This window comes from Schistocerca piceifrons, chromosome 8 (assembly GCF_021461385.2).
Source record: "Schistocerca piceifrons isolate TAMUIC-IGC-003096 chromosome 8, iqSchPice1.1, whole genome shotgun sequence".
Classification (NCBI taxonomy): Eukaryota; Metazoa; Arthropoda; class Insecta; order Orthoptera; family Acrididae; genus Schistocerca; species Schistocerca piceifrons.
Window position 1 is genome coordinate 43,600,355 of NC_060145.1, and position 121,896 is coordinate 43,722,250.

At 40.1% G+C, this 121,896-nt stretch overlaps 1 protein-coding gene and 1 non-coding gene across 2 annotated transcripts; one reads left to right on the top strand and one right to left on the bottom strand.

Annotated features, from left to right (window-relative positions):
- Positions 1–2,289: 2,289 nt before the first annotated feature.
- Positions 2,290–2,364, bottom strand: Trnaa-ugc. The gene has a single exon. It is a non-coding gene; the product is annotated as a tRNA-Ala (tRNA).
- A 58,919-nt stretch (positions 2,365–61,283) lies between these two features.
- On the top strand, positions 61,284–116,559 carry LOC124711362 (Golgi SNAP receptor complex member 1). The gene is made up of 6 exons (XM_047241401.1): positions 61,284–61,432; positions 62,006–62,111; positions 72,861–72,939; positions 82,534–82,727; positions 93,890–93,964; positions 114,887–116,559. Exons 1-6 carry the CDS (start codon positions 61,399–61,401, stop codon positions 115,122–115,124), a joined length of 726 nt encoding a protein of 241 aa, XP_047097357.1. The 5' UTR covers positions 61,284–61,398; the 3' UTR covers positions 115,125–116,559.
- Positions 116,560–121,896: the final 5,337 nt, after the last annotated feature.

The window sequence follows — 121,896 nt, forward strand, 5'->3', positions numbered from 1 at the left end:
ACTCGAAAAGTCTTCGACGCAGCAGAGAGGAACGAGGAAGCATTACGTCGGAAATCACACAGGCTCGGTTATTTCTAAGGATTTTTACTCTGAGTAGCGTACCATTGTATGAATTCCTAATTACTGGGTATAGGTATTTCTTCAGAAACTTTCCGCGCTGTACGACAAAAGTCTAAAATACGGTTGGTCGCCGTTCGGAATAATCTGTAGACAGAGAGAATATTTCGTGGTTTCGAGAATATGACTCGCCTTCTGCAGTTACGAGGGAGGGGGGGCTGAGCTTTGCTGGGAATCCAGTGGTGGAGAGAAAGTGGTTTTCCGCTTTGAGCGCCCGTGTTTGACAGTAGCTCAGTATCAGCTTTTGTTGGTACAGACGGACTTGCTGTCTTTGCCCTCAGGAGATTACATAGTTATAACGGTTAGACACTGTACTGTTCCGCACTTAGCCTCCGGGTTGGGAGCCGTCATTGCGTATGCAGCGTTCAGTGATTGAGAGCACTTCTTCTGTGTATACTCACGTAGAGACGTTACCTGAATTCCGTCCTTGTGGCTGGGAGTTCGCGTTTCTCATCTGTAGAGCACAGAGAGGAGAAGACAGTATTAGATTATACTAGTCAGAGAACCGCCTTCTGCCGTCCTAGTGTTTGGATGAGGTTTTATATATATATATATATATATTTTGTGGCTGGAGTTCTTCGTAGTCGCAGACGTGTACGAGAACCATCACTCCGACGCACTGGACGCAGTACATATGTGATGTTGCTAATTGCTTTGGCTTATTAGGGTTATAAAGCTAAACAGCTGTGATCACATAAATTTTATTTCCGTTGAGGTTGCACACCACTGTAGATCATCTTTGTAAGTAGTAGGTAGGTGATGGCAGTCATCCCGCGTTATTTAAATTAGACCGCGTAGCCATAAAAAGAGGCAGATTTGGGCGAGTTATCAATCATATTATTTAGGAAATCCATTTGTATCTCTTTATGTCCATTGGACATTGATATATAAACATTTGTAATATATGAAGGGGTCTTAATCTACAATAAATGTACAAGAAGAAACAGCATTTATCATTTGTATCTTCTAGTTCCCTTGATCATTCATTTATGTTTATGTTGTAATCTATATGTTAAAGAGCAAGAAGAAGGAGATAATATCACCATTAAGAGATTCCAAGATCTACTTCAGGGGGTAGTCAGACATGGACAAATCTTTATTTTCGCGTTCAGTATTTCCTGTTGCGCACATTCATTTTACACCCGCATCTTGGATATAGCTTACCCTTCCAGGATCCTACTTATAGTCTTCTGATAGTAGTCATAAAGTGGTTTGAAACCTCGGAAATTTTCAAAAAATTGTTTTCCCATTTATGTTTAGGTGTTATTGATAGTGATCACCAGCTTACACACTTTCGTATTTATCCGAATGTAAAAATTTGTATACATCCAGAAAGTATATTCACGAGCCGCCACTGTATAAAGATCACAGTTTCATTTTTTTTTTTTTCAGGATATAATTAAAACTTTTTGACTACCCTCGAACACTCACGAACAACTGGATTAGAGACAAATGATGTACTGGACACAGGAGTGTCCTAATAGCAAGTCGATTAGAGTTATGAGGGGAATAACGTGAGTGGGTTCTGGCCACACCCAGTACTGACCATCGGCGTGTCAGTCGAACACGAGATCGGCAAGACGCGAGATATCAACACTGTTGAGCGCGGGCAGATCGTCGGTGGCTGCCGCATGAGACTCTCCGATGTCGTCCGGGCACTGGGCTTTTTGTAGAGGCTGGTTCAAATGGCTCTGAGCACTATGGGACTTAACATCGGATGTCATCAGTCCCCTAGAACTTAGAACAACTTAAACCTAACTAACCTAAGGACATCACACACATCCATGCCCGAGGCAGGATTCGAACCTGCGATCGTAGTAGCAGCGCGGTTCCGGACTGAAACGCCTAGAACCGCTCGGTCACAACGGCCGGCTTTGTGGAAGAGAAAAAAAAATTAGCCGCTGTAGTCATTCTCGAGCATAACGCTGGGCAGAAAGAACCGGGGGCAACCGTGCCATCCAGAACCACCTCCTCGGTATGAGGTAAAAATCTAACTGCCCCCAGCACGCGACCCTCTGCTGACCGAACATCACAAGGCACAGAGATTACTTTTTCTATTTTCTTGGAAAAATAGCATGGACCAGCGAAGGAATCAAATTAGAATTATATATTAATACCTTCAGCTGCTGACGGGCGTTTATATATATGTCAACAGGGGCGGGTGAAAATGTGTGCCCCGACCAGGACTCGAACCTGGGATCTCCTGCTTGCAGGGCAGACGCTCTATCCATCTGACCCACCGAGGGCACAGAGGACAGTGCGACTGCAGGGACTATCTCGAGCACGCCTCCCGCGAGACCCACATTCTCACCTTATATGTCCACACACTACATTCGTAGTGTCCCTACCCAACACACTCATTACTCGTGGAAGCCATTCTTACCAAGTCCCGTAAGTCTGCCACGAGTAAGAGTGTGTTGGGTAGGGGCACTACGAATGTAGTGTGTGGACATATAAGGTGAGAATGTGGGTCTCGCGGGAGGCGTGAGCGAGATAGTCCATGCAGTCGCTCTATACTCCCTGCCCTGCGTGGGTCAGATGGATAGAGCATCTGCCATGTAAGCAAGAGATCCCGGGTTCAAGTCCCGGTCGGGGCACACATTTTCAATTGCCCGGTTGATATATATCAACGCCCGTCAGCAACTGAAGGTATTAATATATAATTCCAATTTCGTTCTAGACGGCTGCAGCTCATCAATGATGACTGTTCTTTCGGACATGTGCGAAAGAACAGACACCATATCCTTATAAGTATATAGCAGAGGAATCAGTCGTGAATTCCAAAGTGCAGCCAGCAGTCTACCTAGCACAATGGCTGTGCACATGGTGTTAGGTACTCGTAAATGTGCGCACTTCTGGTCCCGCCGCAGATATTTCGTGAGAACGTCGAGATAAAATCGTAACATTTCCTGCTTTTACGTAATTTAACTAACAATCTCTTTAATGCAATGGTTACACAAAGTAATATAATGGTTACAGAACAGATAAATCATAAGTTTATCTCACATGTCACATCGGTTGATATGGCTCTAAGCACTATGGCACTATGGCACTTAACATCTGAGGTCATCAGTCCCCTAGACTTAGAACGACTTAAACCTAACTAACCTAAGGACATCACACACTTCCATGCCCGAGGCAGGATTCGAACCTGCGACCGTAGCAGCAGCGCGGTTCCAGACTGAAGCGCCTAGAACCGCACGGCCACAGCGGCTGGCAGCATCGGTTGACATCAGGATCGTGGAGCGTACTCGTGTGGCGCTCTCACGATTCCATCTGCGCCTGTATTATCGCTGTTTTCTGTACTGCCTTCCAGTGACGCCTGCACATGTTTCCTAGATGTTTGGGCTGTCGCTGGCTGCTGCGTGGATGCTTTGCGCCGTTTCCCCATTCCCTTTCCGACGCTGCCATTAACTCTCGCATTCGCTCGGCACTGCACTTTTTACGCTGTTTGAATTTCTTTCGTCGTGAACTTTACTTGAGTTGCCTTTTCTGTAATTCCGAGCATGTTTACAACTCATATCGGACGATATCTTTCAGTATTTTGTTATTTTTGATCTAATACCAAATTTGACTTATAAAGCAACGGGTATTTTTATTATCTAACTTTGGGCACTAGTAGCGACCCGCAAGTTCCTCAAAATGACACTCGAATCGATATGTACCTAAACACTTTTTCACGCTACACCATTTCACACAATCTTACACAAAACTTATTCGTAACAGTCACGTACAGGCACCTACAGTGGTGCGATGACGTTACGAGCAAAGCAAATACTGCGGGAGAACCACGTAGAGACATGACCGAATCGTTATGCGCTCAACCACTGATTATGCGTTGTTAGTCTCGTAGTTACTAGCGATTCAAATCTAACGGTATTCTGTCGCCCAAGATAGTTCGACCAACTACCGCTGCAACTAGCTTACAAACGTTGCCTCGTCAAAACTTTTACAATGCCGGGAAAAAATGTGTAACACCTCAAGGACAAGTCAGTTGACAGGCAGTTCATCACTGTAGGAGTATATGATATCAAATTCATACCAGATGAAACAGACACGTCACAGTAAAGCGTGCCCTAATAGTCGCATCATTGCACAGTGCTCCCCTTCCCCTCCCCTCCCTCCCCTCTCTAGAGACAACACCGCGTATTTTCTCTCAGGCAAACTATTATAAAAGTGACGAATGGCATCCTGCGATAGACTGCCCCAAGCATCTTGCGTCTTTTCTTGACATTCAGCAATGATACTTGCTGGCCCTCGAAAACGATTAAGTTCCCACTCCATCATGTCCCATACGTGTTCATTTGGCGATAAATCTGCTGATCTTGCTGGTAAAAACAATTGATATACATCAAAAAGAGGACGTTGCGTTGCATCAGTCCTATGTAGACGTCCATTGACCTGCTGAAAAATCACAGCACCTTCTCGTCGAAGAAATGGCAGTAGCACAGGGGGGTAAGAGCATGTGAAGTGTACCGGGCACAGGTTACTTTACCCTGCAGAAGCACCAAATGTGATCGCGAGTTGAAACTCGTGGCCCCCACATCATGAATCTTCGGATAAGACATGCGTGTCGTGGGCGAATACACTCTGGAATAGGTAGCTCTCCAGGTCTACACCATATGCGTGTATGTCAATCACTCGTTTACAGACAGAACTTTCGTCACGAAGACCACCATTCCACTCTCCACCCAAGACTTTCGCGGCACCAGAGTAGCCGTGCTAGAAGGTATCGTGGTGCCAGTGGTATCCTGGCCAAAAACACTGATGATCTTAAATCTTGCTGCAAGCAGACGGTTCCCAATGGCCCTTTACGACGAAGAAGGTGCGTATAACATGTCTCTGGATGATGTTCGGTAGACCGCTGCTGCTCGCACATTGGACCGGTCTTGACGCGCATCTGTACTACGCTGACGTTCAAAACCTAGTCGAATGGCGAGGGAATGTTTCACAATCTACTTTTGAAAACAGTGACACACCGCCGACATATAGTGCCACACATTTTCAGCAATTCATCGACACGTCCATCCAGTTTCCTACAGACACACAATTCGACCCTGGTAAAGAGAGCTGAAGCTGTTAAACAGGAATACGTACTCGTCGATGCTGCATGGTCGTACCCTGGGATGAATGTTGCAAACACCGTTCACAGCCAAGCTCAGCACAGTTGCTGCCTGCAGAGTGGACATAGAGAGTCAGACAGACCTCCTGAGTGCCATCTCATCGCCGATGAGAATGACAAATGAGTCACTAACACTGCAAACCCTCAGTGTTCACATATTATAGCCCCGGTGACAACGAACGCAGCCCTTGAGTATGCTGTATTTTTTTCTGGCAGTCCATTTTAGAGATTACGCGTAATGCAAAAGGTACTTGACTTTAGTTTCAGCAGTACACAGGAATTTTTTGTTAAGAAACTGAGTAGTAAAAGCTTCTTCTGCAAGACACACCACTGGCTGGCAGAGATTCTGGATTCATTGAGAACCGACGACTAGTAGATTTAGAACGGTATTAATGCCTGGCGGACGAATTCGTTGCATATTCAGTTGGCGACGTCTCGGGTGACTGGAGACGATGAAGCTCTTATCATCTCATGCTTAGGGGGCGTGCCGGCTGCAGTCTGATCGATATTAAAGCACTCTCCGCATAGATGCAGTTGTTACTTTTTTCTTCAACATAGTGGCATCGCTACAGGTTCAAGACAATCTGCAGCGTGTTACCGTACGTTTCTTATTTTATGACGCTCGTGTACAGTATAGGCGTAATAATCGTCGAAGTTGGCGTATGCTATGCGTATTATGTAAGTCAGTGTTTGACCTGTAGTCCATGTTGCCGCATTGTGCTTAGTGTCTAGATATCGGAGTTTCTCGGGGTAAATAAATTCCTTCGACATAATTTGGACTTGTACGGTCTATAAACACCAGTATGTGACGAAAATTTTCAGATATTGTGGCGGCGTTTCCACACGCAAAACTGTAAATGAGAACATCCACCTGTCGCATGCTGATGTTGGGCACAGGATTTTGTTCAGTTTCTGGTTGCCACTAGACTTTCAGGGAGCATGGCCAGGGATGATGAATTGCGGTATACGTCGCTACACGCTGTTGGCACTCGAGCATAGCATTTGGCAACTGGGCACGTTTGGCAACAGGACACCTCTCAGGCAAGTGATGAAGGTATTTCCGTGTGGGGGATGCTCATACGTGACGAAATGGCGTTCATGACACAAATGTCAAAGTCTACCACCAGCAGGTGATTTACACCACCGCCGTTAAGGACTTGCCTGTTGTAAGCCCAAACCAAAATATCACCTGTATCTTCAGGCGGAAAATGCAATACTTTCCTCCCAATTGTTGCAGAATTGTTATAATCGTTCGAGATATGCTCCACGGATATGAAAATCAGGAGTAGCCATGATCATCAAAAGTTGAATAACCATGTAAAATTGGGTGTTGAAAAAGCAAATGCCAGCATCAGACTCAGTGGAAGAATCTTAATGTAGTGTAGTCCATCCAAGACTGAAGTGCCTCACAAACACAAGTTCGACCGTTTCTTGAGTATCGCACAATCTAATTGGAATATTACAACGTATTATTAGAGGAAGAGATAAGGAAGATACAAATGAGAGCAATGCTTCGCCATGGGATCGTTTAGTAAGCACGAGAGCGATACGGAGATGCTAATCAAATTCCAGTAGCAGAAGCTGCTAGAGACGCTTTGATAGTTGGTGCCAACATTCACGTTCCGAGACTTCACGTTCGGAGAGGTGCCGTGGAACATATTCTTTCCTCCAACATACATCTCGTGAAATGACCATAACTGCGTAATTTGAGAAATTCGAGCTCATACGGAGGATTGGCTATGGTCATTCTTTGCAAGCACCATTCGAGAATTTACTGAAGGCAGTTGAGCGGTCTTGGGTCAGCATGGTTCCGTTTCGATGTCTTTAGGTTGGGATTTGGAGACCCATATCCCAGCCTGTCCTCACACATGACTCGTAGCCTTTCACCATAACGAGAAAAGAAACGGGAAAACGAAGTCAGGCTGATACAAAGGTCATTGGAAGAAAGCACGTGTACTGGTGAATCGGAGAGGCAGGAATATAAATAAAGGCATGTGAAATAAATCAGGGATAAAGTACGCAATGATCTAAGGTTTAGATTTGATGCTCCTACAACAAAAACGGAAAAAGCTAAACAGAAAAGATAGGGAGACAAACTGAGAATTACTGATAAACTTCGCGCCCAACAAAGACAAAAAACAGAGTACGGAGGAAGAAATTGGAACGGGCGTTCGGTCAGAGACACTAAGGCTAGCGACAGCATTGTTCCGAAGTCTGGTGGTCAGGATCTTAACCCTTCCACTCTCCCCTTTTCCGTCAGATAATAGTGACGAAAATGCCTTATAGCACCAGTATTCGAACCAACTACTATTAAATCCTTTATTTACGTTGACAATGAGGAATGAGAATCGTTCGAAATCATATCGCTGACTGCGAATAACTTGGTGACATATGAAAATCTGTGCTGGACTGATACTCGAATACGGATTTCAAGCTTATGGTGAACGGTCACCTTAACCGTTTCGGTTATCCCAGCGCAAGTATTCTCCTTGAAACGCTGTGGTGAGCCGGCCGGAGTGGCCGAGCGGTTCTAGGCGCTACAGTCTGGAACCGCGCGACCGCTACGGTCGCAGGTTCGAATCCTGCCTCGGGCATGGATGTGTGTGATGCCCTGAGGTTAGTTAGGTTAAAGTAGTTCTAAGTTCTAGGGGACTGATGACCTCAGATGATAACTCCCATAGTGCTCAGAGCCATTTGAACCCTGTGGCGAGAATCCAAGTAAAGTTGCGAGCGATAGGGTCGTAGACGGTATTACATACGGAAGGCTGGGTCGGTCCTGGAAGTGTGCTCAGATAGCCAAACCCGTTAAGATGACCGCTCGTGACAGTCGGGAAAAGGTTTGAGCCCCAGTCCAGCACAAATATTCATATTTCACCAAATTTCTTCAAACGTTAAAAACAAGCCCATTTATTTTGTTTCCATTAAAGTACAAAAAAAAAAATCTGCAGGTACTGCCCATATTCCGTAATGCTCCGTGCCAGTTGCACACCGCTCATTACACACTACTAGGACTATACTGTGCAGCAACACATGTTTCGCTTTATTTCGTGGCTTTCTTCGTAGCATATGTCGGACCTAGTCTATACCAACAATTCAAAAGTTTCGAGAATGAGATTTTCACTCTGCAGCGGAGTGTACGCTGATATGAAACTTCCTGGCAGATTAAAACTGTGTGCCCGACCGAGACTCGAACTCGGGACCTTTGCCTTTCGCGGGCAAGTGCTGTACCATCTGAGCTACCGAAGCACGACTCATGCCCGCTCTTCACAGCTTTAATTCTGCCAGTATCTCGTCTCCTACCTTCCAAACTTTACAGAAGCTCTCCTGCGAACCTTGCAGAACTAGCACTCCTGAAAGAAAGGATACTGCGGAGACATGGCTTAGCCACAGCCTGGGGGATGTTTCCAGAATGAGATTTTCACTCTGCAGCGGAGTGTGCGCTGATATGAAACTTCCTGGCAGATTAAAACTGTGTGCCCGAGTTCGAGTCTCGGTCGGGCACACAGTTTTAATCTGCCAGGAAGTTTCAATTCAAAAGTTATTTAATTAGGCTTATTTCGTCCAGCTTATGATAGCAATGTAGTGTAACGAATACACACTTCTTGTATTTCTCACTAATTCGTATGTTTTTTCAACTACTATTTAATGATGATGATGATGATGATGTTTGGTTTGTGGGGCGCTCAACTGCGCGCTTATCAGCGCCCGTACAAATTCCAACATTTCCTCAGTCCAAACTCGCCACTTTCATCAATGAGGATGAAGTGATGAGGACAACACAAACACCCAGTCATCTCGAGGTAGGTGAAAATCGCTGACCCCGTCAGGAATCGAACCTGGGACTCCGTGCTCTGGGAGCGAGAACGCGACGCGAGACCACGAGCTGCGGACCATTATTTAATTAAGACCCGCTTGTTTGGAGAGGAATTGTAGTAGAATTCATGAAAACTTTTTTTGTAAACAAAATAACTTCCAATGATTATTGTTTATTGATAACAATATATTTATACAACCAGAAAACTTAATACTTTAATCAGTATTGGTCAATAGTTCAGTAGAAGTTCAATAACTGGGTCTAAATTCCTAGAGAGCATGATACTGTGGAACCTTATACACCAAGTTCTTTCGTAAAATAAAAATTGCTCAGCAACACTAACACCGCCACTGTAATCAGCAAAACGTAGATTACTTTCTGTCTTACAAGGGAACCTCCCCATCGCACCCCCCCTCAGATTTAGTTATAAGTTGGCACAGTGGATAGGCCTTGAAAAACTGAACACAGATCAATTGAGAAAACAGGAAGAAGTTGTGTGGAACTATGAAAAAAATTAGTAAAATATACAAACTGAGTAGTTCATTTGAAGATAGGCAACATCAAGGACAATGAGTGTCAAGGAGCGCCGTGGTCCCGTGGTTAGTGAGATCAGCTACAGAACGAGAGTTCGTAGGTTCAAATCTTCCGTCGGGGGAAAAGTTTAATTTTTTATTTTCAGTTTATGTGACAAACTCTTCAGTTTTCATCACTTTTTTGGGAGTGATTATCATATCCACAAGAAAACCTAAATCGGGCAATGTAGAAGAATCTTTTTACCCATTCGCCAAGTGTACAAGTTAGGTGGGCCGACAACATATTCCTGTCATGTGACGCACGCGCCGTCACCAGTGTCGCATAGAATATATCACACGTGTTTTCCTGTGGAGGAATCGGTTGACCTATGACGTTGCGATCAAATATTTTCGGTTTCCATTGGAGAGGCACGTCCTTTCGTCTACTAATCGCACGGTTTTGCGGTGCGGTCGTAAAACACAGACACTAAACTTATTACATTGAACAGAGACGTCAATGAACGAACGGACAGATCATAACTTTGCGAAAATAAAGAAAGTAAAATTTTGAGTCTAGGAAAGAGATTTGAACCAACGACCTTTCGTTCCGCAGCTACTCACGATAACCACGGGACCACGACGCTCCTGAGCCTACATTCTCCTTGATGTTACTTATGTTTAACATGGCCTACTCAGTTTGTACATTTTACTAATTTTTTTCATAGTTCTACACAACTTCTTCCTGTTTTCTCGATTGATCTGTGTTCAGTTTTTCAAGGCCTATCCACTGTGCCAACTTATAACTAAATCTGAGGGGGGTGCGATGGGGAGGTTCCCTTGTTAGAAGGATTTGGAAACATAACCTGGGGAACTTTCATTCAAACTAACTAGGTAATTGTTGCCTGAAGTGACTGCAAGAAGGTAAAATATTAGCATTTATTTATTCTAGGGATGATACCAGAGCAACTGGAGATGCAAAGTTTTGCTGCGTTTGCGGACGACGGGCACGTTACCAGACTTCATAGCCAAAGGTGTGACAAGTGTGTCTGGTGTAGTAGTTATCCAGCATAATAATTGCGACTCTATGAACGCATTATATTGTGTGTAGCGACAAGTCGTTGTCAACTTTTCTGAGAAACATTTGCGGATGACACATCAACTGCCATCCCGTCTTTCGTTTGTCCGCAAGACACCGGTTACGCAGCGCGCGTGGGGTAAGCTGCGGCAAATGCGTTACTCACGATCTCGCGGAAGGCTCTCCTAGTGGCAGCAGCAGTAGTGCAGAAGCGGCAGGTGCGCGCGCCGAAGTCACGATGCCGACTGACTGGAAGGTGGCGACGCCGACGCCGTCTGCGTGGAAGGCCTGCCGGCTGTGGCTGGGGGTGGGGTGCCGCGGGGTGCGTGGAGGGGGCGTGGCCACGCTCTGGCTGCGCGGCGCGGCGCGGCGGCTGCGTTGTTCCAAGCTGCTGCCAGCGGCCACCGAGGCGAACTGGTCGGCGATCGTCCATTCCAATGCAAGAATAACAGCCTCAGTGCCTCCAGAAAGAATAGGCTGATGTAAAAAGAGCTATCATGGACAACCACAATTACACAATTACAAGGACTTTTTTGTATGATTCGTCTCAGTTGTGCGACTGGATTCGTGATTTCCTGTCAGGAAGGTCGCAGTTCGTAGTAATAGACGGCAAATCATCGAGTAAAACTGAAGTGATATCAGGTGTTCCCCAGGGAAGCGTCCTGGGACCTCTGCTGTTCCTGATCTATATAAATGACCGGGGTGACAATCTGAGAAGTTCTCTTAGGTTGTTCGCAGATGATGCTGTAATTTACCGTCTATTAAAATCATCCGAAGACCAGTATCAGTTGCAAAGCGATTTAGAAAAGATTGCTGTATGGTGTGGCAGGTGGCAGTTGACGCTAAATAACGAAAAGTGTGAGGTGATCCACATGAGCTCCAAAAGAAATCCGTTGGAATTCGATTACTCGATAAATAGTACAATTCTCAAGGCTGTCAGTTCAACTAAGTACCTGGGTGTTAAAATTACGAACAACTTCAGTTGGAAAGACCACATAGATAATATTGTGGGGAAGGCGTTTCATTGGCAGGACACTTAGAAGACGCAACAAGTCCATTAAAGAGACAGCTTACACTACACTCGTTCGTCCTCTGTTAGAATATTGCTGCGCGGTGTGGGATCCTTACCAGGTGGGATTGACGGAGGACATCGAAAGGGTGCAAAAAAGGGCAGCTCGTTTTGTATTATCACGTAGTAGGGGAGAGAGTGTGGCAGATATGATACGCTAATTGGGATGGAAGTCATTACAGCAAAGAAGTTTTTCGTCGCGGCGAGATCCATCTACGAAATTTCAGTCACCAACTTTCTCTTCCGAATGCGAAAATATTTTGTTGAGCCCAACCTACATAGGTAGGAATGATCATCAAAATAAAATAAGAGAAATCAGAGCTCGAACAGAAAGGTTTAGGTGTTCGTTTTTCCCGCGCGCTGTTAGGGAGTGGAATGGTAGAGAGATAGTATGATTGTGGTTCGACGAATCCTCTGCCAAGCACTTAAATGTGAATTGCAGAGTAGTCATGTAGATGAAGATGTAGATGTACACTCAGTCGATATGCCTGCCGCATTCTCCGCAAGTACATGTGACGGTACGTCACATAAATGGAAATTTGGAGAAAAGGGAAAGGAAGTTTTTGTTATGAGTCGTGTGAATTATAAATTATTTCAAGACTGTGTCCGTGTGTGCGATGTATAACAAATAGTAAAGAACGTAAGGTATTATTATCAAAACACAAATATCGATGTAATTAATAAAACACAGTTTTTTTGGTATAATCTCTGTGTAACATCGGCCATGAAGATCAGAGACAATGCTTTGATTGAACTACCTCTCCTGTTTTGTTTCGTCTAGCGGTAGGCCGCCATTGTAGTGCTGTCTGATAATTAACGTAAGTTTTACCTGTATTTTTGAAAAATATAATAGAAATTGTTATTACAAAGTGTGTATTATTGACTTAGTTGTTGGCCGAGCGGTTCTAGGCGCTACAGTCTCGAATCGCGCGACCGCTACGGTCGCAGGTTCGAATCCGGCCTCGGGCATGGATGTAAGTGATGTCCTTAGGTTAGTTAGGTTTAAGTAGTTCTAAGTTCTAGAAAACTGATGAGCTCAGAAGTTAAGTCCCATAGTGCTCAGAGCCATTTGAACCATTTTTGAACTTAGTTGTCACCTCTCATGATCGCAACCATTAATTGTAATAAAGTTTTTACAGGACTTCGTAGTGCAGGAAGCTCATCTCCACTAGCAGGATTTGGTCAGCCACTACGCTGACGATTCATGTTATTAAATGTAAATGCGAGAAACTTCTCAATTTTGATCTTTCATTAATTTCGAAGTTAAAATTAATTTCAGTTACCAAAATTCACAGCACTGAATGGGTTCAATATGTTTCATTTTGGCCGTCTAACGGCAGACGAGATTCTCTCCAGTTTTGCCTTGCAAATAATGAACAAGAAATATTGAAAATCATTACATTCCGCAATATCTCAGTTGATCTTAATGTAATCTGGTACGTAAATAACCAGTAGCCCCTGAGACCCATATTAATAATTACAGTTTGCGTAAGAATACGCACATTTTCATTTCTAAATAGCAGCTCTCACGCAAACTATTTGTTAGAAGGCGGTGAGTCGCGCGCTGTGTTTAAAAAATATTATAGCGGACGTACTTCGGGGCAGCCGATGTTTGTACGAGTGTTATCGCGGTATAAGTTAATTAGAAGTCTCATGCTAGCCCACAATATTTAAAGCCACCCCAACCAAAATCATAAAATATATAATTATAAAAATAAAAATATGCACTTACACCGTGATATACATGTAACCTCCCCCTCACTTATCGACCTTAATGACAGTGAAAAATTAAACCGCGTGTACCTAATGGAAATTTGGGAAAAGCAATCGTCACCGAAGTTAATCTGTCGGTAAAGAGGGAGGAAAGGGTTACAGCTAAATGAAAGGAAAAATGCAAATGAATATGGTGGAAATTAATTTTGAAAAGGGGTAAAGTTAATAAAGAAAGTAAATGTGCGGTCGTCACGTTAACAATTAATTGGCGCTAATTAGATATTTGAGATTTGGGGAAATTACAGTCTCCAGTCCTAAGGACAATTACTATAGTAACTGAAAAAGAAAGGTTATTACACATATAATTAGCACTAGAAGCGTGGCAACTGAAGGTTGACACGTGTAGTGTGAAAACTGAAAGTTTGTCAGAAGCAATAAATTTCGCTACACTCTGACTTAATTTAGCAAAAGAATTAATAAAACCGGAAAATCGAAAGTTAATTTAGTGACTGAAGTTAATAGTGAGCTTTCTTTCTGAAGCACATCGAAATTCAGTAAGATACGGTTAGTCTTGGACTACCTCAACAATCATTTCAAAAGCTACTTGAATCTACGCAATTTAGAAATAAGAGATTTAACTTTCAACTTGAATTAAATGATTCTGAACAATTAACAATAGTAAAATTTAGTACATACCAAGCTGAGCTGCAGTCACAGGTAAGCTAAAATACGGTAACAAAAATCGCACTCTTAATTTGTGCTTGTGTAATCTAAATATTGTAGCCAGCTATGAATACCTTAACTGAACTTTGAAATTAAAGCAGTGAAATCGAATGATGCTGGCGTTTGAATTTCAACGACACTCGGGTTCATTCCGGAAAAGGAAGGGACCCTGCTTGGTAATGCAATTGGGACAATGAGCAACAAAGGTTCATGCTACGTTGCTGTAATTTTGTGATTTGAACAGTTTTAAAAGCTGAGGTCTGCCATACAGTTCTAAAACTTTACGTGCTTCCAGTCTTCCTTGTTGGTTTTGAAGGTTTGAAGCCGTCGACCGAGGAGGTGGCGACAGTCACTCATTGTCGGCCGTCGCTGTTGCTGAAGCTGGATGTTGGCGCGCCTCCTTCTCGACACGGTCACCAGGCGAAACGGGCTCTTGATGTGCGCCAGCTAATGCTTCCCCTCCGCGACACCGTGTCAGAAACTATCATAGCAAGTCGAGCGCAATTACATGCTGCCCAACCCCGAAAGCGCGGCAACTCGCGGGAGCGTTACACAACACACCTGCTCCACTGCACTACCCCAGCCAGACTCTCCCTCTGCCCGCGCTCCACGCGACAGAGTTAACACTACCAAATATCCTAAACACTTGGGTTCTCCACACGACCTATCGATGTATTCGTTCGATAACGTAGTTTTCCCTAGGCCAGACCCAGCGTATAAATACAAATAATATTCACAAAACAAACCAATTATAAATCGACATAAACGCATATATATACAAATAGTAAAACAATTACAATATACAAAGACACAGAAATGTTATATCTTCAGGTAACAAAATAAGGACAAAAATTTGCAGTGCAATAGACGGAAATAGGAGGATATGGATTTCCGGCGTTACATACAGAAGGTACTTCGTATACCACTGACTCTCCTCCGCTCCCTTACCTTGTTCCAGCAGGCAATAGTGAGCGGGACGAAAGACTGAATGTCGGTAAACCTACGGCTACCTCTAACCAGCAACCCCCACACCCGGTCCTTTAAAGACTCGATCTTCCATCTACAAAACAGCTTCAAACGTCTGATTCCAAATGAATTATTGAGTTCTACATCTAAAACTGCATGGATACCCTCCGAATCATGCTTAAGTGCCCGGCAGAGGGTTCATCGAACCACCTTCACAATAATTCTGTTATTGCAATCCCGAACAACGCACGGGAAAAACGAACTCCTATACCTTTCCAGCGCTGCTGCTACGGTCGCAGGTTCGAATCCTGCCTTGGGCATGGATGTATGTGATGTCCTTAGGTTAGTTAGGTTTAAGTAGTTCTAAGTTCTAGGGGACTGATGACCTCAGATGTTAAGTCCCGTAGTGCTTAGAGCCATTTGAACCATTTTATACCTTTCCGTGCGAGCTCTGAATTCCCATATTTTATTATTATGACCGTTTCTACCTGTGTAGGTCGGCGTCATCAAAATATTTTCGCATTTGGAGGAGAAAGTTGTTGGTTGAAATTTCGTGAGAATATTCCGCCCCAACTAAAAGGGCCTTGGTTTTAATGATGTCCACTCCAAATCCTATATCTCGCCTGTGTCGCGATAATACGAAACTTACTGCTCTTCTTTGAACTTACTCGACGTACTCCGTTAATCCTATCTAATAAGGATGCCACACAGCGCAGCAGTAGTCCAAAAGTGGACGGACAAGCGTGGTGTAGGCAGTTTCTTTAGTACACCAGTTACAATTTCTAGGTGTTTTGCCAGTAAAATGCGGACTTTAGTTTGCCATCCCCACAACATTTGCTATGTGTTCTTTCCAATTTAAGCTGTTCGTAATTGTAATTCCTTGGTATTTAGGTGAATTTATGGCCTTTAGCTTTGACTATTTTTTCGTGTAACCGAAGTTTAACGGAATCATTTTAGCACTCATATGGATGACCTCACACTTTTCAGTATTTGGGGTCAATTGCCAGTTTTTACAGCATACAGATATCTTTTATAAGTCGTTTTGCAATTTGTTTTGATCTTCTGATGACTTAACTAGACGATAAATGACAGCGTCATCTGGAAACAACCTAAGACGGCAGTTCGGATTGCCTCCTAAATCGTTTACATAGAAAGGAACAGCAGAGGGCCTATAACTTTACCTCAGGAAACCCCAGGAATCACTTCTGTTTTACTCGATGGCTTCCCGTCATTTACTACGAATTGTGGCCCCTCTTACAGGAAATCACGAGTCCAGTCGCATACCGCTTGTGTGGTACAATGTCAAAAGCCCTCTGGAAATCTAGAAATACGGAATCAGTTTGAAATCCCTTGTCAATAGCATTCAACACTTTGTGTGAGTAAAGAGCTAGTTGTGTTTCACAAGAATGATGTTTTCTAAATCTGTGTTGACTGTGTTTCAATAGACCGCTCTTTTCGAGGCAATTCATAATGTTCGAACACAATGTATGTTTCAAAATCCTGCTGGATATCTACGCTAATGATATGGACCTGTAATTTAGTGGATTACTCCTACTACCTTTCTTGAATATTGGTGTGACCTGTGCAACTTTCCAGTCTTTAGGTACGGAGCTTTCGTCGAGCGAGCTGTTGTATATGATTGTTACCTATTTGACGTTAAATACGTAGAACCGTTACGGATGAAGACGCAAAACCTTAATTATATTGCTGTTATCAGTTTCGGATTATTCAGTTATTAACGTTTCGGTACGATTCTCATTTTCCGGTAGATGCATCGTCTGATCCGAGCGCGGATCACAACGTAGTACCTTGTGTGCCATAAAAAATTTATAACGAACACACAACAGAGGATAGCACAGATCGTTGCGTGAACTGTTCTCTACACAACACTACCGTTCAACATAGTCGCCACACATTTTTAAACATTTGCGCCGTCGTCGAACCCAGGCGACAAAACCAGTTTGGAAATATTTTGTGCTTTGATTCTTGACCCATAATTTTAAAGCTGTTTTACCCTTATCCGTGAAGAAAGAGTATTCGGACGCTGTCGTGGACATCGGCAATGATGCGGCGTTTGGTGAAGAAGTTTTGCAACGCAGAAACGGACGTTGCACATACGTCAGCCAGCGGCCAACCGACATCTGTCACAGGTGCCATTCGAGGACGTGCTGATAAAATGATTCGAGATGACAGACGCCTCAGAGTTCACAATAAATGGCTTTAAAATCATTCCGAAAGAAAAGGGAGAAGAAGCAAAACCCTTGATATTTGAAAATTGGTTTCGACGCCTGGTTTCAACGATGACGCCAATGTGTACAAATGCATGGTGACTATGCTGAACGGTATCGTTGTGTAAAGGACGGTACAGGGCATCATCTACACGACTTCCGATTTTGTATGTTCATTATTAAATCTTTTATGACGCAATAGGCATTAATTTTCATCCACCCTCATATGTCGCTTAATCTTGATCCATTTCGTAAATTTGAACAAAAATTTCGTTCCGCTTCATTATTATTGTTTCGTGTATAGGAGCGGTGGTGGGTTCAGCAAGGAAAACTCTCTAAAAGGTTTGAAATTATGAGTAAAGTTTGTCGGAAGTCGCCACGTGCTCTCATTCTTAAATACTGTATGAATAGTGTGGATAAGTTACGCACTTTGAGTGACAACTCCTCAATATATTTACACAGTTTCTAACTTTAATATTTGATTTATTGTCTTACATCTTTAGCTTCTAATGAGTAGACTGTGACAGTATTTCAATTTCTTTACTTCGGCCAATAATTGTAAGAAATACTGAAAATAATTTTCTTTGCCCCTTTGAAGGAGAATCTGTTCTAAATCTAACCTAAATATTGATCATAATTTTAAAATGAATGGAGGCGTAGTGCAATCGCTCACGAACTACACACGCAGGAAAAGGAAATCACGTAATATTTAATACAAAAAATACTGATTAGCAAAAAAAGGGATACTTGAACGGCCACCAGCCCACTAGGGCAGTGAATATCCACAATCCGAAGAAAGGTAATGGCATAGAAAATTAAGCAAGTAATTACTAGTGTGGCAACAGTTCACGAGAAAATAAATGAATCAGAAAGCACTGACTCTGCATTTACTTTTTCTCAAATATTAAGTTTTGTAAGCAAAGTTAAATTAAGTTCTGGTTACATAAATGACTTACTGTAAATGAAACTTTGTTGCATAAAAAAATGACTTTCAGAAACCTCAGCGTAATGTGATGCAAAACTTGAATAAGGCAAGCAATTTATTTTTAATTATTGAAAGATTGAATTGCATTTACTTTAAGCAAATGAGGTATTGATTTACTTTTAACATAACAACAATAAACTATGTACCAAGACAGCAGAAGTCACTCGCTAACCTAAATACAGAATAAATGAATTGTGGACCCTTTCTTCTTTTGCTGTATCCTTAGTTATTAGTTTTGCCAGTGAAATTTTACGTTACTTTAAGTGAATGAAATTAATACTCAAACTGAAAATTAGTTAAGCCTCTGTTATGAAATACAAGAATGAACAGTTGCTGAGGCAGCAAAATTTAGACTGAAACAGGTCATTAGAAAACAAACAAAAGTGGCAGTAAATAATTAATCAACTTTGATATTTTACGACATACGGTGATTGCATGGAAAGGAAAGGTACCCTGCTTGGTAATAATGTCTGAGGACAGTGACAACACAGGTGCCCTACAAGTTTTAACTACTGCATGTTATTATTCAAGAAGGTTAGTCATTAAGGTTTGTAAAAGAAATGACGCTGGGTAACGACTGTACAACATTAGTTATACTTTGTCAGTTAACAGTCTTACGATGTGCGGATGACGAAGAATGTAGCCGATGACAATGATGAGCTGCTGCTGTCACTGCTGCCTGCGAACAACGAGTCATTTCCAGAGGCACGGGTAATTATTGGACAGACTGTAGTTAGAACTGCAGCTTCCTCCGTCTGTCCAGTCCTACCGCGCTCTCAATACAAAGCAGGTGCGCCTACTCTGACGCTATCATAGCTGCAGAGCGCGTCTGCGGGAGCTCCCCACAAACACCTCCGCACTCTTTCAAGACTCAAGTTGCTCTGTCTCCTCTCTGTTCGCAGCGCGACAGAGACTCTCCATACGTAAATATAAGCTACTGGCATTTCGTCGTTGCTATCGATATATTTAAACAAAGTTCCCTTGGCTATTATCCAGCAGTTTACAATATTTACATTATAATTACAATCAATTATATACAGTCGGAAGAACATACACTATTACATCCATTGCATATTAAATATATTTTCCATAATAAAGCCTACAGATTCAGAATAAGAAATGCAGTACAAATTATCAACGGATATTAGACGCCGAAAACTTTTGGATGGTGCAGAAGGTACTTTATCAGCATTTTCGGTGTTACACACTGTACTGTTTCTCCTGGGTGGACATGAATGTGGAATGTACAGATTACATGTTTTTTACGATAAGTATTGTATCAGTAACTTGTGAGTTTTACCAAGGAACAATATATTATTCTATAATGTATGACTGTTCCATGGAATTGAGATTCTGTATTTGAACTCTGACCTCTTTTATCATTACTATTCTTCTTCTTGGTTTATGATCTGGACGCGAACCTTAAGGAGAGTTTAGCGAAGGCTCATCTTGCTGTATCAGCCAATGTAAGTTATTAACGAAACTGAAAATAGAGTTGTTTGTGACTTAAAAATTGTGTCCGTATTGAAATCATTTGCAATCCTAAACCTTACTTATCTAGAGTAGACATGGGCCTTAACAGAAATTCTTCATTGTTAGGCGCCATCTTAAAAAATAATTGAGAACTTTCTTTTAGCTCATCGTAGAGACGTGCCGCCGGTTAGAAAACTAAACCTTTCTATCAGATTCTACGATCCTAGCGGTCGCTGCAAATAATTTAATAAGATTCACTTTCAGATTTTCTCAAAGTTGCGAGATAACATCCCAGGCAGGAAGACCTGGTCACAGGATTCTAGTTATGGTATAAGATTTTATTTGCAAAAGCTACGCTTGTTATGTTATATTGGGAACCAAGACGAAACCACGAGTCTGAGTTACGAAATTTATTGTTGTACAGTGAACGGACTGGTGAAATATTCTCTGGTGCTATAAGCACACGACTTTTAACTTGACGTCGAGTGGGCATATATGGAGGAATATCTGTGGTGTTTTAATAGTTATGCAAATGAGGATTTACACTTCCGTAACCCCTGAGAACTGAGCTAGTTTACTGAGTGGTTATAGGCGTCGGGCTACAATAAACAACATATTACACTGTTAATAATATTCCTACATTATTTATTTCTCTTTTTGCTGAGTCATTGCACTAATGTGTGTTTCCTTTTTAGATAGGTCAGGGCTCGTATTCATTCTGTTACATTACACGGACAATAAAGAAAACGAGTCACGACTATTTTTATTTTATTACATTACAACACGGACGAATTATACGGTAGACACTCACCTGGTCTTCTATGGAATAAGTGCTAGTAATCGAAGGCAAAATGACAGCTGTGGACTACATGTACATTACTGCAGACCAGCGGCATGTCTTCATACTTGAATTCTTCCTCGTCGGCGGTGGCATCTTTTGGAAAGATGCACAAGGTTAGAATCACACTTCAGTGGTCTGAGCATGTCAACGAATACACCTGCAAGTCTTGGCCACCGTATTCATTTCATCTGGACCTGATGCAACACATTTGGGGCACTAATGCCAGCTCTGCTCCTACAAACCACTGGTCATTTATGGGAACTGTGTGATTTGCGCATAGACACCTGGTGTAACATACCTTCGGAACCTACCACAGATTCGCCGAATCCATATCACGCAGAATTGCTGCTTCATTGCGTTCCAAAGTGTGACCAACACGCTAGTAAGCTGGTGGCTATAAAGTTTTGCCTCATTAGGAAACTAGAAGTTTCTTATCTCTTCTTCAAACAAACGCACAACAGAATTTGCCATTGGAGTCCAAAGACGGTATCAGTGACACTTTCGCGCTTACTGAACGTACCTGTGCAGAAACGCGCTGCATTTCTATGTATCGTCTTCATTTCTTCTATTAATCCTAATAGATCAGGGTTCTCCCCTAAGGAGCATTACTTCACTACCAGACGAACCAGGGTTTTGTAAGCTATTTTGTTCGTGGGTCGACTGCTCATCATCAGGATTATTCCAGTGAACCTCTATCTGCTATGGGTAGGCCTTGCGCCTAGCCAGCCTGCAACCTAAACTACAGCCCAGTTACACAGGCAGCCTGCTATCATGCAGAAGGTATTCGGGTGCAGCCGCAGAACACGCGACCACCAGACGGCGATCAAAGCGCCAGCAGAGGTTGCTGGTGCCACGGACCTATTTCTTGCGCCAACCACGTGACGGGAAGCAAGGCTGAATGTATCCTGGCACCGTGGGCTGTATTTCGGGCAGCGCACGGGCCCTAGGCAGCAGTTACCGCCGAGCGAACATTCTGGGCCAGGCGCCGAATGCTTACTGCCTTTGCACAATCAGTAGCTCGCGCTGGGGCCTCTACGCTGCGACTGCCTTCAGAGGCGGGCTTCTCGCCCTATGTCCAGCAGCGTGGTCTCTCTACAAAAGACGCTGCCCCGACAGGAAGACTGATTTCGTAATGTTTATATCATTGCCTCGTTCGACCTCGTCGGAAGTAGAACGCTTCTAAACTTAGATTCTAACTCTTCCCTACCGGATTGCGTTTTCAGATATAGAACCGCTATCGGACTTCGTCGTTATTCTAAATGTGTTGTGAACTTTGAACAGATTTAGTTATTTTCCCAAGTCACCCAAGAACTTTACTCTGACAGTATTATGTAAAATATGTACAGAACTTATGATCAGACTTGTCATCCTATCTTTTAGAGCCAAGGCTTATTACAGCACTTTCTTTTCCTATTTACCAAACAGCTGGGCTATTTTTATGTTCTACCCATAAGACTTCATTTGGGTTTTTCCATTTCTGAGACAGTTCAGAACTACAAAACTTTGTTTTCTGCTTCCAAGGATTGAATGGCTGTGCTTAACTAGACGAGTGTAGTTTGTTTCATGAGTCCCAAGATTTGACATTATTAAGTTGAATTGTGTTTCTCTCTATTCAAATGAACTTCGTTTGGTCGTTTATACCTCGACCGTTTACATGTGTACTGTCCACGGCGGACACTTCACCTAAAAATAGTTTATATCGTTCCGTATGCATCCTCCCAGGTATTTCACTGGTAACACTGTTTCCAGTAATTGTTCAGTAATCGTGCAATCAAACAATACAGGCTCTTTTCGCCTGCTTATCCACAACACGTTACATTTATGACGAGGATCAACAGCCAACCTCTGCTCTAAGCGACGACCTTCTGCAGATTTTCTAGCATTGCAGCTCGTCTGTATGCAACAGCATATTTCTTGGACAGCCATATGAAGTTTCCAACATTTTCTGCTATATTATTTCTGTGTATTATGAATCGTAAAGGTCATATAACAGCAGGACCGTAACGATTACACATGCGCAGTGTGCACGACTTTTGAAAGTTCCTTCGTATCATTTGAAAAGCATCGAGTAAAAAAAAGTATCACTATCGAGATGAAAGTACCAAGCAGTACCAACAGTTTTTTTTTGTTTTTTTATTGTTTTTTTTCCTATCAGCCAATGTTCCCAAGAACCTCAGAGAGAAGATTATAGACAACTTCAGGAAAATTCCACCCCTTCTGAAACAAACAAAATATGTAGTTTCCAACATTTCCTACTGTATCATTTCTGTGTATTATGGTAATCAACAGTCTCTTGGGATACGCTCGTTACGTCTGAAAATTTGTTGAGAACGACATGTAATGTTCTAGTCTGAAAACGTCTAGCTGTACTCTTGTCCTAAAGGATCCCACATACCTTACTACCATAGAAGGAATATCAGCCTAAAACAGAACACTGCACGTCGTTCTTAAAGAATCTTCAGACGCAACGAGCGTATACTAAGAGTGTGTTGCAGGACCATTATATTTCATAATACACAGAAATGATGTAGTAGAAAATGGTGGAAACTACATATTTTGTTTCTTTCGGAAGGGGTGGAATTTTCGTGAAGTTTTCTATAATCTTATCTCTGAGTTTCTTGGGAGCATTGCCTGATAGATATAGCACCTAGAGATCCAAAAAACTATTATTACTGATCGGTACTTTCATCTTGATAGTGACCCTTTTTTTACTCAAATGATACGAAGGACATTTTAAAAGTCCTGCACACTACGCATGCGTGATCGTTATAGTGGCGTGATGAAGTTGAAATTCATGCCACTTGTGAGCGAGACTATAGGAATGACTATCGTATATGTGTGAGCTAGCTTGCGTGGTGACTCGTGATTCATGTCGTGAATAATCCGCTTTTAAAGTGGAAGCCACAACCAAGTCAGGTGGGATTACACGTAGTGACCAGCGTTCCTACATCCAAATCGAATCCCTACGTGGAAATACCCCAAAATAAATTTAAACGCTTTAAGAGAGGTGTGTTGGAATAGAGTAGCGGATCGTAGCACAGTATCACGATGCTCTGTCGTTTCCGTGAAGGTCGGGTAAGCACTGAAAACAACCCAGGAAGTGGAAGGCCATCAACTGCAACAGATTACACCTCTTAGGTATTGTTAATGACATTTTGAGAAACGGTCGACGAAAAACATCTCAGAAAATTATATATGAAGCCAAAATGTCAGTCACATCAGTTTACACAAAAGTTAAAGATGAGAAAATCTGAAGCCAGATGGATTTCGTGTGATCTGAGTGAAGAGCAGAAAGTAGGTCGCAAAATAACCGCAAAAGAATTGATTCATGTCATCGCGCAAAAGAGGGCAGTTTCTGAAAATGTTTGTTGCCCTTGATGAAACCTGGGTACGAGGTTCTGAAGTTTCAGGAAAACTTCCGACACTCTACGCCGGCAACAATCAAAGTTGAAACTATTGATGTTAGCCTATGACATGAAAGTAGTCAAAGCTACAAATATGGTAGAGTGTCCCAAGGGACGCCTGAAACAGGTGCGTACTACAAGCTGTGAAAGATGGACATGGCATTTTCATTTTTGTATGTTATCGATTCGCCAATACGTGTAACGACATTCCTCTCAACAGTGAGTATTTTGCCTTCCGTAATGTTCGCACATGCACTGACAATGCGCTGAGGCATTTTGCTAGGCGTTGTCGGTGGATCACGATAGCAAATTTCCTTCAACTTTCCCCATAGAAAGAAATCCGGGGGCGTCAGATCCGGTGAACGTGCGGGCCATGGTATGGTGCTTCGACGACCAAGCCACCTGTCACGAAATATTCTATTCAATACCGCTTCAATCGCACGCGAGCTATGTGCCGGACATCCATCATGTTGGAAGTACATCGCCATTCTGTCATACAGTGAAACATCTTGTAGTAACATCGGTAGAACATTACGTAGGAAATCAGCATACATTGCACCATATAGATTGCCATCGATAAAATGGGGACCAACTATCCTTCCTCCCATAATGCCGCACCATACATTACACGCCAAGGTCGCTGATGTTCCACTTGTCGCAGCCATCGTGGATTTTCCGCTGCCCAATAGTGCATATTATGCCGGTTTACGTTACCGCTGTTGGTGAATGACGCTTCGTCGCTAAATAGAACGCGTGCAAAAAATCTGTCTTCGTCCCCTAATATCTCTTGTACCCAGTGGCAGAACTGTACACGACGTTCAAAGTCGTCGCCATGCATTTCCTGGTGCATAGAAATATGGTATGGCTTCAATCGATGTTGATGTAGCATTCTCAACAACGACGCTTTTGAGATTCCATACTCTCGCGCAATTTGTCTGCTACTGATGTGCTGATTAGCCGCGACAGCAGCTAAAACACCTACTTGGGCATCATCGTTTGTTGCAGGTCGTGGTTGACGTATCACATGTGGCTGAACACTTCCTGTTTCCTTAAATAACGTAACTATCCGGCGAACGGTCTGGACACTTGGATGATGTCGTCCAGGATACCGAGCATCATACATAGCACACACCCGTTGGGGATTTTGATAACAATAGCCACACATCAACAATTTGTCTGCTACTGACGTGCAGATTAGCCCCGACATCAACTAAAACACCTACTTAGGCATCATCATTTGTTGCAGGTCGTGGTTGACGTATCACATTGACTGAACACTTCCTGTTTCATTAAATAACGTAACTTTCCGGCGAACGGTCTGGACATTTGGATGATGTCGTCCAGGATACCGAGCAGCATACATAGCACACGCCCGTTGGGCATTTTGATAACAATAGCCATACATCAACACGATATCGACCTTTTCCGCAATTGGTAAACGGTCAATTTTAACACGGGTAATGTACCACGAAGCAAATACCTTCCGCACTGGCGGAATGTTACGTGATACCACGTACTTATCCGCTTGTGACTATTACAGCGCCATCTACCACAAAGCGAAAAAACTGGTCCAACTAAAACATTCATATTTCTTTAAGTACTACACGAATATGTAATAAAAATGGGGGGTTCCTATTTAGAAAAACGCAGTTTATATCCGTTTGACCTATGCCAGCGCCATCTAGCGGGCCAACCACAGCGCCATCTGGTTTCCCCCTTCAACCAAAACGAGTTTCGTTCTTTGTAGTTTTTTCGTTTGATGCTTATTTCCTGATATATTTGGCCCAGTCACTATCAATGGACCACCCTGTATATCAGAAAGCGAAGAGAATACAAATTTTGAGCCGGCCGCTGTGGCAGAGCGGTTCTAGGCGCTTCAGTCCGGAACCGAACTGCTGCTACAGTCGCAGGTTCAAATCCTGCCCCGGGCATGGAAGTGTGTGATGTCCTTAGGTTAGTTAGGTTTAAGTAGTTCTAAGTCTAGGGGACTGACGACCTCAGATTTTAAGTCCCATAGTGCTTAGAGCCATCTGAATTTGACTGCAGGGTCTTATCTCTAGCACGCCTCCCGTAAGACCCACATTCTCAACTTACCTTCTTGTGTGTGGATGCACAAACAGTGCCCGAACTCTTACGGGAATCGTCAACGTGCCGCGAGTAATGAGTATAATGGGCAGGGGCACTATGAATATAGTACGGGACAATAAGTTGAGAATGTGGGTCTCACGGGAGGCGTGCAAGGGATAAGTCCCTGCAGTCGCACTATCATCTATGTCCTCGGTGGCTCAGATGGAGCTGGCACGGTAACTCACCGTGTTCGGCCAGAGGGTTAGCTGCCCTTATAACACTACATCAGCGTATTTACGTAGCTTATTCAATCAAATACCAAGTTTGGCTTAGTACATACGATGCCCCAACAGAACAATTAGTCCTGTCACGGAAAAGCCACGTATAACACTCCTGTCTGCTACTGCTATACCATAACCTCGAAACTGGAGGCAGTTTGCAAACAGAATTATTATGTTAGAGCAATAATGGTATGAAGCAACAGAACAGTGTTACCCTCCGAGAGGAATTTTGCTAGGTTGACCGTGTTGTACCTAACGGGAATGGCTTATCGGAAATGAAAGTCAGAATTACGTAAATATTCGAACAGTAACAAACAAAATGTTGCCTATCTGCACTGTTCAACGGATAAAGAAAACGGTCGCCAGCCTAACTAGACAAGAGAATGATTAGCATTCTCGTTCAAGAAAATAGTTATTAGTAACTTTAATGGATAAACACAACCTATACTTTGTCACACGCGAGTGCAGTGAACTCTGACACATACATATGTTTACGGTAAGATTGAAACTAACAGTTAGAGCAGCAGAAACTATTTGCAAAATTATAAGAGATACCGAAACACACTATTACTTTCAGGGCTAAAAAAAATTATGGTTTTTATAATTAGTGGTCTTTCTGTTACTTGTTACCGAGCATTAACACAATAGACAAACTGTGGATCCTTTTATACTATTAATATGCACTTCTAATACACAAGAGAGACAAACACTTAGCAAACATGAGTATATAACGTTTCACAACTGCAGCTTTCCACTTTTACTACAGTGAGACACAAAATTAACATATATGTAAGATACTGACTCACCTTCTGCGATTTACAACAGGCAGTAATGTGATCATTTACTAAGCAAAACTTTATAAGCCTCAGTCTTAAGAACTTTTAATTTGAAGTTGGCAACAACACATTAATAAGCAGTTTTACTAGGGAAATTATTTTCAGCAAGCATCATTAACTTTAACTCACTCTCTTGCCACATTAACTTTCTCTTTGCTATGTTCAAGAGGCATTAATTAGAAAACTGGGTTTTAATGTACTTTCAGTAAGGACACTCGGTAATCACTTTAGTTCAAACGGAGAGGAACCTGAGAGGTGTTATGATGAGGAGAAAAATCAAGGTAGGTACATAACTTCAGATATAAATTACCTTATATTTGAGCACATTAGCACATCCATTAAGCTGATCCTTCACTGTACATCATTATAGTATTACGTTACAGTGATTGCGCAACGTGGTGGCAACTGCATGTTGGTAGGTGGATTCGCAGACAGAATTGCTGGACTCTGTCATTTCTTGGTGGCGATTATAGATACAAATTCCAGAATAGTTCCAGCTATTTATCCATCCATCCGAGGCATTGGAAAGTAGCAGAAAAGCCTCTCTCGGAACCAGCACAATATGCAATTTTTACATGGCAGTGCACAGTTTGGTAGCTCGTCTTCGACTCGTAGCTCGTCACCGACTGGCTCTTGTTCCACCTTTTCTACCTAGGCCAACCACAATTTGCGCGCGCTACACAGTTCCGTTCCCAAGGGGAACCACAACAACTTTTACATACTGAATGACTAAGAACCCTAAGTGAGGATCAGCAGTTTACATAACAGCAACCAAATTCATTAAATGAAACAGAATATTTGCACATATTGACATTTCTGCAAAACCTTATTCACACAGAAATTACAACTATATATCGTAAGATTTGTTCCCTCCAAATGGTACAAAGAATTTAAACGACAGATATACTACACAGCATAAAACCAAATCATAACATCAAAGTTTTAACAAAGAAAGGAGTATAAAATTTTGTGTTATCTCGTCAATCAAATACATTTACAGAAGCTTAACGATGTAATATTAAATGAAACAAAAGCAAAATAAATCAGTAGAGCATTAGAGCTATGGTGTTACACCCTCTGTAATAAAAAAAAAACTGAGTTAATGGATCAACGACGAACTGAAACGGGTGTCTTGCGACGTCCGCCACGAGCAGATGCAACCAACGAAAACGAACGAAATGAGATAAAATAAAGATGGATAGAGCGTCTGCCATGCGAGCAGGAGATCCCGGCTTCGAGTCCCGTTCGGGGCACACATTTTCAACTGTCGCCGTCGACGTATATCAACGCCTGTATGCAGCTAAGGGTAATGATTTAATTGTAATTTCGTTCTAAAACAATGGGCTGCAAGGTCACCGATGACATCTGTTCTTTCGGACATGTACTTATATTCTAATTTTGCGCAATGTTCTTCAATTCAATAAATATGTTGCACTGCATGTAACACACTGTAAGTTCACAAAGTCATTCGTTACTTCTCAAACCATCAATAAAAACAACGGACTGGTTGATAACACAAGTTCAATGTATTTTATGACAGTAAATACTACATACATCGAAAGCACTCCGTCTTCAGGCCACGAGTGGCCTACCGGGACCATCCGAACGTCGTGTCATCCTCAGAGGAGGATGCGGATAGGAGGGGCGTGGGGTCGGCACACCGCTCTCCCGGTCGTTATGATGGTATTCTTGACCGAAGTCGCTACTATTCGGTCGAGTAGCTCCTCAATTGGCATCACGAGGCTGAGTGCACCCGAAAAATACCAACAGCGCATGGCGGCCTGGATGATCACCCATCCAAGTGCCGACCACGTCCGACAGCGCTTAACTGCTGTGTTCTCACGGGAATCGGTGTATTCACTGCGGCAAGGCCGTTGCCTAAATACTACATACATTGCACCTTGTAATTCCATAGTTGTCTTTGTTTAAATAAGATCATTCAGTAACAGTTTCAACTTAATAATCTGATCTGGCGCAAGTAATATTAATTCGTCAGGTAGATACGGATATACAGCAAAGATTGATGTGTACATAATTTATATCAAGTCTTCATTAAAATGCAGTGTCTTCCGGACGCTCTTTGGTTGCCGGATTGTTGCCAGGTCGCTGTTACCCCACACGCTGCGGACGACCAGATACTACGTTTTCGCACGTGTCGAATTTGTACATGGTGGCCCGAAACTTACTAGAACAATTTTTCAAAGAAATTAATGCAAGAACAGGAACAATCTACCACTACCAGCATTGATTCCACTACTTAGCAAGTGTTTTTCCAATACCACCCTAACCTTTCTACTTTGCAAGAGGAAATAAAAATGCGAATTCACAGTCGATATAGTCGGATTGTCACATCACTATTAGAACTAGACAGTGAAACGGTGTCAACATTAGATATTAGCACACAGCACTCATCTCTTTTAGATGGTGCAGGCTCCTCTTTCGAACCTGCTCTGACTGATCAAAAGAATGGAATGAGCCTTTATACAGCAACACCTATGGGTTAATCTTTCAGAGCAGCAAGTTATTCCTCCAGTTGTATACATTAGCCAACAAGTACATGGCAATTCCAGCCATATCTTTGTTTCCGGAGCGTTTATTTTCAAAGACAGATTGCATGTTGTCGAAGTCTTACATCAAATTATTAGCGAAATAACTGGACAAAATGTTGCAGGACTGTATGCGGGAAGAATGGGAAGTTTAGGTAAGATGTGATTTATTTCCTTTAAGCTCCTATTCAATTGTTGTTCTGATAATCCGTAGTGTAATTCCCAATTTCAAGATCTAAATTTTTAAGAATGTCAGTTTATGATGGAAATAAAAACTGTAACAGAACTAATGAGTGGAAGGGCTAGGAAGATGTGAGTGAGACATTCTTCCGAACAATTATTTATTGCAATTTTAAAAACAGCAGACATTTTAAAAGTCCAAGATCACGAGTAAGAGAAATAGTTATTATAATATTTGACACAATAAATGATACACAATGTCTAACAGTAGATTCCAATGACTTAGTTCAGCTGAACGTGTAATTGAATGAGTTGAACGCCCCAGCTAGTACACAGATGAATGATTTTGAGAATGCACCATCTTAAATCACAAAAAATTCCACATTCCATTCATGAACAAGACTGCCACAAAAGTTCTATTCCCGAGGCAGCCCACACTATGTGTCTGTTTACCAAAAGAACAAATTTGCTTGCATTAAATAGCGCCGGTACAATAACCAGACACAGCTCCCGCTAAAGTACATCGACGAAATCTTTCGGCAGCGCCTAACAGGTTCCACTACCAGCAGGAAGTATTTCTTGACCACATGTAAAAACGTGAGGTTCAATGGGCAGCGGCACTGTAGCCGATACAGACCAAAATGTTAGCACGGCGGTGTGGCGAGCGGCGTGCTGCAGGAAGGCGGGCAGACTCTTCGACCATCGCAGACGGACGGTTGGATCACCAGAGAGGTCGCGAGGTGGCCGGCAAAGATCAGTTGCAAGCAGATAGCGTTACACTTCCACGACTCCAGGCGCCGCGCCACAGCAAGTTCCGAGGAGGCAGCGCGGGAATTCAAGTCGCCGCAACTCTTGACGACTGAATGGCGGCACAAAAATATTACTTAACATTTCTATTACTCTGTTTAAAGCCTGCGAAAATCGACTATCTCTCTCCTTTACAGACAGATTATAAAAACAAGGAGGAAGAAATTGGAGCCGATAAAGAGAATCTAATCTTTTTGTCAAAGGTAAGTATCGAAACCTCAAGGTACTGGTACTTTTCTTTCGACACTTTTACTATTACGATAATTTTCTTACAATACTACTCTAGCGTAATGTACAATACTTTTCGTACGATACTGTGTCCCTAATCACACGCCGGCATATGCCTTACGACTAACAGAAAACCGGCAAAACACCGCAGTTGTGGCTGCTTAGCTAGCTTCTTTTCTTCTTTTACTCCGCTATACCTTGTTTGGTTTAACACTGTATAGCGTCCCCAGTGAAATAATACGAAAAGACTTAAAAAAACAGTATTTATAAAGAAGAGACATTTAAAAATTGAATAATATATATATTTTTATCATGTACCCGTAAAATAATAATTTCTCTGTGTAAGTTTCGAGTGCAAAGAAGTATAACAAAATGATCTAAAAAGACGACAAGATACGCTCTTTTGTTAATTTTTTAGTCGTCTTTACTTCTTCTCTTGTCTTGGTTGCGTGTAGACGGACATCTTGCGAGTGCTGGCAAATGTAAGCATATTTGTACTAATTAAGCAGATAATATATTGATTTAATATCATTGTTCACTTTTAATTTGTAAGAGGTGATCCCGATTTCATGTCCGCCTTCCTCTGAATTAACCTGCATTCGAGTAATTTACAGTTCAACAATCGCAGCGGCCGATGCAGCCAACGACGCCATTACGTGGCGATATTAACTTATAAAAAATTAGCGAAAGCGAAAAACTAGCCCGCTATTAACATAATATACATTTTTCTCCACAGCCGCCCGACGTTGCAGAAAATACGTAGCTTTAAGATTCTTATTTTTAGTACAACAGCCGAGAGCCAGAGCCAGGGCTCCGACTACAGTGCAATGGTTAACGGAGGTAAGAAAAAATACTCTCGCGTGTATGTGGGCCGTAACTGTAATTAATAACTAAAGATTTTTTGCTCTAAAGTGAACTGACTAGCCGAGGAAATTAATATGAAAAGTTTATTCCATAGTTCAACTTATATGCTCATGTTTTAAGATTCAGCGAGTCTAACATTAATTAACGTAACAAATAATTTAAGATTAATATTGTTAAAAAGGAGAACTTTACGAAAGCATTTAATTGTAAGTCAAAATAAAATGAAATATCATTTTGATTAAGGCCCACCACGTAAGCCGGCAACAATCAAAATAATAATAATACATTAAATTACGAAGGCCGACGGACGCGAGAACTGAAGGTTGTGTTGCAGTCAATGGATTCTCCTTTTTCTAGTTAATCTTAAAGTCATTTCCCTTTGGTTTGGCGATGTTTCTTTGGACGACCCTTTGCAATAAGGCTGTCTCTGTAGAGGTATTTGTGTCGAGGGAATCTGGATTGTGAGTTTGGTTTTTCAACGGCCTTTCTGTTATTACCTTTGTTTTTGTCACTTTGTCGATAAGTGCTCTGTTTTGCTTGTCGCGTGGCCAGCTACTCATGGCGTTTGGGAGCGTAACGCAGCTTCTGGTTGTAGCTTGCTGCGGTCGAAAGCAGTCAGCGGGGAATGCCTACCCGTTCTTCCTGCAAGGAGTGTGATGTAGAACCCTACTCTTTAATTTGTACTTTTCTCATGGTAGGTCTAGAGATCAACTCCGGAATGGCGGTTTCTCTCATAAGTCAGACCGGATATTTGAAGCTAACCGAACTGAAGCTGCTCTCTCTCTCTCTCTCTCTCTCTCTCTCTCTCTCTCTGTTGGTCCTCTGTGTAATCGCTTTGTGATTCCATTTCTCTTCTTTTGATGTATTTCTCAGAAATTCTCCACTCTCAACATTCAAAGTTCAATAGCATATACTCAACACCTAATGGACTGCTTCTGATTAAAATCTCTTTGGTTCTCCTACCTAAATTGGTTCTGACGCAGCATTACATACAGTCTCGTCGAAATGAAAGAATGATTAAATTTCCCTGTTTCTCTTCATGTCATTCGTCAGTATTCATTCTTTCAGACATCATCATATGATTCAAGATTTCGCTTTTGATATTCTTTTAAGAAATAATGCCTAATGTTAACAGCATTTACTAACAGCAAGAGCCGCCCTTTACTCGCCGTGAAATAATGGAGTTTTGTAGGACGTTTGAGTTAACCCCAGGAAACTAATGCACGACTTAAGCAGAAACTAGTAACTCGGACCCCCCCCCCCCCCTCCCCGCCTACCCCAAGCCGATTCTTTCAAGGATATAAGCCAGCTTCAAAGGTCTGATTATGTCACAAACGAGTGGTACGTATGTATACCGTCTGCAAAATGCGTTGCGATCAGAGTTATCAGTAAAAAACGGAGTTCGTAGTGGGAGTGATAACTGCGTAAATAGACTACTGGCCATTAACATTGCTACACCACGAAGATAATGTGCTACAGATGCGAAATTTAACCGACAGGAAGAAGATGCTGTGATATGCAAATGATTAGCTTTTCAGAGCATTCACACAAGGTTGGCGCCGGTGGCGACACCTACAACGTGCTGACATGAGGAAAGTTTCCAACCGATTTCTCATACACAAACAGCAGTTGACCGGTGTTGCCTGGTGAAACGTTGTTGTGATGCCTCGTGTAAGGAGGAGAAATGCGTACCATCACGTTTCCGACTTTGATAACGGCCGGATTGTAGCCTATCGCGATTGCGGTTTATCGTATCGCGACATTGCTGCTCACGTTGGTCGAGATCTAATGACTGTTAGCAGAATATGGAATCGGTGGGTTCAGGAGGGTAATACGGAACGCCGTGCTGGATCCCAACTGCCTCGTATCGCTAGCAGTCGAGATGACAGGCATCTTATCCGCATGGCTGTAACGGATCGTGCAGCCACGTCTCGATCCCTGAGTCAACAGACGGGGAAGTTTGCAAGACAACAACCATCTGCACGAAGAGTTCGACGACGTGTGCAGCAGCATGGACTATCAGCTCGGAGACCATGGCTGCGGTTACCCTCGACGCTGCATCACATACAGGAGCGCCTGCGATGGTGTACTCAACGACGAACCTGGGTGCACGAATGACAAAACGTCATTTTTTCGGATGAATCCAGGTTCTGTTTACAGCATTATGATGGTCGCATCCGTGTTTGGACACATCGCGGTGAACGCACATTGGAAGCGTGTATTCGTCATCGCCTTACTGGCGTATCACCCTGCGTGATGGTATGGGATGCCACTGGTTACACGTCTCGGTCACCTCTTATTCGCATTGACGGCACTTTGAACAGTGGACGTTACATTTCAGATGTATTACGACCTGTGGCTCTACCCTTCATTCGATCCCTGTGAAACCCTACATTTCAGCAATATAATGCACGACCGCATGTTGCCTTTCTGGATACAGAAAATGTTCGACTGCTGCCCTGGCCAGCACATTCTCCAGATCTCTCACCAATTGAAAACGTCTGGTCAATGGTGGCGAGCAACTGGCTCGTCACAATACGCCAGTCACTACTCTTGATGAACTGTGGTAGCGTGTTGAAGCTGCATGGGCAGCTGTACCTGTACACGCCATCCAAGCTCTGTTTGACTCAATGCCCAGGCGTATCAAGGCCGTTATTACGGCCAGAGGTGGTTGTTCTGGGTACTGATTTCTCAGGATATATGAACCCAAATTGCGTGGTTCAAATGGCTCTGAGGACTATGGGACTTAACATCTGTGGTCATCAGTCCCCTAGAACTTAGAACTACTTAAACCTAACTAACCTAAGGACATCACACACATCCATGCCCGAGGCAAGATTCGAACCTGCGACCGTAGCAGTCGCGCGGTTCCGGACTGAGCGCCTAGAACCGCTAGACCACCGCGGCCGGCCCAAATTGCGTGAAAATGTAATCACATATCAGCTCTAGTATAATATATTTGTCCAATGAATACCCGTTTATCATCTGCATTTCTTCTTGGTGTAGCAATTTTAATGGCCAGTAGTGTAGGTGCAGAATGGCTACTTGACATTTATTAAAACATAATACAGAATGGAGTCTCCGCTCGTCTGAAGAACAGAGTACACTAGACTTTGGTCAAGGTACAAGCTTGCAGCCCCGATCCCTGCCGTCCTCTCAGTCATGTTATACACACAATATTTTTTAAAAGGTCACTCCCAGCTCTGAGATAAAATTTAAACATCGATTCCAGTGAAACAGCTTAAAATACCTTCATGAGGTAACTAACACGAGGGAAATAACAATCGTTCAAACCCCGAGCAATCCACACATAACCTTTAATCAGTTAAAGACAAACTGGTTGAGATAAAAGTTTTCTAAGTATCGTACCGCATCAAGACGAAAAAACTATGTTGGAGAAACCAAGGTGCAGCCACTGTAACCGTGACCGAACCGTTGGTTATTACTTAATGGCGCGGTACAATACCCAGAAAACCCTTTAGTCAACTGAGTGTGGTCGCGGAAGCTTACACAATTGTATTAACAACAAACTGCTTAATACAAATACTTAATATTAATGTTTAAAATAAGTACTTAAACTAACCGCCTACAAGAGGTTTATTACACTTTCTGTCCACCTCTGTGATCCAAAATTTTAAGCCAGTTTAAGACAGCAGCCCCCAGGTTTAGCTCTTGCCCAATAAACAGTTTATAAATGGGCAATGTACGTTTCACTCACGACACTCGTAGTGGTTAGTATTTCTATCACACAAGTGGCCCCACTGCATCCCTAGCTGTGTACAACACCATTGTAAGAAGTCCGGAGCGATGACTCCTGCTAGTACTGATCAAAACCTCTTTAGCAGTCAACACCAAAAGACGGGAAACATACTAGGTGCCACTTAGACAAATCGAAGTGCGAGATCTGAGAAGAGGGGACGCACTGGGAAACCAGTCTACAATTAGGAACTTACGTGAATAAGTCAGAACGTGTTGCTGGCATTTCAAAACGTAGTTCAATGGAGTGCAACTATTCAGCACTTAATCCCTCCAGGAAATTCGACTACACTCAAAACAGATGCAGTAGGGTTAACGTTGAGAAGCTTGGCGTCGAACATCCACTGCCCAATGCACTACAACGAACTCCAGGACAGATGAAGGCAAACGATGTACAGGAGCTGGCGACACAAACGGTCTCACGGCCATGCCGCTTCTTTTTGGATGCACTACAAATGGACTCCGGCTAGCAGTCACCAGTCGCCACCAGCAGTCCGCTAACTATTGCCCCAGGCAGCCTTCCCGTCTGGATTCTTGCACTACACCAGGAATGGTGGTTATCGCTGAAACAGCCGGTCTTCGGTTATATCCGTTTTCTTCAACGCCAGTTTAGCCGGACTGTTAAAACCGCGCACAATAACCGGTTTCTGAAATAAGTGATTTTCATTTTTTTATTGCTATTATTTCCTCTAATAAACAGTAAAGCTCGAAAAGAGGTTGGAAAATTTTGACTTACTCGGTTTCAAGACACACAGAATCAAAATATTAAATTAAATGGGCACTTAAAAGGAAAACAGTTTATCCACCTTCGCTGCTTTTCCCGAAAGGTGATGAGTGGATGAATAGTACAAAAGATCACCAGCATTCTCCTACTGATTCTAATTGTTTGAAACTCTGCTCAAAAATAATGTTAAATCGGCGATCATACCACTATTTGAACAGTACGAAGAGTTCAGTGAGGGTGAAAGCTAAGACTGAAAAATCATATTTTTCGTGTTAATTTTTTCCGTTTTCAAGGACTACAGGCAGATAAAGGTGTGGTATGTAGACACAGGCAGCAGAGCAGCTGCTTTGTATATTTATTGCAACTGTGAATGAATTGCTAAGTTTTAAGTTTTCTCCTAATATTATGTCACAAGTTTGTTGTGGCTTCCCCTGTTTTTAACCTTTTAAAGCAAATGGAGCATTGTACTTCATTAATACCGCCACTTCATAAAATACCTCCAAACTAGGGACGGTGTCATACTGTATGTAATACAATTTATGTCCGACGAGAAATTACCTTATAGACCAGATGAGTCAAGAAGTCTTGCACACTGCATGAACAAGCGTACCATCTAACAGGCCACGCCAAATCATAAACAGATAAATTGGTGTTCAGCAGTGTTTTTCCAATTTCTGTACCACGTATTTATCGACATCATTATAAAAAATAACATTCCTATATTCTATAATTATGTAATATTTCAAAGCAATGCAAATTTTAAGAATAAAAATTATCCGTTCTTTAAAAAAGGTTTCTTTAAAAAAAATTAGCACTGATGCTATGGCTAATTGATATTTCAGTTTTTTACCCGACTAATATTAAAAAATAAAAATACATGTTACACTCGAGACCAAAAAAATACCAAAATATCCCTTGTTCGGTACTAAAATACCGCTACCGGTTTTAAGCGATCGGTTTTCCCCATCCCCACACTACACTCGCGACCGCTCGAGCCAAGCATCATAAGCACCTCTCGATAATCGAAAATGTATCGCAAAGCGGCACAGAAGTAACAATTTAAAAGCCCATATCTGATGATGATCTTTCACCGTGTGAACAACGAAAATGTAGTAAGCGATAAAGTTTCTTTTTTTCTTTCATTACTTTGTGGAGGACGTCAGTGATGAAATGTTTCGAAAACTTTTAAAATACGTTCGAAATGTGTTGGAAGTCGATAAGTGCTCTCTCTCTCTAAAATACTACATCAATATAGTCTCGCTGATTTGTGAGTCAAGAGTCACGCTGTCTTAAAACAGAGTTTCTAGCTCTGTTAATTGGCTTATTGTGTTGTAGAACAGAAACTTTTCTCTAACCGACCACAAGGCGGACAGAAGAAATGTCTGCTGCCTTGTACAGCTTCCTGACAAAGAAAGAGTAATTAAATAAAATATAATTTACATTTACGATCGCAGATTCGTATGTCCATAAAATTATCAATCGTTCGACAAAGATCACTGGTGGATCTGATTATTATTTCGAATGTCGGTGGAATAAATTGTTAAATAAATGGTATCAAACCAATTTTCCTCGACAATTAGACCCTCGTACGCTGCCTATTCAGAGAACAGGTGTCTCGTGGGAGGTGGAGTTATTTTCCGAACTCCCGTTTAATTATGTCTATAAACCGGGAGTCTCTCATATGGGTCATCAGGAGCATTTTCTCTGCTGTTTCAGCAGATATTTGGAATTTCGTTCATGCGACGTGTAGCTGGGGTCTTTGTTGTTGTTGTTGTGGTCTTCAGTCCTGAGACTGGTTGATGCAGCTCTCCATGCTACTCTATCCTGTGCAAGCTTCTTCATCTCCTAGTACTTACTGCAGCCTACATCTTTCTGAATCTGCTTAGTGTATTCATCTCTTGGTCTCCCTCTACGATTTTTACTCTCCACGCTGCCCTCCAATGCTAAATTTGTGATCCCTTGATGCCTCAAAACATGTTCTACCAACCGGTCCCATCTTTTTGTCAAGTTGTGCCACAAACTCATCCCCAATTCTATTCAATAGCTCCTCATTAGTTATCTGATCTACCCATCTCATCTTCAGTATTCTTCTGTAGCACCACATTTCGAAAGCTTCTATTCTCTTCTTGTCCAAACTATTTATCATCCATGTTTCACTTCCATACATGACTACACTTCATACAAATACTTTCAGAAACGACATCCTCACACTTAAATCTATACTCGATGTTAACAAATATCTCTTCTTCAGAAACGCTTTCCTTCCCATTGCCAGTCTACATTTTATATCCTCTCTACTTCGACCATCATCAGTTATTTTACTCCCTAAATAGCAAAATTCCTTTACTACTTTAAGTGTCTCATTTCCTAATCTAATTCCCTCAGCATCACCCGATTTAATTTGACTACATTCCATTATCCTCGTTTTGCTTTTGTTGATGTTCATCTTATATCCTCCTTTCAAGACACTGTCCATTCCGTTCAACTGCTCTTCCAAGTCCTTTGCTGTCTCTGACAGATTTAATTTGTCATCAGCGAACCTCAAAGTTTTTATTTCTTCTCTATGAATTTTAATACCTACTCCGAATTTTTCTTTTGTTTCCTTTAATGCTTGCTCAATATACAGATTGAATAACATCGGGGAGAGGCTACAACCCTGTGTCACTCCCTTCCCAACCACTGCTTCCCTTTCATGCCCCTCCACTCTTAAAACTGCCATCTGGTTTCTGTACAAATTATAAATAGCCTTTCGCTCCCTGTATTTTACCACTGCCACCTTCAGAATTTGAAAGAGAGTATTCCAGTTAACATTGTCAAAAGCTTTCTCTAAGTCTACAAATGCTAGAAACGTAGGTTTGCCTTTTCTTAATCTTTCTTCTAAGATGAGTCGTAAGGTTAGTATTGCCTCACGTGTTCCAACATTTCTACGGAATCCAAACTGATCTTCCCTGAGGTCCGCTTCTACCAGTTTTTCCATTCGTCTGTAGAGAATTCGTGTTAGTATTTTGCAGCTGTGACTTATTAAACTGATAGTTCGGTAATTTTCACATCTGTCAACACCTGCTTTCTTTGGGATTGGAATTATTATATTCTTCTTGAAGTCTGAGGGTATTTCGCCTGTCTCATACATCTTGCTCACCAGATGGTAGAGTTTTGTCATGACTGGCTCACCCATAGCTGTCAGTAGTTCTAATAGAATGTTGTCTACTCCCGGGGCCTTCTATCGACTCAGGTCTTTCAGTGCTCTGTCAAAATCTTCACGCAGTATCTTATCTCCCATTTCGTCTTCATCTACATCCTCTTCCATTTCCATAATATTGTCCTCAAGTACATCGCCCTTGTATAAACCCTCTATATACTCCTTCCACCTTTCTGCCTTCCCTTCTTTGCTTAGAACTGGGTTTCCATCTGAGCTCTTGATATTCATACAACTGGTTCTCTTCTCTCCAAAGGTCTCTTTAATTTTCCTGTAGGCAGTATCTATCTTACCCCTAGTGAGATAAGCCTCTACATCCTTACATTTGTCTTCTAGTCATCCCTGCTTAGCCATTTTGCACTTCCTGTCGATCTCATTTTTGAGACGTTTGTATTCCTTTTTGCCTGCTTCATTTACTGCATTTTTATATTTTCTCCTTTCATCAATTAAATTCAATATATCTTCCGTTACCCAAGGATTTCTATTAGCCCTCGTCTTTTTACCTACTTGATCGTCTACTGCCTTCACTACTTCATCCCTCAGAGCTACCCATTCTTCTTCTACTGTATTTCTTTCCCCCATTCTTGTCAATTGTTCCCTTATTCTCTCCCTGAAACTCTCTACAACCTCTTGTTTAGTCAGTTTATCCAGGTCCCATCTCCTTAAATTAGCACCTTTTTGTAGTTTCTTCAGTTTTAATCTACAGTTCATAACCAATAGATTGTGCTCTGAGTCCACATCTGCCCCTGGAAATGTCTTACAATTTAAGACCTGGTTCCTAAATCTCTGTCTTACCATTATATAATCTATCTGATACCTTTTAGTATCTGGGGTCCGCCCAAACAAATACTGTTCATTAAGTTACTCATCCGGCGCCCACTTTCAGGGGAAAACGTCGGTTTGTTTCCCTTTGCAAATAAAATGGATTTTAAATCGGACTTTTGCGTGCCCATTCGACAGAGCTGCCTAAATTACTCTGGTGTGATATGCGTGTTATCGATATTCATTAACATCAACTGTCACGGTACGTCACATAAATTGACATTTTAGTAAAAGAAAAAAGGTTTTTGCTTGTGTCACGTGTGAATTATAAATTATTTCAAGACTGCGTACGTGTGCATGAGTGTAAGAAAGATTAAAAAGAAGTTATATAATGCAACCAAAAAGTACAAATATCGACGTAATTAAAAAAGAACATTCTTCTTATCTGTGTAATGAAAATGAACATGACCATAGACTATTGCTTTATTGAAAGCTCTCCGGTTTTGTTTCGTCTAGAGATGGGCCGCTATTGTAGCGCTGGATAATGATTAATGTAAGTTTTTCTGTATTTTTGCAAAATATAATAGAAATCGTTATTAGAAAGTGTGTATTATTGACTTAGTTCTCACCTCTCATGATTGCAACCATTAATTCTCATTAACCAAGTTTTTAACAGAACTTCATAGCGCAGGGAGCACATCTCCCCTAGCAGGATTTAGTCGGCCATTACGCTGACTGTATTATTTTTATTAAAATTTCATGTCATAATATTAAATGTAAATGCGAGACACTTCTCAATTTTGATCTTTCATTAATTTCAAAGTTAAAAAGCGTAGTGATAAATTTCATTTACTAATATTCACAGCACTGAATGAGTTCAGTATGTTTCATTTTGGCCGCCCAATGGCAGATGAGATTCTCTCCAGTTTTGCCTTTCAAATAATGAACAAGAAATATTGCAAGTCATTACATTCCACAATATCTCAGTTAATCTTTATGTAGTTTGGTACATAAGTAACCAGTAGACCCTGAGACCCATATTAACAATTACGGTTTGCATAAGAATACGCATATTTTCTTTCCTATGTAGCAGCGCTCACGGAAACTATTTATTAGAAGGCGGTGAGTCGCGTGTTGTATTTAAAAAATATTATATCGTTAGTACTTCGGGGCAGCCGATGTCCGTACGAGTGTTATCACGGTATAAGTTAATTAAAAGTCTCATGCTAGCCCACGATATTTAAAGCCACCCCAACCAAAATCATAAAATATAATTATAAAAATAAAAATATAGAATTATCCCATGATAAGTGATAAAGGCCACGCACATACATATAGAAAGTTATACTGTGATACAACAGTAAAACACTCAAAGTAATATACAACTGCAGTAGTGACAGAGCAGTCTGTCACTACTGAAGTACCAGTTATTCTTTACTGTTACAGCTACTGTAAATTCATGTCGATAAGGCCGGTGTCACGCTATCATATTTCTTTGTCAAAGTTGATATGTCAAACATTTGTGTGAAAGAAACTTGATATGTAATAGGAAAATTTGTCAAAGCTCGCCTTCATCAAAGAAATATAATCAAATCTAGGGCCTCTGTTCCCTCTGATGAGAAATGTAGCCGATGGCATCGCTACAGCTATTTGATTTCTGCAGTGTATTTGTAAACGTGGCTCCAAAGTTTAGTTGGTATGTTCCTTCAGCTCCTTATAATAACCTTGCTTCGACTGGGGTGGGGGCGAGCAAGGGACACAGTGCTCATTGTTAATCGTGTGCTAATGGGCATGTGGGATGTACAGCAGGCAACTTCAAATATACACTCATAGCAACAGCCTCCCAACTCTACATCTGAAAGCAGTGGTGGCTCGTAAGTACACATTCTGGGTGTTCTCAATTTTTGTTTAGATTCAGATAAATTTGGAAACATGAAATTAATAGCATCTGTTGCATAACAGTTATGCATGTCAACAAGTTTATACAGCTACAACCACTGCCAATAACAATAACAATAGTAATAATGATGATAATAATATGCATAATTAATCTCATAAAAAATAATTGTTTTGTGGAAGTTTGTTGTTTTATACATAATCAAGCACAGTTTAGGGCAATAACGAAATAACATGTAACTTTTGCAACTCTCCATTTCGCATTTTTGTGTAAGTGGAAGTTTTGTGATTTTACATTTTTTCGGACAAAAGTAAAAGATCCATAACAGATGTGTTAGTTCACAAATTTACTTCCATGCTGAAAATCAGATATTCTTACGCTGTACCCACACAACAACTTGTGCTAACTATACACTTCCCTTGTTAAGTTTTCGCTTGTAGTCACACTTATTTGCCTTCGTCACTCTCTCAATCGAAGGATCTGTTCTCGGAGGTCCTAGTTCTTTTGCCGTTAACTTTCCCTGATAAGTTACTTTTAAGTTCCCAGAATAGAGTGTGCACTGATATGAAACTTCCTGCCAGATTAAAACCGTGTGCCGGACCGAGACTCGGACTCGGGACCTTTTCCTTTCCTGGCATGTGCTCTGTCATCTGGGATACCCAAGCACGACTTGCGACACTTCCTCACAGCTTTACTTTTCTATTAGCATTTAAAGGCGGTTCAACATAAAGTAGCTCGTGTTTACACTGCACATGAAAGCCGATTCCCATATAGTAAACAACCAACTCCAAATGCAAAGTGCCATTTGTGGAAATGATTAAACTCGAATAATAATGTCTACCAACATGGTCACTTGACTAGAATACAAATGAGGTGCTGAGATCCATAAGGGATCATGCCACTTTTTTTCAAATACGAGTTTATTATGAAAATGGGTTGTGCCAACATCTGCTCGTCGTTTACTTATGAAAGGTCTCTTCTCGCACCAATTCTTTTCAAGATACAGCCATTGTAAATCTGTGTCTAGTTATGAAATGGCTCATGTCAATGACAAGAGCCCTTTCTTAAATATAGCATGGTTGGCAGCAGTGGTCTGGTAAACAGCTGCTTCTGTTCACTAGTCTGTGTAGTTTACAGTTATTTCCTCTCTCTTCATTGTGATTGTTATTGTTGTAGGTTAGTTTCAAGTGATTTCTTTAACCTAAAATTAATTTAAGAGTTATTAAGAAGATGTCAGAGAGTGATAATAATGTCGTGGAAGATAATAAACCTAAAAGAGGAGTTCACAAGATCGAAAACTACAAAGTAAATCTATAAAAAAAAACACGAATCCTTGGTGATGAGTATATTAATTACAAAGGGAATGTTTCTCAAGCACGAAAAACAAGGACACCATGCTCGTAAATTGATTTATTTATTTTGAAATACCGTATATCTAGACAGTTCTGTAGGTTTGTGTTGTTGGTTATGCTTCAATTTATCGCGTTTTGTTGTTCTACATAAGCCCTAACTTATCCTATATCTTCAAGTCTTACATTTTTAAACAGATTTTAAAAGAAATGGGACTAACTTATTCTGCATGTTGTATGTGCAGAATGAAATGTTTCAACAAGTTTTCTGAGAAGGACCAAATTAACTTTCTTAGCAAAGGCAGAAGCTTTGCAAGCAAAGTTGAACAAGACAAGTCATTAATAGAAGCCCATCCAGGGGAAAGCAGAAGTTCTAGGTTGAAATCTAACCCCACAAATGACAAAGAAGAGGAGTTTACGCATTCTGTTGAACATGTGAGCTCATTTACGTTTCATTTTGAGGCTGGTGAACAACGAGTTAAGGTTTGCAAACAAGCGTTTTGAGTTTGTATACCATAGGGGATAAAAAAGTTAGAAGACAGAAAGAGCTAATTTTAAAAGGTGAGTCACCTAGAGATTTGGGAGGACAACAGAAGAACCATAAGACTTTTCCACATGGTTATACTGACCAAATCAAATACCACATTAAGTCATTCACCCGAAAAACTAGCAACTACTTGTCGAAAGAAATACAATATTTGGATGCAAGGCTTTACATAAAGGAAATGTACAACACGTTTTTAGAGAAATATCAGGTTGTGATCTAAAATATAATTTTTATTATAAGGTATTCAATTAACATTTAAACTACCGGTTTGGAAGGCCCAAATTGACACTTGCTGCGAGTCTGCCATGCTTAATATGTGAATCAAATATCAGCTTCATGATACAGCAAAACGAGTGGCTATTGCGCAGTTACTCATGCACAAAACGCACGGTAACAAATTTTATACTTCATTACGTGAAACAAAACAATACTGTGCAGAACCTGATAATGGTGTGCTTTTGTGTTTTGACTACATGGCAAACGTTTGTTTGTCCATAATTCGAGTTCAAGACGTCTGTTACCTTAGGCAGCTGTCAGTTTATCCATTTTGTATCCACAACAGCAGCACTGACATAGCATCCTTTTGTTGTACCACCAAGGGGTTGCAGGAAAGAGCAGCAATAAAGTTTTCTCTTTTATAATGAAGTCTATCAATGATAATATACCAGAAAATGTTGATGATTTGAACCTGTACAGTGTTAGTCCTTTGTTTATGAAAGGACTATTGTCAGACAACTTTGACAGACACTAGCATGCAACATAAACAACATAATTGTTTTTAATCATCAGTAATAAACTAAAGGAAAAGTAACAGTTTCAGCTTTTTATTAGTGGAATCCTCCACAACACGTTCAAACTAGCTATCCCAACACAGTCATGCATTTATCTGCCCATACACGAAGCATACACTGAAAGAATGATTATTCCTAAAAAGAAAATGGATGATATAAAGAAGCTTGTTCAGTTCATCCCTGAGGAACATGGTTTCTTTTATGACGAGGTGATTCAGTGCCTTTGAGTTGAAAAACAACTGTCAAATTTAATGATATGAGACTTTAATATTAAATTGTGTTTGTTAAAAACCCATTCTCATGTGTCTGTTATAGCCAATCTCAGTTGTGTATGCAATGTTTAATGTAAAATAAATAGCCATCATAAAGTCTCAATCAGTTATTGCATTTTTTTTCCTTTTGTCTCTATGAATGGGCTTTTGTCAGTCCTTTGTTGACGAAAGGACTCTTGTCAGACAACTTTGATAGGCACTATCATGCAACATAAACAACATAATTGTTTTTAATCATCATTATTATTATTAGCAGTTGGTAGAATCAAAATACCTAGAATAAAAAAATCTGTCGTACTTAGTAATATTTGGTAAATAAACAGCTTTTTTTAAATTTTCCAACAGTTTACTTTTTGTGACAAGAGCCCTTTCATAAATAACCGATTCAATTGTATTATATAGTGAATGAATTAGCGTATCTGAGTTGTGTGCTATCACCTAGGAGGATTTATGCTGAGCGAAAGGAGATAAAAGTCTGTCGTAGTATGCTACCACCTGGTGGCACTGATGTAAATGTCTAGCTGATTGGCAAGGGATAGCTGTGCACATCGTGAACCGTGTATGTTGTTTTTCAAATCCGTATGTATTTGGCCTGTAAGGCATTTGTGACAAGCGAATTGCGCATACGTAAAAGCTCCTTAAATCATGCACAAGTAAAGGTGTGCTCGAGACCCTGGTGGGAGTTTCACAGAGTCAAGAGGAACAGCAGCGTAGTAGATTTAAGTGCCATACCTTTCATCTTGAAGCATCTTTGTTATGTTTAACACCATTCAAAGAAAAATAACCGATAAATCAGCAAGGTGTCGAAAGTTAGGGTGTTTATGTGCTCTTGTTCTCTAGCACAGCAGCCGCCGCAGTCTGTAAACAACATACAGACAGCTTTTCAGCAATCCAGAGTAGAGGACGACACGCTCTAAAATAAAATAAAAAAATTTAGCTCTCCATTCTGCTTTGTTTATTTATGAATTCTGGAAGCCACAAGTTAAAAAGCACTTTAACTGTTTCGTACTTTTTATTAATTTGTAGTTTTTGGAACACTAATTGTATTAATTAAATTATTCAAAAATAAAAATAGTTTTTAATGCCCATATAGCATACTAACCGTTTATTTATCTTCAGATATTCCTCCTTCAGTGCTTTATAAATCGCTTCACATGTATCTGGAATTGTTTGGGTAATGGGCTCAGTGGTATTCGAGTGCTGTATTGTAAGCTAGACTTGCACTCTCCTGCAGCAAGAAATAGCATTGTTATCATGAGCTTATCTTCTGCATTTCTGAAGTGAGTATCCTGCTTTGTAATATGAGCATCCACTTTACCGTGTAAGTAATGAAATGCATTCTCTTCCATTTGTAAGTAATCTATATAAGATTTGACGGCCTCCATTGCAACTCTCATAACAAATTTTGCTGAGTGCTGTTATTATCTCCACGTAAAATCCATGGCTTCTCTCAAGTATGTTTCCTTTTTCTCAGGTCTTCTCTTCCCAATGCACACACAATGCAGTAGTGGTACAAGTAACTGAAGCGCATTATAAGAAGTTGTTGTTTCCAGAATGAAATTTTCACTCTGCAGCGAAGTGTGCACTAAGATGAAACTCCTGGCAAATTAACACTGTGTGCCGGACCTAGACTCGAACTCGGAAACTTTGCCTTTCGCAGGAGAGCTTCTGTGATGTTCTGTGATGTTTGGAAAGTAGGAGACATGATACTAGCGGAAGTAAGGCTGTGAGTAGTGGCTCTGAGTCGTGCTTGGGTAGCTCAAATTGTCGACCACTTTCCCACGAAAGGCAAAGGTCTTGTGTTCGAGTCTCAGTCCCGCACACAGTTTAATCTGCCAGAAGTTTCAGAAGTTGTTGTTGTCCGCCATCTTGAACTTTGTTGAAAAATATGACAGTGTAATACCCTTTTTAGCGTCACGTCAAATATCTTTGCCAAAAAAAAATAACGAATATTGATCATATTTCTTTATCAAAGAAATATGATAGTATAATACCGGGCTAATACGAATATCGCAGTACACTAATTTCGGACTGCTATGTTGAATGGGGATGTAAAATTCCGACTTAAAAATCATTTTCTTTGTAACGGGAAACAAACCGATGCTGTGTTTCCATTGAAAGATCTGACGAGCAGATATTTGCAGAAACACCAGATAAAATGTGGCTGACACCCTGCATAAAATGAAATGACTTGATTGACTGACTCACTCACCATCGCTCAGCCCAAATCGCTAAGGACAGAATCTTGAAATTTTCAGAGGGTGTTGATCTTATATTGTAGGCATCGTTCAAGAAGGAATTTTTCGGAATTCTGCCCCCTACGGGGATGAAATAGAGGCTGAAAGTTTTTTTGAAAATACATTTGTATTAAGGATATTTTGAAGCTAGAACTACAAAAATTTGTATTTGGTTTCTTGATCGGAAATAAATAAATACGTGTTTTAAAATTTTTGGATATTTATCTTCTATGTGGGTGAATTTTTTTAAAAAAATCGTTATTAAAGAAATGTTAAAGCATTTTAAAGCTATGAAAATTGGTGTTTGACTTCTCAGTTCGAAATTAAAAAAAGGTGTTTTAGTGTGGTTTTTTTAAGCATCAACCCATAAGGGGTGAAATAGGGGATGAAAGTTTTTACGGAAATATTTAATTGCAAAAGGATTTTTTAAGCTAAATCCTTGAAAATTTATGTTTGGCTTCTCAATGAGAAATTAAAAAAATGCGTCTTCCATTGTGTTTTGGAAATTCAGTCCCTGAGGAGGTGAAATAAGGGGTGAAACTTTTTACGAAAATATTTCGCTATTTTAAAAGTTTTTAACGCTGTATGTATGAAAATTGGCATTTGACTGCTAAAGAAACATGTGTTAGGGTATGAAATTTTCTATGGAAATATCACCACAAGAACTAAAACGCAATATTTTCAAAGACCTCAGACTCCAGCTACCAGAATCGCTTTTGATCAGAATAGTGTGTTGAAATGATCATGCTACTATAGCCTTAACTAACATTTAGAAGGTGCTGCTATTTGTGAACTACATAACATTCGATGAAAGAAAAACAAAACAAAAATCTGTGCAGACCATAAAGACTACACAAGTGAAACAGCGGGCGCTAAGCTGGTCTTTGATATTTTGCAAAATAGCGAAGGTCCAAAACGCTGGCCGAATCGTTAGTTTGAAATTCATGCAGCTGCTACTTTGTGGCAGAGGGCCGCCACTCCAGTATTCCAAACCTTTGAGCTATGAGGACTAGTTTCACTGGTCAGAACAAATCTGATATCCTTGTTAGACTGACGATGGGGTCATTTTTCTGTTGGCGGATGAATACTGAGGGGCGTTAACAAAATTGTTGAGAGAGGAGCTCGTTATGTCAACTGGTCCCAGTTCTTGGTTGTAGCAACTCGTTACACTTACTAGCGTGGGGTGTTGTAAGTCCATGTGCTGCTCTTGGTTGCAGCTACTGACTGCCCAACTCTTGTAGTGCAGCTCTGATCCGGAATACTACCATGAGCATTTCGGTTGTGACTTAATAGCGGTGCAACCGTTAGCATCCCGATCGGTAGGCGTGATAAAGTTAGGCATGTTTGCGCTGTAGGTAATTTGTGCTGACCCTGCCTGGGCTTCACTCACCTCTCTTCTCTTGGCTACTAATCATTTAAGTTTTCAGTGTAGGCTCTCTCTCTCTCTCTCCCTCTCTCTCTCACTCTCTCTCTCTCTCTCTCTCTCTCTCTCTCTCTCTCTGTAAACGGGGGCTAGACGAGTTATTACGATGCTCGTTTATGTTTCAACTAATCGTCTTATTTGCCTTGACCTGCAATAAGACATTTTCATGCCAGATTTGATTTAATTCCAGCTGGAATAGCCGTTTTTATATTGTAAGAGGTAATATCGCATTTCAGTGTGTTTATGGAACAAAGTATTAACATTTTTATCACATCTGACTGTCTCCCAATCTGTAGAATAGAGGAATATCAGATATATACAAATGAGAAAAAGACTGAATAACCAACGAAAGTGTAACGCTCTACGAGTCAGGGAGTGGAATATCAGAAGTTTGAACCTGGAACAGAAGCTAAAAAATCTGAAAAAAGAAATGCTAAGGTCCAGTCTAGACACAGATAAAGCGTAATAGATTATTATATGGTAATATCAGCAAATTGTATAACGGTATAACGAGAGTAGGATTCGTTATGAATAGGAAGGCAGGGCAGAGAGTGAGTTGCTGTGAACAGTTCACTGGTAGGATTGTTCTCATCAGATTCGACAGCAAACCAACACCGACAACAATAGCTCAGGTTACATGCTGATATCACCAGCAGGAGATGAACAGACGGAGTAAGTATGTAAGGGTACTGAGGGGTAATTCAGTGCATAAAGGGAGATGAAAATCTAATAGTCCTGGAAAATTGGCATGTGGTTCTACGGGAAGGAGTAGAAGAAAGGGTTACAGAAGAAAATAGGCTTGGTTGTAGGAATGAGGTAGAAGAAAGACTAATTGAGGTCTGCAATAAATTGAAGATGGTAATAGCGAATACTCTGTTTAATGATCACAAGAGGAGGAGGTATGCTTAGAAAAGGCCGGATAATGTGGGAAGATTTCAGTTAGATTACATCATGGTCGGACAGAGATTCTGAAATTAGATACTGGGTTGTAAGGCATATCCACGAGCACAATGTAGTAGAGACGAAGAGTAGGCTGAACTTTAAGAGGCTAATCACGAAGAATGAATATGCAAAGAAGTGGGATATGGAACTACTAACAAGGGAACCTCCCCATCGCACCCCTCTCAGATTTAGTTATAAGTTGCCACAGTGGATAGGCCTTGAAAAACTGAACACAGATCAATCGAGAAAACAGGACGAAGTTGTGTGGAACCGTGAAAAAAATTAGTAAAATATACAAACTGAGTAGTCCATGCGCAAGATAGGCAACATCAAGGAGAATGTGAGTTCAGGAGCGCCGTGGTCCCGTGGTTAGCGTGAGTAACTGTAGAACGAGAGGTCCTTGGTTAAAGTCTTCCCTCGACTGAAAATTTTACTTCTTTATTTTCGCAAAGTTATGATCCGTCCGTTCGTTCATTGACGTCTCTGTTCACTGCAATAAGTTTAGTGTCTGTGTTTTGCGACCGCACCGCAAAATCGTGCGATTAGTAGACGAAAGGACATGCCTCTCCAATGGGAACCGAAAACATTTGATCGCAAGGTCATAGGTCAACCGATTCCTCCACAGGAAAACACGTCTGATATATTCTATACGACATTGGTGACGGCATGTGCGTCACATGACAGGAATGTGTTGTCGATCCACCTAACTTGTACACTTGGCGAATGGGTAAAAAGATTCTTCTTCCTTGTCCGATTTAGGTTTTCTTGTGGATGTGGTAATCACTCCCAAAGAAGTGGTGAAAACATAAGAGTTTGTCACATAAAGTAAAAATAAAAAATTAAACTTTTCACTCGAGGGAAGACTTGAACCTAGGACCTCTCATTATGCAGCTGCTCTCGCTAACCACGGGACCACGGCGCTCCTTGACTCCCAGTGTCCTTGATGTTGCCTATCATTGCATGGACTACTCAGTTTGTATATTTTACAAATTTTTTTCATAGTTTCACACAACCTCTTCCTGTTTTCTCGATTGATCTGTGTTCAGTTTTTCAAGGCCTATCCACTGTGCCAACTTATAACTAAATCTGAGGGGGGTGCGATGGGGAGGTTCCCTTGTAAGGAATGATGAGATATACTTGAAGTTCTCTAAGATTATAGATACTGCAATAAGGAATAGCTCAGTAGGCAGTACACTTGAAGAGGAATGGACATGTCTGAAAAGGGCAATCACAGAAATTGGAAAGAAAAAAATATTTACAAGGAAGGTAACTGTAAGAAACCATGGGTAACAAAACAAGTGAAAGAAGGAAGTACAAAAATGTTCAGGGAAATTCAGGAATGTGGAAATACAAGTCACTTAGGAATGAAATAAGTAGGAAGTACAAGGAAGCCAAAGCCAAATAACTGCATGAAAAATTTGAAGAAATCGAAAAAGAAATTACTGTTGGAAGAAACGATTCAATGTACAGAAAGTCAAAACTCCCTCCAGTGAAATTAAAAGCAAAGGTGGTAGCATTAAGAGTGCAATCGAGAGCAGAGAGCACGTAAGTGGGAAGAAAATATTGAAGGCCACTTTGAGGGAAGGACTTATCTGTTGAGGAGGACTTGTCTGATGATATAGTAGAAGGAGAAACAAGAGTCAGTAGGAAAGAGAAAGGGTATCCATTATTAGAATCAGGATGTAAAAGAGCTTTGGTGACTTAAGATCAAATAAGGCAGATGAGGTAGATAACATTCCATCGGAATCTGTAAAATCATTGGGGGAATTGGCAACACTATTCACATCGGTGTGTAGAATGTATGAGTCTGGTAATATACTGTCAGACTTTTGGAAGAATATCAACATAATCCCAAACACAGCAAATGGTGGCAAGTGCGAGAATTATCAGATTAACAGTTCACGCATCCATGGTACCGAAAAGATTAATAGACAAAATAATGGAAAAGAAAATTGAGGATCACTTAGATGACTATCGGTTTGGGTTTAGGAAAGGCAAAGGCACCAGAGAGGAAGTCTGACGTTGCAGTTGATAATGGAAGCAAGACCAAAGTAAAATCAAGACACCTTCATAGGATTTGTCGACCTGGGAGAAACGTTCGACAATTCCGAGAAAAATAGGGGTAAGCTATAGGGAGAGATGGATAATATACAATATGTACAAGAGTCAAGAGGGGATAATAAGAGTGGATGACCAAGAATGAAGTGCTCAGATTAAGAAGAATGTAAGACAGGGATGTTGCCTTTACCCCTACTGTTCAATCTGTATAGTGAAGAAGCAATGAGGGAAATAAAAGAAAGGTTCAGGAGTGGAATCAAAATTTAAGTTGAAAGGATATCATTGATACGTTTCACTGATGACATTGCTATCCTGAGTGCAACTGAAGAAGAATTACACATTATGCTGAATGGAATGAACAATCTAATGAGTACAGAATGTGGATCAGGACTGATGGTCACAAAGTAGGTGAAGTTAAGGAATTCTGCCACCTACGCAGCAAAATAACCAATGATGGACAGAGCAAGAAGGACATCGAATGCAGAATAGCCCCGGAAAAAAGGACATCCCTGGCCAAGAGAAGTTTACTAGTATCAAACATCGGCCTTAATTTGCAGAAGAAATTTCTGACAATGTACGTTTGGAGCCCAGCTTGTGTAGTAGTGAAGCATGAACCGTGGGAAAATTGGAACAGAGGAGAATTGAAGCATTTGAGACGTGGTGGGCTGATAAGGTAAGGAATGAGAAGGTTCTGTGAAGAACCAGAGAGGAAAGGAATATGAGGAAAACACTGACAGGTAGATGGGACAGGATGATAGGATATGAAGCTGTAGAGGGTAAAAAATGTAGAGGACAGCTAGTGTCTTTTCTTGCAGTTACAGTTAATGTTCTTCCAGCTAACATGTCGATTACTTTTGTTGTCCATCAGCATGGAATAAGTTGTAATGATTTATAAAGTAACCCACGCTTCCAAACCAGTTCAAATGTTCAACTTACTTATAGATCGATGAAAGCAACTGATGTTTTCTGCTTCATTTGATATCCTGCTTCAATGAATTATGTTTATGCTAAAATTTGACCAGTGCAACTTCATTCTGGTCAGAAGCCATCTTGCTCAATGGGAAGGTTCTGTAAGACCACTGGACATCCGATTGCACGACTTCATTCGAGGAACTTAGAAACAATGCTCAATAGTGTCATAGGGCAATAGTTCTTTGGCTGGTCTGATGAGTTGCTGGGATTGTGTATTGTTATGATTGTTGGTTGCTTCATTTTTTTGAAAGATTGAACCAGCTTTAATGTCAGAGACGAAACTGCCAGCCATCTTTCTGCATAGCTCTCACGATGCAGAAGAAATTCAGGACGTATTCCATCACTTCCAGATGTCTTTCCAGGACGTAAAGTTTTAAAAACAGCAGAAATTTCAGATGCTCAGAGAGGTCTTTAGCACTCTTTTTTTAGCAGTGTAAGTTTGTGTCTGAAGTAGCCTGTATGAGTTTTATCCCTTGGCGCTCTGAATGTACCCAGTAAATATGATACAGTCCCATTAGCTGATACACCAATGTTGTTCCTGACTTTTATTTCATTCCCACTCAACTTCCTTAGTAATGATCACACTTCTCTACTTATTCGAAAACTCAGTGACTCAGCAGTCTCTTTCCACTTAATATAACTGGCTGTATTGAGGTTACGAAGCAAGTTATCCATTATCTCTGGGTCACCACTTTTAAGAAATTCATGATACTGTTTCATGTTACTTTCATTCCACCCTGGAATATATTGCTTGTGGTAGCCCCTTGGGGTTGCCTTGTTTCCTATACTTATCATAACTCTAACAAGTCTCTCACAGCTATTTACTTTGGAGAAAATCCAGTCAAAACATTTGTCCTATTTTTTAACCAGTATACTTCAGATCAAACAAATTATGCAGTAAGTGACAGAGAACCATCATAGTTGCAATATTGATTTCTTTTACTATCTGATGATTAGTTTTGAAGCTAAATTCATTGTCAGATCATCCCAAAAACCAGAAACCAAGTATTAATCATTTTGTACATTACAGACTGTGACACAGTACAAAGATAACTGATAACGATTGGTACATTCCAGTAAGCTATGCAGTAACATACATTATGACGGCCACATGAATTGTCATTGCAGTCAAGCACATCTTTAGTATAAATCAGTACATGGCTGAACTTCATTCACCTAACTAAGATATCAAAGTGTGGAAGATATTAGTGAGACTTGGGTAGGAGGTACTTATTTGAACTGTAGTGTCTATATGTATTTTACATATATGTTTTTCTCGTTTTTCAGTTATTTATAAAATGGTCGACCACACATGTGGTAACAAGCATTACAAAATAAATACTTCAGAGACAAGCAAAAGCAAGAAGATATTTAAGTTGCAATTTATGACGGAAGCAAAGAGGCATCTGTACATTGTCATTCCAGCACCATACTCAGCAAATCAATGAAAGAAATTCTGAACATCTTGGCAACGCTAGTAATAGAAAAAAAACAAATCTTAAGAATACCAACTAACAGAATCATGAACAAACTTGAAAGACAATAGGATATGACATGTAAGATAGAAAATTAGCCCATAACCGCACAGTCAGGTATAAAACCATTATGTTGAACTGGATATAAAATAGTGGTACATCTGCCTTTAAGAACATGGTAACAGAGTGCTATACTCATAAAAAAGAGCATATATTCATAAATGACGTAAATCATTGTAAATGTACGTTTTTCCACAGTGTGGATGTCTGTTCTTTTACCTTACAAAAATGAGTTAGAGCAGAAATCAATACTAAAACATTAAAATATTAATGCAACAGTGTATTTTAATAGAAGTTCAATGTTGTACAAACAAAGTTATCTATGCTACTGACTATGAACCCATAAAACACCACTCTCAATTTAGTTGCCTAGCTTCAGAAAAAAATTGATAGTTTTCTCCTGTGGCAAATAAGTAACAGATAGGCAAATTAGTATAACCAACCACATTGATGAACCACAGGAATGGATACATATCATATTAATGAACCCACTGAAGTTTAGTATTGCAAAGCGCAGCAATAATCTGAATTGTAGTAATAAATGCCAGACCTCGATTGAGTGTGGTGATTGTTAAAACCTCAGAGTATGGCTGGATGTTATGATACCAGAGTGACCTGTGGAGCCCAAGAGGTAGCTGGAGATTTCTATATAGCAATTACTTTTAGTTCTCCAACTTTTACTGTAATTTCTTGAATGTCATTGATATCAGATACAAGGTATAGTTATGCATTCTTGACTGTTAATTGTACCAAGTTACCACTCCATAAGCATGATAGTACATTGCTCCTATTAAGTCACAATATAACACCACTGTTCAATCAGTCACCTAATTTATAATTTTTATTGGCATTTATATTTTCTTGTAATGTAAATGTCAAACACAAAGACTATTTGGAAAGTATGATATGTGTGATGTTAGAGTGCTTTGCTAATGGATATTTGCAACTTATGTAAAGAACTATATCAAATGTATAATTTACTAAATAATAATTTGTCATGGCTTACTGAAGTGTCATGTAAAAGATCGAGTGCATTTGTACTGTACAGAAGTTACTATGGGAATCATAAAAGATGGCTTGGGTTATGATGTGCTACATGCAGAGCGAGCTGGAATGAGAGGACTCAGTCTGTATTCAGCACTGAAAGAGGCAACGTTCGGATGGAGCAAGTCATGCCTCACATGGAAACTGTTACACAATAGCGTTGAATGAAGACTGTTGAATTATTAAGGCTTCAGTACAAATCGTTGGGCAATGATATAGATATTAAAACGACGACAAGAATTGATTAGTCCATCTTCAAGAAACTTTTGCACTGTACCATAGTTAGAGTAGCTGGCATTACTATCTGCCACATCCAACGCCTAGAGCCAACAGGCTATGAACTGCATAATTTGAAAATTAGGAGTGTGAACCATTAATTCAAAATTAACTTTTTTCTGAATAATTATAGTGTTGAACATAAAATTTGAGTCACTCTGTTATTTTATTCCTAATCATTCACCTATAGAGGGTCCTTTCCTCGTATTCGATTATTCAGAGTGAACCTCTTATAAAAACATTTGAAGTGCCTTAACCAGTATGTACGGTTACAAATTTTCATCTTTAAATCAATTTCTCAAAATAATTGTTGTGAACTAACTTTTAAAGTGAAGGTAGAAGTATTGTATGATTTGTATAGTAGAAGTTCAGAAGTGAAATTTTGCTGAAGTCCTGAAGTAGATGTTCTCAGACAAATTTAACGATTTTAATATTCTTACTCTGCCAGTGGCCATACCGCAGTGGTAACACCAATTCCCATCAGATCAACAAAGTTATGTGCTGCCGGGCTGGGCTCACACTTGGATGGGTGACCATCCTGTCTGCCGAGCGTTGTTGGCAAGCGAGGTGCACTCGGCCCTTGTGAGGCAAACTGAGGAGCTACTTGATTGAGAAGTAGCGGCTTTAGTCTCGGAAACTGACATACAGCCGGTAGAGCAGTATGCTGACCACAAGCCCCTCCATATCCACAGTCAGTGTGCCTCTGAGCTGAGGATGACACGGCAGCTGGTCAGTACCATTGGGCCTTCATGCCCTGTTCGGTAGGAGGAATATTCGACTCTCTTTGTGGCAATAAGTAAAGTGAAAGCGAGTAAATAAGTTTTGAATAAAGTAAAGATAAAAATGAAATTCAGTAAAGCACAGAGACTTATAAAAAGAAATTTGCATCTGTGGCTCAGTAACACTGTTGCATAAAAATACACACCCTACTTTTGACATTTGAAAGATCATTTGTAAAGAGAAAGTTATAAACAAAGTGTCTTAATAAATTAAATGTGTTTATTATGCTATCCGAATATTTAAGTATCTAATCTGTTGATAGTGGAAAATGCAAACATAGAAGTCCCCTCTGGACAAATTTATTTTACCACATAGTGATAATTAAATATCCATGAACTTTCTAGATCAAAAGTTTGTATGTATGTGGGTGTAGTAATTGAAAGTTTCCTGTGTCTTTCTCAGAACTGTACCCTGAAAGTATACGAGGGCTATCTACAAACTACATTACGTTTTGGAATTAAAAATAAATAAAGTATTGGAAATTTTTTTTATTATATACAGATGAAAGCCACACTTAAATACTACTTTTCTACATAGTTGCCATTTAAATTAAGACACTTATCGTAGCGATGGACGAGCTTGGAAATTCCTTCGTCGTAAAATTCGGCCGCCGGCGCCTTCAACCACGTGGTTACCTCTTCTTAAAACTGTGCGTCATCATCAAAACGCTACACAGCCAACCACTTCTTCATTGCTGGGAATAAGTGGAAGTCGCTCGGTGCCAGGTCGGGACTGTACGGCGGATGAGGAAACAACTCCTACTTAAAAGATTCGAGAACTTCACGAGTGGCATTTGCCTTGTGGGCCCGGGCGTTGTCGTGAATCAGCAAGATCTTTGAGCCCAACTTTCCCCTGCGCTTGTTTTGTATTGCTCTTCTGAGGTTGTGCAGAGTTTGGCAATACCTTTGAGAGTTTATTGCAGTTCCTCTCTCCAGGAAATCCACAAAAATCACATCTTTTCTGTCCCAAAAGACAGTCGCCATCACCTTCCTTGCCGACATTGTCTGCATGCATTTCTTGGGTTTTGGGGGGGAATTTGTGTGCCCCCACTGCATTGACTGCAATTTTGTCTCGCAGTTCACATGCTTGACTCATGTTTCGTCACCAGTAATGATGCGATCGAGTAATGAGTCACCATCTTTCTCGTAAGCGTCCAAAAACGTTAACGCTGCAGCCGTTCGCTGATTTTTGTGAATCTTTGTCAAGATTTTTGGTATCCATCTTGCACAAAACTTGTGGTAATGATTTCGTGCAACAAACTTCGTGAAATTTGTGGAAAGCTCATAGAGAGTTCCGTTATTGTGAAATTACGGTTTTCACGGACCGCAGCATCGACTTTTTCGACAAGTTCAGCAGTCACTATGCTGGGTCTTCCACTTCGCTCTTCGTCGTGAACGTTAGTTCGGCCATTTTTAAATTTTATGACCCATTGACGCACTCCACCTTCAGTGATTATGTTGTCCCCATACACTTCATAAAGCTGGCAATAGATTTCTATCGGTGTACAGTTTTTTGAAGTCAGAAACCTTATTACAGCACACACTTCACACTTCGCAGCATTTTCAATTAACGCTGACATTTCAAACTGTCACTGTAACTCAACGGAGTACAGCACGAACCTCTCACTAGCACGGCAGGATGCCGACTGACCGGCGGAATACCATGACACCAAGATGGCCGCGCTAACCCCGCCCCTAACGGACACAAACGAAAACGTAATGTACTTTGTGGATAGCCCTCGTATTTATTTGTGAAATTAAGTTTGGGAACAATAGGAAAATAGGCCTAATTTACTTTTTCTGCTTTTCTGGAACTTAACCATTTCTTTGCCGAGATAGGCTGGTGACCACAAATCCATTAAACAGATCATTTAATGAACTTGGTACAGAAAGGTCGTAGATTCAGTATTATCCAATTTTACTGCATTTCTTTCCAACATCCAGGGAACTCTTAGGAAAAGGAACCAATAGCTCATTTCCATATACATTAGCCATACATCAGGTCAGATCCAGTAAAAGGGTTAGCATTATACAACACTTGTATACTATATGCACAATCCTCTGATAGTGGTATGCTATTTCTCACAAGCCATTACTGCACGGTCCCTGTCAGGTTAAGGAGTGTTCATACTGACCGTTGTGGCATTTCAAGTCAGTTCAACTCACATGGTCTCAACTCGCATGACTGTTCTCAACCGCCTTTTTTTCTCTTTCGCGGGAATTGTGATTTTTTCAAGATGATTTTCAATTATTTTTACACACAAAGTGTACATAAACAATACGATAGCTTATATATGTGGATGCTGCAGTCCACATTTGTACAAAAACGACGATTATTGAATGTAGATGGTTTGCAGCTTGCAGGGATAACTTGTATATTAGAGAAAGAAGACCGATGTGCAAAACAAAGCAAGGAAAGAGTGTGGGTCCGAAAAATTTGATTATGTGGTGCAGTAGGGGTATTTCACACACTATACAAAGTGCTTGAAGAAGAGGAATCTACATTTTATTTTTTAGAAAGTTGAAGTATCAGTTTCTTTTTATTTATCAAACTGCATGCAGAATTACTAAAAGAAACACAGTATTATGAGCTGCTATTGAATCCCATAAAAAATTAGTTTCTTTAAGGTTAAATTTAGTTGCCAGTCAACTGCAAAATTTTGTACAATAGTTATATCTACCTAAATATCTTTTCCCTATAGGTTTAGTAGATCAAGTGCCTTAAGCTGCGTTTACACTAGCAAGTCGCTTGCAGAAGTTATTGCTGCAAGTTATTGGTAGCTGCTTGTGGCTGTGTTTACACAGCAGCGCAAGAATTAAGCAAGATTCTTCCGCAAGTTCTTTGGCAAGAAACTTGCATCAACACCTTGCTGATACTGTTTACATATGCTTTCATTACCACTACGAGTGTCAGCCAAAGTGTAAAATGACAAGTAGGTGGGTGAGATATGCTGCAGCTCTTGCAATTGTAATGCAAAACGTGAAAAAGAAAAAGAGAAGTATTTTTGTTAGAGAGTAGATAAAGAGAAGATCTCAAAATGGTGCCTGTAATAACCTTTTGCAAGAACTTAGTATCGAGAGCATGGATACTTTTGCAGAATGTCCTCAAATGACCCTCAGTATTTGTTGATGTTAATAGCGCCCCCGTCATATCAAATCGAGACACAAACATCGGTACTGCTATTTTAGCAAAGGAACGTTTGCTAGTCACTCTATGATTTATAGCTACCAGTGAGCTACGAATAAAATAGGCGTTTCATTTATTTATGTGAAAGATACAACCAAAAAAGTTTGACTTTTGAAATCTTTTCTTTGTAGGAGACTCATACAAGTCCCTAATGCACTTGTTTCATATTCCCGTCTGCACGATTTCTCTGATCGTACCCGATGTATGCAGAGCCTTTTTTAACATCTTGAAAAGGGAAAATTATTTGAAGGTATGTGAAAACACAACAATGAAATTAAATTTTTATTGAAATAAACTGCATTTTACAGAATGATATGCTTATAAAAATGTTTTTTTTTTTCTAATGCTCATAAAATGGAAAGTGAAAAGCTAAGCAAATAGAACATGTAATAATTACACATCGTCTTTTTCTAGACTCTTAAAACAACAAGCGAGTGGATGCAGGTGGCAAAGGGGTTGTGTCTTCAAGTTATGCTACTTCCTATGTACTTCTTTTATAGATGTGTCGAATATCGACGAGATTTCATTTAAAGCGCTCATCTTCTTCACTCTATCCTTAAAGTATTGGTTACGCACGTTCCGTATTTCGGGGTAGCTCTCCACGGCTTCAATAAAATGTTCTGTATCCTGCTTCATCCATTCCCGTTTCTCCTCCATTTCTGACATTTGTTTGCATATAATACGTAAGATGGTTGCATAAAGTTAAGTCACCACATTAAGTAAAATGTTAAATATGAATGTTATGCAGACAACATACTTACCATAACTTGCGCTTCCTACTTGCAGGAACTAGAAATAAATCCTAAAAGCTGCAAGTTAATTGCAGATACTTCTTGCGTGGTGTTCACACTGGAAGCGGAAAACGTGCAACACGTCACTCCCGCAATAAATTGCTACAGTCGCAAGTCGACTTGGCGATATGTTTACACTCGCAAATCGCGCGGCAAGTTCCTCCGCGCAAGTAAATTGCTGCAATAACTTGCTAGTGTAAACCGAGCATTATTTGCACTGGGGTTAGCTAGTAAAACCACATAAATATTGACCACTGATGCTTGCAAAACTGTTTCACACACAGTTCGGAGAGCTGCTTAACAATCAATAGGCCAGCCACATATACACATTTAAACAAACAACTTGCAGTGTCTAAAGGTTTCAGTGCATTTATTTTTTTTAACACTAAAAATGCCTGACAACATACAAATAAACTCCACCTACTAACTAGTCTTATTCTGTCGTTATTCATTATAAATTTTAACAAAAGAAGTAACGAAACGAAACAATGTACAGCAAATAGCAAATAACGAACAACAAACAACTGATGTCAACCACGAAAACCGCGACGAAACGGAATGTAGAGATCTGCCCATCGCCGTATATCGGGAAGAAATGTGCTTGTGGGTCACGTAATCAGCAACCGACGGATGACGTCAGCCGTCAAAATTTTCCTCCAGAGAAACGTTGACGGCGCCGTGACGTGACCTGACATGACGGGATGGCCAGTGTGGATGCCGCCTTTCGAAATGCATTGAAGAATATTTTGAAGTGACGTGACGCGACGGCCAGTGTGTATTGGCCTTGATCTGGTGGTGGGAGCATGCGTAGTTTTTGTTGTCCGGGGTAAAAACGGCTTCTTTAATCGAAATAGATCGATATTCCAAAGATGTTACCAACTTCATTACCAAGTGTGTTATAACTTTGCAGATACAAAGCTAAGTCGACTGACAGCTGAGAAGTGAAAAGCACGAAAAGTGCGAATTTAAGATATAAAGATGACAGCACAGTAAGATAAAAAGTGTGAAGATGGCAACGTCCGTTGGTATGGAAGGGTGGGAAGGTTAGAAAAAGAAAAGAAAAAAAATCTGCGTTTGACTACATCGTTTTTTGTTGGATCACAAGCATGTTAACTCCCTTTAATGACAAACCGCTATGAAAGTTGCGTGCGGTTCTGTGCGTTTGTTATTGTCCACGTCATTGGGCGGTGACGATTTGCTAATGATTATGTGAATAATTCGGTCCTAATTTTTAAACCGATTTCGGTTACGAAAGAAATATATGCTGTTATGTTATGACGTTCGAGCTTCAGTATGCGAAAATACGGCTTTCGGGAGTGGTAGCATTTTAGGGAACTCTACTGCGTTAACAACTGTTCCAAATTCTAACAATTACATACATCGCGATTTAGGATTGTATAGAGAGAGAAAAAGATCGTGTATAAAATATGGATATCGTATTTCTGTGTCTACTTTGTCAACTTTCTAGCCGATTATAATGTGACATTAACAGTATAAACATTAGCTTAGAAGGGCATAAAATGTATATTATACACAAGATAACCTGCGTTATTTGTTTTTGTAGTGTGAAGTGACAGTCATTCTGAAGAATTTCCATGTTTCTTTCTATTTCTCAGATCTACGGAAACAAGCACGGCAGCTTGAAAATGAGATTGACCTCAAACTCGTTTCCTTCAGCAAGCTTGGAACAGGAGTTGGGGGCCATGGTTTCAAGTCTGAAAGGTACTGGCCAAACACAATATTGTATTTATTACTCTATAAATAGAGATAAACTACTCAGCATATCTCTGTTTGCTTTGTATCTGCACCAGTGCCAGTGCAGGGTGGAAAAGGATAGGCTATCAGAGTAATTCACAGCAGTTACAAAACTGAAAACTATTGTTTGGGGTGGGGGAAGAGGGATACATATGGACTGCCATGAGTTATTTTACTTTTTATTTGTTGTATGTCAGGCAGATAGTTTCAGCAAGAAGTTGAATCATGATATGTGCATCAAGTTCTTAGAAGTTCACAATGAAGTATTATTATTATTATTATTATTATTATTCCATAACATCATGAGATCTGAAGTAAAAGTTAGATGAGCTGATTGTGTAGTTAGAGGTGATGAGGAATTGGAAGAGATAGATATCTTGTACCTGGCCAACATCACAGGAATAGAACACTATCATATTAGTGATTGTAAGCTGTGATCTTCTATATGCAAAGTCTGTTTTTGTAAGCACTGCAAAATTTGTTATAGATGAACACAGATAAAAATATTGTAACAAGTAGTCGTAGAAGATCAGCTTCCATATCATTGTGCTTGCAACTCTGTAAAGTTCTGATTTGTTGTTGTCACTTGCCCGAAGAGATTCCATAAAATATTTATTGAGAAAGTAATCTGTAAACATTATCTGCTAAATCTCAATTTAGCAACAAATTTCCAATGTGTGTGTGGTTATAAGAAAAGATTCAAAATTCTACAAGTTAACCCATACAGTGAGAAAAAGTGTTCACTAATTTGTTAATTTACTATCTTACCTTGACAGACAATTGGTAAGCAAAAACTAGGACTATGTAGCTCAGAGATATTGTCATGCAAAACAGACTTTGAATGATGTCAAGGTAAAGTTTTAGAATACACACTGTGGAATGAAATGAAGTTTGTTAACCGAGTACATGCTAAAGAAGGGTCTAATATATTATTAGTTGAACATATTTTTCCCAAAAGCTACTGTTAATTCAGCAGATAACTAAAAATCTTAAAGTTCAGACAGAAAATGGAGATTTATCAAATTTCTAGGATAAGTTCTGTGGTATATACATGCCGTACTCCAAAAATTGCCGCTATTCTTTTCAAAGTCAAAGAACTTCCAAGTGAGTCTTCCAGGGTCTCATTGTTTGATGGTAATCACTGTTTGTCGTGCTGTTTGTGGCACCATATAGATATCACTGATTGTCATGTTGCTAGTGAATACTCCATTGCCGTGTAAGGTAATTTTTTTTTTTGTCTGATCCTTCAGTAGTGCTGCAGCTGTGCCTCACAGTGCACTTACTTGCAGAACAGTCTTTGATTCGAATTACCTATTCTTGTTACTTCTGTAACCTTCAATAAAGACAAATTACAGCTGAGTACAGTACTGGAGAGGGGTGAAGAGGGGGGGGGGGGAATTACCTTTGACTCCATAGCTTGTAAGATGCCTTGTATATAGTCAGTACCACGTCATGGGCCTTAAAAAGTTTTACTAAAGGAGCTGCAAGTATGGTAACAGAAATATATGATTTTGAAACTGTCAGCAAAATTTTTCCAATCCCACAGACTTTTTTACACAGTGACATTTAGATCCAAAGATGGGCATCAGACTAAGTCCTTAATTAGTTAATAATGTATGGTTGTGATTAATAATTTGGATTAAAGAAGATTAAAATTTTGAAGCTACTTAAATTTGTAGAGGATGTGTTGAAATCGATGAGGACAGTTTGCCAGTTTGAAAGATATCATAAAAATTATTTTTAAATGAAGGGTAACTTTTCAAGAACTACTGATTTTGTCATTTTTCCGAAAAAAAGAAAGAAAGAAAAAAGAAAAGGGGGCAGGAGAAAAAATGGGAGGCTAAAAAAAAAAAAAAAAAAAAAAAATGACAAATTTAGAAATTAGTATCAAAATGCTATACTAGAGGCACTATAGAATTTCTGTTACAGAATTTAATGTTTCTTTCAAGAAAACGAAAGAGTACATAGTAAATATTTTTAACAGTGGCGTCCTCACCATAAATCATATTATCACTCCAAAACCACAAGAAAATCCAAATCCAAAGATAGGGTTGTCAATGAAGCACAACACATAGAACTGAGAGCATGCTTTATTGACACCAGTGTACATCAAAAAAGAACTTGTCTCATAGATGGAACATTGAATGTTCCAGGAAGCTACTGTTTATACAACCATTGAATATTCTAGGTATATTAACATAAAATATTTCAAGAACCTTACAGAAATGTTAAATAGGATATAAATAATTGCTGGTGGCAGAGAATGAATAGGCAACTCACAGCAGCCAGGCAATAACACTAATCACTAGACCACACTGATGACACCAGAGGTCGCAGCATTGCTTCCTCTCCTGGCAGAACTGGGATCCACTGTTTCAGAGACCCTCAACGGACTAGCTACAGCACCCTGGATCTAGATCTTGTCACTGGTCTTGTGTATGGTGGTGCTGGTAGATCCTCATGTTCCGCTGATGTTACAACTTTCTCACTGTGATTAACATTGAAGATAGCCCCTCTCATCGAAGCTTCACAATCATAGAGCAGATCTTCAGTTTCCTTGAACCTCGCATTGTCGATCTGCACCTGCGGACTATTGTAGGACTTTGTTAGGATGACATGGATGATGTGTCTGCACTTTTGCATTCTTGATGATGACTTAATGTGTGATGTCCAACTAGCAGTGAACAATACGATATGGCACAAAGTAGTGCTTTAGTAACATACCCAGTAGTCCTACTTTCTGCAGAGACATAAAAATCCATACCAAGTCTCCTGTCGTGTAACTCATGGCCAGCACTTGGTGTTACTATGCTGGGCATCCAGGGTCTGAATGAAAAAATGCATGCCTTCTGCCTTGCTTCTTCAGTCCTAGTGATGAAGTGTTGCATGTAGCATTTGTTTGATTGAAATGGAAGCTGTGCATCCATTGTCGTTTGGGCCCCATGATGATATGAAAATGTCACAACAGGCAGCATTGTATCCCAAACTACTCAGAAGACATCAACATACATTGAGATCATATATGCCAATGTCTTATTAAAGACTTCCGTGAGGCCACACGACTCTGTATGGTAGTTAGTTATCTTGTGGGTGATGTTGCAACATGAAATTACCACTGATACTATTCTCAACTGGAAAGCTTCCATAATCTAGATCACCAAGCAGGGTGCTCTGTGTTTCAAAGTGGTGTCTTCTACAAGGAACTTAGCAATTTCCAGAGCTTTGGCAGTCGGCACAGCTTTGGGAATAGCACGGTTGTAGTACCGTAGCCACTCAATACCACACAGGATGCCATCATTCCATGTACAGTGGTTAGCACTAGAGGTTTCAATGTTGTCCGACAGAAGGACGGACAATGACTGGTGCTGCCCAGCCACGGTTGCCTGTGTGCCGTGCCCCCGAGCTGATGCACCATTGGCGCCATAGCTCATGTGGAGAAGGGGCTGCCTGACTACAGTTATTGCATAATTGTTGAGTAGCTCCAGTTAGTAACAGTCTATTAAGGTCCTGCCAAGGACTCAAATAAGGATTTCATCAGAGAGTTATTGTACTAAATTTGAGTATAATACAATATTTCTCTCAGAACCTGTGTTCTCTCATTCTTTTGATGTCTGCCTCAGAACCCATGTGCGATCCCAATGGGGAAAAAAGAGTTCTTATGGTGATGAAATTTACTTGATCACTTCAACAACAGGTGGCATAGTCAGTGCAGACCATTGTCTGATGATTTCCGTCTGTCAACTTCATGAAGCTACCCAAGAATTTGATTCCCATTCAGCGGAATGGTGCTGCTACAGGTGGGATTAGTATTAGATGTCCTGGAGGTAACTATGGCATGTCATTGGCATTTCTTACAGTGGCTCACATAGTGTCTAATGGGTCGGTAGAATCCAGGCTAGTCATGCTTGTGTCTTATTTGAGCTAGAGTCTTCAGGAACCTCAGATGACTAGATGTTGGAACATCATGAAAGTAGTTTGGGATCCCTGTGCACCAGTGAGCTGTGATGACAAGCAACCATTTCCGCCTTATCGGATCACAGTCCCTCTTATACAATTTTCATGGAAGGCACTCTTTCTTAGTTGTAGATTAGTTCTTCTCAGATTTGGAGAGTACTCTGGAGGCATAAGGGATCACCTTTTCAGCAACTTCGTGAATTTGTACTGAAACCATTAGTGCTGGTGTATAGTTCTGTCTTGGCATTCCCAACATACAATGCTAGAACTAGAGATGATGATGGCACCTCATTAAGGACAAAAAAAGGTCTTTCTTGCACCTCATTCCAGGAAAGTTTGGCTTCTCCCTGCAGTAGTCCTTGCAAGGGACACCCATTGTTACAGATGTCCTTTGTGAATCGCTGGTAGTATGCATACATTCCGAGGAAAGTTGTTTGATAATGAATGTGCCAGTTGCTGTGCAATCTGTGACTGCTCTTATTTTCAATGGGTTGGGACAGGCTCCCTTGGCATTCACTGGGTGCCCCAAGATTTTTGTGTCGTGCACGATGAAGAGGCACTTTTCCAGACGAGATGGAGATCTGCAGTTTGAACACATTTCGACAGGGCTGCCTGTTGGCTTGGATGCCCCTCAGATGTTTTGAAAAAACGACAGTATCATCCAGATAGCAAAGAAATGCCATCCATTTAAGGTGTGGAAACAATTTTTCTATCAAAGATTCAAATATGGCTGCATGTTACATAGTCCAAATGGCATAACTTTGAACTCATTGAGATCATCAGGGGGTTATGAAGGCCTCATCAAGCTGAATTTGTCATTGTCAGTTGCCTGTCTGCATGTCCATAGCAGAAAAATCTTCGCTCCTTTCAAACAGTTCGGGGTTTCCTCAGTGCATGGCGATGGACAGATGTCTTTCTTTATGATTTCATTCGATCATCAGTAGGTGACGCAGAAAGAACACGTCAGCCTTCTTCACAAGAACCATTGGAGAGGATCAAGGACTCTCTGGAGGTTTAATGATGTCATCTGCAGCATCTTCTCCACTTCCTCCCGGATTATCCGTCATTCAGTTGGCGACACACTATATGAGCACTGGCTGACTGTTGGTTGGTCCCATTGTTGATATGTTGTTTTATAATGGGCCACTTGGTCTGCCTTTTCTCCACTCCAGATTTGAAAGCATCCAAAAATTGACGCAGAATGGCTATTGTTCACAAACCTTGTTCCTCAATCAGGCCAGATCTTATTGGCAGTTTGATAATAGGTTCCTCCCTACATTGTTTGTAGTGGTAGCAGAGCACTATTCTTCCTCAATGACACAGACTGGTTGGATGTCCCTATGCACATACCATTAGGAATGAGTTGTGGCTTCCTCTGACAGTTAATGATCCAAATTTCTCCTTGGCCCCTACAATGCTTGTGATCATTGCTGGAATGTAGATTTCTTTTGTGAGCCTGAGTGGCTTTTTGCAGTCGACAAAAGCTTCATAGTTTAACTGTGCCTCTCAGCTGATGACTATAACCCAACTCGTTAATGATGGTGGGATAACAACATGTTCAACAGCCAACAACCACCTTGAGTAGTCTATTTGATGCATGCTTGTTAGAATAGTTTTGTCGATCTGTATGTCTGATCTCACATAATCTATGATTGCTTGTGATGCCTGCAATAATTCCCATCAGAGAATAATATCTTGATTGCATTCTGTTAAAACTATAGAATTGAAAAGCTGTGTTGTGCCATTGATAGTTATTCACACAATGTCGATCCTGTCACCTCAAATTATGAGTATTTCCCATGTGTGACCTTCAGCACAATCACTTTTGTATGACAGAACTTAGTTTTTTTACTGGTGACAGTAACATTCAACATCAACAAAAAAGAAGCCCGAGCCATCTAGTGCCAGACTGATTGGCCATCGATGATGATGCTGAAGAGATTTCCAGTCATCTTGGTAACTGTTATCCATGGAGTATTCCCATCTGTTGTGGCCTCACCTCCAGATTGTTGCCTTACTTAGTTTTCCTCAATTCAGCAGCTAGGCAAGTAGCTGGTACCTCCATACAGCAACAGGAAAAGGCTGTACTGTGTTGTTGCAGAGTGACCTTGTCCAGGATATGGCAATAAGCTTCTGCCCACAGGTCAACTGTAATCATCTGCAGATAGCTGGTGTGAATAAAATTGTGACAGTTGATGTGTGGCAGTGTAATATTCGTGGAACACTTGTCTTCTCTCTCTGCAGTAGCATATAATGTACTGGGCATCCACAGTGAAAACATACTGGCATGTTGTCCTTTGTACTCCAAATGTCTGTTTTTCTATGGAACTTTTACTTTGTGTAGGAGTTGGTTGCACCTATGTTGGATGGTTGTTTGATGGCAGCGGCAGAAGATCAAATGGAGAGGTCCATCATTCAGGGTGTGTTCAACTGATGGTGTGGATTGGTACCAGATGTTAATAACCTCATCCTCAACGTCGTCCATTACCTCCTGATGTATGGAGTTGATGTTCGCGGCTTTAGGAGTCAAGGATCTCACAATTACTGTTTAACTGTTCTTGGAGAAAGTCATGCAAGAGCGGATCAAAAAATGCCAAATAAAGATAAATATTGAAAAAACATATCAATCTTAATAGCACAGCATTCATAGATGATCTTGCATTACTAGCAAATTTAAATAAAAGTAATTGAAAAAAATATTGGTAAAAACTGGACCACAAATTTTGTTTAAAGAAGAAAAGCAAATTGTGACAACCTTGAAGATTGAAACAACTACTATTTAACTGGACAATTCAGTATGAGAAAGCCTTGGCTGAAAGCAGAGCAACTAAACTGAAAGAAGCTCAATGAACACCTGACCAAACTGTAAGAAGAAACACTTAATAAATTCATAATTCAATAATTATGACACTGGGAGGCATTAAATATAACAACACATCAAACTGAAAACATGGATCAAAAGACAGCTTTGAGGAACAGAGAATGAGACTTGAGCTGAAAACATTTAAACAAAAACAGTACATCATAACTGATGAAGAAAGGTCAGCCAAGTCAGATTCGAGAGCAGAATAGGAAGCTGGGAAGTTGAAAAGTCAAATCCCTGTTTGGAAGACTTAATTCTATATGGATGGGTTCAAGTGCTCCATTTTGGGCATATAGTATTTAAAAAAGGGGGGGGGGAGGGGCAAGACGAGTCACCCCGAAATTAATCCCAAGTTAATGAAGGTGGTGGTTGATTAGACAGTTGAACGTGAATGTGCCAAAGAGCCATTTGCAACACAAACCACCATTCACCCACCACAGGCAACAAACTGCAACATTAAAGGCAGAGCCATAAGTGAAACAACTAGCACTGCATACCAGTAGGCATGGGTTCATTGCATTGCCCCCTCTGTAGCGATGACCATGATGACGTTGATGAGACATGTAAACAGACATAGCTGAACAGTCTGCAATGAGTATACCCAGTATCAAGTTTCTGAGCATGCATTACAGAAAAACTCACCTAAAACCTAAGTGCTTGTTACAGCATGTGAGCCATCCAGATTCTCTGGTGACAGATTTCGTGATTTTCAGAGATGAAACTTTCACATAAACAAATTCCTTCATTCTCTGTCTGTCATTCTTTCTTTCTTTCTTTATTCTTTCTGTCCTTGCCTTTCTCCTGCTCAACCTCCATACTGCTCTTGTTGTTTCTCCAACAATGCCATATCGTGGTCCTGTCTTTGTTGTCTGTGACTCTTGAACAATATCCACAATAACATAAAATGTCTGAGCACAAAAGCATGTTGTGAAATTAATTTCTGTTTGCTTGTGACCACAATGCTGAAGTGTATAAGAAAATACAAAATTTAGACCTGGACTGTTACAGGATGTGTTCATCTACTTTCATTATTTTGGATTCCCAAGTAATAACACCTCACTATGCAGTCTGTCAGAGCATATTAATTCCTCTTAAGAGAACATTGTTGAAATGAGGGTGATGTCCTCTTAAGAGAAATGAATATGCATTGATGCAAATCATAGTTAGGTGTTATGTGGAATTGGTAGAATAGCCAGAATCATAATTGCGGATAAATGTATTTAGCCAACTAGCAGTCGAGCCCAAAAACTTCATTTTTAACATAACATATTTTAAATCTAAAACAAAACTGTTTCCAATGGACAAGTCCTATTACACAAAAAATATTGCTTAGATACTGATCGTAGAATGAGAAATTAAAAGAAACAACATACTCACTCTTATTGTTAAATTTAAATGTTATAATTCTTCAATTTCTCCCTGTGTATTATTATGTTAATGTCATCCTTTTTTTACTTTAAAAGTTTGTCTGGCTCTACAGATCTGAGGCTCATACAACACTTCATGCAGCTGTGATAGTACAGATCAGCCAGAAGATGTATAACATTGGAGACTGATGCAAGGAACTACATATTGTCTGTCATTATTGAGCTCACCATTGACAATGAACGTTTTTCAGGATATGGTATGAAGGTGCCCACTCTGACAGACATGTTCTTGGAATATGTCGTCGAGGCAATGGGCAAAATTTGCATGTTTGACAGTGTTATCTCAGACAAGGATTTTCAGTGAAGCAAGGCATTGGATCAAGAGCGAGAGCACTAAAGGCATAATGTTCACAATATTCCTCTCTTAACAAATAAAATGTCACGAAGTTCTCTACTTGAATCCATTGTGAGATTTTAAGATTGCTTCAGTTGAAACTAAAAGTAAGCAAGCTATATGCATGCCTGTGGATAACAATTTCAATCTCTCACTGTGATGTGAAATGAGTCAGCTTTTCTCAGTGTAAAATTTGTATCTCTCTCTCTCTCTCTCTCTCTCTCTCTCTCTCTCTCATGCCTGATTAGTTATATCTATATCTGTTAACACCAGTACTATGATGTTCATGCTGTCATTCTTGTACTTGTAAATGTTGTTATCCAGATACTGAGGAAACTTGAAAACAGGTTACTGTATGAATGATCAACTCAATAACTTTTACATCTTCATGATTACTCTGCAGTTCACAAATAAGTACCTGACCAAGGGCTCGTCAAACTATCTTCAAGCTATTTCTCTAATGTTCCATTCTTGAACAGCACGCTGCGAAAACAAACACTTAAATCTTTCTGTGCGAGCTCTGATTTCTCTTATTTTATTATGACGATCATTTTTCCTTATGTAGGTGGGCACCAACAAAATATTTTCACACTCTTGAGGACAAATTTGGTGATTGAAATTTCATGAGAAGATCCTGGCACAATGATAATTGTCTTTGCTTTAGTGATTGCCACCCCAATTAATGTATCCTATCTGTGGCTCTTTCTCCCCCATTTTGTGATAATACAAAATGAACTGTGCTTCATTGAACATTTTTGATGTCCTCCATCAATCCTGTCTGCTAAGGGTCCCACATCATGCAGCAGTATTCCAGAAGAGGGTAGACAAGTGTAGTGCAGGCAATCTTTTTAGTAGACCTGTTTCATTTTCTACACATTCTGTCAATAAATCACAGTCTTTGGATTGCTTTCCCCACAACATTATCTTTGTGATCATTCCTATTTAAGTTAATAATTGTAATCCCTAAGCACTTAGTTGAATTTACAGCCTTTAAGTTTGTGTGATTTATCCTGTAACCAAAATTTAGTGGATTCCTTTTAGTACTCATGTGGATGCCTTAGCACTTTTCAGTATTTAGAGTCAATTGCCTTTTTTGCATCATACAGATATCTTGTTTACCTTATTTTGCGAATTGTTTTGATCATGTGATGACTTTACAAGATAGTAAACAAGTGTCATCTGCAAACAATCTAAGAGGGCTGCTCAGATTGTCTCCTAAATCATTTATGTAGATCGGGAACAGCAGAGGACCTATAACACTTCCTTAGGGAATGCCAGATATTACTTCTTTTTTACTCTATTACTTTCCATTAGATACTACAAACTGTGATGTTTCTGACAGAAAATCATGAATCCAGTCCCATAACAGAGACGGGTGCACAATTTGATTAGTAGTCGCTTGTGAGGAATGGTGCTGACAGCCTTCTGGAAATTAAAAAAATATGGGGTCAATTTGACATCCTATGTCGATATCATTCAATACTTCATGAGAATGAAGATTTAGTCCTGTTTCAAAAGAATGATATTTTCTGAATCCATGTTGACTATATGTCGATAACTCTCTTTCTTTGAGGTAATTCATAATGTTCAAACACAGTACATGTTCCAAAATCCTACTGCAGATTGACATGAATGATACTGGTCCTTAATTCAGTGTATTATTTGTATTTCCTTTCTTGAGTATTGGTGTGACTTGTGCAATTTTCCAGTCTTTAGTTATGGATCTTTTGATCAGCGAGCTAAGTATGGAGCTATCGTGTCAGCCTACTCTGAGAAGAACCTGACTCATATACAGTCTGGACCAGAGGCCTTGCCTTTCTTAAGTGATTTAAGTTGCCTCGCTACACTGAGGATATCTACTTCTAAGTTACTCATGTTGGCAGCTGTTCTTGATTCGAATTCAGGAGTATTTACTTTCTCTTCTGTCAGAAAGGATTTTTGGGAAAATGTGTTTAGTAACTGTGCTTTAGTGGTACTGTCATCCGTAACAACACTGTAAGTTAAGAAGAAACTGCATTTTAGTTTTGAAAGAATTTTCCTCTTTCCTTCTTCAATTTCATGGAAGAACCTGTCACTCAAATTACTTTTAATTTGATGATGTGGAAATACTCAAATTTTAATTTCATATTTTGTTTCAGCATGGATACTGTACCACTTCTCAGTGGGGAGCATGTTTTCGAGACGATGGCCCTTGAGATAGAGCAACTATTAAATAAGGTTAGTAACATACAAAATTATCCATTGCTCAAGATACATTCTGAATGGTGGGTACAAGTTTATGAAATAGGTGGAAGCATTTGGGAATGTGAAATCACTCATGTTTCATGTACCCATTATAACACTTTATTCTAAATCTGATTAGACAGACCAAATAAACAAAAATTATCATGGAAACAGCTACTTTGAAGAGGAAAAACCATTGTTGCCATCTCATTTGCACTAATTATATTTCAGCCACTTGAAAGAATATCTGTGACACACAGCAGCTATGTTGCCAATGCTACTACGCAGCTGTTTATTTTTACAGCATATTGGCGGACTAAGCGCAACATTGAGTTGAAGGGTGACAACACAGGACTATCACTAAAACAATGTTTACAAATTCCAGAGGTCAGATTTGTGCTTGTGTCCCCGTCCATACAATGTGCCCCACTTGAGTGAAGCGTCAGGGATGTTCCTCCATTGGCCTGACTGTAGCTGTTGTAACTAGTGCTCGCTCGATATCAAAATGGCTATGCCAATAATAATCACCAGAAAATAGTTATTTGCATGCTGTAAAAATGACCTGTTTACAGTGAGTATTATTACTTGGTCTTGCTGCCAACAGCAGTCCTCAATCCTTGTATGTAGGTCATCTGAGAGTGATAACTAAGATTAGTATTTAATTTTCCTTTTTTTAAATTTACAATGATTCCCAGTTCCTCGCATTGTGCTTGGCGGCAACTTGAATACTTCAGCACCAGAATACAGAACTGTCTGCCCAGAGGACATCTGACTTTCATGAGTACATTTGTGGCGAGCATAAGCCCTGCACCATTGCAGTACACCTTCCGTTTTAGACTGCAATTCCTGCTTCTTATTATATTTTCTTGCTCGCCCTTTGTCCACTCCACTGGTGACAGCTTGGCTCTCACGAAAGGCATTCCTGGCTTATTTTCATGACCCCTTGCATTACTGTCTACCTTTCTTAAATTTATTTTATCTATGGAGTGCAAATTGTGCTTTCTATTTTGGTGCAACCAATCTGAAACCCTGTTCTGGTCTCACTACCTGCCATAACAAAACCTAATGCTATAGCCAATTCATTGCAGGGGGGATCACTGTGTACAAGGGATACACTGAAAATTTTAGAATGTCGTGGTTCTAAAAGCAAATAAGATATTTTATATTTGATGGTTACTTTTTGATGTTTGGAGAATTGTCTGTCATGTAGTTCGTTTAGTTTGTTCTAATAGTTTATGATTATCTAAAGAGTTTTTGTGCACCAAAAATGAATTTAACAAGAGGACATACCCAGTTTATGATTTTTTTTTTTTTTTTTTTACAAATTCAAATCTTCATTAGCATCCAAACAATTTGAATATAGCATCTAAACAATCTGAATATCAGCTTAGAAATGCATTTTTGAAGAAGCCTGATGTAAGACAAAAATTTGTAACTGGTACGGCAAACTCAAATAGTTTTTATTTTTTATTTTTTTAATGATGAATTTGTGAAGATGCCGAAGAACTGCAGGCAGTGATGAAAATATACACCGGAACATTAATAAGGGGCTCTAGGCATATGTACGTCTTTCTAACACTGAAGCATAATACTCGGTCAAAGCGCTTGTACTCTTGGTTATCCATTCTTTCTTGCAAATGGGACAATTGCCACTGGTGGGTTCACTGGGACATCAAGATGACATATGTTGTGAGGGTTCAGCAGGATAAAATTATATGTCGTTTGGTCCTGCAGAACACTTGTCCATTTTATTTCTTCTAACTTCAGATGTACTTATGCTACTCAGGCTTACTTCATTGATTAACTGGGAATTTCAATATAACAAACAGATTTATTGGCATGCTTACAGACGTAGATCTTTTCAACTTACAGGATCTCAAACAACTGATTTTCTCTCCTACCCAAAGAGAGACACTTTTTTCTTATGCAACACAGTTAAAATTTTTCCAAGGAAGACTTCTGCTAGAAGTATTCCATGGAACAACATACAGTGTTGGGGTCTCTGCTACACCTGTGCTGATGTCAGAGCATCTGTTGCTGGATTCACAACGCCACACAAAGCCCAATGAGTACCTCAAACTGAAGTTATGAAACACACTGTAGGAATTTAACCTTATACATGTTACCTAAATAAATCATTGATATCCAAAATCAAGACCTTATTTAATGGTTATTCATATTATCAAACATACAATCTACAGTATTTACTGTTTCATTTGTAATGTCAAGAGTACAGAAATTTTATGCAGAGAGTACAGAAATTTTAAATCAAAGATGAAATTCGTGGGAATCTTCTCAAAGTAAAACATAAAAATTTCTGTACCCCTTCAATGTCCAAAATGGAGGCATTTAACGCACTTTGTAGGTGGAGATATGTAGGGCCTAACATCGCAGTGCTAAACCAAGATCTTCTCTTTCTCTGAGAGTGTAGTCCCCCTCGTATACTAGAATAAATGCTCGTGTATCAAGTCTGCTATACTTCAGACCCTTCCAAGTAAATGGAGGAATTGTACCCTTTGCAGTTGTAGTTTGTTACGTATTTTTTCATCCACTTTTAATATCAAGTCCCATTGAAAGACATGACTTGTGTTTTGTTTAAACCCCTACGGAGAGTAAAAGAAACTGGAATATTGCCCAAAGACGTACACAGAAGTAAGACTTGGGACAGAGATGAGCCTACTGTCTTGATTAGGAGAGAGCCGCTGTGTGTCTTTTGCAAAAGGCAACTACTCCTTGTGTGTGGAGAGTTTACAGTGCCAACACCAACAGTGTGATCCCTGCATTGTGAGCGGCTACTACTGTACAGGCACAAAAATGGCACGGTAAATTTTTTGATCATCAGATAAGAATTAATTTTAAAAATTAAATGATTTTATTCATTTTTGAAATATTTCCCTTTAACAATAATATATTTTTACTTTAGACGAAACCAGACCTTAAGGCAGTGATGCCATTCTTCTTGAGGCACTTCAGAAACAAGGTTTTTTTAATGTTCCACTGCTTCATCTGAAGAAAAAGTGATTCCACACATTTTATCTTTAGTTTTTGGGAACAAAAGGCAATCGCAAGATGTCAAGTCGGGGCTGTGCGGTGGAGTGCCAAGGGCACTGACATTTAGAACACCAAGATAATCAGTTGTTGGTTTTGCTGCATGCGATGATTTAAAACTGTTTCTCCTTTTGGGCATTTTTCATAAACTTTTTCCAAAAAACTTGTGGTAGACAGGCATTTGTGTACCAATTGGCAGTATCTCCTAAGGTTATGGTAGCAATATGGCCCATTTCAGGGAAAAAATAATAATTATCTTCTTACCCACACTGTTAATTCATCTTACTTTCGTAGCCTTAGGTTTGATTCAAAAGACCCTTTGAGCCGACTGACTTTTCTTTTCAAGATCATAACAATAAATCCAATATTCGACATCAGTCATGATGTGATTCTTGAGTTTCTCGTGGCATATTTGATAATCAAAATATCCACGGGTGTACTGCCGGTCTACAGTGTCCAACGGGCACAATGTTTGGGCGATCATACATGTCGCCATCATCAGGTGAACTGACGGACTGGGCTCCTGTGAATGTGCCGGCACGGGGATCCGTATGCTGTGGCTGCTCAGAGGGAGCTGGGTTCGGTCACGGCGGCGGCTGATTTAAATACCCTCTGCCCGCAGCGCGCTCCCTCCGCTGTCCGCACCCCGCACCACGGTCGTGCAGTGGAACAGATTGCAACGGCGTCTGAGATAACGTCGGAGTGATGGCTCTGTCTGCCGTGGCCATCACAACTATACGTTTGCTCGATTTACTGTTGATTAGCCCAAATGCTGGTTCCCAAGCCTTGCTAAGATTATAGCCACAGTCACGGTTTATAAGGTCGTCATTGGTGCGAATTTTGATGGCCTCTCTAACAACGCTGTCCCAGTATTTCGACGTCTGTACCAGAATCCTCGTGCTTCCATACTCCGTAGCGTGATTTTCCGACAAACAATGTTCAGTGACCGCCGACTTGCTCGGATACATCAGTCGAGTGTGCCTCTGGTGTTCACGGCATCGATCCTCGACAGTAAGCATCGTCTGACCAACGTACAACTTGCCACATTGACACAGAATCTGGTACACGCAGGCCTTCCTCAAACCGAGGTCATTTTTGGCGCTCCCCACCATTGCATGAGTTTTATTCGGAGGACAAAACACAGTTCCAACCCGGTGTTTCTTCAAAATGCGGGTGATTATCCCCGAGAGTGTGCCCGTATCTGGAATAAACGCAGTGCCTACCTCCTCATTCGTGATTTCTTCCATCTCCACAGGTTGTGCTGTAGTGGTTGGGTGGAGCGCACGTTGAATCTGCCACTCTGAGTACCCATTTTTTTTTAAATACAGTTCTGAGATGTTCCAGTTTGTGGGGTAGGCTCTCTGCGTCAGAGATAGTGCGCGCCCTATGTACTAGAGTTTTAAGTACCCCATTCCTCTGTGAAGGGTGGTGGCAGCTGTCTGCATGCAAATACAGATCAGTGTGCATTGTCTTCCGATACACCCCATGACCTAGGGTGCCGTCAGCCCTTCTCTTGACCAAGACATCAGGGAAAGGTAATTTACCCTCCGTTTCAGTCTTCATAGTGAATTTGATGTTGGGGTGTATGGAGTTTAGATGTGTAAGGAAGTCAAGGACTTTATACAAACCATGTGGCCAGATGACGAACGTGTTGTCCATGTAACGGAAAAAGCAAGTAGGTTTCCATTCGGATGACGACAGGGCTTCCTCCTCGAAGTTCTCCATGAACAAATTCGCTACCACTGGTGAGACTGGGCTACCCATGGTGGCTCCCTCCGTTTGTTCGTAGTGTTCTCCATTAAAAAGAAAATACGTGGAAGTCAGGACATGCCTAAAAAGTTCAGTGGTCTTCTCGTCAAACTTCTGACTAATCAGTTCTGGTGACTCTCGCAGGGGTACCCTCGTAAACAAGGAGACGACGTCAAAACTCACCATGATATCTTACTCATCCAACCTGAAGCTATAAAGGCGTTTAACAAAATCCATGGAATTACGGATGTGATGAGGGCAGAGGAATGGGGTACTTAAAACTCTAGTACATAGGGCGCGCACTATCTCTGACGCAGAGAGTCTACCCCACAAACTGGAACATCTCAGAACTGTATTTCAAAAAAATGGGTACTCAGAGTGGCAGATTCAACGTGCTCTCCGCCCAACCACTACAGCACAACCTGTGGAGATGGATGAAATCACGAAGGAGGAGGAAGGCACTGCATTTATTCCCGATACAGGCGCACTCTCGTGGATAATCGCCCACATTTTGAAGAAACACCGGGTCGGAACTGTGTTTTGTCCTCCGAATAAAACTCATGCAATCGTGGGGAGTGCCAAAAATGACCTCAGTTTGAGGAAGGCCTGCATGTACCAGATTGTGTGTCAATGTGGCATGTCGTATATTGGTCAGACGATGCGTACTGTCGAGGATCGATGCCATGAACACCAGAGCAAGTCGGCAGTCGCTGAACATTGTTTGTCGGAAAATCACGCTATGGAGTATGAACGCACGAAGATTCTGGTACAGGCGTCGAGATACTGGGACAGCGTTGTTAGAGAGGCCATCGAAATTCGCACCAATGACGACCTCATAAACCGTGACTGTGGCTATAATCTTTGCAAGGCTTGGGAACCAGTGATTGGGTTAATCGACAGTAAATCGGACAGATTCATCACTCCGACGTCATCTCAGACGCCGTCGCAATCTGTTCCTCCGCTCGACTGTGGCGCGGGCACGGACAGCGGAGGGAGCATGCCGCGGGCGGAGGGTATTTTAATCGGCCGCCGCTGTGACCGAACCCAGCTCCCTCTGAGCAGCCATAGCATACGGATCTCTGTGCCAGCACGTTCACAGGAACTCAGTCCGTCAGTTCACCTGATGATGGCGACATGTATGATCGCTGAAATATTGTGCCCATTGGACACTGTAGACCGGCAGTACACCCGTGGATATTTTGATTATCAGTAATGATGTTTAAAATGAAATTTGAAGTGCCCCCTTCGAATTTTTCCAGAGTGTTTTTGCACCAATCAGTGGGTTTTTGTTTTTGATCGGAAGTCAGTTGATGTGAAATATGAACAATACAGCAGAGAGGGCTGTGAGATGACGTCAGCCAATAGCACGCTGACTAGGACGTCACCACGAGAGGAGCGGCCTCTACACGGAGAGAGTAAAAGCGACGTGCCGCCTAGTCTCGGCTGCACTAGAAACTGGGCACTAGAAAAGCCAGAGTAGAAGACGAGCAGTGATATTAACAATAACAGTGACTTATGAACTTGTATGATTAGTTTGCATGGAAATTCTATATAGCAAAGGACATTGATTATTTGCATTTCGCCAATTGCTTGCGACAACTTGTTGTACATACAAAGTTAAATATTGTCATTTCAATTACTGTACTAAACTCCATTAATATGATTTGCTTGTACGTTGTCTAGCTATCTGATAAAACAGCTTCCTAGGCACCCTATAAGAGATGAGTGGGCAGGACCCACAATTATGATGAGCAGTTTTGTGACAACCATGGAAAGAACTTCACTGCCCATCCAGATGACATAAACCCCTCACCATACTCTCACAAAACTGTCTTCATGTGATACAGAGTTGACAATTTTATCATCCTGTATCTTACCAACATAGGGCCCCCGATCTATCACCTTCGGCCTGAAAGACTCACAGCCTGACCCTGGCCAGCACGTTAAGAAACTGCAGGTTGCAGACCATGGACTTCCATTATTCTTCTGGTCTTTAAATGAAATCAGCCAAATCTTAGCTGTCTACTACAAATACTTTCCTGGACATTGTATGAGGTGCCACCCAAAATGTCCAAAAATTTCATTGTAACAATAAAAAAAACTCTATGTACATCGTAACAGCCTCCATCACCGTCACCTCGGGCGTGTATGCAACGAAGTGGAAGTCTGCAGGGTAAAGGGTGTTCTTGACCGGCTGTGATTCCTCTTGGATGTCTTCAATCGAGTCATGGGTTAGCTCTGGTGAGTAAGGATGATGGGGGACCATTGCCATATTACATTTATCCAGGAGTTCCTTCACAACAAGCAAGGTTTGCGCTAGTGTGTTATCATGGTGCACCAACCAGTCTTTCTTTTTCCATAATTCTGGCAGTTTGCACCAAACAGTTTCCTTCAGTTGCCTCAAAGCCTCTCAGTAAAACTGCTCATTGACAGTCTGACCGGGTGAAGCAAACTCCTCGAATGTTGATAAATATTATCAGTATTGACTTCATGTTGCTGCAAACTTGTCAAGCTTTTTTTGGCCGTGGAGAAGATGGTCTTTCCATTATGATGATCCCTGCTTCATTTCAGGGTCATTATTGTAGACCAAAGATTCATCACCAGTTATGACTCTGGGTAAGAATCTTGGAACTCTCAAACTCTTCGTGGCAGCTCAGTACAGGCCTGAATCCTGAGATTTCGTTGGTCGATGGTGAGAAGACGAGGGACAAACTTCGTTGCAAGTCATCTCATGTTCAGTTCATTGACTACAATTCTTTGACTGTGCCATAAGACTGCCCAAGTCTGTTACAAACATTGTGAATTGTTTGCCTTTGATTTTTGTGACTTATGTCGCATGCTCTCGTGATCATTTCTGGTGTTGTCACATTGATGGTCAACCAAAATGTTTGTCATCTTCCACACTCAGCCTTTTTTGAAGCACTTGAATCACTTAAATGTTCATGCTTGACTCGGTGCACACTCACCAAATGCCTCTGTTGGCATGTGGTGGATCTCAGCTGTAGTTTTCTTCAGCTTGAAACAGAATTTGATGCAAATCTGTTGTGCCTTCGCATTATGCATTTCACAATACGCAGAAGCACCGAAACACAACCTGACACACACCATGACAACTCGCAATGGCGTGTGTCAAAGATGACACAACTTTGTGCCACAGTAGCTAACACATATGCCCAGTGACATTTAGTGGCAGAATGTCATATGCTATTGGTTTTACCAGTACAATGAAATTCTAGGATTTTTGGGTAGCACCTCGTAACACCTGTTGAGCAGAGACTGATGTATGATTTACTACTCTGGCCTATTCATCCCTCCATTCCCTTGCTTGCAAGTTTACTACAGGGTGATTTTGCAGTAGAATTGTAAAGGGTACTATTGTCACTTTCCTGAACTATGACAACTATTGTCATTCTATGCTGCAATATGTATTGTCCTGCAAAAATTCCATCTTTCACAGTCCTAAGATCAGTTCCAGCTACAGTTGCTATAGTAACTGCACCGACCAAGAGAGGGTGCCCAGGGGTTATGCATGTTTGTTCTTTATCCATCTACAAATTTGGAAAACATTTTACATGCACTGAATTCCTGTCCACTGGTGTGAAGGAGCATATTTTATTAAATCACTGTTCGATCCCAGCATCAAGTTAGTTAGGAGTGTAAGGTGGGGCTTCATCTGCTCCCCTAAGCTGACCCAACACTACATTCAATTTACATTTCATCCAGCTACTCTAACCTGAAGCGTCACTATTGCATTAAATGCTTTGATTCTACCTTCACTACATGCCATGGCAATACAACCAGACCTTTACTATTAGCCACTGACACTATTGTTTTAGAGCTTAAAATATCCAATCCAATATAGAACCATACCATGAAACCTAGAAAAGTCAGCATTGTTTATATTGAAATTATTTTCATGTCTTGATTTTGATAGTCTTCTTTCCTTGTTTGTCCAGCTGGGGACCACAACATTTCTGGTGTCTTTTTCCAGACTTTAACTGTTGGTCAGTGCTCCTGCATTCATTTCTGGCATTGCTCTTCCTTCTCTTTGGTCTACGTTTCCCTGCCTTCAGCTTCGTCTTTTCCTGGAAGCCTTTATGTGTTTATAGTTCTTCCTTAAGATCATCATTTCCAAACATTGTTAGGAGACATTTCCAATTTTGTAGATTTTTTTTCAGCTGAATCTCATGCCTGTTTAGTTTTCTTATCTTGAAAGTATAGTATTTTGGTATCGTATATTGCAGTTTAACTGGCTTTTTGTTATTAACCACAATTATCATTAAGGAGCAGATGTACTGGAAAGTAAGTGTAAGAATTCCAGATTTTTGAAAAATTGCCCTCCTGTTTTACACAACATTCTTATTGCTAACTTTTGGTGAATAAATAGATAGTAATGTTTCATTGTGATAGCATATCCTAATACATCTTCTAATACATGTCCGTTGGAAACATTCATGACATACACTTTATTGAATTGACTACTCAGTTCCTACCAGTTCTACATACTTTGTATAAATTTTGTTTTTACTTGAAGAAAATACAATACCGACGATGACTAATTCCACTCAGCATTGTTATTTGTGCAGAGAATTATATTTAACTGAATGTAAGTTTATAAAAAGCATATGCAATATGTACACAAATAAAATATTTCTGCCAATATGATGCAAGCTTCTTTTGTCACATTTTAACTGCTATGTGTTCTTACAGTATTGTTTGTTCTGGCTGTGGACAATCAAATTTTCTTTGTGTAACGTATCACGAAAAAAATTTTTCTCCTATTGTTTTCAGTTATCTTCACTGAATGAGAGGATGGCAGAGGCTCGTGCCACGCAAACCCAGGCTGGACCTGCTGTGCAGCATACACTTCAGCGACATAGAGAGATCCTTCAGGACTACACGCAAGAATTCCGTAAAACACAGGACAATTACAGAGCTAGGAGAGAGAGAGAAGACCTGTTACGAAGTGTACGGAAAGATATAGAGTAAGAACTACTTTATAAATTCAGAAGCATTTTGCAAATGCAGGACTTTATACATTTGTTGGACAATATCGTGTCATATTAACCAATCCTGCTTTCATCTCAATAAAACAGCAATTCAGATTTGTAAGAGAAATAATCTCCTTTAACAATGGAAATTCCAGGTAGGAGTATCAGCACTGTAGGAAAACATAGATCGCTACTTACCATAAAAAAGACACATGAAGTTGCAGACAGGCACAATTAAAAGATGCTTACATAAAGCTTTCAGCCACAGTCTTCATCAGCAAAAGAAAAACACACACCATTTGCACACACAAGCAAGCACACCTCATCCGCACTTGATCACCAGCACCAGCAGCTCAGCAAGGATGTGATCCCATGTGATAGCTGCATTCTGGCCTGAGCTGCCAGAGTTGGTGGTCATATGCGTGTGAGGTGTGCTTGCTTGTGCGTATGAATGATGTGTGTTTCTCTTTTGCTGATGAAGGCTGTGCCCAAAAGCTTTATTTAAGTGTTTTTTAATTATGCCTGTCTGAAACTTAATGTGTCTTGTTTATGGTAAGTAGCAACCTATCTTTTCTTACATTTCTAATATGTTATCTGTGATAAATTCTTGACAGAGAAAGCTAATACGATACTTCATAAGTGTTGGTGAAATACATACAATGGAAGAAGTAAAAGTAGACACTTGTCATAAAGAGGGGAAAGACATTGTCCAAAATCTGCACTAAAAGTTCTTAATGCTTTAATCATATGATGAGAGGTTACCTATTCTGCTTCAATTGTTTGAAAGAAAAAATAGTATTTTCAAAATAATTTCACAGACATATATACACACTTTTGTGGAAGTGTCAGTGTCTTTTGAGGAGACGGTATTTTTGTATCATGAACAGTTTATATTGAAGTGTGGATAAAGGCCAGATCCACTGTGTCAGGATTTGTGATATAAACCTTTGTGATTTCATTTTTACATTGCTCTCTTTTAGTTTTTATGCTTCTTGTGTCAGCAGAATTTGATTTCCTTTCCATTTGTATTGTATTTAAACTGTCACTTGTACTCCAAGGGTCTCTTATTTGTAGTCTATGCATGTCTGTCCGCCTAACCTCCTCCATGACCCCTCCTTTAAAATCCACACAGCCGTGCCACCTTCTGCTTCCAAATTCCTGCTCAAATAATTCCTTTCCATGTACCAGCACACTAAGGTGTACCTACAGTGAGTGAAACAATTGCTTTCTTCAAAATTTATAATGCATATTATTTAAACATTTTTACACTACTAAAGCATATTCAAATACAAAAATTTAGCTAACTGTGATGGGAGACCATGCCAAATCACTTTAAAAGTTTTGTGCTGAAATTTACATATCAATCCTGCAGTAAACTGGCAACTAAATTATAATGGGTAAATTAAATGTGTAGTAAACAGCAGCATAATAATATTCACTTTTATCAGAATCAGGGTATTTCCTTTTTGAAGTAACATTTTTACAATTTGGATAGGGCTTTCTATGCTCTAGTATGCAACCCAAGTCAAGTTGTTTCTGTTGCTCCTTGATTGTGATCAGTCCTTGAATACCTAGCATCGGTTTGAAAGCTCTTTCTGCTGTCTGATTCACATCCTTCAGAGATGAAACTTTTCTTCTAGGTTTCAAACAGGCTAAATTTTCTCTTCACAAATACACACTTCCAAGCAGAAAAACTTTTCCATAGAGGGTATTAAATGTGCACAAAGGGTGGCACAGATTAGTCTGACTCATAGAGGTGCATCACAGAAATTAAAAACCTGAATTGGGCAGGCTCTTAAGATAGGTGCAAATTATCCTGTGAAATACTGCTTACAAATTTCAAGAACCAGGGTTAACTGGAGAATGTAGAGGTATTTATCAGGCTTATATGCATCGTCCCCATAGGGATTATGAGGACAGGATGAGACCAATTACAACATGCACGTAGACATTTAATCAATTATTCTTCCCACATTCCATATGGGACAGTATCAAGAGGGAAGCCTAGTATGCAGTACCATGCTTAGTACCATCTGCCATGCACTTCACAGTTACCAGAGTATGTTTGCAGATCTACAGAGAAATACTGTTTTCCTTGAGCTAGGGATGGAAAATAATCATGCTTGGAAATCAGTCGTACACAAAAAGTATCTTCTTTGTGTCTGCCCCTTCCCCTCCTCCCCCCCCCCCCCCCCCACCTCCCATCTTTCTCTGTCTTGAAGAATCTTCATTTTCAGCTAATTTCTTATGTACTGCTGCTTAATGGCCCAAATGCCCTGATAGTCTTCATTGCTGTAAGAATAGTTTGTCTTTGTTGATTTTCACTTTGCCAAGAGCAACAACATGTGTAATATCAAATTAATTATCCAATGCAGTTTAAAAATCTTGCTCACAACACATGTAAACATCTGCAGATTCTTTGCTGTTGTTTATTGTAAGAATTGTGAGACATGGTGTAGATGCGCATCCTTTTTAACACAGTTAGGACCCAAGTGGCAGTCTAGATGTTCTTGTCATTTTCCAGAAAATGATACATTCATAAATTATGAAATTTGCACTTTCACTTACTTTAATTTAAACTTCCAAAGAATAAAGAGCAAAACTGACATAACCCGCCAAATGGAAAGCAGCTGTCTTTGGCTGTTCTAAATGTCAAGCTAAGGAATGTATTTTTTAATCAAACAATGGAAAATCCAGGATGGAATGTAACAATATTACGAGAAGGAAAGTTGCTACTCACCATATAGCAGAGATGCTCAGTCGCAGATAGGCACAACAAAAAGACTCTCACTATTATAGCTTTCGGCCATTAAGGCCTTTGTTGAAAAATACAATACACACACACACACACACACACACACACACGCGCGCAAATGCAAATGCAAATGCAAATTTCACACATGTGGGGTTGGTTTGTGTGTGTGTTTGTGTGTGTGTTTGTGTGTGTGTGTGGTGCGCGTGCATGCGTGCGGGTGCGCATGTGCACGTGCATGCATGCGTGCCGGTGCGCACGTGTCAAACTTATAGGATCAGTTTTTTGTCTGTCCGTCTGGCTGTTGAAAGCTCTTTTTTCTCAGGAAAACGTAGCTGTATCATGTTGAAATGTGTGTCACATACTATGAGATATTGTACCTTGGCAGTGTAAGTAATTGAAGCTTCTAAGTCAGTGCAATCAAAAGGTATAGCCCTTTATGTCATTTATTGTGATACTCACAAACCCATTCATCAAAACCTATAGAGTACTTCTTGTTGACCTAGAATCATGGAATTTAGCAAGAAGCAAGGTTTCACAGTACAAGTAAAGTGAAAAAAATGAAAATTGTTAATTTGAAATTACATCACACAGAAAAAATATTTCGAGCAATGGAAACTCTTGATGTGTCTTCTTTATGGTAAGTAGAAAAAAATATTTCTTTTTTCATTTGTTTCCTGGTGTCAAAACTGAAATTAAAACGATCAGTAGCTCTGCATTCAAGTTGACTGGGTCAGTCAAACATCTGGCAAAGAATGACTTTGTCGCTCATATGACACGTTTCAGAATTTATCCATCATCAGATATCCAGGAGCGATTACTGAACCAAGATATGGCATTTCACATACAACTTAATAAAGGTTGCGTGCCTCCTGCATGACTACCACATTAATATTATTGAAATTAAAACATTCTCAAAGATCTTTGAATCCATGAGACCGATATCTCGCCAGAACTGATGTCAATAAAAGGAAAAAGTTGTAGAGACTCTCGATTCTTGGAATTTATGTGCTGCGTGTATTCATAATTAAGTTTGTACGGAACTCTCAGTGCATGAGACCTACGTGCACCTGGCCAGTTTTTAAATAGTAACCCAAAATGTGAACCATTATTATGAGAAGTTGCAAACATGTTCCTTCCTGAACTGGAGACAGTATAATTATATCACAACAAGACCCACTTCAAGGGAAACTTTTTGACTAAATTTCTGTCTCCAGTCATCTCCACTCCTTTCCGCTATACATTAAGTCTTTGTCGTAAATCTTCCGGGCCTATTGAACTGGATTTTGAAAGGGTTCCAACCATGTGTACTCTGTAGTGAACTATAATCGTATCCTTTGTGGTTGATACAGTGTTTGACATCAACCACATAGGTCATAACTCAGTATAATTCTAGTGGACGCACAGATGGCATATGAAAACTGTCACAAGCATTTCAAACAAGAAAATCAAAACAATTTCATGGAACAAGTAAACAGGAGATTAGGACATGGAAAAACAAGTTTCACATGTACAATATAATTTATCACCATTAAGTATTTGTTAGTATTACTCATTCTGATGGTGTTGTCCATAGGAAAAAACACACAGTAAGATTCATCAGATATCTAAAACAACAAAATTTCTTTCTAATAGCTGAATAAGGCCTTACTTGCAGATAAATCAACTGCCCCCATTCCCTTCCCTTTCCCTTCCAGTTTTTGAAAGCCTTATTGGCCATTTCTCAGATACTCTTTTCTTCAAACATCCACACCTTTTTGAGTTCCTTTTCCTTCCATTACTAGCATTTGTTTGCCAGGCTTCTTCCTCAACCTTTACAGTTATTTCATTTGTGCTGTAAACCTTTCGGGGTATAAGGTCATTGTCAACCAAACTCTTCTGCCCCTAATGTTTCATCCAGAACTGCACTGGACATCTTCAGAGGCATTGCTTCTTCATAGTCTTGCCGACTGATGGGTCGGACATCTGAGTGCGACAGTATACTGTAGAAAAGAGGCATGGCAGGAGTTGCACATAAGCAGAGATGATCCTTGTCAAAGATAAAGAACTGTGTAGTGATTCTGCAGAAGTACTGCCCATATGTTGCTAAGTTTCATGGTATCTTGTTTTCTATTAAAATTATCTCTATGTTTATATATTTCAATGGCTTTTCTACATAGCCATGGATAATAGTTTGTTGTAGATAAAATTTTTCTTTCAGAAAACTTCACTTTGTGACTTCCTGGATGAAGATCATGATCTGCTACAGCCAATTTGTCTATTTTCCATAGTCGGTGAAGACTACTGAGCTCCTTTAGCTGTGTTTTCATGCTTCTCTTTTTTGTTCCAATAAAACTTTACCACATGTTGACAGAGGAGTGTGTGTATCGTTCACATATCACTTTCTTTGTTGGTCTAAAAACCAGTATAATGTAATGTTTCTATAAAATCTTTCAGATCTGATCTGTTACTTTTTTAAGAAAAGGGAGAGAAACTGTATTCTTCCATTGTCGTTTTCCATGCTTGTCCTTCGGTCTTCCATTGTTTGGATGTAGAATTCTGTTTACCTTCTTTCCTGAGTAGCCATTTTTCTCAAAAGCCTGCTTTAGATGTTTTAATTCAGGATCCAGGTGTTCTGGTATGCTAATCCTTTTGGCAAGACTTTTAATGACACCTCTCATTTGTTGTGGGTGTTGATTAGAGTTCTTGTGTAAATATCTATCCGTGTGCGTTACTTTTTGAAAAACCTGAAGATCCGTCTGTTGGCCTGTCTCATAGCTAAAACATGTAAGAAAAGTATTTTGTTGTCATTTTACAGGGTGATTCAAAAAGAATACCACAACTTTAGGAATTTAAAACTCTGCAACGACAAAAGGCAGAGCTAAGCACTATCTGTCGGCGAATCAAGGGAGCTATAAAGTTTCATTTGTTCGCTTGAGGCGCTGTTGACTAGGCGTCAGCGTCAGTTGATGCTAAGATGGCGACCGCTCAACAGAAAGCTTTTGTGTTATTGAGTACGGCAGAAGTGAATCGACGACAGTTGTTCAGTGTGCATTTCGAACAAAGTATGGTGTTAAACCTCCTGATAGGTGGTGTATTAAACGTTGGTATAAACAGTTTACAGAGAATGGGTGTTTGTGCAAAGGGAAAAGTTCTGGACGGCCGATCTTACAGCTGATCTTACCCCCCTGCAATTTTTTCTTATGGGGGTACGTTAAGGATATGGTGTTTCGGCCACCTCTCCCAGCCACCATTGATGATTTGAAACGAGAAATAACAGCAGCTATCCAAACTGTTACGCCTGATATGCTACAGAGAGTGTGGAACGAGTTGGAGTATCGGGTTGATATTGCTCGTGTGTCTGGAGGCGGCCATATTGAACATCTCTGAACTTGTTTTTGAGTGAAAAAAAAAACCTTTTTAAATACTCTTTGTAATGATGTATAACAGAAGGTTATATTATGTTTCTTTCATTAAATACACATTTTTAAAGTTGTGGTATTCTTTTTGAATCACCCTGTATATTTGCATGGTGAACTGGACTTTTGGATTTATATTATTTAGAAGACCAAAGAATTTGTCCAAAGCTTTTTTACTATACGGCAAGACCAAAAATGTGTTATCCACAAAACAGTACCAGCTAGATGGTTTCTTATGTGCTTTTTCTAAAGCTAACTGCTCAGTTTTCTCCCTATAGAAATTAGCTATAGCGCAGTATACATGTCGCTCTCAGATGGCTGACCCATCAGTCAGCAGGATTCAACAGAGCAGCAACAGCTCTGAAAATGTCCACTGCAGGTCTGGGCAAAACATTAGAAACAGAAGAGTTTCATGGACCACGACCTTATATCCCGAAAGGTTTACCAGCAGTAGCATCATCCGATCATGAAAGCCTTCATTCTATAATCTTTCATTTGTTTTGTGCCCTTCTTTTACACACACATCTTTCTGTTTCTGTAAGGATGTCATCCAACTGTTCTATGTCCTTTGTGACCTTAGATGTTTTTAGTTGTTCCATTGAGTTCACATGTGCACTGTCTCACTTTTTGTACATTTTTGTTTCATCTGTGGTTTCCTCTGTCAGGTACACTCATAGCAGTGTTCATATATAGTTCCTTCAGGCAGCAAAACACAATTTCCACCAGTGACAGAATATGCTCTAATATGCACTGAAAGTGCTGTTATCACTCAAAGTTCTTCATAGATTTATCATCATTAAGGTTTCTTTTTTTTTAAAAAAAAAAAACAAAAAAAAATGCTGTTATTTTGTTCAACTCGCCCTCTAGTATTATCATCGACTGCTGGTATCATCTTTGTCAGTGCACTAGGAATGAGATTCCTGTGCTGATAGGAATGTCTTACGTTGGTTGGAGGATGTAAATAGAGTGCAAATCATGATGCCTCCGCTAAACATTTGGTTCAGTACGTCTTACTATGTTGTCCGTTAATCAGCTAAACTGTTTATAATTACTTCTGCACGAAGTACTATAGCAAGCTTTGTATTTGCAGAAGATAAATGATATAGTAATTTTTGCCAGGTGCTGGGAACAATTATTTAAACTTGTTTACTGTCAACCCTAACTTCTTGCTGAAGTGGCCATGTGCCTGTAAAATACTCAGGGGCAACACATGCCACATACAACCACACCATTATACTCAAATCCTATTACAGGTGTATCTGTCTTGTAAATCAACTCTGCCGTAATTTCTGCATAGCCTTTTGTGTGGGTATGGCACTAACCAGCTGTTCACCAAAATGAATGGACACCACCAAACTGAGGCCAATAGGAAAGTCGAGAACCCAGTGGCAGAGCATGTTTCCAAATACAGCATATTTGATGTCAATGGCTGCTGCACAGCCCGTGTCATCCAGATCCTTCCCACCAAGATCAACTTCTCACAGTTGCATAAACAGGATTACTCTGTTATAGTACATCTTTCATTCTTATCTGTGGTGTTCAGTTCACATTAGCTCATTTCTCACGTACAGCTGTACCCCTGTCTGCCATGCATCCCATCCCCCTTATAAGCAGCCTCCCTCTAATAGACAGCAGAAATGAGTTCAAATGTTAGTGATTTTTTCTTCGCAATTCTTTCTATACGTGCACAAGTTGAGCACAAATAATTTACCTTTAAATAGAATGTTTTGTTTTATAATGTTTATTGTAATTATTATCTTTGGTACATGTTAACTGAGAACCGTAAGTTACTTGCATCCACAACATGATGATATTATTCAGTTCCTGACCTGATGTGTAACAGTTATGCTTGTATTGTATGCAAACAAAACTGCCTTGGATGGCTTATGACTAAAAAGACATACTTTAACTGCTGTGGCCCAAAGGTAAAGTAGTAATGAAAGAAATGATTCCTATTGCTTAATATCTATTTTATTTGTTCCAATTTCCCAGTGTTATAACTGAGCTCTGATGCATATTAGTTTTCTTAAACTTGAATCATGATGAAAAATTCCTGAATGAATTCCAAGGATTTCACCTGTTGGAACTTTTTATTCAGAAGCTCTCTAATTTCATTAGATGTCATATCCAATATAAAATTTTGGCATTAAAGCTGTAAAGCTGCTTAGTTTGGGAAATTGACAATATTTACCTGCAATAATTTTGCCATGAAATGGGGGGAATGGGTTTCGCAGATAATGATTTGGTTTCAGCTGAGTGGCCAATACAGAGTAATAATTTAGAAACAATCTTGTGATCATGATGAGAAACTCTAACATTGTACAGGAAAAACCATATGGAGAGTAAAGGAGTTCTAAAAACAATTGAGCACCTACGGAGTAAAACAGTTGCAGTGTGTGTCTTTTAGAAATAAACCACCCAAAGCAGATTTGTTTGCATACGATACAATCATAAAAATTGGCAGTATAATGTAAATGTTTGTTGTTGTGGTTTTCAGTCCTGAGACTAGTTTGATGCAGCTCTCCATGCTACTCTATCCTGTGCAAGCTTCTTCATCTCCCAGTACTTACTGCAACCTACATCCTTCTGAATCTGCTTAGAGTATTCATCTCTTGGTCTTTCTCTACGATTTTTACCCTCCACGCTGCCCTCCAATGCTAAATTTGTGATCCCTTGATGCCTCAGAACATGTCCTACCAACTGGTCCCTTCTTCTTGTCAAGTTGTGCCACAAACTCCTCTTCTCCCCAATTCTATTCAATACCTCCTCATTAGTTATGTGATCTACCCATGTAATCTTCAGCATTCTTCTGTAGCACCACATTTCAAAAGCTTCTATTCTCTTCTTGTCCAAACTATTTATCGTCCATGTTTCACTTCCGTACATGGCTACGCTCCATACAAATACTTTCAGAAACAACTTCCTGACACTTAAATCTATACTCGATGTTAACAAATTTCTCTTCTTCACAAACGCTTTCCTTGCCATTGCCAGTCTACATTTTATATCCTCTCTACTTCGACCATCATCAGTTATTTTGCTCTCCAAATAGCAAAACTCCTTTACTACTTTAAGTGTCTCATTTCCTAATCTAATTCCCTCAGCATCACCAGACTTAATTCGACTACATTCCATTATCCGCATTTTGCTTTTGTTGATGTTCAGCTTATATCCTCCTTTCAGTGTAAATGGATAGATAAAAAAATCTACTTACCAAGCAGTGGCAGGGGTCACCCAGAAATCCAGGTCATGGGAGACTTACCGGGCGGGATGAGGAGGAGAGACTGATCGTTGGGAACTGCACTGGATGAGATTTGGAAACCTGAGAGCTTACATATGGAAGACAGGTAATATGCAAGACAGAGATTACTACTAAAACATCATGCACGAGTTAATAAGAGTGAAAAGCTAAGAGCATTGTATGTAACAGAAGTAGGAGGGGGTGGCGAATAGTAGACAGGTCAGAAAATGAAAGATGTAGAAAACTAAAATGGTGTGAGGATAGGAGTAGTTACTGTGAAGAAATTCTGAGACAGAAGGAAGTAACAAATTGAGGCCAGGTGGGTAGCGAGAACAAAGGACGTATAGCACTAGTTCCCACCTGTGTAGTTCTGAGAAACTGGTGTCTGGGGCAAGAATCCAGATGGCATGTGTGGTGAAACAGGTATTGAGGTCATGACTGTCATGTTGTAGAGCATGCTCTGCAGGAGGATATTGTGTGTTGCCAGTATACACCTTTTGCCTATGCCCATTCATCCTGACTGATAACTGGGTGGTAGTCATGCCGATGTAGAAGGCCGAACAGTGTTTACATAAAAGTTGGTATATGACTTGTCGTTTCACAGGTGGCTCTCCCTTTGATAGTATATGTTTTGAAACTTCCTGGCAGATTAAAACTGTGTGCCGGACCGAGGCTCGAACTCGGGACCTTTGCCTTTCGCGAGCAAATGCTCTACCAACTGAGCACCCCAAGCACGACTCATGCTCCCTCCTCGCAGCTCTACTTCTGTCTGGAGTATATGTTTTGCCATTACAAGGCTGGAATAGGTGGTGGTTGGAGGGTGCATAGGGCAAGTCTTGAAGCCGCGCAGTCACACGGGTAGGAGCCAAAAGGTTGAGAGATGGGGTGCAGATGTAGTGTAAGATCTGATAAGGACACTGCAGAGATTGGGAGGGTGACAAAAAACTATTCTAGGTGTGGTGGGCAAAATCTCAGACAGAATGGATCTCATTTCAGGGCATGATTTTAGGAAGTCATGGCCTTGTTGAAGTAGCTGATTGAAATATTAATTGTATACAATTCTCTTAGCTTTTCAGTCTTATTAACTCGTGTGTGATGTTTTAGTAGTAATCCCTGTCTTGCATATTATCTGTCTTCCACCTTTAAGCTCTCAGGTTTTCAAATCTCATGCAGTGCAGTCCCCAACAATCAGTCTCTGCTTCTCATCCCATCCGGTAAGTCCCACATGACCCGGTGTTCTGGGTGACTTTTCAGAACTGTACCCCATTCCCTAAACCTCTCCAATCCTTTTCCTTCACCGCCCTTACTTCCTTCCCCTTCAACTCTTCTGCCAGGAGGAGGAGCCACTGGCTCTGAAAGCTTGTAAAAGTTAAACCTGTGTGTGTGTGTGTGTGTGTGTGTGTGTGTGTGTGTGGGCGCGCGCACACGCCACTTGGTGAGTAGATTCTTTTTATCTATCCATTTGATTATTTTTGGTATCATAAAAACTGAACATGCTTACAGCTTTAATTTCTGTATTACAAATGTTTTGAATGGTGTACATAGAAGTGAGAGACTCTCATGTAAACATCTGTTTTTGCAATAAATATGTGAATACAAAATCATAATTGTAATATCTTGTTTCAGTCAGGGTAAGTAATACTTTTTGGTAAATATAGCTAGTAAATAGGCAACAGTGTAATTTCCACTTCATCACTTGAAAACTGTTTTGATTGGCCTGATTTTGATCATCCAAATGTTTATTTTATTACTTCTCCCTCCACAGTTCTTTCAAATCTTCATCTGGTGGCTTGAATAGACGAATGGATATGTACCTGAAGGAAAGCGAACATGTTCGAAAGTAAGTATTGCTTATTTTTCCATCACAATATGCTGTGAGTTTTTTCTTTTCATGTAAGTAAAAATTAAAGATGTACTTTACCATAGTGGCTGCTCTTGGTAATCTGGAGTAGATTTTATGCAAAATTTAACTCTTATTTTATGCAGTGTTTACTTTGAAGCACTGCGACAACAGGAAATTAATCTAGTAATCAGTTTTGAAACATTCATCATTTACAAAAAGAAAATTTTTTGTTGACATTTGATGTAAATTGTAGCAGTAACCGAATATTCTGAACATAAACTTATAGTCATGTTAGGTTGAAAGGGCCAGTGGAAGGATGATACGAAGTAGCCAGTACACAAGCTTTTAACTATACATAGTGCTCTAAAAATACTTCTACAAACTTTGGAAATAAGTTTCTTACACACCAAAACAAAACAAAAAGAAGTCTAGTAAACATGGGCTCTAAAATGCATACCTTACAAACAGTGAGCACTTGGTCAGTAGAAGAGATGTATCTCACAGTAACGAAGATAAAAAAGTGCTCATAGCTGTGCATTTTAGAGCCCATATTTACTGAACATTGTTTCTGGTTTTGGTGTAAGGAATCTGTCCCCAAAGTTTGTACGGTAGTTTCGAAGTGCCCTGGATATGTATTTATATACATATCCAGGAAAATACAAAAGTCCTCACATTGTGTGGATGGCCCATCCTTCACTTTCTGTGATTTCCTCATATTGACAATATTGTTACAGGTGTATGACATATTATTACATTTATTTGCTAAGTTAGTGTGGATTTCAGCAGAAACATTAAATCTTGTTTATCATTACAGATGGATGTGTCTTATACTGAGAGGTCTAGATTAACATGAAAGTTTACAGTTTGATTGTGAATTGGCAATGAATGTGAATGTGAAGTCTTAGCTGTGGTGACAGATATCCATAAGTGTAGCATGAAGTGTAGATTACATGGGAGGGCAATAACTTTATTACAAGCGGAGCACTCTGTTTGAAGAATGTAAAATATCAATTGCGAGACTGAAGATTAATGTGGGCCATCCTTGGGCTGTGTTCATGAATTTCCTGTCTTTTCTGTCTCTTTCCCAGCAGTCAATGTATTTTTACGTTACACACTTAACGGTTTATGAACTGAAATTGACATCACATCACAAGCTAATATTTATTTTTCCTTTGATAAAAAGGAAATTCTAAGATCAATAAGCTCAAAGGTAATTATTACACCATAATCGTAATTTCCTTGAATGCTCATGCCAGACATTAAGTGTTTGGAAAGAGGATACAGGAAAAAAACAGAGGAGACATTTCTAAAGCAAACAATGTAGAAGAAGATATAATTCTTTCTTAAACATGTTCCTACAGAACTTTGAATCTTGTTGTCCTCTCAGATAAATAAGTGTAAAATTGAATCAAAACAAAGATAAGGATGGATAACTTCTCTCATTAAAGTATCTTGCCCTAGGAAGAGACAGCATGCCCTAATTTATAGGACAAGCTATAGACAAGAACTGAAATGCCCGTTACCATTTAGTATTTTAAAATTCTCAGTCTCTTATAAAAAATGTCAGACTCGGCCCTATTCTCGATAAATAAAACACACCAAGAATAAAACTAGAACAATCTGGACATTATTGAAACATCCTGGCGGATTAAAATTGTGCCAGACTGAGACTGAAACTTGTATCTTTGCTTTTGATGGACAAGTGCTCAACTGACTGAGCTACCCAAGCACAGCTCACAACATGACCTCACAGTTCTACTTCTGCCAGTACCTCATACTTCTCTCTGCCCGTCATTTAAATGAGGATTATCACCAGCAGAGAAATGCTGCATCACAGCACAAAAAATGCAACTATGTTCCTGTTTCTTTCAAAGACTGATTGAAAAGTGAGGTACCAGCTTCCTCATTCTACTTCCCTCAACACCTTGAAAACTTTCCCAAAAATTTTGGCCTGCAAACATATTTGCACTTCTTTAACATGCAACTCACCTCAAACTCCCCTAAATGTAACTCATTCACACTCTCTAGTTCATCATTTGAAGTCGCTCATAACTGACCATTCCCAGTTGCCCTTTCTCACTCACTCATTCTGCCTGACTCATTGACATTATCTCTTTGTGTCTCTCTGTCACTGTCTGCTGTGTCACAGCCACAGTCTCCTTTGTTCTGTCCCCCTGCTACAGTCTCACTGTCACGATCTCCCTCTTGCTCTATCTTACTGCTAATATCTCATTCCTTCCTTCCTACTGCTGCTGTCTCTTCTCATTGTCATTATCCATTTCTTCTTCATTGTCATTGTCATATAATTTATCTTTCATTATAACTGGCTCTCACCCACTTCCTCTTTCTCCTTGTCTTTATTCCTTCTCCTGCTAGCACTGTCTCCTTCACTCTTTTCCTAGCACTGTTGTGTCATTGTCAACAGTGTTCCACTGCCATTCTATCACATTGCCATTCTCATCTTTGCTCTTTCCTTACCACACCCACTGTCTACTGTCTTCTTGTATTTATTACTTTTCCATTTCTTTGCCGCTGTGTTCTTCTCACTCTGTACAAGAACGCACAAATATGTTTGCATGCCAAAATTATTGGAAAATTTTTGAAACGTGCTGAGGAAGGTAGGAGGGAGCACTGGTACCCCACTTTTCAGTCAGTCTTTTAAATAAAAAGGAACATATTCACATTTTTTGCGCTCCGATAGGAGCATTTTCTGCTGCAGCAGGGCATGTGATTTGTATGAAAAGAAATGTACTGGTTAGTAAAATTTAGATTGTTTATTTATGTAAAATTGAAATAACGGAAAACTACTTTTATGCCTCAGACTGGATCTTATACACACAAAAATTTTGAATGTGCTTCAGTACTACAATGTGTGGCTCCTAGATCATAACAGGGATGCTTTACAGCATATCATGTCACTTTATGAACTACATTTTCATCTCACACTGGATTTTACATGCATATTTTGTGTACAAGCAGGGTAAATTGGAACCTCTGTTTCTCAAAAATTGAAAGGGATATGAAGAAAATTTTTAAGGTTGTTCAAGATCAGGATCTAAGGAATACATATCTTAAAAACTTCAGCCCTTCACTATGCATAGCCATCTCAGAATCCAGAGCTGGATTTTGGTACCCAAAAAACAAGTTTTTGGGATGTTTCTCAATAACAGATAAAGAATTTTTGGAAACTGGGAAATGGCTCCTCTAGATAAACACCTAGAGAACATACCATTGAAATTTGAGCAATTTGTTGTGATTATTTATTATTTATTATTTAGATTTTCGCCTTGTACTGTATTTTTTGCATAGAATTAGGGTAGCTTTGTGCCTCAGTATTTTGCAAATGGATAAAGATATTGAGAAAATTTTCAAGGTTGTTCAAGATTTGAATCTTTGAAATATATCTAAAAATTTCAGCCATTTGCTGTACACAACTGACTCTAAGTACTCCGTAGGGTTTTGGCCTGTTGGTGACAGCAAAAAAAATAAATAAATAAAAATAAATCCTTTTGTGGGTTATTCTGAGGAATTGCCCATGAACTAAAAGTGCCTCACTAAGTGCCATCAAGACCACCATAGACAACATCAAATGCAAAACGACCTAAACAGGGGGAAGTGTGTAGTACTTGTACTTTAATCCTGTAGTATAGGATAGTGACACTAAGACTATCCTTTTGTTGGGTATATGAATGGTTATACGAAAAACTCGACCCTGCTATCTCATCACCAATAGAACCCGAGTTATGAGGACCAGAAAATACCATTTGTATGTGTGGCATTTTGAAACATATTAGGTACGCATCCTGCCCCATACATATCGATGTACACATTTCACTAGCTTCCTTGGATACCATTTCTTATTAAATGACAACAGACCTGTCATAACATTGGTGTAAAATAGCCGTTGGCGAGTAACGTCTGGCCACACTTTTGGCAAAAGCAGTGTACAGCGCACACACAGGAGTGCCACTGTGCAATTTTCGGCAGAGGGAGTTTGAATATGGCACCATCTATCTGCAAATTATTGTGTATGCGCAATTTCCGCACCTGCACATTCATCGCGCGCATGTTCTAGAAACAGGGTGTCAATGTGCGGATACCATCAGTTGTACTGAGCCACCAGCAAGGTTGAACCATCTGAAGATGTTGGACAGTTGCTCTGAGGAAATATTGTGGAATTTACACAAACTGATCTGGTGACAAACCCATGAAGGAGACTATTTACAACATATCTGCCAGGAAAGCTTGATGAGTCACATCTGGTACCTTTATGGGGAGGAGATGGCAAAGAATGTATGTGAGTTTGACAAGTTACGTTGCAAGAGAGGTAGATTGTTAAGCAGCCCTGCAGTTTTACTAAGATGCCACGACCAGCAAACCATCCCTATGTTTGCTAAATTGAAACATTTATAAATTCTGCTGCTGCCATTAGAATCTGCTGCTGCCATTAGAATTAAACGATGGGCGAGTGCGGCACATGTGAGAGAAAGGATCTACATCTACATTTACATTTATTCTCTGCAAGCCACCCAACGGTGTGTGGCGGAGGGCTCTTTACGTGCCACTGTCATTACCTCCCTTTCCTGTTCCAGTCATGTATGGTTCGCGGGAAGAACGACTGTCTGAAAGCCTCCGTGCGCACTCAAATCTCTCTAATTTTACATTCTTGATCTCCTCGGGAAGTATAAGTAGGGGGAAGCAATATATTAGATACCTCATCCAGAAATGCACCCTCTCGAAACCTGGCGAGCAAGCTACACCGCAATGCAGAGCGCCTCTCTTATAGAGTCTGCCAATTGAGTTTGTTAAACATCTCCGTAACGCTATCACGGTTACCAAATAACCCTGTGACGAAACACGCCGCTCTTCTTTGGATCTTCTCTATCTCCTCCGTCAACCCGATCTGGTATGGATCCCACACTGATGAGCAATACTCTAGTATAGGTCGAACGAGTGTTTTGTAAGCCACCTCCTTTGTTGATGGACTACATTTTCTAAGGACTCTCCCAATGAATCTCAACCTGGTACCCGCCTTACCAACAATTAATTTTATGTGATCATTCCACTTCAAATCGTTCCGCACGCATACTCCCAGATATTTTACAGAAGTTACTGCTACCAGTGTTTGTTCCGCTATCATATACTCATACAATAAAGGATCCTTCTTTCTATGTATTCTCAATACATTAGTCTATGTTAAGGGTCAGTTGCCACTCCCTGCACCAAGTGCCTATCAGCTGCAGATCTTCCTGCGTTTCGCTACAATTTTCTAATGCTGCAACTTCTCTGTATACTACAGCATCATCCGCGAAAAGCCGCATGGGACTTCCAACACTATCTACTAGGTCATTTATATATATATTGTGAAAAGCAATGGTCCCATAACACTCCCCTGTGGCACGCCAGAGGTTACTTTAACGTCTGTAGACGTCTCTCCATTGACAACAACATGCTGTGTTCTGTTTGCTAAAAACTCTTCAATCCAGCCACACAGCTGGTCTGATATTCCGTAGGCTCTTACTTTGTTTATCAGGCGACAGTGCGGAACTGTATCGAACGCCTTCCGGAAGTCAAGAAAAATAGCATCTACCTGGGAGCCTGTATGTAATATTTTCTGGGTCTCATGAACAAATAAAGCGAGTTGGGTGTCACACGATCGCTGTTTCCGGAATCCATGTTGATTCCTACATAGTAGATTCTGGGTTTCCAAAAACGACATGATACTCGAGCAAAAAACATGTTCTAAAATTCTACAACAGATCGACGTCAGAGATATAGGTCTATAGTTTTGCGCATCTGCTCGACGACCCTTCTTGAAGACTGGGACTACCTGTGCTCTTTTCCAATCATTTGGAACCTTCCGTTCCTCTAGAGACTTGCGGTACACGGCTGTTAGAAGGGGGGCAAGTTCTTTCGCGTACTCTGTGTAGAATCGAATTGGTATCCCGTCAGGTCCAGCGGACTTTCCTCTGTTGAGTGATTCCAGTTGCTTTTCTATTCCTTGGACACTTATTTCGATGTCAGCCATTTTTTCGTTTGTGCGAGGATTTAGAGAAGGAACTGCAGTGTGGTCTTCCTTTGTGAAACAGATTTGGAAAAAGGTGTTTAGTATTTCAGCTTTACGCGTGTCATCCTCTGTTTCAATGCCAACATCATCCCGGAGTGTCTGGATATGCTGTTTCGAGCCACTTACTGATTTAACTTAAGACCAGAACTTCCTAGGATTTTCTGTCAAGTTGGTACATAGAATTTTACTTTCGAATTCACTGAACGCTTCACGCATAGCCCTCCTTACGGTAACTTTGACATCGTTTAGCTTCTGTTTGTCTGAGAGGTTTTGGCTGCGTTTAAACTTAGAGTGAAGCTCTCTTTGCTTTCGCAGTAGTTTCCTAACTTTGTTGTTGTACCACGGTGGGTTTTTCCCGTCCCTCACAGTTTTACTCGGCACGCACCTGTCTAAAACGCATTTCACGATTGCCTTGAACTTTTTCCATAAACACTCAACATTGTCAGTGTCGGAACAGAAATTTTCGTTTTGATCTGTTAGGTAGTCTGAAATCAGCCTTCTATTACTCTTGCTAAACAGATAAACCTTCCTCCCTTTTTTTATATTCCTACTAACTTCCATATTCAGGGATGCTGCAACGGCCTTATGATCACTGATTCCCTGTTCTGTACATACAGAATCGAAAAGTTCGGGTCTGTTTGTTATCAGTAGGTCCAAGATGTTATCTCCACGAGTCGGTTCTCTGTTTAATTGCTCGAGGTAATTTTCGGATAGTGCACTCAGTATAATGTCACTCGATGCTCTGTCCCTACCACCCGTCCTAAACATCTGAGTGTCCCAGTCTATATCTGGTAAATTGAAATCTCCACCTAAGACTATAACATGCTGAGAAAATTTATGTGAAATGTATTCCAAATTTTCTCTCAGTTGTTCTGCCACTAATGCTGCTGAGTCGGGAGGTCGGTAAAAGGAGCCAATTACTAACCTAGCTCGGTTGTTGAGTGTAACCTCCACCCATAATAATTCACAGGAACTATCCACTTCTACTTCACTACAGGATAAGCTACTACTAACAGCGACGAACACTCCCCCACCGGTTGCATGCAGTCTATCCTTTCTAAACACCGTCTGTACCTTTGTAAAAATTTCGGCAGAATTTATCTCTGGCTTCAGCCAGCTTTCTGTACCTATAACGATTTCAGCTTCGGTGCTTTCTATCAGCGCTTGAAGTTCCGGTCCTTTACCAACGCAGCTTCGACAGTTAACAATTACAATACCGATTGCTGCTTGGTCCTTGGTCCCCGCATGTCCTGACTTTGCCCCGCACCCGTTGAGGCTGTTGCCCTTTCTGTACTTGCCCAAGGCCATCTAACCTAAAAAAACCGCCCAGCCCACGCCACACAACCCCTGCTACCCGTGTAGCCGCTTGTTGCGTGTAGTGGACTCCTGACCTATCCAGCGGAACCCGAAACCCCACCACCCTATGGCGCAAGTCGAGGAATCTGCAGCCCACACGGTCGCAGAACCGTCTCAGCCTCTGATTCAGACCCTCCACTCGGCTCTGAGCCAAAGGTCCGCAGTCAGTCCTGTCGACGATGCTGCAGATGGTGAGCTCTGCTTTCATCCCGCTAGCGAGACTGGAAGTCTTCACCAAATCAGATAGCCACCGGAAGCCAGAGAGGATTTCCTCGGATCCATAGCGACACACATCATTGGTGCCGACATGAGCGACCACCTGCAGATGGGTGCACCCTGTACCCTTCATGGCATCCGGAAGGACCCTTTCCACATCTGGAATGACTCGCCCCGGTATGCACACGGAGTGCACATTGGTTTTCTTCCCCTCTCTTGCTGCCATATCCCTAAGGGGCCCCATTACGCGCCTGACGTTGGAGCTCCCGACTACCAGTAAGCCCACCCTCTGCAACTGCCCGGATCTTGCAGACTGAGGGGCAACCTCTGGAACAGGACAAGCAGCCATGTCAGGCAGAAGATCAGTATCAGCCTGAAACAGAGCCTGAAACCGGTTCGTCAGACAAACTGGAGAGGCCTTCCGTTCAGCCCTCCGGAATGTCTTTCGCCCCCTGCCACAGCTTGAGACGACCTCCCACTCTACCACAGGTGAGGGATCAGCCTCAATTCGGGCAGTATCCCGGGCAACCACAGTTGTAGTCCGATCGGGGGATGCGTGGGACGAGCTGGCCATCCCCGACAAACCCCCATCCGTAACCCCACAGTGATGCCCATTGGCAACAGCCTCAAGCTGTGTGACCGAAGCCAACACTGCCTGAAGCTGGGAGCGAAGGGATGCCAACTCAGCCTGCATCCGAACACAGCAGTTGCAGTTTCTATCCATGCTAAAAACTGTTGTGCAAAGAAAGTCTGAACTAATCTACAGAGAGCGCAAACCAATCGACACAAAATTTAAACGGTTATTAAAATACAAGATTGCCTAATTAATGCAGTAATGCTGCTATTTGCGCACTGCTGACACTGCTCGGCGGCCGAAGGAGACTACGCGATTTTACACTATTCAGGTACTAAAACGCGATGCTACAACTCTCAAATACTATAATACGCCCGAAATTTATGAATTAAACAATTCAAGTACCAAACACACGCAAATAAAGTAAGAATTAAACTATGTAACAAATGAGTGAGCTAGGAGTATACGACTTGCTGCTGCAGCTGCTTATGCAACGGCGGCAGGGAGCACACTGACTGTGACCAACCGACACTGGCCGTTCAAAACAAAAATAGAATACAAACGACTACGTGAATTTACACTATTCAGGTACTAAAACGCGATGCTACAACTCTCAAATACTATAATACGCCCGAAATTTATGAATTAAACAATGCAAGTACCAAAAACACACAAAGAAATTAAGAATTAACCATGTAACAAATGGGTGAGCTAGGAGTATACGACTTGCTGCTGCAGCTGCTTATCCAACGGCAGCTGGGAGCTCTATACACGTCAGGAATTGCTCTTGGTGTCCAAACAATTACTATCACTCCAACTGAAGATTTCGGAAAGTTTTTCAGCGGTATCCTGGAGCTGAGTAGACAGCGCCACTTGGGCGCAGTTTTGGTGTTTGTACCTACACCAGGGACCATTTCCATCCAAGATGTGATTCGTGGAATGGAGTAGGCTGTTTCAAAACTTCCTAAAGATGCTGCCAAAGAGATTAGGCATGATACATGCCACATCTTGACTCAAGCTTCATCTAAGATGTCCATCTTTAACATCACCTCAGCTGAAAGAAATGCTTTATGAGAATTGAGAGAAGATCAAGACATCGTCATCTTACCTGCTGACAAAGTAAATGCTACTGTGCTTCTCTCATGCACAGAATGTAACAGCAATACATACAAACTGCTTGACAATCCTGCGTATAGTAAATTAAAAAGTGATCAGACAGGTAGGATCCAAGAAAGACTGTGGAACTCATCAGGAAGAGCTCAATTCCAGTGAAAGTCTTTAAGGGTTTGCATCAACAGGCTGCAGTTCCTCCTAGACTCTATGGCCTACCCAAGATCCATAAGAATGGGGCGCCTCTCCGTCCCATTGTAAGTAACATAGGAGCATCTACTTATTTTGTTGCCAAATACGTGACATCACTATTGGGACCTTTCATAGGCAAGCGTGACCATCACATTCACATCTCTGAAGATCTCAAAGGTCATGTGAAAACTCTTAGATTGCACTCGTCAGATCTCCTAGTAAGTTTCGATGTTGTGTCTTTATTTACAAAGATGTCCTTGCAGGACTCTTTGGAGCTCATTAGCAACAAGTTTGAGGAGGACATAGTTATTTAAACACGTGCTTACTTCAACATACTTCTTATTTAATGATCAATATTTTGAACAAGTGGACGGTGTTGCCATGGGAAGCCCTCTGTCTCCTGCGGTGGCCAATTATTTTATGGACGACTTAGAAGAAAAATCACAACAGTCAGCCATTCTCAAACCCTCTTGTTGTTTGTGGTATGGGGATGATACATGTGTGGTGTGGCCACATGGACTTCATACTCTACCTACATTTCTTCAACGTCTGAATTTGCTCCATCTGAATATAAACTTCACAATGGAAGTGGAAAAAGATGGTACTTTACCTTCTCTTGATGTTTTGGTATGAAGGAAAGCAGATGGAACCTTGGGACACAGCGTGTAACGCAAGCCAACGGATACAGGTCTATATCTTCAGGCCACAAGCTGCCATCATCCTGCACAATGTGGTAGTGCATTATGTATGTTAGTTCATAGAGCACATCTGGTATCTGATACTGAAAGCCTGTCAAGTGAAATACAATATTTGAAGACAGTGTTCCGACAAAACAGTTATTCTGAGAGACAGATAAGTAATGTATTCAGGCCCAGGCGAGTTCAATCTATGGAGCGGAATGAAGATAGGAAGACACCCACCACTTTGGCCTTTTTGCTGTATTTTGGTGCCACGTCATCAAGAATCGGAAGAGCTCTCGTAAGATATGGAATTAAGTGTGTTTTTCAACCATTTGCAAAACTGAGAAAGCTATTGGGTTCGGTTAAGGATGACCTTGGCCTGAGGAAATGTTGGGTGTACAACATTCCTTGTCAGTGTGGGGAAGCATATATAGGTCAGACATGCCGTACAGTACAAGAATGCTGCTATGATCATCAACGTCATACATACCTTCGTCAACTGGAAAAGTTGGCCATTGTGGAACACTGTCTGAGTGCAGGACATTGGATGATTTATGAAAAAACGGCAGTTTTATCCCCGGCATCATCTTTCTGGGAATGCATCATTGTAATATCCATACAGCTGATAATCTCATCAACAAGGATGCAGGATTTCAGCTGAGGACAGCCTGGAACCCTACATTGGCTGCTGTTAAATTACAACATGAAAGCAAGATTATTCGATAACAGACCCGTCATAACGTTGGTCTAGTACAGCTGTTGGTGAGTAACATCTGGCCACACTGTTGGCAAACGCAGCGTACAGTGCACGTGCAGGAGAGCCACTTTGCGATTTTCGGCAGAGAGAGTTTGAATATGGCACCATCTATCTGCAAATTATTTCATATGCGAGATTTCCACACCTGCACATTCATCATGCGCATGTTCTAGAAATGGGGCGTTGATGTGCAGATACTGTCAGTCGTACCTAGCCGCCAGCAAGGTTGAACCACCTGAAGATGCCGGACAGTTGCTCTGAGGAAATATTGTGGAATTTGCACAAAGTGATCTGGCGGCAAACCCGTGAAGACTATTTACAACATATCCGCTGGGAAAGCATGAAGCGTCACAAAACAATGGGTTGTCAGAATGTGGAAGGAGATTGTGAATACAGTACTAGTAGTTGCGCCATGAGAATGCTCTCCACAACTCCCTGCCTATCTAGTAGTTCTTGGTCAAGCACAACTTGACAGTGTTGACCCAACCTCCCCCCCCCCCCCCCCCCCCCCCATGTTTCTCAACAGTTTTCAACAGAATATTTCCTGTGTCTGAGAATGAAGACTAGCCTGAATCCAAAATACTGTGAATAAAAAAATCTTTAAATGAAGTTCCTGTCATTGCCTTCTAAGACGCATGCCTTTCATGGCAGAGTTGCTGAGAAAATTTATAAAATCCAAAGGGGGCTACTTCAGTGAATTATAAATGTTTGTAACAGCACCTTGAGTAAAAATTTGTTTATAATTGTAAGTTCCTGCTTTATGGGCACACCTTGTATAAAATTGTATCTCCTTTGGTTCAGCGTCTTCCTGAATAAGATATACATCATTTGTGAATACAGTCCCAACTTTAATGTGACAAAGTAGCTTCTCACATGAAGTGCTGTGATAAAATTTGTTGTAGCAGCGCTAGAGGTTACTACCAACACTGATGTAAGTAGTTTGCGAGTGTGTATTGCATCTCCCAGCTTGACAGGTTAATATATGGTGCAATAAAAGGTACCGTGTTCCAAACATCTTACAGCAGTTTCACAGTGTAGACAGATTTTCATTTCTAATCTAAAAATTATGTAGTGTTGAAATTGGAGAGTGCCTTGGTATATTGTTATACTACTACTACTACAGTTAAAACTACAGCTAGAAAAATTCTTCCATTTTGTTGCAGCTACTATATTCCACACATCTATTGTGTCAATAGACACTTGTGATACACATGTGAAGCAATAAATTTATATTATTTATAAGATTTTTCTTTTCTTATTCTTTACTACCATTTTCAATAAAGACTTATTCGGCTAACTTGCATTGGTTTGTTTTGTAGCCAATTATCACACTGTAATTTTACCTGATTTGTTGCTCTCCAGTTTTTGGAATTGTGTGGATGTTTCTTGAAGTGCCATCATTATAAATATGTTATTGACTACCTTCCAAGGGTACTGGTGGATGCTGACACACTTACAATTCTTGCAGCCAAATTCATGACTGTTAATACAGAAAGTACCTGTATCCCATTAGGTTTCATTATAACAAGCTACTTACTCCCCCCCCTCCCTCTGTCCTCTGCCCCCTCCTCATACACACTATGTGATCAAAAGTATCCGGACATCCCCAAAAACATAGATTTTTCATATTAGGTATATTGTGCTGCCACTTACATATCAGCGATCTCAGTAGTCGTTAGACATCAGAATGGGGTGCTCCGCTGAACTCACAGACTTCGAACTTGGTCAGGTGATGGGGTGTCACTTGTGTCATGCATCTGTACATGAAATTTCCACACTCCTAAACATCCCTAGGTCCACTGTTCCCGATGTGATACTGAAGTGGAAATGTGAAGGGACATGTACAGCACAAAAGCATACAGGCCGACCTTGTCTGTTGGCTGACAAGAGAGCGCCGACAGTTGAAGAGGGTCATAATATGTGATATTCAGGCATCTATCCAGACCATTACACAAGAATTCCAAACTGCATCAGGGTCCACTGAAGGTACTTTGACAGTTAGGCAGGAGGTGAGAATACTTGGATTTCAAGGTCTAGCGGCTGCTCATAAGCCACACATCATGCCTGTAAATGCCAAACAATGACTCACTTAGTGTAAGCAGTGTAAACATTGGACAATCAAACAGTGAAAAAACGTTGTGTGGAGTGACGAATCATCATACCCAATGTGGCGATCTGATGGCAGGGTGTGGGTATTGCGAATTCCCAGTGGTGTTATAGTGTGGTGGTGTTTTTCATGGAGGGGGATTGCATCCCTTGTTATCTTGTGTGGCACTATCATAGCACATGCTTACATTGATGTTTTAAGTACCTTCTTGCTTCCCACTGTTGAAGAGCAATTCGGGGATGGCAATCACATCTTTTAACATGATCGAGCACCTGTTCATAATGCACTGCCTGTGGTGGAGTGGTTACATGACAATAACATCCCCATAATGGACTAGCCTGCATAGTGTCCTGATCTAAATCCTATAGAACACCTTTGGGATGTATTGGAATGCCAACCTCTCCTCAGTGCAGCACTCCATGAAGAATGGGCTGCCATTCCCCAAGTAACCTTCCACCACCTGATCAAACATATGCGTGTGAGAGTGGAATCTGTCATCAACACCATATTGAATTCCAGCATTATCGATGGAGAGCACCACAATCTTGTAAGTCATTTTCAGCCAGGTGTTCAGATACTTTTGATCACATAGTGTATGTTGAATTGAATTTTTTTACCAAAGTGCTTTCTGTTTGGAGATACCTACACAGAAAAAAATGTATAACAAAGTTGAAAACTTTCACATTTGTGATTTCTTTTTTATTTATTTCATTTCATGGTGTACATTGAATGAGTTATTTAACTTTATATTGAATGTTTTCAAATTCCTGATGACCCAGTACTATTACATTTTGTCGGATGTCTGTCTGTTGATCATAGTTTGTAGTCTGTTCTATTTTTGTCATAGTGAAATGTATAGTACTGTCAGTAGACACACACAAAAAGTACACACACTATCCTACCTTCTGCAACTATTATTCCTTCCTCACAGGGGAGAGGAGTATAGGTTTGGGAAGGTTAAAAAGGAAGGGCATGTCACTCGGAGTCCAGGATGAGAGGTGCCCATTAGAGAACAGAAATGAGTTCTGTACAAGTGTACTTACTTTAAATTCACCAGCGGATCCTACATTGTTTCTGTACACTCAGAGACTAGACTCACAAGTCTCCATCGCTGCCTGTTTAACTGAAAACTCATGACTTGAGTCTGTTGTTGGTTACAAATGGACTATACCGGCAAAGATAGGAGAGCAAGTATTCGAGTTTGCAGGTGTAACTGAGGGCTTGCCACATTGCCACTACATGGGTAGTATTGGGCATGATGATTACTACAATTACTATATGTCAATATAAATTATATCTGTGTGTGAATGTGTGTGCATGTGTATATAAATATGAATAAAAAATTTTCAAAGACTGCTGTAAATTTATCTTAATATTTAATTTCTATTCAGAAAATGTATAACAATTATGTTGACATACATACACTTTCGGCACATTGCGGAGTTTGTGAAAACAGTGTGGTAAACAACAATGAATTGTTTTCTCTAAATGATGATTAATTATTGAAATTTACAGCAGGTTTTGAGAAAGTTACAGTAGTGATTGGTGAGCTCCACACTTTGCTATTATTCGAAAAAAGCAAGTTGCCATGCTGAAAAGAATACACAAATAGCACACTTTTTGGTCGCAGGGACATAACAGAGATGTTGCTCTGGGCCCAGTTTTTGTTTGATAGAGCATATATGTTTTCTTGTGGTGAAGGTGGAATAAATAAGAATGCAATCAGTTTGTTTGCATTGCATGAACTGTGAATGTTTTTAATCTGTAGCATGGACTATAGCATCAAACATTGTAGTGAATGGAGCACATGTACAATTGTATACACTACATGACTTAATTTTCATTTTGCGTCATCTCCACAGTCTCAAAAAACACAGCTTCATTAGGGCCATCTGACCCTGAAAATCGGTCGTACTAAATCATGAGTAGCCCTGTACTTCTACATGCTTTGGTAAGAGAGAAATAGTCAATGAGTAGGAATTGACTGCAGCACCACCATTCTCAGACTCGTCATACTCGTGGAACTACAGCAGGAAGCAAGCAAGCAAGCGAGTGTTATTGTACTGATGTAACAGTGGCACCTGGATTTCTGGTGTGTGCAGTCCTCCACATTAGACTTGTACTCACTCCATTTCTGATCGCTAGTGTCCACTTGTGAAATCTTCTATTGTAAATGTAGGTCTCTTTTACATTCCATGATGTCTGTAATCCAGTTAGTGCTGCTCTTAGTTTTCCATAATTTCTCCACTATTCTCGTAAGGCATTTTTTATTGTTTGTATTCTTTGTCATACAGTGTACTTTTATCAGTTTGTTAATTCTGTATTGCCACATAGGTTTCGTGTTGAGCTTAAATTTTATGATTCCATCTACATATATAAATTTACCTATGATTTTCATTTTCTGTTCTTCTACTGCATTTTTGTTTATTATTGGTCAGCTGACAAATTTTTTGTTCTTCAAAGGGTATTCTGTGGCCAATTTCCTGTACTATTTAACTTGTTGTTGGGCTTCCTGAATTTGTTGGACAGGAAAACAAGACGATAATTGAAACCCAGGCAATTTAAATTTATGCTGTAAGAATGTACAGTTTTGTTGCAGTAATTTTGAATACAATGTTCTTGAGCTTCCAGTCTTATCAAGTGGTTAAAAATGCCTCTATCTTCTGACCAAGTACTCCTTGGCCACTGTCATGTGAAGTGTCTGCTGATGAGCTGCGGATACACTCTTATTTACACTAGCTGCTGGCTGTGACATTAGTTGTGCCTACAGCATCACCATACATGGGCATACATTGACACCATGTTCAGTGCACCCACTTCAACCATGCGATTGCTGGATCCCACACTGTGGTGAGCTGTAACCTGTAATCTTTAATAAGAGAGCTTTCAATGGTTTTTATTTCAATAGCTTCTTTAATTACACTGTCCCAGAAGCCATTAGTATGAGAGCACACTCAACTAAACTAGATTTTTCAAGGTACCATAGCCAGTAAACTACAAATAATATAAATTTATACCCATAAAAATAAATCTGTGGGTGAATTCTGTCAGAAGTTGTTACTTCAAGTAGCAGGGTAGTAAGTGATGACAGGATGGATCAGTTCAGTGGTTCTATGGACTAAGGAATCTACCACGGCAACAATGCCAACGTGCAGCATGTTGAGGAGCCAACGGTCGGCTGCTTTACTGCAAAAAAATGATGCGTGTCGGTGTCGACAGCAGTGCATCAGGGCCAGAGAGCATGTATTGGTTCCACCTGCTTTATTTATTTCTTCGTTTGTTGTCCCCAGTGTCGATGTGCTGTGTTCCTACACTGGCTGAAAAACGGGTTGTGGATTCCGACACTGACTACTGTAAATAATGTACCCGACAGGTGCACAGTTGATTTCACAGTACTTTAATTTCACTGTTCACAACTCCCGCAATAATACAGTTATATGGCCAGTGCACTATTGTTTCACTTTCGATGTGCCTCGTTAATAGTTTGCAGAGAACCTCCACATACTGCTACAGTAGTTTACTATTAAACATCTAAGAGCAGTAAAAACCTAACCACAAAGTTCACAGTTCTTGAAGAATAGAAATGTACATATGGAGCAGACATTGTCAGTGTTTTAACACATGGTCTATTGGTGTAACACTTATTTTACTGTTAAGTTGATGCATTGTTGTCGTTCTGAGCAGCACAGGTTTCTCGTCTGAAACTCGGCTCTGGACTGACTGTCTCATGACCAGAAACTGGCCCTTGTATATCACCACAATAATAGGTGCTGAAACTGCACATTGTTTGAAGTTTAATTTTCAGAAATTACAATTACAACTTAACTCATTAAATTAACTGAATACATTGAAAAATTCCGTCTTTTAACATTTTCATCTACTGCAAGATTTAGGCCATATTATTTGTTTGAATGATGTAACTAACATATATAGTTATGCAATCAATACTTTTTACAAAACTGTTAATTACTGTGGAATTAATGAAGGGCTGGTTTTGCTAACATGTTTTCAAATAGAGATAAATAGATACTTTAAGACTACAAGCATTTCGTCTTCCAAATGTTTATAATTAGTACGGAATTTATATTTGTTTGTAAGTCAATAATAGAATTTCAGTTACGAAACAATTACTGATTCTGCCCTATATCAAAAGATAGTAACAAGGAATAGTCAAAATAAATCAGAAAATCAATCGCATACCTAACACTAAGCGCAAAATCAGATCTGGTGTTACATTCTTTAAAACTGAGGGCCAACATTTCTCTTTTATGGAAATGCAGATTATATTCATGTATGTTAATGGTAAATTGTTAAAAGTGGAAAAACAAGTTTAAGGAGGCAGATGGCAAAACAGGAGGGGAATTAAAATTATCCCTACTTGCTTCATCACAAGTGTCCTCAGAAGGAGGTATAGTGTATTAATGTTTTCAGGTGAGGAATTTTTCAGTTGTTATCACGGAGAAAGAAAACTGGTGTTCTACAGATCAGAGCATAGAATGTCAGGTCCCTTAATTGGGAAGGTAGGTTAGAAAATTTAAAAAGGAAAATGGACGGGTTAAAGTTATAGTGGGAATTAGTGAAGTTCGGTGGCAGGAGGAACAAGGCTTCTGGTCAGGTGAATACAGGGTTATAAATACAAAATCAAATAAGGGTAATGCCGGAGTAGGTTTAATAATAAATAAAAATAAAAAAAAAACAGGAGTGCAGGTAAGCTACTACAAACAACATAGTGAACGCATTATTGTGGCAAAGATAAGCCACAAAGCCCACGCCTACCACAGTAGTACAAGTTTGTATGCCAACTAGCTCTGCAGATGATGAAGAGACTGATGAAATGTATGATGAGATAAAAGAAATTATTCAGATAGTGAAGGGAGACGAAAATTTAATAGTCATGGGTGACTGGGAATTTAAGGAGATGGGACCTGGATAAACTGACAAAACCAGAGGTTGTAGAGAGTTTCAGGGAGAGCATAAGGGAACGATTGACAGGAATGGGGGAAAGAAATACAATAAAAGAAGAGTGGGTAGCTTTGAGGGATGAATGTCATGCATCCATCCTCTGAGAAACTGCTGCTCGTCTGGAACAAAGTGTTTTGGCAGTGCATTGGGTGTGTACAGAATGGTTCACAAAAGGCCGTAGAACATGACAAGGTGGGTCAGGTCACACCACGCAGACCATCCCCCGAGAAGATCAATGCCAAATCCTAAAGGCATTGGAGGACAGATCAGCATCCTCCTCAGCTCTGGCGCAACATTGGAACAGTGTAACACATCATACATTATCAGGGTTGAGTCTGTTGCCATGTATTATGGCATGGGTTACGTGCACGTCACCCCATTCTCCGCCTACCTTTGATGAATGTACAGAAACATGCTACATGGCAATGGTGCATGGAACGATGCCACTGTGGACAGGAATGGCATCAGATAGCATTTTTGTATGAATCCAGGTTCAGTTTGTTTGAAAATGATGGCCACATTTTGATTCACCACAGAAAAGACAAGTGGTATCACTGTGACTCATTCGCTTGAGGTAAACAGTGCCAATTTGAGGCTTTATTGTTGTGGGAGTTCTTTTGGGTACAGGGCACTGTGACCAGTATGACCTATGTGAATAACATCCTGCAACCTGTGGCCATACCCTTTCTGCACAACACCCCAGATGCGATTTTTCAGTAAGCTAGTGATGACTGACCACATGTTGCTCACAAACATGTGCCTTCTTGGTGTTACAGAATGTCCGTTTTTTGCCCTGGCCCGCGAGATCACCAGACTTGTCACCAGTCGAAAATTTTTAGGATATGGTCAAACAATGGGTGCATGCCACATGGATGGCTATACTACAGGGCACCATTCGTGCCTTACATGCATCAATGCCCGTGTGCATTAAACAAGTTATCAAGGCCTATGGTGGATCTTTGCCTACTAGGCAACTGGACACATGTTGAACCAAGGTGACAAGAACGTACAGAATTGCAAGTGGTAAGCAGCAACACTACCTGCAGAAGTTTCCGCAAATTTCTGCATCCTACCATAATGCCAGTTCATGCAGCTGGCTGTTATGTGATTTTATTTCAGGGATTATAAAATGAAGTCCAAAGCACATATTAGGTGGCCAAGGCAGCTAGTGAAGATTGATGTGAACAAACAAGGAAATGAACATTTTGCAGTTTGTAATCAGCCTCAAGGGAATCTGGATTCTCTTTCAGCATGGATCATCATTCTTTACGATACAATTGTGAACCAGTGCTCTGTGTAGGTTGGTGGTCTGTTGGAAAGATTCTAGCTATGTATGCTTAAGGTCTGGGTCCAATTCTCACATCAGACAATCACTTTAACAAGCAGAAACATCCCCTCTTCACGTCTGGTTCCCACTTCACACTAAAAGTGGCGTCCCATCACTACGTACTGAAGGTGAGTTGATGTAGATTGGGCCACGACAGTGGTGGAAGTCATGCCATGTTGAAACTAGCTTTTGTACAAGAGTTCTTTTATTAATGAGCCAGTCATCATGTAAGGTCATAGAGCACTTATTTCTTCTTGTGCTGGAACATGAAATATTGAAAATATTGATACTGGCCTAGACTCACACTCACATCTCCTTTTCATTGGGTTTGACCCTTTTGAGGTAATAAATTTCCAGTGTTTCATTGTTTGCCCATGACACTGAACTACTCAGGGTCTCCACGATTGGCACATGTGTGAGTTCAAATCCCGGTGTGTCACAAAAGTTTCTATCCTGTTATTTCAAGTTGTAGCATGCGCGCACCAAACTACAGGTGTCAAATTATTATAATTTTTTGATGTTTCTCCATACTTTGCCAACAATAACAATGGATACTGGTTTCAACTACCAGTCAGACACAGACTTCTCATCTTATCATTTCAGGTTTAAAAATGCCACTCCTAGTTACTGGTAAAAAAGTATATGATATTCAATCCCTTTCCTTGTGTAATCAACAATAATGATATGTGTAGGGTTTGATTCCCAGTCAACATAGAACTTTTGGTTGTGTTATTTCCTGTTTAGACATCTGCTGGTGAAGTAAACATATTTTCAAAGTCTGTGAGTGACTAGAAGTCAACAACGATAGGTGTTGGGATCGAATCCCAATAATGCAAAATTTTTTCATCTTGTCGTATGATTTTTTAACATTTGTTTCTGCTTAGTTAACAATCCAGTGGGTTCAAATCTCCATCCAACACAAAACTGTAGTCACATTATTTCAACTTTAAAAGTGTGCAACTTTGTTGCTTACGACTGAAGCCATATTTAAGATCTTTTGTGGTTAGTTAACATGAACAATAGTTGATGGATTACAGTGCGGGATCCTAGGCCATTGCAGCATTTTCAGCATATAATTTCAAGGTTAATGTTGGTTTTTGAAATGTCATTTATTGTAATAAATTTGAGTTTACAAGTTTAATGGTTGTGTCATGTCTAATAACTTGTTTTCTGATATTTGCATTATCATGGCATTAGTTTGCATCTGGATTGAAAGCCATACAGAGCAGTTACCTTTTGCAGTCTCTTGCAGTAACCATTTTGTATGGTCAAACGCCTGTACTGGAAAGAGAACAGACCACTTACAAGACGGGTGTGTTATGTGGGTTGCATACAGATCAGGTGAAATGCAGTTCAGGTCGTTTGAACACTTTTGAGCTTGATGTTACATTGGAATTTTTTCCCCTGTAGAACTGTAACTAAGTTGTTTGCATGAAAATACTCTACTGAGTCCTCTGTGACAGCCATCATATGTCCTACAAATATATTTTTGTTACTCCCTGTAATTAAATTAAGATACCATAGTCACCTGCAAATTACGTAGAGTGTAATAAAATTAATTTTTCTTCCAGCTCTGATCGTCTAATAGACGAGCAGATTTCAATTGCTTTGGACACGAGGGAACACTTAGTTTCTCAGAGACATGCTTTTAAGAAGTTTCAGACAAGGATGCATGATTTATCCAACCGCTTCCCAATGATCAGCAGCCTCGTGCAGAGGATCAACTTCAGGAAACGTAGAGATTCTATCATTTTGGGTGTTGTCATTAGTGTGTGCGTTATTCTGTTACTAATGTACACATTTCGCTAGCAGTGCAAAAATATTTGTCAAAAAACTGGGTCCACAATAGTTGAATTGTTCTCCCAGAAGAACATTCAGATATTAAGTTTTAAACTGTTATGCATCATTCTAAAAGGCTAAGTTGTGAAATTCACCATGTTGAAACTGATGATGACAGTAGTTACCTTTAATTTTTTTCTCTCTTCTTGTGTTTAGTTTCTTTTACAACAGATATTGCTAAAAGTAAGAACTATTGTCATGGTTGTGTATTTTAAAATGTAAAGATTTAATTCTTCTTTTTGTGTACATTAATTTAAATTTTGTTGATTTTTAAATTTTTTATTCTTGGCTGGATTAATTTCATCATTTAATTTATATTCTGAACTGTAGTTACTTCGTAAATTGGCATTAGTTTAAATTCTTCATTAAGTGAATTTGAAGGATTGTGTTTTGTAGTAAACCATGGAACTGAAAGTTTTTCAAAAGTTTTTGTATCATGGCCATTGAGTTGAGACCATCTATCACAAACTTAGTTGCCCTCTTTCTTGCTTTCATGACAGCTTATGGTAAGAGAGTGATTTCTGTAAGATATCTAGAACAGTCCACAAGCATGAAGAATTACATTATAATTCTGTTGATTTATATTTGGATCTTAAATCGTGGGGTTCATGTAATTATTTTATAATTCCTTGCATGTTATAAACCCTCATACAGTCCTCTGTGTTCAAATTAAAAGGTCTTTGCAGCAAAAGCATCTGTGCCATCATTTTAGGAACATAAGTCAATTGACATACCAACACAAAAAGTGCTCTTAATGGATGTGGCAGATATTACCCCAGGTCAATTTTTGTTCTTCTTGGGTATCACTAGTGCAGCATTACATTTAGTGAAATTTGTTACATTCCTCTCTCTCTTCTGTAATTAGTCTTCATGTAATGTTGTAGAGATTTGATGGCATAACATTTGTGTGGTTCACTCTTTCAGATTTTCCAATCTCAAATCACATTACATACTGGAGTTGCATATTATCTTAGATAGCAGTGATCTAATACCAAACCTGTTGTAAACAAACAGATTTCAGTGTGGATTGATGGTCAAAATTAATGGTCATGCAATGTAAAAATTGATGTATTGAACATGTGTTGATTTTTCTCCATAATAAATGTTTATGTGGTCCATAATTACTTGCTGCTATTGTAAATTTTTTTATGTGTATCATTTTACAAGTTATAAAATAATTTATTATTATTTACATTTGTATCAAGTAAATGTGCTTTGAACTTTCTTTATAGGTCATAAAGTTTTTCACATTTTCAGTTGAAAATTTTGTCTATGAAATGCTTGCAATTCAAAGACTGGAGCTCATTGTATAAGCAGAATAAAAAGCAAATAATGGTTGCATTCACAATGTATCATGCCATTTAATTTTTAATACTCCTGAAGAAACATGTATTATCATTTCTCAATTGTTGAAGTTATTCGCTGCTGTATTGTAAATAAGATGCTGCTCAGCAGTTTGGTATTTTGCATAAAACATATACAAAATTATAACACCCTGGAAGCGAGAAATTTGTATCCGGGACAGAAACTGTGATGTGTGCACATTTAGTTATTTTGGTAAATACTGTAGGAATGGTGGATGTTAACAACTAAAGATAACATGTATTGTTAATTGGTGTGTTAGAGAGAGAGAGAGAGAGAGAGAGAGAGAACTGCAAGAATTTGCAGTTTACTTACATATGTAATAAACTTTTTTCATATTAAAGGCTATTTATTTTGATATTAACAGTGTTATTCTTGTATATTTCCCTCGATGACATCACCTTTGTCTTTACTTTTCTGCAGCATTCTTTAATATGGGTACCAACATAGCCTAATTACACTGGTATTCAGAAATATGGCACTATGTACAAACAAATGTAACAATAGTACATGTAACTTTGTTCTCAGATTTCAATTGTGTTTTTGTGATTATTAACAAACCTACTAAAAGGGGGGATGATACAAAGTGAAATAAGGACGGTAGGTAAGACTGAAGACTGTTTCCATTGTAGAATGATTGAAGTTGTCCATTCCTGTAAGTAAAATTTGTGCATGTTATCTAAATGAATTGTGATAAAAACTTAATTTGGTTGCCTCTGCATTTAGTATTCATTTCACTGTGAGTATGACTTTCCAACAGTTGCTGTATCTCTCCACACTCATTGTCTGTCCTCATATATTGTTTCTGGCAATAGATTACCAATTAGAACAATTGTAGGTATGGGTTACATTGTGATAATCTTGCAGTCATGCAGTATGTGACTATATGCACAATCAAAGACAGATTTGTAATGCAAAAATATTGCATTAACCTTACGGGTAAGAAGTCAAGAACAAGTTTAGAACAGGTGAATATAAAATTATACTGTTTGACATAAGTTACTGTGATAAACCAAAATAATAAAAGTTGTGTGAGAAGGATATCATGTGTTCAAAGGACATGCACACTATGCAACAGGCCTTTAACCTATAGGCAACTTTCTGAAATTGGATAAGTCCAATCATGAAACATGTATTCAGGTTGTGGAAAAGTTCAATTGTGGTTGCATGTAACTTCTTTCATTTCTCCGCCATTGCTTACGTATTATGCATTACTCCCATTACATCTCTCAGGGATTAAAGAAGTGTTAGAAGAAAGACAAACTTAACTCACCCCTCCTCTCCTCTCCTCTCCTCTCCTCTCCTCTCCTCTCCTCCCTTATCTCCCTTAATGTACCATTTTTGGTGGGTAGTGTCGATCTATGAAAGCCTTGGCATGTCGTTAACTGTACCCGGAGAGGTGTTGCTTGTGATAGCAGATATGTCAGCCACAGACAGTAAGACTGAAGGGAAGGGTATTTATGGTGTGGACGGAGTAGCAGCATTTTTGGTGTTTCATTGATGGGGTAAGGCTGTTGCAGAGCTCCAACAGACAGATGTCAACGTCCAAGATGTTAGGTCACTAGTGAACCCTAGTGAAACTAGCTGAACAAAAATTCTTGAGGTTATAGAGGAACTAGGACTCTGTGCAAATGACAAAGGTAGTGTCAATGAACCTGAAACACATGAGGTGTGGATCTAAGAGTGTAGGTAAGATTCTACTAGGCAGCTCATGAAGAGAGAGGCATTTGGGGAGGACATACTAATGCTCAATATTATACTGCAGATTTGTTTGTAGGTATGTGCTTTCAAGGAAGTATGTTTGTTGATGGTACAGTGCAGCTATATAGTAAAATATCTGGAACGGAAAGTTAATCATCAGCATGTATTACTAATTTTGACTTGCGGCAGTTAAAGGTATAGACTTTTCATAAAAACCATGCAAAAACATACACTTCCTCAACAGGCAGTGGAGAGGTGCATCTTGTTAATTACTAGGAGGGACTGAAAAACTTGCATGAACCACTAAAAAAGGATGGCGTTGAAGACATGCTTATGACTGTAATGAAAATGAAACAGTTGGCATATATCCACATAAATGGATCTTAAGTAAACCAAGCAACTTCTCTGCAGATTCCTTAAGTTAACCATAGACAAGACACAGTGACCCTAGTAAAGGAGGACAGAAAACATGCAGGAGTAACATAGGTTCATATAAGAACAACTTAGTGCACAAAGTAGTCAGGAGGCAACCTGTATCGTGCAGTTGATGCCAAATGGCTGATGATGTGCAATGAATAGGGTGTTGCAGGAGGATAATTGGACAATTTGTATCTGATGGCAGCAGTGGGTTATTAATGTATGAATAAATGGACTTCAGTCAGAAGGACATCAGTGGTAATGAGGTTGTGGTGGTGACAGCCAACTCTGATACAAATCCTTTCAGTGAAATTATTGTGAACTATAATTTACGTGTTGCTGTAACATATTGCATTTCCTTACAAATATGAGCAACATTTTTTTTTGCCATTTTCTCTCCACGTGAAAACAAAGTAGTTACTTCAGTCTTGGCAGGCCCAGTGTCAACATTTATTCCTATGTGTGGAAAAGATAAATTTAGAAAGTACAGTAAAATTGAGTATTATGTTACTTGGAATAAAACTAATACTCCCTAATAGATCATTGCAGCCTCCAGTTATATCTGTAGCCACAGTTCAGTCCCCTAACATGGCACTAATAACAATTTTCTGTAGAACATGGTCTACTTTCTGCTTCTCTATGATGGCACAGCTTGACTGCATCACACTTAAATGTTAAGTATAGCATTACATATGAATTTTTCCCCTTCCAAAGCCAAAACTGGTAGTATAATGAAGACAAAACAGAAAGCAACTTATTTGGAGAACTGGTGATAATGACAGGACTGACATTGTTGCAATGAACACCTCTGAGCTGCATTAAAAACTTTATTGTTGTAATATATTTGGGCTTAGTACATCATAAATGGAAATGGCAATGGTAAAATACAAAATAACCATCAGCTGCAAAACTTTGCCAATGTCACTGACCAAGCAATAGTTAAAAACAACCAACATTGGAAAACATAAAACCTTACTTTCATCCTGTTATACTGTTTCTCCATAACACATTATAGTACAAACATAGATGTATACCTTGAATACACTGTTTTCCTTCTTCTGATAAGGGACTTCAAGAGACTCCTTTCCTCACCAATACTGCATTTCATACTTTACCTATTCACTTATTTTTAAAAGTCTTTAATAGCACCACATTCCAGATGCTTCCAGTTTCTTCTCTGGATTTCCAATGGCCCACATTTCTCTTCTGTGCAATGCTGTGCTCCAGAAGTACACCACTTCACCACTTTCAGGTCTTCCTCAGTTCCGTACAATATTGGATATCACAGTCATACATACTGATCCTGTAATTTGTTCTGGCATAACACTGCTTGCTCTGTGAAATAGAACTGTTAATTTATTTATCCAGTATCATCAATGTGTTCAAGTGCTCACTTTTGTATGATTGTAAAGTAATCATTAGTTTTGGGTAACCTCCTTTTACTTAGGAGGGCTGTTTTTTTTTCAGAAATTAAAACAAATATGGATAAGAAAAGATTTTTGTAGTGATGTCTGGAGACATGCTGAGTATTTTCTTATATAATTACCATGATGATTGAAACATTTTTTTCATGGCCACTTTCTTTTCCTGCTTGTCTGCAAACACAGTGTTACAGTGCCTTACAGTTTCTCATTTGAGATGAAACACCGTGTGCCTAACCACTTCAACTCTATGTCACCTAGTGTAAAATCTAGACTGCAAAATGTAATTTGAACAATTAAGAAAATATTTATTTTATGTAGCAGCATCTTGTATGAAATTGTCATTGAGCAGAATGGCAACTGAACTACACTATGCATCTTCATTTGTAGATAAATGAGTTGCATTGTGTTACATTTAATTTCCCCTTCAACACCACTGCTTATTTTCTGTATTTGTCAGAATTTTCCATTGGTTTTTCGTTTGTTAGTGAACATGACATCGACAGAACAAAAGTTAAAGACAGATAATTCAAAGTAGCTTCAGGGAATCGGCAAATCTAATCCAAGGTTTCTCTCTTGTTATACAAAATCATTTTATTGATAACTTCAGTTTGTGAATCAACAAGCTTAATTTAAAGTTATTTGTTTATGATTCAGAAAAAACATCTGTCACTGAAAGAGTTTGTTACTATTCATAAGCTGCCAAATGATTGGAAGCTGCTTTGAATGGGTGTGTTGGATGAAATGCTGAAACACAAGTACCAGAAATACCAAGGGTACTCAAGTATTATCCTCTCCAATGGAAACTGATTCCTCTGTAGGCAGTACAGGGTCCATGACCACCTACTGACTTGACCGTTTGTAGTGTGCCAAAGGTATGGCTAGAAGTCCTGTACAGGAGAGGCAAGGAACAAGGAGAACTTGGGTATTACACCTGTAACCAACACATTCGATGTGCTGTCTTCCACTGAAATTGAGCCTGTGTAACGCACTTCATCTGTTGTGAGGCCTGTTGTGTAACATGTTTGGGAAGCAAGTGTAGATGAGTAGTATATACTGAATGTTGTTATATAGGGAAATGGCAGCAAGGAAACCTAAAGAAAAGGTTTAATTAACACAGCTGCATCTTGTATGGAAATGTCATGGAGCAGAATTATACCTGAACTATATTTTTCATCTTCATTTGTTCTTAACATATCTGCATAGTTTGGGCTCTAGGTTTATTCTTGAGCCATTCCAGCTACAGAAAAAATCAGCCTTGTCCACAGAATCTCAATAAAACTCTCATTCTAATACCCATTGTTATGGTATCAATGGAAGGTTTTGTGATAAGCTAGGCTGAGCAGATTCTTTCTTTCCCTCTTTTTATTTATTTATTTATTTAAAAATTAGGTGGTTCTTCATCTTGTCCAGATATTGACCAGGAAGTGTTAGTGTAAGATCCAAGGAAACACCCCTCCCCCTTCCCCTCTAACAGATGAGGTGCTTAAAATTATAGTGATCAACAGCTGAAGCATTTGTAACAAAATCCTAGAGTTTGAAGTATTCCTAAAATTCAGTGGAGCTTGCATAATACTAGGTACAGAAGGTTGAAACTGAGAGCAGTGAGATTTTTAAGTAAATATATGCATCTAAAGGCTAATCCAATGAAAATGGAGGTATTGTATTCATTGGATTAGATAAACACAAACAGAAACTGATGCTGCATGTTACATTATGTAACATGTTGGCTACCTTGTGGCCACTGGCAGCCACAGCAGGTGGCTCTGCTGAGCTGCCACTTCCTGGCAGTCAACATGATAAGCAAGACTCAGTATACTGTGCAGAGATTTTGAATTATT

Coding starts and splice junctions, on each gene's coding strand:
- LOC124711362 (XM_047241401.1), top strand. CDS start 61,399: ATGGCAACGTCCGTTGGTATGGAAGGGTGGGAAG. Junction 62,112..72,860: donor CATGGTTTCAAGTCTGAAAG/GTACTGGCCAAA, acceptor ATTTTGTTTCAG/CATGGATACTGTACCACTTC. Junction 93,965..114,886: donor GAAAGCGAACATGTTCGAAA/GTAAGTATTGCT, acceptor TTTTTCTTCCAG/CTCTGATCGTCTAATAGACG.